The 144,179-nt window shown below is 41.3% G+C and overlaps 3 protein-coding genes and 2 long non-coding RNA genes across 9 annotated transcripts; 3 read left to right on the forward strand and 2 right to left on the reverse strand.

Moving 5' to 3' along the window:
* The first annotated feature begins 19,721 nt into the window (after window positions 1–19,721).
* On the forward strand, window positions 19,722–34,042 carry tgm2l (transglutaminase 2, like). Of its 2 annotated transcripts, none has more exons than XM_032524146.1 (15): window positions 19,722–19,962; window positions 20,988–21,158; window positions 21,846–22,076; window positions 22,476–22,594; window positions 23,083–23,211; window positions 23,497–23,674; window positions 28,424–28,565; window positions 28,659–28,762; window positions 29,085–29,233; window positions 29,493–29,586; window positions 30,419–30,564; window positions 30,777–30,906; window positions 31,217–31,377; window positions 32,589–32,725; window positions 33,872–34,042. In XM_032524146.1, the coding sequence occupies exons 1-15, from the start codon at window positions 19,947–19,949 to the stop codon at window positions 34,032–34,034; spliced, it is 2,070 nt and encodes a 689-aa protein (XP_032380037.1). In that variant the 5' UTR covers window positions 19,722–19,946; the 3' UTR covers window positions 34,035–34,042. The 2 variants fall into 2 exon arrangements, with proteins under 2 accessions (XP_032380037.1, XP_032380036.1); XM_032524145.1 differs by having other exon boundaries at window positions 29,085–29,227; window positions 29,487–29,586.
* Window positions 24,204–43,940, reverse strand: LOC116694467 (uncharacterized). Its single transcript, XR_004333174.1, has 3 exons — window positions 43,931–43,940; window positions 32,097–32,103; window positions 24,204–24,314 (listed from the first exon to the last, which is right to left on the reverse strand). It is a non-coding gene; the product is annotated as an uncharacterized LOC116694467 (long non-coding RNA).
* A 145-nt stretch (window positions 43,941–44,085) lies between these two features.
* On the forward strand, window positions 44,086–71,656 carry n4bp1 (nedd4 binding protein 1). Of its 2 annotated transcripts, XM_032524142.1 has the most exons (13): window positions 44,086–44,620; window positions 47,512–47,739; window positions 48,780–48,953; window positions 50,781–51,295; window positions 53,125–53,482; window positions 54,144–54,467; window positions 55,396–55,631; window positions 60,907–61,037; window positions 61,878–61,982; window positions 63,185–63,193; window positions 66,565–66,655; window positions 68,028–68,129; window positions 69,316–71,656. In XM_032524142.1, exons 1-13 carry the CDS (start codon window positions 44,309–44,311, stop codon window positions 69,686–69,688), a joined length of 2,958 nt encoding a protein of 985 aa, XP_032380033.1. In that variant the 5' UTR covers window positions 44,086–44,308; the 3' UTR covers window positions 69,689–71,656. The 2 variants fall into 2 exon arrangements, with proteins under 2 accessions (XP_032380033.1, XP_032380032.1); XM_032524141.1 differs by lacking the exons at window positions 63,185–63,193; window positions 68,028–68,129; window positions 69,316–71,656 and having other exon boundaries at window positions 61,878–61,974; window positions 66,549–66,565.
* On the reverse strand, window positions 49,192–62,019 carry LOC116694452 (uncharacterized). 2 transcript variants are annotated; one of them, XR_004333160.1, is made up of 3 exons: window positions 62,007–62,019; window positions 50,762–50,771; window positions 49,192–49,256 (listed from the first exon to the last, which is right to left on the reverse strand). It is a non-coding gene; the product is annotated as an uncharacterized LOC116694452 (long non-coding RNA). The 2 variants fall into 2 exon arrangements; XR_004333159.1 differs by lacking the exon at window positions 62,007–62,019 and adding an exon at window positions 57,694–57,713 and having other exon boundaries at window positions 49,197–49,256.
* A 17,943-nt stretch (window positions 71,657–89,599) lies between the features above and the next one.
* Window positions 89,600–135,600, forward strand: siah1 (siah E3 ubiquitin protein ligase 1). Of its 2 annotated transcripts, none has more exons than XM_032524162.1 (5): window positions 89,600–89,768; window positions 126,859–126,915; window positions 132,000–132,181; window positions 133,267–133,563; window positions 135,208–135,600. In XM_032524162.1, exons 2-5 carry the CDS (start codon window positions 126,906–126,908, stop codon window positions 135,577–135,579), a joined length of 861 nt encoding a protein of 286 aa, XP_032380053.1. In that variant the 5' UTR covers window positions 89,600–89,768; window positions 126,859–126,905; the 3' UTR covers window positions 135,580–135,600. The 2 variants fall into 2 exon arrangements, with proteins under 2 accessions (XP_032380053.1, XP_032380052.1); XM_032524161.1 differs by lacking the exon at window positions 89,600–89,768 and adding an exon at window positions 117,696–117,950.
* The last annotated feature ends 8,579 nt before the right edge of the window (window positions 135,601–144,179 follow it).

The following is a 144,179-nucleotide window of genomic DNA, read 5'->3' on the forward strand; positions in this document are numbered from 1 at the left end:
TAAAATGTAATGAACAAGAGTTTTAATACTCAATATAACTTTCTTTTTTTAACTTGTAATTTTTTTATGATCAGTGTGATATTTTTTTTTTTTGGTTCTTTTTTATTTTTCTTATTTCCACAACAGGTATGTGTGTGTGTGTGTGTGTGTGTGTGTGTGTGTGTGTGTGTGTGCGCCGCGTGCGTAAGAGAGAGACACAGAGAGAGGGGGGGCGGGGGGCAGCTGACAGTAAAAAAAAAAAAAAAATCTCCGATGGCAGAGACGCAACGGGAGTTGCATTTAAACCAAGCAGCATGTCTGAAACCCACGTCCACCAGAAATCTACTGGTTACTATGTAAGGACTACAAACCCCACGTTCACCAGAAATCTACTGGTTACTATGTAAGGACTACAAACCCCACGTTCACCAGAAATCTACTGGTTACTATGTAAGGACTACAAACCGAAAGTTAAAAACCAACCTGAAGCTGAAGAAACCCTAAACGTTAACGGAACAGATCCGCAGACCCGATTGACTGATGGAGCGGGAGAGAGAGAGAGAGAGAGAGAGAGAGAGAGAGAAAGATAGAGAGGCCGAGGGAGCGCATTTCTCCTTGTTCTGTGTGTGTGTGTGATTGAGCTGAGCGTGTTTGTAGGCGGGGGGGAGGAACGCAGCGCGGTCAGTTGAGGAGTTGTATTCAATCTGAGCACGGATATTGACTCATATTACTCGGATAATACTTGTACTCGGCAAAAGTGCTTTATCCGTACCGGATACTCGTTTCAGCCGGATACTCGGATCACCCCTAGTAACGATACACGCAACTCACAATTGGACACAATTCTCGATGGATTTTCTCATTTTATTTAACAGAATGAGCTGCAGACAAATGACAAATTGTTTATAAACTGTGCAAAATAACACTAGTGGAGCAGATAAGTGCCATTTTTTAGGGTAATCGTTCACTTGTGGATACAAGCACCAAATTGGTACAATTACTCAGTGGGTAGTGCTCTTTCAAAAAAGTACGTTAGCCATTGCAAAAAAACTTCATGGGAGCTGCTCCGGCCATTTTTATTTTCCGCCATAGCCAAATTATGTATATTTGCACGATATCTCCTGAACAAAACATTCAACTGCTTAAAGGATGATGTCTACCCCTATGTTTTGATGGTCAATGATTACAATAATACCACACACAACATATATGAAGGCCTCTAGACAGCTGTTGCAGCCATTTTGGATTCCGCCATAACCTAATTATGTATTTTCCATCATATCTCTTGAACCGTACAAGATAAATCACAAGAGGCGATATTTACCCCCATGTTGTGATGGTCAAGAATTACAATGAGACCATATTCAACATCATAAATATAAATAGTTAAAGTCCTCATATTGATTTGGAGAGGACTTGAAGAAGAAGAACCTAAACTTTATGAGCAAATCAAGAAAAACTGCATGAACTTCTTCCATCAGGAACGTGCCTCTGTCAATTCTTTGAAGAAAAAGGTGCTGAAGGAGGATTGCCAGCTCTTCTCCAAACTGTTCATCTCATGAAGGAGCAGAGAGTGTGATCTGAAGGAGCTCTTTAGACATGAAAATCTGCCATTCCCTGCTGCCTTGAGTGATGGTGGGAAGCTCCACGCCCCCCCTTTGGCAAGTATCACAGCTTGGAAACGCTTCTTGTAACCAGCCAAGAGTCTCTTTCTGGACTGTCTGTCACGCACTGCTACTTTAAGGTCTATCCATAGATTTACATTATGTTGAGGTCAGCAGATTGTGAAGGCCATGGCAAAACCTTCAGTTTATGCCTCTTGATGTAATCCACTGTGGATTTTGAGGTGCGTTTAGTAGGATCATTATCCATTTGTAGAAGCCATCCTCTTCAGCTTGTGCTGCATGTGCTGCAATACACCATCTCCCCCCCCCCCCCCCCCCCCCCCACCAATGCTTAACAACTGGACAGAGGTTCTTCATCAATTCGGAGCCCTTTTCCTTCTCCAAAACGTACAGTGGTGCTCAAAAGTTTACATACACATGCTTAAGTTTGACTAAAAGAGGATAAAAAAATCATGTTTTGGAATTTATTTTATACCTAAATTAAAAATGATGTAAAATCCACCTTTAGGACACCAATTTTCTTTGTGAATGAATAACGTATTGTAAATAATAAATGTTCTTATTTAAAATACAGGGGTCATAAGTAACATACCCCTATGTTAAATTCCCATAGAGGCAGGCAGATTTTTATTATTAAAGGCCAGTTATTTCCTGATTCAGGATATTATGCATCCTGATAAAGTTCCCTTGGCCTTTAGAATTAAAATAGCCCCACATCCTCACATACTCTTCACCATGCTTAGAGATAGGCATGGGATACTTTCTATAAATCATCTCTCAATGCAAATCAAACCAGGTATTAGTCTAACTGAAATAAAACCATGCCTATCTCTAAGCATGGTGAAGAGTATGTGATGATGTGGGCTATTTTAATTCTAAAGGCCAAGGGAACTTTATCAGGATGCATAATATCCTGAATCCAGGAATAACTGGCCTTTAATAATAAAATCTGCCTGCCTCTATGGGATTTAACATAGGGGATGTATACTTATGACCCCTGTATTTTAATAAGACATTTATTATTTACAATACGTTATTCATTCAAAAGAAAATTGGTGTCCTTAAAGGTTGGATTTTACTCATTTTTTTAATTTAGTATTAAAATAATTTCCAAAACATGATTTTTATTCCTCTTTTTAGTCAACTTAAGCATGGTATGTAAACTTTTGAGCACCACTGTACCTTTGCTCATTCCAGCCAAAAGGTTCGACTTTAACCTTAACTTTGACCAGAACTTGGTCCCACTATGCATCAAGCTTGTCTATATGTTCATTTTCCTTCTTCAAACACTGATTTTTGTGGTGAGGCCATAGAAGACATTTTCTTCTGATGACTCTTCCATGAAGACCATATTTGTGCGAGTATCTCTTTATAGTGGAATGGTGTACCAACTCCAGTGTCTGCAGGTCTTTCTGGATGGATCGCATAGTCCAACGTGGGTTTGGAATTGCTTTTCTCACAATCCTGTGAGTGGTTCTGTCTGATATTTTTCTTGGTCTTCCAGATCTTGTTTCAACTTCCACTGTTCCTGATGACGGCCATTTCTTAATTACATTCCAAACAGAGGATATTGGCATCTGAAAACGCTTTGCTATCTTCTTCTAGCCTTCTCCTGCTTTGAGCGTGTCAACTATTTTCAGTTTCAGTTTTCTAGACAACTACTTAGAAGAAGCCATGGTGCTGATTGTTGGGGGAGGGGTCAGATGAGTCTGGGCATTTAAAACCTTAAGATTGACATCACCTGGGGCCTGTTGCACGAAAGTAGAATAAAGATATCCAGGATAAGTGAAAAAGCGCAGCTTGACTTAGTGTGATCTGCTCATCGCGGCTTAATCGGTTGCACGTTTGCCGAGCCAGGATGAACAGGTGGAGCTATGTCAAGCCAGGTGTAGATAGCTGGGATAAGTGCACGTTCACGGCTTTCTCAAATAGACCACGTTATCGATCACAGATTTACTGATGCAGAGATGAGAAGACGCATGCGCCAAATGTTTCACCCAATGAGCAGCAGCTTCTAATGGACAGTAACGAGGAGGGGAAGAATATGCAAAAAGGGAAATACGGCTCTTATCAAACGGAGAAAAAAAAACCGACATAGCGGACCCGACTGAATGTGTGGGGGTTTAAAAATATCTACTTTGCCTCAAAAGAGAGCAGAGGGAACTAATGTTCCTCGGGAAATGGACCCTACGGACTTTAGGCTTAATTTCAAACCCTTATTCACAACGCGTGAACATGTTTTACAACCATGCACAAATCTCTATAAGACATATCTAATTCTTTGTACAATTAATGTTCATACAGAACAATCAGAAAGGGACAACAACTAGAAAAAAAAAGTAAATGACTTTAATACACGCTGTGAACATATATGTAAAACAATATTCATGTTTTTTTATTCTTCTGACAAGTGACCGCACCAAAATAAAAAGATTAAGAAGCATTGTGGTGTTCCCGGTGTAATGAATGTAAACTACACTACATACGTACTGTGTATAGGCACGTTATTGGTCCAGGGATGGGAGACTTATTGAGAAGGTTATGAAACCAATGTAAGCTATAACAAAAAACAATAGGCCCACTTATTAAGGAGTAACACAAACTACCCTTCATTAGAGAAGGACAAGCAACAAGAAAATGAAATCATGAATGTATTGGTCTCGGACCAGTCTGCCATTATTATCATCTGGGAATATCGCTACATTAATATCGTCACACTTAATCTCCGGAGCGCGTCCTGTAGAAACCTGAAGCTGAGACCACGGACGCTGCGCTGCTCATCTCTACTTTTACAGAGAGAGTGGACACTGACGCGACTTGCAAGTCTGCTGGCAGGCAATAGCCACCGGCCACCGGGCACCAGGCAGCCACCGGGCAGCGCCGGCCACCGGGCAGCGGTTGCACGCCAGGCAGCCTCGACATAGTACCGTCCCACCGGGAAAAGTCCCACTCCGCATCAGGGTGCCAGTGCAACCATTCCTAACATCTAAACAAATGTAGTAGGGTTTAAATCAAACTCGCGAAAACAAAAGTGAAGTAGGCTAATGCATGTTAATAAAAATAAAGCAGAACACATGCAGAAGACAATGAATAACTGTTAAACACGTTTATTTCGGATCAGACGGCAGCTGATTGAACACATGAGACTCCAGGATTAATTTTAGCCTGGATGTTAGCCTGCTCTGGACCAGGCTAGCCGCAAAGAATAAATCTCCATGGTTACTTGGCTGGGCTTGATTCAATCTGGTTTCGTGCAACCGAGTCCAAGCTAAATTCATCCAGGATAACTTGAATATCCCGGCTTAATCCCTTATCTTAGTTTCGTGCAACAGGCCCCGGGTCTTTCCAGACGATGATTGAGAACAATCCATGACACTGTCAGGTCTCAGCTATAAAAAAGTATGGTGCAATAAACTCTGCAGGGTGCTCAAACTTTTGCAGACGCCATTGTTGTTTTCTGTTATTTTGAAAGTGTAACTGATGAAATAAAATCTAACTTTTTATGACATATTATACGAATGTCTAATCTGTCATTTGATTTTTCCATCTTTTCTTGGCTTCTTTATGCACATTTATACAAATATTTACCTGGGGTGCCCAAACTTTCGAGCCCCACTGTAGAGGCATACTCTGTGAAATGCAAAAGAACAGACATAGTCTTTGACATCTACCAACAATCCAGTTTGAAGGCAGAACCTAGGTCAAAAAGAGGACATGAAGCCAGACGCAAAATGATCAGCAATGGCAAAATACCCAAGAAATGGCGTAACATTCTCAGTGAGGATGAGAATAAAACTGAGCTGTTCCACTTCCTCGCTGACAGAATTGCAGAAACTTTAACACCAAATGTGGTTATAGTGACCTAAGTGGATCAAGCTGTCAGCAACCACTCCATCAACCTAGATGATGTAAGTCCATGTACCGTAGTCATGAGGAAGCTGACACTAGGATCTTTGTCCATGCCAAAAATGGCAGCAAAAACCTTATGGTCAAAGCCAGTGACAGCGTTCTTGTTATAGCAGTCAGTGGTCTACCAGTTCTTCGTGAAATTGGTCTGCAACAATTGTGGCTTGCTTTTGGCCAAGGAATGAATCTTGGATGGATCATGACCTCTATCAATGTATTGGAAGGGAGAAGAGCAGTGGTATTCTTTTCTTTCATGCATTCACTGCCTGTGATGTAGTTTCAGCCTTTGGTGGCAAAGGGAAGAAGACTGCTTGGCAAACATGAAATATATTAGACAAAGCTTCTGAAATCTTCAGCCAGCTCAGCCACTAACCTCCTCCAAGAACCTCAGGAAACATTCACCATTCACACACATTCATACACTGTGGCCGGGGCTGCCGTACAAGGTGCCACCTGCTCATCAGATAAACATTCATACACATTCACACTCCGATGCGCAGCACCGGGGGCAACTCTGGGCTCAGTGTCTTGCCCAAGGACACTTCGACAATGACTGCAGGGGCGGGGATCGAACCACCAATCTTCCAATTTGCAGGCAACCGCTCTACCACTGAGCCACAGCCGCCCCAATGTTGGCATAAATACATTACAATAACACACTTAAATAAAATGAACACAAATACAATAATGTTATGTGCCTCCAGAAAAGTAAATAATAGGGATGAGCGAGTACAGCATTATCTGTATCTGTATCTGTTTACCACATGAATTATCTGTATCCGGATCCGTACTCGGACTGGGTGGGGCCTAAACCGGAAGTTGTCAGATTTAACCCGGAGATGGGTCGGGTTCTCTTGAAATGTGCGGGGCTTTAACCGGTATGTTATTTAAGCATGCAATTGATATGAGTTGATCAGAAATTGTTATATTTATTGCTGATTTGAAAACTATTTACATGACAACATCGAGCTTCAGATCAATGGTGTTGTCATGGTAACAAACAAACTATATACAGAACGTTTTGCAACAATGAATACAACACATGCAGTTGCAATTATGAAGTAAAATGTAATGAACAAGAGTTTTAATACTCAATATAACTTTCTTTTTTTTAACTTGTAATTTTTTATGATCAGTGTGATTTTTTTTTTTTTTTTGGTTCTTTTTTTTTTTCTTTTTCCACACAGGTATGTGTGTGTGTGTGTGTGTGGTGTGTGAGTAAGAGAGAGACACAAAGAGAGAGGGGGCGGGGGGGCAGCTGACAGTAAAAAAAAAAAAAAATCTCATGGCACGAGAGTTGCAATTAAACCAGCAGCATGTCTGAAACCCACATGTTCCCACACCAGAAATCTACTGGTTACTATGTAAGGACTACAAACCGAAGTTAAAACAAACCTGAAGCTGAAGAAACCCTTAACGTTAACGGAACAGATCTGCAGCCCCGATTGACTGATGGAGAGAGAGAGAGAGCAAAAGAGAGAGCAAGAGAGAGAGAGAGAGAGAGAGGCCGAGGGAGCGCATTTCTCCATGTTCTGTGCGTGTGTGATTGATCCGAGCGGGTTTGTAGGCGGGGGGGGGCGCTGTGATTATCACAGAACGCTGCGTGGCCAGTTGAGGAGTTGTATTCAATCCGAGCACGGATATTGACTCATACTACTCGTATAATACTTGTACTCAGCAAAAGTGCTTTATCCGTACCGGATACTCGTTTCAGCCGGATACTCGGATCACCCCTAGTAAATAACATAAAACCTCCTGTTACTTTTACATGCTTTAATAATACATTTTTTCTTGGAATTATGTCACGTTTCATGGATTATTTACTCTACATACCACTATAGACTCTTAAAACACAAAATAGATATGTATGTAACATCCTTATAGAAAAAAAAAAAGGATTCAAAAGGTAAAAACCTTGAAATATGTCCCATTAGTAAAATTATGTGGGCAGATATGTGTTTTCCAATGATGGAAATGGCGGCCATCTTGGAAAATGGCGGCCAGTTTGAAAAATTAAGTGGCTAACGTTATTTTTCAAGTTATTGGCCCCAGAGGGATAACCACACCAAATTTGGTGCTTGTATCCACTTGTGAACGATTTCCCCCCTTATCTGCCCCACTACACGTGTCCCTCTTATCAAAAGTGCAACTCAAGATGTATTTCATCTTAAATAACAAAAATGGAGAGAAAAAAATGATTTGAATTTTGAAACATATACTGTATTCCCCGTCAAAAAAACTAGTAAAAAAAATCTTCAAATAAACGCGCCGTCTGAAGTCAAACAAGTGAAATCAAAAGTAGATTACGGACTAAATTTGCATTGCAATACATCTCAACCAATCTTTACACATTCATATTGATTTTTAACTGACTCGCAATGCACCGTGTGTTAGACTTTAAAAAAGAAGCCATTGATCTTTATCTATTGGGACACTATGCTGTACACGTGATTGTTTACGGATACATTCAACTACCACAGGGTTACGAGCTCCAGCCACAGTTCACTGTCGCCTTGGTGCTGTTGCTTCCAGGCCCTGAGCTGGAGTTCCCAGTATACACACACACACACACACACACACACACACACACACACACACACAGTAGCGCTTTCAACCCTTAACCGGTAAATGAAAGTAGCCATTGGGTTTGTTTAGCTTACTCTGTTATATCTTTACTTGCCTATATTAATACATTTCCAGATGATCAGTTAAACTAATACTAAATGTATTTTTCTATTTTTGTACAAAGTAGTAACACATGAAATGGTTTCTTTTTAATTCACCTTTTTCCCTTGTGATATAATATTAATAATTTCAGGCCCACAACTGTTTTGTAAAAGGTAAAGGATTATTATTATTAAAACAATCTAAAATAAAATAAAGTCAACACATTTCAGTGGTCATCTATGAATTCAACAAACTATAAACATCCTTTACAATATTGCAGTGTTTCTCTAACTCAAAATATTTTTTTTTTTTATTTTGTTATACTTTATTAATCCCACAAGGGCAACTACACTTTTCACTCACAATTAAATATGACCTTTTACATTTCACCCCATACATTTGCATCTTCCTAGCGATGACTCGGTCACTAATAGATCCTCACACAGTCACTCGCCTACAAACCTCCCTACCACCCCCGCGTAGCAGGCCTGGTTCCCCTTAGAGGGGAACTCGAACTGCGTCGGTTACGACACTATAGGCGTTCCCCTATAGTGTCGTAACCGACGCAGAGTCTCGTTCCCCTATCTCGGGGAACAAGGGTTACTTACGTAACTCTCTCGCAGGCTCCTCTTTTTTCCCTTTTTAACCCGTAACCCAATTAGAATCAAACAAATATCTAACAACCAATTAGAATATTCTTACCTAGCTGGTATCTAGGTAAATTACATTACCATAAGTACTTTCTTATATAAACAACAATCCATATAACAAAAGACATAAAACTTAAACAGTATATATAATAAAATAAAAACATGGACATTCTCTCTATCCACATAACTCTTACATCATGAATACAGGGATTTTAAGTGCAATACTGTAAAAACAGTTTAACCTTTTAACTTTTAGTACCATATATTTGTAATTTATTAACTATTTATTGTCTTTATGAACTGAATATAATTATGCATAAACTTAGAATACAGCCTAATTTCCAAAGGGCTACACCAGCTCCCTGTAGAAAGTGTAACACACAAAGATGGAAAATGTCCTTCAATCTGTCAGCTAAATAACAGGCTGTCACATACAGTACGTGCTGATTATCACTGACAGTAATTCTCATTAAAAAGTCATTAGATCACCAGAAACACCAGCAGTACAGTACACCGTCGACTTTACATCTGTCTGTGGGTTTTACAAACATTTTAACACTGACAAGTCGATTTGTATGATTTCATCTGAGGTAAAAAGTTCAATAAAATATTTTCAAATAACCCAACAGCGACAATATTGTAGTATATGTGGCATGGTGGTTTATTATTCACATGAAAAAATGAACTAATGGGTTAGGGACTGTAGGCAAATAATTGGGGTGGGGGACAGAGAAATGGGAAAAAGAAGCAAAGCATAAAGAATCTAAGAAAGCAATTTAAGCATTATCTGCTGTTGTCTTCGGGTCAAATTTGACCCCTTTCCAAAAAGTTTTCTACATCAGAAGTTTCTTTCAAACAAATTTTCCAAAAAAGTAACATGGATGGTTCCCAACAACACTCCTCACAAGTTAAATATATAATCTAAACTACTACTCATTGAATTTATGTGGTTTTTTTGTCAATTTTATAGCATTTGGAGAAAAAACAATTGGTCAAAGAACTTAAAAAAAAAAGTGACAAATGTGAAAGGATGTCAAAAGAAGTAAAATGTCAAAAAAGTGCCAAATGTAAAAAAAATTTATAAAAAGCTTTAACAATTCGGGGAAAACCCATTCAAATTTCAAAAGGCTCAGAAAAAGGCGACAAACGTTAAAAAAGTGACAAAATCATTGGAGGAAAGCCACGAAATGGGTCGACGAAGACGACCATAACCTTTTTTTAACCTTAATTTTGATTCAGAAAAAAAAAAAGACAAGACGAGGGTGTAGGGCCTGTATCATTTGCATAAAGAGCAACACACAAGGAAATGTCAGACCAAAGCGTGGACAATTTTCACAACCTACCCGGCTGTTTGAAACATTACACATGGATTTCATAGAACAAACAAGTAATGGCAAAACAGAAAATTACCGTCTTTTTCTGCAGTCGGCAGCGGCGAAACAAGCTAAAATGTAAGTTAATAGGGTAATTTTGCAGCTTGTATTCACCTTCACAAAAGTGCTTGTTTTGCCACCGACCTGCTCAGGTTAATATTCTAAGTGTCTGACAACATTATGGAAAGTATTTCTAAGGATGTCAACATTTCTGTTGAAGAGTAGATCCTTTTTTTAAACTTAAAAAAACATCTGTGAAATTGCGTTCGCTAAACCACCAGACTCCATGTAAATATGTAATAATGGCATTTTAGCATCATAAAATGCACTTCATTCAAAGTCTACAGAAACAAAATAAAACTATGAAAATCCATTTAGGGTCGTCTTTCCACTTTTTCAACCATCACTACCAATCAAATAAACAAGAGTTTAACGATTTACATGTGAAAATATGTTGGCTCCGAGTCCATACACGCTAAAAGTATTGCTTTTTTAAAATGGAGTCTGGTGGGTTTAGCGCTAGCAACTTCAGAGCGGCTTCTGGTGACACAGAAAGATCTCAAAGAGGTTTTAAAGGTCTGTCTGTGAAGAGACCCTTTCCATAATGTTGTCAGACACTTAGCATATTAATCTGAGCCTGTCAGCGGAAAAACAAGCACTTCAGTGAAGGTAAATACAAGCTGGACAAGTACCCTATTAACTTACATTGTAGCTTGTTTCACTGTTGCCAACTGTAGCGATCTTGCTTAATACTGGACCAGTGTCAAAGATTGTTGTTCCTATCAGTCACTTAGACACAAAAAACATTGGAAACCAGGGTCCAGGTTGAAAAAAAACAATATTAACCCATTGATGTGTGTTGTCCTTTTTATAAAGAAATGTTTAAGAAATGTAAGTTAGGAAGTGGAAACAAATAATGCCATGGCAATTGGAGCAGAACGGATACACCACAGCAGTAAGTTAACTATTTTTAATAACTGTATTTTTGAACATTGGCCCTGATGAAGGTCCAATGACTAAAAGTTTTACTTTATGATAAAATACTTAGAAGTGCATGTGGAGAGCCTTTCCTTCAGTGTTTTTCACTGGTCTTTGAACTTCCTGCATCTTGCCATTATTTCACAAGTGTGATGATCTTTTCAATAGTGCTTACATTACATTTTTAAACAAAGATTTCAAGCCAACGGGGTCAAATGTTCCCTTGGCCCAAATGTTTAAAGAGTGACTGTAAGGGTGGGAACAAGTGGGTGTCAGCCTGCTGTGAGTGTAGGTGCAGTCTCAGCAGAGTGATGACGAGCTTCTGGGCTCTGACTGGATTTACTGGAGAGTGTGGGTTTAAAAAAATATTTTTTTTTTTAAAGTTAGTCTTTTGTGATAACCTGACTGAATGAAACATGTGGAAAAGCACTTAGTAATCTGGCAACTGCATAGTTTCCCTCCCCCTACTACCCTTTCTTTTAGAGTTAGGCTACGCAACAGCTTTAAAAAATGAGAACACATTTTTCAATTTAGAAAATATGAATTTTCTAATTTGAAAAATGTGTTAATTCTCAGCAATAAAACCCCCACCCTCAATTCAATAGAAGATTTGACGCATGGTAGGTTGAAGAGAGGATGAGTGAGGTGTTTTTTTTTGATGGATGAGTACATCCAGGTTTGGTAGGTACAGCTTCCATGATTGAGGGGAAATACAAAACATTGACAGGCTGATTGCTTTAAAATCTTAAAATTGTATTTGTCCAATTTAAATTGGTGCAGAATTAATAACCTTTTCTGGCAGCTGTACAGTTCAAAAAAATAATTCCACATATTATGTCATTGTATCACTTGGCTTCTGTTTCTGTTTCAATCTTCTAAATGTTGAAAACGTGGTGGCTGCTTGTTTTCTTTGCAAGCTGTGAAATGTGTTACAAGAAGTTACCATCCTAAAATGTATAAAGAAGTGTGAACAATTATTCTGATTTTACGTCAGTTTTCTTGGGGTGTCAATCAATCAATCAATCAGTCATTTATAGAGCCCTTTAAAACAACCAAAGTGCTGTACAGAAGAATAGTAAAGTCATACAGGCATAAAATACAAACAGAATACATTAAATTATCAATAAACACAGATAGCATTGTTATATAACATACTGGCAATGGTAAAATATCACGCCTAATACTTTCATTTAACATCATGACTTAGGCTTTTGATTCGGTAAGTCCAGTACTGCACAAACGTTTCTAAAATATGTTTAAGATTGAACGTTTTTGATTCATGTTTATGATCGTTAAAACTGACATGAGAAACACAACACAGCACGTATGAACATTGTACATTAAGGTTTCAGTATGTGTCCAGCGTGTTATGTGAAACAAATGCATGCACAACAAAATTAATGTTCCTTTTGCTACTTAGATGACATTAGAGTGTGTGGTGTGTGTGTGTGTGTGTGTGTGTGTGTGTGTGTGTGTGTGTGTGTGTGTGTGTGTGTGTATTAGGCGTTTTACTTGCCGGTGTGCTCAGTTTTGACAGATTTTGCACCAAACCCACTGAGAAAACTTTTCATTTTAATGTCAACTGAAATGAAAACCCTTCATTACAAATTGCATAGTGCTTCACCGCCATTTAAATGTCAAGACCACAAACAGACAAAAGCTAAAGTGACCAAAATTAATTAGTTGAGAGTTCAGTTGTCGGCAGTCAAAGAAGCAAACATGATGTACTGACAAATTACAATATATATTTTTTTGTTCTATTATACATACGATACATTTCAGCATGTACTGTAAGGGTTTGCCATTTTTTTTGACTCATCACATCAAATGAAGCCTTGATATTAGACAACATCTACATGCTGTGCATATTACACAAAAAAATACAAAAACATTTAATAAAGTATTTATTTTAGGGGTGCAAAATCGTCACCTTTCAGCAAAAAGACGTTTTGAATACAGTTAAAATAGTAAAAGTAATTTCATTAATTTCTGTGTTTTGCCGATTGACAATAAAAGGAATCTTAAATCCTTGGGCTCTGATCTAAAAATAGTCAGTGTCACTTCATTTTTTCATAGTATCAATTCATAACAAGAGTTATCTTGAGACACTTTACAGATAGAGTAGGTCTAGACCACATTCTTTAATTTACAAGGATCCAACAGTTCTAGTAGTTCCCCCAAGATGACAGGGGCGAGGAAAAACTTCCTTTTAGGGAGAAACCTGGGACAGACCCAGGCTCTTGGTAGGCGGTGTCTGACGGTGTCCGGTTATCGCCACTCTTTGAAATGAAGAGTGGCGATAACATTGCATATTTAGGCAGCTGAATAGTTTTGATATCTGCCATGACACGCTATACTTTCTCATTGTATGTACACCAGACAACTGCAAATACATAAAGAAAGCCTGTACAGAAAAAAAGATATACAACAGCAAAATTATCAAAAAATACTGCACAAAATGTGCAAGAAAAAAACAAAATATGCTGCAATTGTGTCACATCAAGGGTCATTACTGTTCTCATTGTGTGTGTGTGTGTGTGTGTGTGTGTGTGTGTGTGTGTGTTAGTGTCGTGTAGAAAAAGACCAAGGAAGTAGAGCTGTGTAATGAGGTATTTGTCATAACATCGCTAAAACAACTTAATCGAGAATTATTTTGCATATTGTTTTGCTAGCAAATTCTTATTTTGTCTTGTGTTCTCAATGACAGGCGCACAATTTGGCTAAACTCACTCAGCCAACAAAAATATAGTTTGATTATATTTGAATATATTTTTTTAATTATTTATTTTAGGGGGAATTCAAAAAGTTCATTAGGAAAAGTATTTCACGGTTCACAGGAAATTTCACAGTTCAATGTGTTTTCACTGTGGATTCGTTTAACTGTTTCGCATTGTTATTTATTTATTTTTTACTCCAATAAATTTGCCATGTTTCTAAAGGCCAAAATTATCAGGATTTCAATATTGACCAAAGTAATTGTGATTTGGATTTTTTTTTCCATAATCAAGCTACCCTACATTAAGTCTATTGCACTTTTTCCCCTTCCCATCAGTGTGTCACTCTGTTGACACTTTGGTGTGATCGAGAGGCTGAGGTCAGCTAAAGACCTTCTTTTCCCGAAACATGACCATCCCAACATTCCACAGGTCAACATCACACTGATAAAAACACAGTTTTCCAGTCAGGCAGATGCATTCTCAGAAAGGCACATATTTACTCAACTAAATTTTTGCTCCTCTGCTCTCTGTGTGACAGGAAGGCTTTTGACTAGCATTGCAAGCACAAATGCATATACGAGCCATGTGGAAAGTAAGAACATTAAGGCCAGCTTAGTGTGCATGGACGCATCTGCAAATCCCTTAATCTTAGATGCAATTCTAAAACGTTGGAATACTCATCTATGGGGATGGGAGAAAAACATGCTCTGGTTTATTGGCATTTTGTTAAACAAATCACAATTGTCTTAGGTGGCGCTAAGCGTTGGACACAATGACGGTGCCTCTGCAAAATAGCCTCGGGAAGGAACTTGTTTTAGTCGTGCAACAGAAAGCTCAGATTGGACAGATAGTCCAGCTAGCTGTCTGGATTTACCCTGCAGAGATCTGAGGAGCAGTTAACCACAGTCCTCAGAAATCCACCGGAGACAGAGTGCCAACACAAAGAAAGCAGAAGGTGTGGGATATCTGGCCAAAAAGGAAATCCGGCGGAATATCCGGCGGTACCTGAACAATCCCTAAAGTGGAATGTCATCTAGTCATCATCTACATTAGATCAGTGGTTCCAAAAGGGATTCCAGGTGTTCACCGGCAAAAGGGCGAATAATATATTTTCACTATAATTCCATCGATAGAATGTAAGACTATTGCGTCAATGGGTTTCATACACTTTCTGTAATAAACATATAAAAGCAAAAATCCTATCAGATGGGGGTCCGTGTTCTAATTTGTGTCAGTTTAGGGGTACTTATTGTGAAAAGGGTGCGATCCAGTGGAGAGGACACCCTATGTCTCTGCGGTTTATGTGTAATCAGAATTCCCAAGCAGGCCCATGGCTCAAAGCCAAGCATGCGCATGCCTCATGTGTTGCCTTTTCACTTCCAACTTATTTATCTCAACCGGTTGGAATGAGTTTACACTGAATGGCTATAATACAGTCACGTGGATTTATCTGAGTCAGTCACTACATTAACGAGGCATGTAAATGGCCAAGATGCTCCAATTCTCTGAGCTAAAGTCCAAGTTAAGTCTCAAGTCTTTAAGCTAGAGTCCACATATTTTGCATTCAGCGCTTTTTTTCCATTGGGCTATGTTGTGTGTTGTAATGTACAGTATGTATGTAAGTTGTTAAAGCCAAAGCTTATGATGAATGGCACAGTTTGTTTGTTGTCCTCTCTCACGTGTGGCAGTAGCTACGTTACGTGTTACATAGGTAGATTAGAAATTAAGCAGGGAGGGGAGTACCATTCATTAGACCTAGATTCATCAGTTTCCCTAAAAATAGAGATCGTTCACGAGTCCCGCATCTCGAGTCTCACGTCAAGTCTGAAGTCACTGTGAGTGCGACTTACTAAGTGTGACTCAAGTCTAAGTCTCAAACTAGAGTCCCCATCTTTGGTACATGGTATGTCACTTCATCAGTGAAAGTGTGAGTGTGTGTGAGTTTGTGTAGCCTACAATAAAACACCTAATGAGTCAGTGTACATTACTGTCAGTTTATATGTAGACTGGCTGCTTGTGTTTATCATCGGTGCTATTTAGTGTAATGTTCTCATTGTGTGTGTGTGTGTGTGTGACCTCATTGTCTATCTGTTTCCTGTCCTGAGCCAGACAATACAGCAGCCATCACCAGCTATCTGTGGGCACTGAGACATTTAACACGATGCAGTTAGCTCTCGAGTCACACCACAGATTGGCTGATCAGGAGCACCGGGAGAATTCCTGATTGTCCGGTCTGTGACAAACAGCAGGCTTGAACCCAAAAGAGCAATAAGGAGGCCAACAGATTAAGATAAAGTTAACATTTATTTTTTTTTAAGTTATTTTTTCCCTTTATTTTTAGACAGGACAGATATGTATGTGTGAAAGGGGGAGAGAGAGAGGGGGGAGCGACATGCAGCAAAGGGGCCATAGGTCGGACTCGAACCCTGGCCCGCTGCGTTGAGGGGCTAGCTTCTATACATGGGCATCCGCACAGACCACTGCGCTATCTGGATGCCCAAAGTTAATGTTTATTAGAGTCAAACAGCCAGGAAGACAGTGTTCTCCTGTCCTTGAATGTGTGGACTAGCCAGACCTTCGTGCTTCCCAGCGCTGTGGAGATAGGTCTGGAAATATGCAAATATGCAAATAGGCAAATTTATCCAGGTTAGAGAAGAGTCAATCTGTGGGTCTGGCAGTAAGAATCAGGCTGACTAAACTAGGCAGATGCGAACTAGAGGATCTGGCGGAGCACGAGCGGAGATTGACTGTCAAATAGCTCCAATCGGAAGCATTCACGGACAGCTGCAGACACTATGGACCATGGGTCTCAAACTCGCGGCCCGGGGGCCAATTGCGGCCCGCGGGATGATATTTTGTGGCCCCTACTTGACATCAAAGTTAAGTGTAAGTGCGGCCCGCGCATTCTGAAACTTTTGTCATTGCGCATGTCACTTATGGGCTACCGTAGTAGTCTCCTGACAGCGGCGTAACGGTTGTCAAGCTAGCTAAGTACCCTTTGTGGCAATGCCTGAGGTTGACAATGTGATGTCTGTTGTTGTGAAATGCACCAACCATATCAGATCTAGGGTTTAAAGCACCGGCAGTTCCGCGCCCTTTTTTGAGGAAATTTAGGGGTTTTTTGGAATACTGATGCGGCCCAGCCAAACCCAGACTCTACTTGCAGCGGCCCCCAAGTAAGTTGAGTTTGAGACCCCTGCTATGGACACATAGTACTTCTATGTACACCGTTTATAGTATAGATCTGAAAGTGTGGTTTATAGTATAATCAGAACTAATGTGTCTGTGGCGTCCGCAGCTGTCCGTGTACGCCTCAGATTGGGAGTACAATACAAGCTCCCCTCGTTTCACCATAGCTCTGTGTACATATGCAAGTCAACCGAAAGTCCTTAAATGTATCCCTGTAGGAACCTAAATGATCTACTATGTGTTCAAAAACTCTGCCTCCCGTCTTTCTACGGCCCGGAATTTGACTTGAGTTGGCTACTTCATGCCACAGGAAGTTAGCAAAGTGAATTGGCTAACAGGCTATTTCATTTAATGCAGTGGCTTGAATATGTTGACAGTCAAATTGTGTAATTGTATAATTAAAAAAAACTAGTTCAGTTAGACATATTGTGAATTTGACTAACGTTATTGTGATACATCTATAGGCCCTAAGGTTATCATAGGCTATACCATCTAAATCAAAGTTATATAAAAGTGGAAGACTTCATTATTACATTTACTGTATATACAGTCTTGTTTTTTGTCTCCATGCATATATATGCTGTATAGTATTTGTTTTGCTGCTGTATAGTATTGGTTTTGTTTTGCTGTATAGTATTTGTTTGCTGTTGTATAGTATTTGTTTTGCTGTTGTATAGTATTTGTTTTGCTGTTCTTAATTTATGAATTCCCTGTGCGGCGTCCTTGAGTGCCAAGAAAGGCGTCTTTAAATAAAATGTATTATTATTATTATTATTATTATATAGTCCATAACACTGAGTGGTAAAAAACACTAAATTATTGTTTCTCCCATCTCTGCATGCCGTTTTTATCGGTCCATAAAGAGGGACTTTTCCATGTGTTGGCTTACTCCATATACCATACAGAATTATGGCCACAACGCAAAACTATGTAAACAAGGTGGTGACTTGACAGGGAAATGGGAAGCAGGTAACTATGTGGCTGGGTGAGGTGATGGGAATGGGAAAATGGTTTCTGCATGGTTGGAGGTGAGTGGCTCGATCTGAAGTGACAGGTGAGTATTGCCAGAGAAACTCAAACAGGCCACAGAATGAATAGGAGCTGGCTGGATTGTGATAGTTTACCTTGTAAATGGTTACATCATATTATATTGAATAATAACTGGAAGCTAGTCATAGGTCACTGTGTTGCAATTGCCTACTTGCAGAATGCAAAGCAGAACTGGGATTGTTACAGCCTTTTAAAACCTAACCCATCTCTCAGATTTGTTCAGTGGTATAACTAAATGAATGGGTGAATATAATGAAGTCAAACTAAGTGATGGAATTAGAGGAGGCTCAAAACCTAACATTTGCTCAAATTAAATAATTTCTTTATTAAAGGTCCCATGACATGGTGCTCTTTGGATGCTTTTATATAGACCTTAGTGGTCCCCTAATACCATATCTGAAGTCTTTTTCTGAAAAATTCAGCCTTGGTGCAGATTTACAGCCACTAGAGCCAGTCCCACAATGAGCTTTCCTTAGTATGTGCCATTTCTGAGTCTGTAGCTTTTGTGGAGAGAAGGGGGGAAAGGTGGAGGCTGGGGGTGTGGCCTTGATCAACTGCCACTTTGCTGGAGCTGGCTGGATTGTGATAGTTTTACCTTGTAAATGGTTACATCATATTACATTGAATAATAACTGGAAGCTAGTCATGGGTAACTATGTTGCAATTGCCCTACTTGCAGAACTGGCATTGTTACAGCCTTTTAAAATGCCAACCATCTCTCATATTGATATAGTAATACAACTAAATGAATGGGTGAATATTAGAGTGGTGAAATTAGAGGAGGCTCAAAACCTAACATGCCACTGCCACTTTGCTGGTTCGAAAATATGATGTCTCTCTCTCATGGGTGGGCCAAATTCTGTGGGTGGGCAAAGCAGAAAAAGGGGAAGTAACCTTGCCCCTTATGACCTCATAAGGGGCAAGTTATTCCAGATTGGCCCATCTGAGCTTTCATTTTCTCAAAGGCAGAGCATAGTACCCAGGGCTCGGTTTACAACTATCACTATTTCTAGCTACTGGGGGACCATGGGCAGGCTGGGGGAATGCATTTTAATGTTAAACCTCATAAAGTCATGCCATGAGACCTTTAAGAGAGAGAGAGAGTCAGATAAGAGAAAATGTAATGGGATGGTACCCCTCCACTGTGCTGGAACAGTGTTGAGGGTTTATTCAGTGTTACAGTTCTCCCTCTCAAGCATAGGATAAGCAACAAAGACCCTAGTGTCTCAGAAGCGATGACACAACTCGCTTTAAACTATCAACTCACACATTGCAAACACAGTCACACGTGCATCACAACCCAGGCTCACAGCAGTTTGTAAAATAGACAAGCAGATAAGCTGTGTTACTTTGTTGTTTTATGTTTTTAGTATTTTTAGGACTGTTACCACTGCTTTAATCAACAGTAATTCAACACAAGTTATCATAGTAGTCATTTTTTCTCAGCTTATCTGCTGATATAAAGAATACATGGTGCAAGCACATATTAATTTCTCATTGAAAAACATTGTTTGAAATTCATGGTGAGCGTCACAAAAAAAGGTCAACATTGTATCCTACTAGACAAATCAGTAGATTATAGTTCATCAGGGTTGTGTATGCAGGACACACCCACAGAGGACTTTTGGTAAGTGATGTCAGAGGTCACCGCAAGGGTTGAGGTGGATTATGTGAGTGTTTCGGGGTGAGTGTGTCTCAGAGAGGTGGGAGGGCCAGTCCTGTGTGTATAAATACTGAACTGTGATGGAGAGAGAGCATGAAAGAAGAGTTGGAGCAACATTTTAAAAGACTTGAATAGGAAGAGTATCTGCAATGGCCAACCACAATGGTAAGGGATTATCTCTATCTATCTATCTATCTATCTATCTGTCTACATCTCTTGCTCCCTTTCTCTCTGTAGTCAATATTACAAACCGTATGGGAGATTATGATAGGTGCGAAAAATGTGCTGAGGCATGAATCAACACTCGGGTGTGATATGACCCATCCTAATTCCTGCAACAGGTCAGCTAGGACAAGGATCATCAGACTGGCAACAATTTTTACAATTAAAAAAAAAACTAAAAACAAATGATGATTATTTGAGCTACAACAATGGCTCTAACTTATTTAGTTTTCTCAGTTTAGCACACATAGTTTGACATTGGGAAATACACTTTCTTGCAGGGAAGTAGATGACAAGATGATTAATGTCTGATTATAATTGTAAATATGAAACCACAGCTATGAGAGAGTTAGCCTTGCTTAGCATAAAGACCAGAAACAGTGGGAAACAACTACCTTAGCTCTGCCTAATAGCACCTCTAAACCTCAATAATTACTGTCAGAGGACATGTCTCATTGGGGTCTGGCAGCGAAATGGTGACAACAAGACTCCAGGAAATCACTGCGCCCGGCAAAATTCATCACATACACCACCACTGCAACTTTTGAGTTTTGAGGGTTTTGTCCTGATTCAACAAACGAAATATGACGTTTTAATCGTTAAGATTTACAAGTGTTGGTAGCCAAATCTTGCTAATGTTGGACAGAGCCAGGCTAGCGGATTCTTCCTCTCTCCAGTCGTACTGTAATGCTAAGCTAAGCATCTCCTGGCAGTAGCTTCATACTGTCAAGGGGTGTCGGACTGGGGGGGGGGGGGAAGGGGACTGAGTACCCAGGGCCTTCATGTGACGAGGGCCCAGAAAGATGCTAGATTGAATAGCTGTGGATGGGGGGAGGGGCCCAAAGAGAATGTCTTTCTACAGGGCCCAGAATGTTGTGCTATGCCCCCGCTTGCTGTACAGAGTTGTATTGATGTTCTAACTAACTCTTGGCAAGAAAGCATTACCCATTGAACTTTGTCTCTATTAGGTTTGATTAATGATGTGGATCTGCGAAGTCATGAAAACAACTTGGCCCACCGCACCAGGGAGATTGATAGGGAGCGCCTGATTGTTCGCAGGGGTCAATCTTTCTCCATAACTTTGCAGTGCTCTGAGTCTCTGCCCCCCAAACACCAGCTGGAGCTGGTCCTGCACCTTGGTGAGTACAGCCCACAGGCTCACAAAAGATTCTGTGGCTAAATGCTTACCCAATGGGCTATTACCCACTTACAAAGGCATGGCATACCCAAGCCAGTACGCTACAATAACAAATTCAATACAAAAGATATTTATTCAGTAAGTAATGCATGTGAACACACATAACATAACTTACTGTAATGCTGCAGTCAATCGGATCCCTATACACCAACAGTTTAGCTTGTCCTGCAGACTGCACTCTATACGTTTTTCTTCCAAGTATTTCATGACCTTTAAATAACTAGTTACTTTTACCAGATTTACTACCAATTCATAGCTACAGCAGAACAATGAAGCTAGTAAATATATGCCAATATGATATGCAACAAGGCTAGTTTAGCTGAGAAAGTTAGCTTATACACTCATCATGCTGAACATTCACATTCACGCAAAACACATCTTGCACGTCGAGCTATAACCAACACTTCTATACAACAAATATGTAGCCTATACTTTTTAACGTTAATGTTTATAAGAATAAGGTAAAGTTTTAGGTGATAACAGTTAGCTGCAACAACAGCTGTCTTGGCTCTGCGCTACATTCAATCATCATCCTGATTTCAGCAATACTGTGTGATCCTGACTCAGATAAACTGCAAGAAGATAAATTGATGCTACAGCTATGTTAACTTTTGTATTTTTTCTTCAGGCAAGAGAGACGAGGTGCTGATTAAGGTTCAGAAGGAGCGTGGGGCCGGAGACAAGTGGTGGTTTACGCAACAGGGAGTGCAAGATGAAATACTGCTGACTCTGCACAGTCCAGCGGACGCTATCGTTGGCGAGTACAGTCTGGCTGTGTTGATGATGTCACCTGATGGACGCATTTTAGAGAAGACCGACAAAATGAAGTTCCACCTGCTCTTCAACCCGTGGTGCAAAGGTAAAACATAAAGCAAAGTGAACACACTCTCTGCTATGTGCTTTCTCCAAGAGGTCAGACTAACTTCATTTATCATGTATGCCTTGATTCAGCCACAAGAAACAAAAACAAAACAGATTTTGTTATTATATTTACATTCAGCGGAGGTTTCTATGCTCATCCTGTCAGCTGTTTGGTGCACCCGTGGGAAAAGCTAAAAACCATATGACAGGATCATCCCATTACCAGTATCATCAACATACCAGATTATATGTCATGCTTTTCTAATTGAGGCCATCTTAGTGTAAAAAAAAAACTAATTGAAATAGAACTTGTTAATGAATTAATGTTAGTGTTTGTTATTTCATTAACAAGAAGATAGTGTACTCATGGTTGTGCGTGTGTGTTTGTGTGCACCAGATGATGTAGTGTACCTCCCTGATGAAAGTCTGCTCCAGGAGTATGTTATGAATGAATATGGAGTCATTTACATGGGGAGCTGGGATCACATCAACAGTAAACCCTGGAATTATGGACAGGTAACTCTCTCTCTCACACACACACACACACACACACACACACACACACACACACACACACAAACACACACACTGTGTGAAAAGATAGAGTATGTCGGGCCAGTAGGTGGCATGTGTGAATTGTCACAGCAGTGTGACAGAGGAGACTCGGGGGGGGGAACTGGCTGGATCAGGAAATCTGTTTGTTGGACGTTGATAACTTCTGAACAGGAGGTGTCAGAATGTAACCAAACCACACAAACAAGGGCTTGTTCCTTCACAGCTCACTGGTAGGGCAGAGAGGAAGAGAAAGTGATAGATGGCATAAAGAGAGGCAGCAAGATGGGGTAACAGACGCTCACATACACAGACCGACCAATGGGAAACAAATGATTTGAAATCTGTTTTTTAAAAAAGGTTGAAAGGCCTTTCCTGCTCAGCAACCAACTGTTTTCTTTGCTCCACTCTCATGTTTTCTCTCCATCTCCCTGTGACTCTCTCTCTCACAGTTTGAGGACTACGTGATGGACATCTGTTTTGAAGTATTGGATAACTCCAAGGATGCCCTGAAAAACTCAAAGATGGACGTTGAGCACAGATACGACCCCGTCTATGTCAGCAGGGTCATCACCGCGATGGTGACGATCTCTTCTACTCGCTGCTAAAACAACGCTAACAGTTTGACAGCAGGGGGAAAAAAAATCTGCATTTAGTTTTCTCTGTCTGTGTAAGCTCAATTCAATGACTTAAACACCTTGGGTGTGATAGCTACTTGCCAGAAACCCACCCCAGGAAGGAGTTGTCATCATACTAACCTTACTGTTTCATTAACAAATGATTCCTACATGTGATCCTATAGACATATTGTCAGAAAGATAAACAAACACAATGTTTAGATTGACATGTTGTCTCCACCCGTTCAGGTGAACTCTAATGGAGACAAGGGTGTGTTGACCGGTCGCTGGGACGACTCCTACTTCGATGGAGTTCCACCGTACAGATGGACGGGCAGCGTGCCGATCCTTAAACAGTGGAGTAAGGCCGGCGCAAGGGCGGTCAAATATGGCCAGTGCTGGGTCTTTGCTGCCGTCGCCTGCACAGGTGAGGCTTTAACAGAGTTCACTGCTGCATGATTGAATGTAATAGTTCTGAAAATGAAGGCAAAATGGCTTTTACAGAGTAATTGCTAGTGACTGCGTAAGGCATGTTTTTAAAGGGGACATGTTTTGCTCATTTTCAGGTTAATAGTTGTATTTTAGGTTTCTACTAGAATATGTTTAATGTTCATTTTTCTCATACCGTCTGTCTGGAAATACAATGTCAATATTCGTACAAAACAACGGCCTCAAACGCATCAAATTCCATTGGAAGACGAACTTGTCACAAACGCACGGCCATGAAAAAAAATAAGCACTCAACAAAGCCAATCAACAGATAATTTATTAGTTTAAATGATAGAGCAAAAATACATGTAAACCAACTAAACTGGGATGGGCAATCAATGAGTTCAGTGAGTGGATACATGAGTGAAAGAATATATGAGCTCTAACTAATGCAGGGTTTAAAGTACTATGGGCGATTTCTGCGTATGGATAAATTGCGTAAATTAATTAATCTGGGATTTTTTTTTATCCGCTGGGTTTAACCAATCATCGAACTTCCACCTACCAATGAAACAAGTTCTAGCCAATCAGATGCAAAGTAGGGCTGGTCCTTGCCGAAAGGAAGAGTGCGGTGTGGTCTCCCGGAGACCGTCTCCATGGAAAGGTTTATCAAACTTGGAGCATGTAGATACAGCTTTAGCGTCACTGTGTCCAGTTGTCTAGTTGAGAAAGGAGTTAAAAAGAAATGGCGCTGGGCCTGAATAGAGGACAAGAGGAAAAGGGTGGAAACGGGAAGCCGTTAGGCGTTTAGCACTTGGTGACTCAAGTTGAGGGAGCCGGGTGCTTGCTACTGCAGTTTATGTTCAACGAAGATACTCACTGTACGGCAGCAGCGGTAAGAAAGTGCCTGCTAGTCACAAAGCTTCGGTCCATATGCTTTGCCATACGAGTGTGTTGCCGCTGCGACTGCGCCTTCGCCTTTGCTAAACGACCGTGTTTTTGTTGTTTTTGTTTTTAGATTTTTTATCGGGGGGCTTTTCCGTTTTTATTTGATATGACAGCTAGGTGAGAAAGAAGGGAGACATGCAGGAAATTATCAGGTCAGATTTGAACCCTGGACCTCTGCGTCGAGGCATAAACATCGAAAGTAAAAACACAACATCTAGAAAGTTTGCCACAGAATCGAAAAGTTCACCAGCTCATAGTGCGCAGGTGTGGTCAGTGAAACAAATGAGTCCAGGATCTACCACTTCACTAACCCCCCCCCCGCCACGCCCACCTGCAGTACTTACAAGGAAACCAGCCACATAAACAGAGTGACAGGCAGACATGGGTTGTCACACTAGGCCCGGTCGAGATGAGCCAGGTCTGCGCAGAATGGATCACCGGCGATCGGGCCCGTGGGAGCCGGTTAGATTTGTGTCCGACTTGACCCCGACTTGCTTGACTCATGCACACGTAGGCAACGGAATTCACGAGAGCAAGGCGGCCGCAGTTCTGAGACGCAGGCGGCGCAGTTGCTTTTCACCGACTGCAAGAGCCAGGCGGACCCAGAGCATGCTGGGAAACACCGGCCTCTCAACTGATTTAAAATCTGATGGTTTACAACATGATGACGTTTTTATAAAACTTTTTTATCGTTTTTGAATCGGAGGGATTTTAATTGCTATTTGTCTGATTTAAAGACTTATTCTGTCCAGAACACACGTTGTGACTGATAGTGACGTTAAGAAGTCGGGAGACTAAATCTGATCAGATCACTGATCATTTACAGTGTGTTGTTTATTAAAATCAGCATCAGATCACATGTAGAGCACTTTGCCAGCTACTCTGTCATAATTAAAACAACTGGAGACTGTGTACCAGCTGATATGTGGGTCTGATTATATTTTATTAAATCGGAATCGCACCACAGTGTTTTTGTCACTTCCTGTCCAGCCTGAAGGCGGCTGGAATCGGCTGGAAACTGTCCGTCTTTACCGCAGCTTTTTGTCACCGCCCCCCGCTGAGGCGCAGTTCATCTCGAACGAGCCTACTGTATTCACCCTCTACATGCCCAGTCTGCTCTGATTGGTCAGTCTACATTTGCGCTTAGGCGTGTCATTGCAGCCAGGGAATGACTGTAATGGTTTCAACCTCGTCCTCTTGCAATTGTCCTGACATCTTATTTAAAGGATCAGTTCATCAAAAAAAACATGGCAATATGGGATCTTATGGTATAAAAAGGAATACATCTCTGAAAGTTTTATATTGACTTTCTTACCAAGAGTTAGATGAGAAGACTGATACCACTTTGCACTTTAAATGTGTAACTGCAGTTAGCAGCTGGCTAACTTAGCTTAGCATAAAGTGCGTCCCCAATAATCTAAAACCTTAGTGTCAACAGATTAGAGCCAATTTGCGGAGCCATGTTAAAAAACATGTGAAGAGAGGGGCAGAGCTGTCAACTGATCACCATCTGGTGGTGAGTTGGGTCAGGGGGTGGGGAAGACTCTGGACAGACCTGGTAAGCCCAAACGGGTAGTGCGGGTAAACTGGGAACGTCGGAGGAGGCCCTGTCCGACGGACTTTCAACTCACACCTCCGGCGGAGCTTTTCGTGCATCCCTGTGGAGGGCTGGGGGCATTGAACCTGAGTGGACAATGTTCAAAGCTTCCATTGCTAAAGCTGCGGCGGCGAGCTGTGGTCTTAGGGTTTTAGGTGCCTCAAGGGCGGTAACCCACGAACACCCTGGTGGACACCGGTGGGTCAGGGAAGCCGTCCGACTGAAGAAGGAGTCTTTCCGGGATATGTTGTCTCGGAGGACTCCGGAGGCAGTTGCAGGGTACCGCGGCCCGAAGGGCTGCAGCCTCTGCTGTGACAGAGGCAAAGCAGCGGGTGGGGAGAAGTTCGGAGAAGATAATGGAGAAGGACTTTCGGGTCGGCACCAAGGTGCTTCTGGAAAACCGTTCGCCACCTCAGGAGGGGAAGCGAGGAATCATCCAGCTGTATACAGTAAGGGTGGGACCTTGTGACCTCAACTGAGAGAGGTAATAGGGCGGGTGGAAGGAGCACTTTGAGGAACTCCTAAATCAGCTGACACGCCCTCTTTGGTGGACGGCAGAGCTGGAGGATGATGGGGATTGTCGTCAATTTCCGTGGTGGAAGTCGGCTGAGGTAGTCAAACAACTCCACAGCGGCAAGCCCCAGGGATTGAGAGATCCGTCCGAAATGCTTGAAAGCTCTGGGTGTGGAGGGCTGTCTTGGTTGACACGCCTCTTCACATTGCGTTGGAAGTCTGGGACGGTGCCTAAGAGTGGCAGACCGGGGGTGGTGTTCCCCTCTTCAAAAAGGGGGACCAGAGGGTGTGTGCCAATTACAGGGTATCACACTTCTCAGCCTCCTGGTAAAGTCTACTCCAAGGTGCTGGAAAGGAGGGTTCGGCCGATAGTCGACCTCGGATTGAAGAGGAACAATGCGGATCTCCGTCCTGGTCGTGGAACAACGGATCAGATCTTTACTCTCGCAAGGATCTTGGAGGGGGCCTGGGAGTATGCCCAACCAGTCTACATGTGTTTTGTGGATATGGAGAAGGGTATGACCGGGTCCCCCGGGAGAAATGTGGGAGGTGTGCTGCGGGAATATGGGGTGAGGGGGTCCCTTCTTAGGGCCATCCAATCTCTGTAGACCAAAGCGAGAGCTGTTGTCCGGGTTCTCGGCAGTAAGTCGGACTCGTTCCAGGTGAGGGTTGGCCTACGCCAGGGCTGCGCTTGTCACCAATCCTGTTTTAATATTTATGGACAGGATATCGAGGCGTAGTCGGGGGGGGGGGGGTTTGCAGTTCGGTGGGCTCGGATCTCATCGCGTTTTTGCGGATGATGTGGTCCTGATGGCATCATCGGTCTGTGACCTTCAGCACTCACTGGATCGGTTCGCAGCGAGTGTGAAGCGGCTGGGATGGGATCAGCACCTCTAAATCTGAGGCCATGGTCTCAGCAGGAAACCGATGGAGTGCTTTCTTCGGGTGGGGAGTGAGTCCTTACCCCAAGTGAAGGAGTTTAAGTACCTTGGGTCTTGTTCGCGAGTGAGGGGACTATGGAGCGTGAGATTGGTCGGAGAATCGGAGCAGCTGGTGCGGTATTACATTCCGTTTATCGCACGTTGTGACGAAAAGAGAGCTGAGCCAGAAGGCAAAGCTCTCGATCTACCGTGCAATTTTCGTTCCTACCCTCACCTATGGTCATGAAGGCTGGGTCATGACCGAAAGAACGAGATCCAGGGTACAAGCGGCCGAAATGGGTTTCCTCAGGAGGGTGGCTGGCGTCTCCCTTAGAGATAGGGTGAGAAGCTCAGTCATCCGAGAGGAGCTCGGAGTAGAGCCGCTGCTCTTCGCGTCGAAAGGAGCCAGTTGAGGTGGTTCGGGCATCTGGTAAGGATGCCTCCTGGGCGCCTCCCTAGGGAGGTGTTCCAGGCACGTCCAGCTGGGAGAGGCCTCGGGGAAGACCCAGGACTAGGTGGAGAGATTATATCTCCAACCTGGCCTGGGAACGCCTCGGGATCCCCCAGTCGGAGCTGGTTGATGTGGCTCGGGAAAGGGAAGTTTGGGGTCCCCTACTGGAGCTGCTGCCCCCGCGACCCGATACGGATAAGCGGATGAAGAGTGGATGGATGGATGGATGTTAAAAAACATGTAAGGAAATGAAGGAAGAGAACGTAGGTAGGAACCGAGGAATGAATGGTCCCAGGCTGATGTGTGTTTTCTTCACAGTATTGCGCTGTCTGGGAATCCCAACACGCCTCATCACCAACTTCTCTTCAGCCCATGATGTCGATGGAAATCTCTCTATAGACATCCTGTTGAATGAAAGATTGGAGAGCGTAGATGGAAGAAACAAGAGAGACAGTAGCTGGTAGGAAGGAACACAGATTTTAAACCAGATATAGTAGAAGACATCACGTCATCTAATCTAATGACTTATCCTCTCTTCTACTCATGATTTCAGGAACTTCCACTGTTGGGTTGAGTCCTGGATGAAGAGAGATGATCTCCCAAAAGGATGTGACGGCTGGCAGGTTTTGGATCCCACCCCTCAAGAACTGAGTGATGGTACATTCTTAATTTTAAACCTAATGACATTTCTCACTTTCTCCACCTTAAAAACTAAAAGAATGTACATCCTACCTGTTGACTGGTGTGTTTCATCACCATAAACTCAAGACTGTCAGTGCTGGCTTCCTTTGGTATACTATTGTAATACTTTAGATTCAAGGGTGGTTGATTTTTTTTCTAAAAGCCGGATAATCAAACTGAGTTACCATCATTACAAAAATCAGAGGCTTGCTTCTGCAGCTTGTCACTGCTTCAACTATCTAAAGATTCAGGAAATGATTTGAAGAAATCCATGAGAAAATACACTTTTACTCTTCAGGTGAGTTTTGCTGTGGTCCGTGTCCAGTGACGGCCATCAAGGAGGGAAATCTGGGAGTAAAGTATGACGCTCCGTTTGTATTCGCCGAGGTGAACGCTGACATCATCCACTGGATTGTCCAACGTGATGGCCAACGGAAGATGGTGATTGCATTTTGTTTTGGTCTGTCTTTTATATTTGCTCAAGTTAACACTTTAGTGCAGAACTTTTTGATATTGATGAACGTCCTTTACATCCAAGCTACAAAGCAAATTAAGACAGCCCGCACAACTCTCTCTGTATTTCTCAGTATGGCTATGTTCAGAAGATTGTGTTCTCAAAAAAACTCAAGCATCTGCCCTTTTGAAGACCAAAGAATTAAAAAAGAATCAGTGATAATGGTGATTGGTATTATTGTTACAGATCAAGGTGGACCAGTCGGGTGTGGGGAGGAACATCAGCACCAAGAGTGTTTACGGCGACCACAGAGACGATGTCACTCTACACTACAAATATCCTGAGGGTTAGTTCTAAAGTCTTACAAAGAGGAATTAAAAAGAATGGGGTCATTAATTGCAGACATGTACAGCAGCCATAGTGTTAAACCCTTAAGATTCTTGCACACTGAGTCGGAAAGTTTTCATCCAAACGTTTTTGCACGGTAAAAGATAGCTACGACCTCAGGTTGTGTCAATTATGTTGTACACTACCTTTCGTCTGTCATACAAAAAAAAAAAAAATCAGATGTAGGTGTTTTGTGTATGTCCATACCTGTTAGCCTCTGATCAATTAGTTTGCGGAAATCTTTTTAATATGTGGCTCCTGTATGGCTAGCAAAGCATCAAATTGAGCCACTGACCCACCAGTGAACTTTAAATCGCTCGGGATAATCCCTCAGCTCCTCAATAAGAATGTGGGACTCTTCTTAGTCTCTGTGCAGTCTCAGGATTGGATAGACACAATATTTTCTTATTCTTTTTCTCTTTATAAGAAGAGAGAGGACATCAAAATCAACCTCACCACTTGACGAATCAATTTTGTATGGTTGTGCGGGGGGAAAAACTGTTTCTGTGCTGACAAATTTTTAGGGTGAGAGATACAAAAAAAACGCATCCAGTACGTCAGTCCAGAACAAAGCTTTCACCAACACTATGTAGCCTCCTACTGTTAAATCTTGTGACTGTAAGACTTTATTTCATGTGATTTAAAATAACTTTTAATACAACTGATTGAGCATGTAACTGATGGACGCGCTGAAGCTCCAGTTTTCTGTGAACTTGTGTAAGGCTGCTCACGGTCATCTGTTTAGACTCATGGCTAGGGCTAGCTGTCATGGACCCATGTCTTCTTCACAGGCTCCAAGAAAGAGAGAGAGGTGTACGAAAAGGCGGGATGCAAGGTCACAACGTCCACCAATGGGAGCGCAGAACCAGGACAACTGAAGCTGTCAATCGAGCATGCTAAGCCTGTATTTGGGACAGACTTTGATGTGATTGTTAAGGTATGGAGTGCTTAGACTGTAGCTATATAACTGGATGGATGAAATGCTAAAAGTGTTCCATTACATTATACACAGGGAACCTGGGGCTGCCGTTGTCAGTATATCTACTGTATATTCTTCTTGTAGTCCGTTTGACTTATGGACATACAGTGAGATACAGATATAACCGTGATCAATCCATTCATCCACCCATGAATCCTCTCTGCCTGCAGGTGGAGAATAAAGGAAGCATAGATGCTCATGCTAAGCTGTCCATGCTGGTCTTGGCTGTAACTTATAATTCTCTCCACCTGGGGGAGTGCCAGAGACAAACAATCAGTGTGACGGTACCCGCTCACAAAGGTTAGTAGCAGAAATAAACACACAATCTCTGTTGCGTTGTGCTCAGAAGTCGTATTTTCCGAGGTCAAAATCGGACACATGCTCTCTGACCTTGGATTTTCAATGACTTGTAAATGGTACGCATGAGTGTGACGTCATTCCCAGCTTTGGCTTCCGAGTTCTGAGGTAAATTAAGTCTCTGGTGCAGACATATTGTAAAACAACAGCGCTATGTCTTACCTCAACACTTCATCCTGCTCTCATTTGTAGCAGCATGATTTACCATTTTCTGTGTGTGTGTGTGTGTGTGTGTGTGTGTGTGTGTGTTCAGCCCACAAGGAAGTCCTGCGTCTGCACTACGACGACTATGCCAGGTGTGTCTCTGAGCATCAGCCGATGAGGGTGAAAGCTTTCTTAGAAGCTCCAGGTGAAAGCGAACCCATCATGACCGTGGCCAACATACCACTGAGCATGCCTGAACTCCTCGTACAGGTAGGTACACACCGAGCTCGCCCAGAGGTCAGAGTTGGACCTTACAAGGTTTTTAATGCTTCTCCAACGTGTGTCTAAAGGAAAGGTAGAAGACTGAAATAAATAAGTTAAAATAAATAAGTTTTATGTTGAGCTAGGAGACTACTGACATCAACAATTTGATGTTTCACACATGAGATTTAACTGCACGAGAAACATCCCATGCGTCATTTTTGGAGGTTGTTATCCCAGTTTTTAAAGGGGTGCTATGCAGTTTTGGCCATTTCTTCGCTTTTTGCTCGTAGGCTTCTCGGTAGAGCGCCCCCTACAGCTTCGGAATAGATATTTGGCAGCTCCTCTATTTACTTGTGTCTGACTTCTTGCTCGGTCAGTCTCCCGTTTCCTCTTTCTCTGTTCCTCGGACAATGCTTTCCTAGCTCTCTGGTTCTTTTTAGCCAGCTCAAACATGACGATAGTGTAAAAAAGAAAAAAGAAAAAAAATGGTTCTGTTAGAAAAAACTAACTCATGTTCTTGGATTAATGAGGATAAAGAGGGGCTAGAGTTCCAATGAAATGAAACAGCATGATAAAAATGACATGACAAAGACAATAAAACACAAAACATAATCCCACTGCTAGCAGCGGACTTGTTGCAAGGCTGTTTTTTCCACTCAGGCGCTAGGGGTAAGCGAGAAGATCACCATTCAACTCGAAAAAAGTCATGTAACCATTCCAATGACTCCAGTGCTGTTCAGTTAAGGTAAATTGATCTGATAAAACTGCATAGTTCCCCTTTAATGGAAATAAATAAGTTTATGTATAAAACTGCAGGATAATGTATGTACAATCATCTGGAAGCTCCTTGGATTTCTGAAATTTTCCCGAAGCCCAGGAACCAGTTTAGGAACTCAGGAACCTTGCCTGCGTTTTGACTGACGGGGTTAAGGTTAAGAGTTTTTTTCCCTCTGTCTCTGGGCTCATTGGCATACTCTCTACAGTTCTCCAGATGCAAATCTAAAATGGACATTTCTATCCTGAGTTGAGTTCCTGTGGTTGGGTAGTAGCCTACTGGAAATTCTTTGGACAAAACCAGGCGCTCATCCCAACGAATCCACATCTCTGTCTGGTGGAAGTCTTTTGATGTTTGAATGTTTCCAGATTTGAAACTGTGATGTCCTACACTGTGATTATTTATCCTATGTTAGAGTTGAAACTGCCTTCTCTGTTTCCAGGCGCCTGGAAAGGCTTTTGAACGGGAACAAGTAACAGCCTACATCTCCTTCACCAATCCTCTGCCGGTTGCTCTGAAGGGCGGCGTGTTCACTGTGGAGGGGGCCGGCCTACTGTCGGCCACGGAGGTCCATGTTAAGTAAGTACATGTGCAAATAATTGACAGCCAATATAGATATTCCTCACGCAAGCATATATCACACACCCTAGAATATAAGATGGTGGTTGTGTCTATAACTAAACATCCCACATGAATTAAAAATCTGGTTGGAATTAAAAAGGCAGCCTCCAAAAAGTGGGAAGTCAGTTATAGAAGCCCAGAAGCACAATATATCAGAATGAGTATTCTGAGTTTAAAAACCAGCTGTTGTAGCCAAACTAGCAGTATTTCGTATATAACCTACGGACGCCCTGAGAGGCAAGTGAGGAAAATAATCTAGGGATCCATTTTCTGATAAGAAAATATGTCTGATCTAAATTATTTTCTCTCCGGGGAAAAAAAGTTTTTTAAATATTTTTTTTGTCTGTGAAAACAGGTGGGGGAGTAAAAAAAAAAGACTAAAACGATAGATTAGCGCTGATTAAAATACATAAAAAAATAATAAGTTACATAACTTGCTAACACACAGCATTTTGTTTAGAGTGCATGGATAAATTCAACTCACCTGGAGGAAACCATGAAATAAGGATTAGATTAGGATAGATAGATAGATGATAGATATTGATCCCAATAAAATGGGAAATTACAGTACATTACATTAAATCACAAAAAACAAACACTTAGAAACTTTATCCTGACAAACTAAAATATGTTTCACCTGCAAAAAACAAAAAAAAGAGATTAGAAAATGTCTCCTGGCAAAACATTTCTTTTTTTTACCTGTTCATAAACACAGTAGAGAATTAAATTATACTGTTTATTGATCCCCAGTGGGGACATTACAATTTACATTCTGTTTTGTTAGCAATCACTACACACAGGCCTGATACACACACACACACACACACACACACACACACACACATGCTCAGGACCTATTCATGCACAAAGGGAGAGATGTCAGAGTGAGTGGGCTGCCAGTGCTGGACCAACTGCTGGGGGTACGGTTCCTTGCTCAAGAGCACCTGGCAGTGCCCAGGAGGAGAACTTCCCAACCCAACTCCCTACGGACTGAGCTACTGCCCCCCCTCGACAACAGATCAAAATTGTCCAACACTTAGTTACACGACAGGACCTCAATAACTAAAAATAAAAATCAACAATTCTTTCTCTTTTCTTTTTAAGGGGGGACATATCTCCGGGCCAGAAGGTGTCTGTCAGGCTCTCCTTCCCACCCGTGCGGACCGGGGTCAGGAAGCTCCTGGTGGACTTTGACTGCGATAGACTGAAGGACGTGAAGGGAGTCGCCACTGTGGTTGTCCACAAGAAACGACCATGGAATTCCTGAATATTATTTTTAAAAAACATTTGAGCTCACTGAAACCGCCCCATCTTGTATTGTGAGATAACGTGACATTTTCTGGACGGGAGAGGAGGAGCTGCCTGTTTGAACGTATTATAACAGTGAACTATTTACGCAAATAAGTTTTTACATAATAAATTTGTGTCTTCCAGGATGACTTTATCCACAAAGAAATGCTGGACACAGTGCAAGTTTGATTACCTGAAAGCCACTACGTCAGATTTGAACACTTCTGACTTTGCATTACGCCTGGCACTAGAAATGTGGGCATCTAGCCCAGAAAGACAACAGAGGACAGCATCTATTTAGTCTAAATATGATGGAAGATGAAGAAACTACAAGTTTTAACATCATTTAATCCTAATATTTTTGCATTTTTATATTTCTGTGTTCAAGCTGATATGACACATGCACAGTAGGCTTATGCTTTCAATAAAGTTGTTTTTCACCTGTATTGACTTGACCAGACTTGTTATTAACATCGATGTCTCTGAGCTAGGCGATGAGTTGGCTATCTGCCACATCATTTTAAACGGTACAGCAAATTGTTAAAGGTGAATTATACTGTCAGTTGAGTTGGAATTCAAAATAAAGTGCCCAGAAAATAAGAGAGAAAAAGTGTCTTGAGTAGGCTGGTCCTCAGTGGATCTCAGGGTTGTATGTTGCCTTCATCTGCAGAGACTTAATACAACATAGAGAAGTAGTTAAACTGTTTTAACAATGAGTAGAAGAGATGGTCACCATCGCAGTGATCACCCTGCTGAAATAGACAGGGTCATATTTGTGCTCAACGTCCATCTCTGAGTTTTTCAGGGCATCCTTAGAGTTTTCCAGGACTTCAAAACAGATGTCCATCACTTAGTCCTCAAACTGAGAGAGAGAGTCCCAGGGAGATGGAGAAAGGAAACAAACCGGTGGTTGTTGAGCAACATTTTTTAAAAACAGATTTCAAATCACATTTGTTTCCCATTGGTCGGTCTGTGCATGACTGTTACCCTACCTTGCTGTCTCTATCTGTGTGTCTGTTTCTCTTCCCTTCCCTTGTTTGTGTGGTTTGGTGACATTCTGACACCTCCCATCCAGAAGTTATCTCCGTCCAACAAAAAGTGTCACACTGCTGACAATTCACACATGCCACCTACTGGCCTGACACAAACATACTCAATCCTTTCTTGTGTGTGTGTTTGTGTGTGTGTGTGTGTGTGTGTGGTGTGTGTGTGTGTGTGTGGGCCTCACATAGCAACCATGACACTGTTGTCCTATGAAAATGTCCATCATTTAGTGTTTTGAAGATAGATGTTTGGGATGGAAAATGCTCAGTCTGTTTGAAAAGTGGTAATGGGGACCAGTCCTAACAGACAGTCCCCCCCCCCCCTGCTCGGTTTTACGCTGACTGAATTGGAGTTGCTGCAGCCTGAAGTCTGAAGGTCTGTCTTCTGAGCTGCTGTTCGCTCTCCTCCTGGTGGGGAGTGAGGCAGAGAGACTGCAGCTTTGTTGAAGCAACACTAAAGATTTTTCCTGCTTCTTCCCCCCCTACAGGTTTGAAGCGGAATTGTCCCATTACAGCATGTCTCATTGGAACTACACATCCGCTACCCCAATTTGGCAAACTTGCATAGTGCAGTTATAGCCGATAGAGAATTTTTGTTAATGTAACACTAAGCAATTGTTGCTTCCAAAGAATGACAAATAATTTAAGATTTGACAAAAAGTGAGTCAAAGTATGTCTCGTGTAAAAACCAAAGAGGTAAGCCTCTCCTCTCTAAGCGTAGCTCCTATGGCGCCATTTTGATGCTAGTAAGCCATCACCCGCCGTTAGCATTCCATTGACTGCCGTTCATTTTGGCGCCACTCTGACAGCGAATAACTTTACATCTGAAGCCTTTAAAGACTTTAATTGTCTGTTGTTTATTTTTAAAGAAACACGACAATGTGTAAAGGCCCTATTACCTTATACCTCACGTTATGGCTCCGTAGCAGACGCTATTGTAAATCTGTTGGTCCATTTCTTTAACTGTCTATGGTAAAAACAGTTGGAAGGGCTTTGAAGAATATTGAACATATTGGCCAAAACAGTGGAATTACAACTCCCAGCCCATCTTATGATGAGCTCTGGCCCAAAAAGACTTTCTGTAGTCTAGAAGAGAGTGTAGGCGGAGTAGCAGGGTCGGCCAGCAGAAGTCTCTAGTAGGCCTACACCTGCTGTGAGGATCATCCAGGTAATTTTATACACGGTTTTTGCTCCATGATTGCAGCACTAATCAAATCAATTCAATTTTATTTATAGTATCAATTCATAACAAGAGTTATCTCAAGATACTTTACAGATAGAGTAGGTCTAGACCACACTCCAGAATTTACAAGGACCCAACAGTTCTAGTAGTTTCCTCCAGAGCAAGCAACAGTGCCACAGTGGCGAGGAAAAACTTCCTTTTAGGCAGAAACCTCGGACAGACCCAGGCTCTTGGTAGGCGGTGTCTGACGGGCCGGTTGGGGTTAGATTGAAGAGTGGCAATAACAAAAATAGAAAAAATAGTAGTTTGTAGCAGTTCTTTGTAGTAGTTTATGGCATAGCAGGGCACTGTGGGCATTACAAGGCACAGCAGGATGTGTAGCGGGACCATGGCAACAGCTGCAACCATGATTTTGGAAACCTCCCTGATCCGAGGAAACATGCTGGCCGAAAAAGAACATAAGGACTCCGGGGAATGACTCCCCAGAGCTAGGTTAGTAACAAGCATTTCTGGGACATGGATGCACACAAATGGAAAGATAGAAAGATAGAGGAGCTCAGTGTGTCAAAGGAAGTCCCCAGCGGTCTAAAACTATTACAGCATAACTAGGAGAGACAGGGTAAAGAGAGAAGCCTGGTCGGGCTGTACTGCCCTGCCTTATTATATTATTAATTATATAATAGATAAATCTGACAACTATGACGAGAAGCAGGTGGGCCGGGTTAGGCGGACGCTGCGACTCCTCACTCCCTAACTATATTCAATTCAATTTAATCTTATTTATATAGCACTAAATCACAACAACAGTTATCTCTTTGCGCTTTTCATGAAAGAGCAGGTCTAGACCGTACTCTGTGATGTTATTTACAGAAACCCAACAATTCCCACTAACAGCAAGCAGGAAGCCGTTCCTCACAAAAAGGAACAGGGCTCCGCCTTGAACGCTGTATCTTGTTCTTATGATACATCCATGATAAGACCCCATGTGGGGCCCAAAGGCTCTTTGCTGCCGCTCATAAACACAAAAATAAGAAGAGGAAATACAGGCATAGTGCATCTGCAGATACAGATGGACCGGCACAGTGGGTGCGGTATTACAGTCAATTTATCGCACCGTTGTGACGAAAAGAGAGCTGAGCCAGAAGGCAAAGCTCTCGATCTACCGGTCAGTTTTCGTTCCTACCCTCACCTATGGTCATGAAGGCAGCATGACCAAAAGAACAAGGTCCAGGGTACAAGCTGCTGAAATGGGTTTCCTCAGGAGGGTGGCTGGCGTCTCCCTTAAAGATAGGGTGAGAAGCTCAGTCATCCGTAAAGAGCTCAGAGTAGAGGTTAAGGTTGAGGTGGTTCGGGCATCAGGTAAGGATGCCTCCCAGACACCTCCCTAGGGAGGTGTTCCAGGCACGTCCAGCTGGGAGGAGGCCTCGGGGAAGACCCAGGACAAGGTGGAGAGATTATATCTCCAACCTGGCCTGGATCCCCCAGTCGGAGCTGGTTGATGTGGCTCGGGAAAGGGAAGTTTGGGGGTCTCCTGCTGGAGCTGCTGCCCCCGCGACCCGATACCGGATAAGCGGACGGAGATGGATGGATGGACTAGGGGCGGCTGTGGCTCAGTGGTAGAGCGGTTGCCTGCCAATCGGAAGGTTGGTGGTTCGATCCCTGCCCCTGCAGTCATTGTCGAAGTGTCCTTGGGCAAGACACTGAACCCCGAGTTGCCCCCGGTGCTGCGCATCGGAGTGTGAATGTGTGTGAGTGTGTATCTGATGAGCAGGTGGCGCCTTGTACGGCAGCCCCGGCCACAGTGTATGAATGTGTGTGAATGGTGAATGTTTCCTGTAGATGTAAAAGCGCTTTGAGCAGTTGTTAAGACTGGAAAAGCGCTATATAAATACAGCACATTTACATTTACATTCATGCTTTTTGTCAATAAACACTTTAAAGACACTACAACTAAAGTGCCAGCAGAGGGAGCAAGAGAGCCATGTATATTACCAGAGGATACTGCTGCTTTGACACTGAACAGAGTAAAGCTGTCTTGTGGTTGACAGAGATAGTCAATTATCAAGCCGTATTGTTTTTTCCATAATGTGTGAAAAAACTAAACAAAGTAATAGAAATATGCCTAGGCCTACTACATATAAATCTAATTGAAATCATGTTTTTAAGCTACGTGCCTCAGGATGGCTGAGCGGTCTGTTTTAGGCTTACTTGGACTTCAAAAATGAGATTAAAAAAAAAACAAGTGTTGGAGGTTTGGACCAGTTGCATGTAGAGCAATCAGATATGTCTTTTAGTTTTTCTTAACCATGTTTCCTTAAACTATAAAGCTCAAATGTCACTATAGCTAAATCCCCAGCAGAGGGAGAAAGAGAGCCACATATAGGCCTAGTAGTTTAGTCGTGGAAATACACGTATACACAAATGTGAAAAGTGGCATCAACATCAGGTAATGCTGTCGAAATCGAAGTCGAGCACAGAAACAAAATAAAACATCCAGTTAACGAGTTGTGTCCCCTCCATTCCTCTGGATGGAAACAAACTGTTGTTGGTTTTGTGGTTCTATTCTGCATGAATTTACGAGATCTCGTGGGTCCTCGAGACTTCAGCTGTCAGTCATGGCCGCAACCGTTCTGAGACAAATCTGGACCTGGTGGGTGTTGACGGACGGCGGAGCACGGAGCCGATTCGCAGCGGAGCCGATCCGCAGTCGTGACGCATCTGGTGGAAATTGGGGGTTAGGGTTCCTACACTAATGACCTCTGCTTCAAATACCCGGTCAACCTACCACTCTTTGTCAGATCATAGTCAAGACGACCACGTTGGTCTAGCTGCTGAATCGACCAGTTTGCATCCGACACTCGTGTTTTTGGCTTGCTCTGATTGTTCTCTTTCTGCCTGACTCCTGCTGCCACTTCACGCCTGTCTGGGTCTCCGGACTATTGGACACGGACACGTGGACGGTACCACTCCCGCTCTGTACCCTGGTTCTGAAATCCGCTGGATTTGGACTTTGCTTTTTCCCTGTTGCATACCTGAACTTGGACATTTGCAGCAAACCTGTTAACCCTTGTGTTGTCTTCTCGTCAAAATTGAAAGTCAACGCTTTTGTTGACGCTTTTTATCGATGTTTGTCACTTTTTTTAAAACTTTTAACACTATGTAGCACTAACTTATTAACTTAAGTTTTACAATTATTTTTGGAAGTTATGGTCAATAAACGTCATTTATAAATTTAGAAATTATACCTATAATGTTTGAGTTACAAAAGCAGAAATTAGGAATTATTTAGACTAAAATTAAAGGAATGTATGTCAACTTTTACTCAATATTATTTCAAAAGCACTTCAATTTGTTTTTCAATTGCTATAAAATTGAATAAGACGCCCCAAAATGAATGAAAGTAGAGATTTATACTTGCCAAAGAGCGTTGTGTGGAATCAATCATGTTATGGACAACATGAGGGTTAAACTTTCATTTGGCTCTGCGTTGTTGTCTGAACTTCAACTTGAGTTTCACACGTAACACTAATATAGTGTTTTATTTCATATTTAATAACATATTACTGGTGAAAACTGGAATGATAGGCTGAATCTATAATTTTGTTCAGGTGCAATCCTGTTAGATCAGATCTAAAACCGGGGGCCTTCTTGATCTTGTGAGGTTACCGTTGCCCACGTGTGCATGACGTTGGAACAAGTCGGACACGGATCTAACCAGCATGCATTGGGTGGCGATCGCCGGTGATCGATTGCGCGCAGGCCCGACTCATCTCAAACAAGACTCCTCTATCTGAGCTGTTCCGCCTTCCGCCAACTCCAAGTCCCGTCAATCTAACATACATTTCTTTCTGCACTATACCTTTTCACATTCTAGAAAGACACGCTTCATTGCTTCAAGTAGGCCTGCACAAATAATCGTTATAAAATCGCGATCTTGATTCGTCCTGTTCACGATTTTATTTTTAAATAAGTCAGATTAAAAAAATAAAAATAAAAAATCTGGCTGACTTAACCCTTGTGTTGTCTTCCAGTCAACCATGAAAAAAACCCCAGTTCTTTTCAACATTATTATTGCTTTTTCCAACATTTTTGTCACTTTTTCAATGTTGTGGGAGCTTTTCTTGATGTTTTTTGATATTTTTAATGTTGACATTTTCAGCGCTTATTTCAATAGTCCATTTTTTGTGACAAAAAAACAACAAATGAACTATAAAGGGGTCAATTTGACCCAAGGACAACATGAGGGATAACACAGCAACTCAGGCCGGCATGGCAACTCAGGCCAGCATAATGCGGCAACTCCGGCCAGCATGGCAACACAGTTATGCACTCAGTTCCGTCCCCCAAACCCAACCTGGGTGCAGGTTCCACAGGAGAGGAGCGAGACAGCTCTAGGCACCAGCTCCCAACCTGCTTCAGAGACTCTCTGAACCACAAACAGCTCTGAATTCTGGGAATGTAGTGCTATAGTGGACACTAATGCACTAAGATCACATCTACATATCTTGGTGCTTGACTATTCAGCTTTGTAAGTCAGGAGAAGGATTTTTTTTTTTTAAATCTCAGATATACAGGAAACCAACACAGAAGTTAAAGTTAATAAAGGAGAAGCATGATCTCCGTTCTTAGGTCTTGTCAGAACCTGTGCTGCCGCATTCTGGATCAGCTGGAGAGTCTTTTGAGCAACCGTAGTCCAGCCTAACGCAACAGAAGCATGATTAGTTTTCAGCATTGTGTTGACACAGGATAGTCCCAATTTTGCAATGTCACGAAGAAAAGGCTGGTCCTGAGATTGCTTCAGAAGGGTGTGAACAGATATAGCATGATCAGAATATCTCCAAGATTTCAGACAGTAGCGCTGATGCCAGTGCAAACAACCATAGCAGCTATATCTTGGGATAATGAATTTCAGCAGACCCCCAGCACCATACTTCAGATTGTTGGGGTATAACATTGGAATTTGTAGGTCATCCAGGATTCACATCCATAATGCAAGCTTGAAGTTTAGCTAACTGACCGACTTTGCAGGGCTCGATTGACCAGTATATGAGGGTAAAATAAAAATAAAAATAACGTCTGCAAAATTAAGACAGCGAAATTGTCATGGGTTGGGGTCCTGTTGGGATTTTTTTCTTTCTTTTTTTTCTGCCTCATTGTGTTTATTTCCTAGTTTTCTCCCTGGTCTTGTGGTGTTGATCCTGTCTCGTGTTCCCCGGTAAGTGTTTGTTCGGCTTCTTGTTTTATTTTCTGTTTTCTGTCTCGTCTTGCCTCTAGGTTTACTTCCTCTGTCTTCCCGCTCTTGTGATTACCTGATGTTTCCAAGCTGATTCCCTGCCCTCCTGTCACCTGCCTCTCGTTCCCTCTTTACCTCGTGTATTTAATGTCTGTGCTTCCCTTGTCTCTTGTCAGATCCTTCTGTCTTGTCGACGTGTGAGTCTGTGTGCCTCCCGTGTATTTCTCCTGATCGTCCCAGTGAGCTTTTGTTCCAGATCTTCCCCGTGGTTTTTCCCTGTCCCTGTGATCCTTTTCGGCTTCCCCCTCCACCGGACCTGTGTGGACCTTTTTGCTTTTGGACTTTTAAGTATTTTGATTATTCCTGGACACTGCCCGTTCCTCTGCCTCCTGTGTTGCTTCCTTTGGACTTTCTTCAATAAATCTGTGTTCGCCAGCACCTGCCTGCCTGTGCTCTGCTTCTGGGTCCTCATTCCTGCCTCATCACAACAGAAATCTTGGCATCAGAAAGAAACTGATCTCAGCCCTGGAACATACCACATAAAATATTCAATTAAGCAAAGTTTAGTTATCTAGACAATTACAAGACATGGAGTGAGTCAGTCACACATTTAATTATTCAAGTACCCTTTAGTAATTACGTAACCTTAGCAAAAAACCTTTAGGGGCTGCTGGGTAATTCTTCAAGGGGGTGAGCCAGCCTCAACGTATATAAAGATCAGAGGGCTGTTTTTGTGGAATGCCTATGATCTTAACGGCTTGCCTGGCTATCCTAGTCAGCTTTCGCTTGCATTTGTTTGGTAGGAAGCTCTACCAAGATGTGATGTTGGAATCGATGACAGACTCTGTCAGTGATTGGTATACTTTAGATAGAATGACTTGTCTCACTTCAAATCATTTAAGCCTCCTGAGGAGACACATGGGCTGTTGGGCTGTTTTGTAAATTGTGCCAACATACAGGGTGAAGGTGTGATGGTCAGTCCCTCCAGGATTTCACCATGTCCCGATTGCGCCACACAAATTCAACCAATCGCCGTGACTTTGATGCGACTCGCAACTTCGACCAATCTCAGCAGTCCCACGTGCCAGACTTTTTTTTATTTTATTTTGTGACTCTGAGACCCAGTGGCCAAGCGGGAGTGAGAACAGGTTGACGTCACACAAACAGTACATCACCAAATTAATTTCCTTGTTTCTCCCAGAGCCTCCGGTTTCTGCTATAAAGATGAGACGTGTGTGACTCAAACATTTCATTTACCAACAAAACGTACAGCGAAAGACCATGAAAAACATTTCAGACCGTCCTGCCAACCTGTATACATTTTAACATCAATGTATTGCTCTTCTCCTCCACATAGATTCCGAGCAGTGGTTCGTGTTGTGTGGGATCCAACCCTCAGCAGGAGCTGCATTGTTGAACCTGGCATAGAAAATATTCAGTTCCTCTGCGCAGGCAGCAGGATCTGGGCATTGGATCATGCCAGCAATCTGAGTCGTGTCCATCATGGTGTTAAGACATTTCCAGGCATCCCTCACATCTCCCCTGGCGAACCTCTCCTCTACTTTGTTCTTGTAATTAAGCTTGGCGAGCTTGATCTTATGCTTTAGGGATTTTCTGAGCTCTTCACGTTGTTTGTCTCCTTGAATAAAAGCTATTTTCTTCCATATTAGACAGTGTTTGAGGTCTTTTGTAATCCAAGGCTTTTTATTACCAAAGAGCTTGACATGTCTAGCACTGAGCTGTTGACTTGTTGAGCAGATGGACTCTTTAAGTGTGTTCAAATTGCCATTGCAGGCCTGGAAAAAGAACATTTCCCAGTCTGTGAGCTGATAGCCTCCCCTCGGCCTTTCTACAGATTCAGTATTCCAAACTAGGATGGGATGGTTTTTATCTGAATCTTCAGTGTTTTTTCATTTATTTCTGTCTGTATTTAGGCAGTAGGCAAGTGATAACGCATTATGATCTGACAGACCAAGGGAAGGACAGGGCTTGGACAAATACCTGGATGGTTTCCAAAACATAAAGGTGATATATGTCATAGTAGGTTTAACTAAAAAAATATATAATTAATTTACTTATCTATTTTTTTCCACATAAGGTTATAATGAACATCTTTGTGTGATGCCGAATTGTTTAGACGTTGTATAACATGTTTGTAACATTTGCAAATTAATAATAATAATAAAAAATTGCATTTTAGTTAGTTTTATCAATAATTAACCTGTGCCTAGGTTATTTCCTTACATCTCTCCGTCTCTGCTGATTGAGAAAGATTGAGAGTTCTCTTGGCACAGCTACCAGAAGACTTACAACTTTCAGACAGGTCGCTCACGTCACATCTACGTCATCAAGCTCAGTTGGAGGCTGCAGTAACGCTCAGCCATCACCGGAAAAGTGCTTCTATTTTCCTTCACTGGTCTCCGTCCAGAACATAGACTAATACAGTCTTTGGTCCAGAGCAACGGGATCTGACGGTCCATTTCTTTAACTGTCTATGAGAGCAACGGGATCTGTCGGTCCATTTCTTTAACTGTCTATGAGATAAGCACGCTTAAGTGTCGTGTTTTGATGACGTCATCGCGGGACTTTCCGGATACGTCACTCGGGGCTTCCGAGTTATCAAAGCTAGCTCTACCTCTGTGTTCATGACGATTGACACTGTAAACGTCGCCTCGTTGCTCTGGAGTAAACACCAACAGAGACCATGAAGACGCCAAAGGCTCCTAACGGCACCGAAGGCTTGGAATATTGAGACGACGTCGTGCGGAGCGACGGTCGGACTGAGAAGCGGAATGTCAACAACGCGGCCTCTCCTCGGAATGAGACGAGTCACCGAGCTCGCGTGCCCGGAGCAGCCGACCAGTAGGCTCCCTGCGTCAGCCGGGAAGCAGCAGCCAGAGACCCCTACCGTGGACGAGTTTACAGTGCTAGAGGATAAAGAAGATGAGCTGAAATGTGCCAAGCCTCGAGTGGAGCAGGTTTTTAAAGTGACGTTCACCATTATCGGTCTGTTGGACCACACGGGACAGCCGCACGGTAGCAAAACATCACGGCAGATATGGCTGCAGCTCAGGGGGAACAGAGACGACGTGTCAAAGGCAAAGGTGAGGTCCTGTACTGTTTCACTTGCATTTTCTCTCGATACAGTCAACAGTGACAGAGTTGTTTTTATCAAAGGCTAGAGTAGACCGACTAACCCCGTTGGCTCTACCGCTCCTCGTCTGCCTGTTTGTGGCTGATGAACAGGTGTGTCGGGCACCTGGCTCTGATTGATTGTATCACACGTCTCAGTAGAATACTATATTACTTTACTTTTATAACACCATAGCTACTAGAAATTGTCGTATTTAGTTAAACATGGCCTACATATTTTCAGTTTTGTCAGTGTTTTCCTGGTCTACAAAGTCTGTGACGCAAAGTTCACTTTGTTGAAGTTGTTGTGTCCTAGAGATAGTTAGGACACAACAATGAATATCTCCCTTCTTAGCCACCACATCCGCAGTACAAACGGTGTTTTCATAGACATAATATCACCCACCATAATTTAGATCAGATGTTCTATGAAAACAGCAGCAGTCATGACGTTCCCAATATATCACCACACTATTGACATTGTGGTATAGTCAACAATGTCATGACTTTTGATTCTGTCATTGTGTTGTCGGCCTGAGAGTTATCAGTGGCCAACAGTTAACAAAAAAGTCAGTAAATGACCATGAACGCATTCATACACATAGACATCACCTATATACATAGCATTTCCACTTCCAGATTAATGTTAGTTTATGTGGTTGTACTGTACATTTAAATATATGCATATGTACATTTTGCGGTTGTTTGTTAAAAAATGCTCAGACTCCATGCAGTTTGTAACTCTTTTATAGTTTATACAATTCTCTGAAACAAAACACACTAAAAACTGTATTAAATCTCATCACATTTAGTCTGAAAAGCGAACATGTTATATCAACAAATCACGATATATTGAATTGTATTTTAATATTTTGGGGTTAGGCTTAGGTTTTCTTTCTATTATAGATATGATAAATATCAGAAGCTGGGGTTATGTGCAAAGATATATTACAACATATTGTATGACTTCACTACTCAGTTATAGTAGAATCTCTCTTATTGTTATGATGTACTCTAGTTATCAAGGTTAACTAGGGTACTAGTATCAAGGAGTATTAGTTTCACAACCCTTACCACTAAAAGAAATACTATAAAAATACTATACTACTAAAAATAGTTGGTACCTTGGGATGTTCATATGGGAAGTTTGTGGTTGCTGAATTAGCCTGCAGTAGAATTGTATCCGACATTAAAATACAAATGAACTGATGATTACAATAGTTACCTGTCATGTATCTTTCATGTAATATTGCTTTAGTCTTTGTCTTCATTTGTGCAGTCGTACACTTCATTTCTTTATTTTTTTAAAGGAATAATCAAATCATCATGAAATCCATTGCATTGCATTCGTAATTAATTTTCCAGAGAAACATCTCAAGTCACTTTAAATGCTCTTTGGAACGTCCTCCTCTACTTTTGGTTCTGAACCATCAAAATTGACATAAAGACTTATGGGACAACGGGGCAGCACTCTTAATAACATAATGCTCCATGTGACTAAATCACATCATCTGACACTAAAGTCCACTCAAAACACAAGCAAACAATTTAAAAGGCACCTGGTTCTGTGACTCATTTAGACATTATACATGCAAAATAGCTGTTAGCATCTGTAGAATTTATTTATTCCTGTGTGATTTCCCATACAAGAGCATCTGACACACTTCTGCATCTTGAGTCATGTGTCTCTCTTTAATATAACCAGCTGTTCCAAGCTCTGTCAGTCAACCAAAAATGTGATGTGCAGACGGTAATTTTACTTTCAGTCTGCTTAGGTCATGAAGAGGATGACGAAGGAGTCATAGATGGCTCCCTGCATGACCAGACTATGTTGGCGCTTCCTCTAGGTTATTCCCATAACAACCTTTCTCGTAATTTAGTTTCACAAGTTTTGCATTTAACTTCAACCACGAGAAAAAAACAGCACATGATTGAACATAAATATTCCTGAAGGTTAATTTCTCTATCAACAATTTGCCTGAGTTTTGAAGCTTCTAAACTGTTTTTGACTGACTGTATTTAGTTAAATTGAAGAACAATTTGATGTCTGCTAGCCAAGTATTTGCTTCTTGTATCTGAATGTCATATTTTGCTTCGTAGTGTATTTAGAGTTTTGTTCCGAAAATGTAACTCAAACTAAAAACCAGATTTCTATTTCAGTTGTATTTCTAGTTCTACTACCAGCAGCTACACCAGCTCAGTCCATTTGGTTATTGCAGAGGGTCATACCATCCAGCCAATTGTATTGGTTGTTTGATTTTCAAAGCCACATCCAAATATTTTTGATCTGGTTCTGGCTCTTTGTCTGATGTCTTTCTTTCTGTCCCACTGCGTCATTGTTGAGTCATTTTACATTCTCAGTATTTTTCTTACACATTAATGCTAGAGAAATGTGACACAGTATCTATGAGGAAGTCACCGCACCCACCTGCAGCTGATTCATCCAAACATTTCCATAGCCAGGAGATTCCCTGAATCAATGGAAAGTGTGTAGTTTCAGCACGTGTCAGCCTGAGGGGGTGGTGGGGGGGTGTGTGTGTGTGTGTGTGTGTGTGTGTGTGTGTGTGTGTGTGTGTGTGTGTGTGTGTGTGTGTGTGTGTGTGTGTGTGTGTGTGTGTGTGTGTGTGTGTGTGTGTGTGTGTGTGTGTGTGTGTGTGTGTGTGTGTGTGTGTGTGTGTGTGTGTGTGTGTGACATATACACTTTAAGTAGCATGTCACTAATATTTTTGTACCGTAGATCTTTGTATTTTTTATTAGATCGTTTTTATTTGAGGCTTTTTTTTCTTTTTGTCAAGCTTCAGAAGCACAGTCCTATGTCATAATTACAGTCCCGTAACAGTTTTTTCTTCGTCTTGTCGTGCAGGAATATGTCCGAGGACTGTGTGACCCAGAGCTGCAGAAAGAAGAGAGGTACCCAGTGGACATGCACTGTATCTTTGCTGGGGCCCGGGGCCTCTTCCTGGACAGGCTCATACGGGACACAAGTGCTGAAGTTGTGGTGCCTGAGCCGGGCCGCCTGCGGTTGTTGGGCTGGGCCGAACCCGTAGTGATGGCCCAGAGCAGAGTTCAGCAATTTGTAGCACTATTCCAGGTAGGGTTACTCATTCAAGAGGACTAGTTCTGACAAGTAGAAAAAATATAATAAATCCACACAATGCCACCTAAAGTGCAAAGTGCAATCAAGAAAAAGCAGCATCACATGCCCAGTTTTATATTAAAATGATTGTTCACATTCCATCACATTGTCCAACATCAGTTTTGGGAAAGGGAGGAGGATATGTACAGTAATAAATGATATCTGATCACACACATTATTATACCATACATATGTTTAGGCTGGCTACACACTGGATGCGTTGCATGAGTGTATTTTCTGTGATAAACATGTAATCATGAGCTTCCAAAGGCCAAGGGAACTTTATCAGGATGCATAGTATCCTGGATCCATGAAATAACTGGCCTTTAATAATAAAAATTTGCCTGCCTCTATCGGAATTTAACATAGGGGTGTGTATAATTATGCCCCCTGTATTTTGAGGAAGAACATTTATTCATTTTCAATCCATTATTCATTCACAAAGAAAATTGGAGTCCTTAAAAGTTTGGATTTTCCAATTTTTTTTTATTTAAGGCATTAAAAGATGTTTTTTTATTCTTCTTTTTAGTCAACTTCAGCATGGGTGTGTAAACTTACTTAAGCCACTGTAAATGTAAATATTTTTATTATATTGCACCTGTCACACAGAACAAATTATTCTGTCACCTATTTTGCCGTCAATACTGATGACATTGTCTTGCTTTAATCAAATCAGTAGCCCATATAATTATGTCTAACAACTCTCTCCCCATATGTTGATTGTGGGTAATCCAAATCTATCGGCGCTATGTCCCGACATAATCCACACATCTGACACACAACAGCAACGCCACTTTCGCGCTACGCAGCCAGTGTGTAGCCGGCCTAAGTCTAATAAATGGATGATCCTGAGAGCTTCAGTGGAGGACTGTTCCGCCACCTTCACTTTTCTCTACATCTGTAATATGTATTTTGCCAGTAAATCCTATAGTTGGAGAAGGCTTTACAGCACTCTTCTGAATCCCATTGAAAATCTGTGTGTTTGATGTATGCAGGAAAAGCGAAGTCTACCGAGCGACCGAGAGCTGGCAGTGAAACGAGCGTTCAAGTCCTTTGTGGAGGAAAGGGACGATAAGTACACTATGGAGCTTCTTTTGCTGCCCAGCGCGCTGAAGGAAGAGTTACTGGCACTGGCTCATAGCCCCACTACCACCAACACAGCCTACCTGGTTAGTGTATATCCTTTTTAATATAATTCATAACTACAGCATAACCACTTTGTGGAGCTGAAACTTGAATTCCCTAGAGTGCCTTTGCAACAAAGTTAGAAAGAGAGTAAAATGTATCTACTGTGTTGTTGGGATCATGACCTCATCCAGTGTTTCCCACACATAGACTAATGTGTGGCGGTGCGCCACTCAATCAACACCGGCCGCCATACAATGCGTTCCGTTGTTCGTTGTTTTTTTTTTATTGCTATTTAAAACACTCATTTGCATTTCCTTTCCCTGTTCTCCTTTGTCTCTCTGTCACTCACATACATACACAGCCCCTCCCCTGCAAGCACACAGCGTCTGTCTTCATGAAAATAGTGTTGGCTTTGTCGCTAGATTTAGGGACTTTTCAGACCCCCTTGGCAACTTTTTGCTTGCGTGGTATTTCTCTCCTGTGGCCGCCAAGACAGTCCCCTCTCTCTGAATCTGTTTTGTGAGGAGCAGCCCCTCCCCTCCCCGTGTGCACGGGCAGGTAGAAAGGGGAGAAGGGACGGGGTGGGGGCCGGTGTAAGTAGGAGAGACAGTGGGAGAAAGACGCAGCTGAGCTGGCCTGGCCGTGGGCAAGTCAGCCTTCATTGAGAATTCTTTACATCTTTTCCCCTCCCTTTGGAGAACTTATTTTTTCTATTTCTTTCTATCTACCTTGCTGACACAGCCACTCAGCTTTATGCAGATGATTGCATAATGGCGTTAGGAATATGCAAATGAGCATATGACGTCAGATTTGGAGTAGCATTCTGGACAGTTTTTGCAGTTATAAGAAGGCATGTTTATGTTTTTGTTGTTGTTTTGGTATCACCTTAAACAAAATGGGAAAGCAGTGTGATCACAGAAAATGTAGACTTTGAAAAACAAACATAATAGGTAGGCCGATGCTGTTCTTTTACAGGCCTGCCCAAATGTTTATTCTGTCTGAGACTGCTGTAAAGGCCTGGTTGTCTTTGGCTGTGGGATACCTTTTTTATAGTAATATCAGCAAAGCAGGTTGTTACCTTCTCAAGTCTACCCTAAACTCCAAGAACTAAAATAAAAAATAAAAAGACATGTATCTTTGACAGCTGACATGGTTTTTTATGTTTTAGCATTTCATTATGTTTTAGCCTAATCTCAGGGTCAATAAACATGTACACACAAAATATCACAGGGTGTATAAACATAAGATAAGACCCTCCAATAAGAACATTGAGTATCTTCTAATGTAGGTGTGAATTCTTTGCCATGCCACTTTTACATGTTTTTTTCTGTTGTTTTCTTGTTATTCTTTGGGCTATTTTCAGCTTTTTATTTGACAGGACAGCTAGGTGAGAAAGAGGAAAGAGAGGGTGAAGACTTGCAGGAAATAGTCACAGGTTGGATTTGATCCCTTGACCTCTGCGTTGAGGCATAAACTTCCCTGTACATGTGCGCCTGCTCTACCCACTGAACCAACCCGGCCACCACTTTTAAATGTTTAAAGTTTCAACCCCCTTTCAACGTAAATTTAATCATAAAAAGTGTATAGACAAAAGTTTATAAAGGCATCTTTGTGTTACCTCTTATTTTGCAGAGCTTTTAAAACCGCAATAAAGCTTAAGAACAAGTCACAGAAGGGAAGATGTGTGACACAAACTCTGCTTTTTGGTAAAGAGAACCATGCAGGGCGAACGCTTGAGGGAACATTTTACTGTATTGTATTCTTATGTCTTTTATTTATTGTATTTTACTTTAGTTTGACTTAAAGTACTTACTTACTTACTGTACCGTCTGAACCACGCTGATGTGACGTTGTGTTTCCTCTGCCAGGTTCAGCTCAACCAGACGCTGCATCTCAGCATGGCAGAGGTGGACCAGGACCGCTCTCAGAGCAGCACCCCTGTGACAGAACTCTCCAACCGCATCCTGGGCACCAGCTTCGAGGAGAAAGGGACCGCAGCGGCATCGATTGGCGGAGGTAGTAAAGCAGGCGGAGCGATAGGCTTCGGTCCGGAGGCCGTCCTGCTCAACGGCACGCGGCCCTCACACAAGCGGCGCTCGTCTGAGAGCGAGACTCGCGACACAAAGAGACAGTACTCTCTGGAGCGGAGGGACGAGTCGCCGGAGAGAGCGAGAGAGAGGGAGCGACAGAGAGACAGAGAAGGCCGGGGGGGCAGTAGCAGCTGTAGATCCAAAACCCCCTCTGCCTCATCATCCCTCTCCTCCTCCTCGGGGAAAGCAAACACAGTAGTCGGTGCGATCATGTTTGACTCCAGTGAACTCTCAGATGACGGGGAGGCGGTAAGCCCTGAAACCAACCTCCGCTGCTTGGTCAATTTCTTCAGGTAAAGGTCCTAATAGTTTGAAATGTTTTCAGAATCAGAAATACTGCATTGATCCCCGAAGGGAAATTCTGGGAATGAAGGGAATGAATCACTACATAAGAGCTATTAGGGGAATTAGTTGCTAACCCTATGTAGTTGTGGACATGGGGAGTTTGACTTGGTATTTACATTTCATATTTTCTTCTTTGTATTAGGCTGTACAGGGTTTTAAGTCAGTATTAAAACAAAGTTTAACCCTTGTATGATATTCTACTCAAATTGACCCATTTCAAACTTTTACAAGAAGAAAAATGGTAAATTTCTTTCTACCTGAAAATCAATGGCCTTACCTTATTTTCTGTGATAAACATGTAATCCTGACTCAATTCAGAAAATTATTCTGGATATGGCCACTTTCAAATCACACTTCCATTTTTAAGTGTGTTCTAGTAGAGACTGATTACATTCCCTAAACATATGTATGTTATCTCAATTGTTTGAAATGGAGATAAAGACAATATTTGTTAATAGATTATGAAGTAAAATTTGATTTTGTCAGTTTGACCCGAGGGATACGAGAGGGTCCCAATACAAGGGTTAAACCACATATGTACACGGAAAGACTCAACAAGGAGGGTCAAAATCCACAGTCCTCTTTCTGTGCGAAAACACATTCTAATGTTCAACTGAAGCTAATAAGAGGCTTCAAGAGACTGAGTTCATATCAAGTCTTCTTATGTTGTTTTTGTAGTGTGACGTTTCCTTGTGTTTCTTTGCCTAGCAACAGTGGTGGGATAGTGAAATACTAATAAGACTCTAACTTTGCAAAATACTCACCTGGTTGGTCAAACTCAGGCTTTTTAAACTTCATGTTGGCATTGGTTTTGAACAAAATAAGGACTATGAAACTGTGAAAGGGGGGCTTTCACACCTGCCTCATTTAGTTGGGTGGAATCGAGCTAGAGTTCGTTTTCCCACTTGTTCATTTGGGCAGGTGTGAATGCGACGATCAGACTCTGATGCACACCAAAAGTGGACCATACAAGTGTACTGAGACCTCCTCGATACGGTTGTGTCGGTACGCTTTTCATCGAAGTCTGGAGCGGTTCGTTTTGAGGTGAGAAAGTGAGCCCACCTCGAACCGGCCCAACTACTTTATGTGTATTCTGTGCTAAACAGATCCTGTGGTCAGGTGTGCTTTGCAGTCTGCGATGCGGCATAGCACTAAACTGTAGCAGCTTGCAACGTTTCTCTTAGAGAAAAGGACTGCGGTCAAGCTCGCCATCGCTCGCATTTCCGTGGTCCAACCAGCCGCCGCTATAGTCGGAGACCGATGTCAGCAGAGCGACGTCTTGGTGAGCAGAGCAGACGTAGTGACGCTCGCAAAACAATGGCGCGATCATTTAAATAAAATGAGCTGGTTTGACCATGGAAGAAATATGCACTAGTCCACAACACAGGACCTTCTTTCTGCGTTTACTTTCTTGCTCCCGCCCCAGACAAATACGTGACCAATTAACGGAGTTGTTCTTGCATGGTTTGTAATGGAATGTTTTGGGACGCTTGGATTTTTCTCTATGTGAAACAAAACGGAACTAGGGGGAAATCGAGTTTACAAACTCAGCAACTGATTTAGATCATAGAAGATCAACTACAGGTGTAAAAATTCCCATACATTGGAATTGGAAGACATTTATGCAAAACCAGTGTGTGGAACATTAACACGCACCAGTAACGCTTGTACATATGGTGAGGGCATGCGAGTATTGTTTTAAAGGGAACCTATCCTTGAACTTGGCCACATCTCTCTTTCTGCCAAATTAAACATTGTTGAAACCAATTTTCTTTAGAACCATGGGTTACCAGCAGGAAGTGGTGGAGCGTGTCGTCAAGAAGACGGGACACACCGAAGATACCTTCCTCATTCTGGAAAAAATCGTTGAGGAAACCAAGCGTTGTGAAGAGGGGTCAAAAGGAGGGGGAAAAGAAAGACAATTGAACTCTTCGCGCCCCCCGGACACTCCCTCGTCGTCCTCCTCCTCCTCGTCCACGGTCTCTCGACCCAGAGAGAAGGAGCCCGAGCTGAGCCGGGTGTTGGTCGACCCGGCCAGGTCCAAGGAGAACATTAAGCCCAATCAGCACGGAGGCAGTAGCAACGGTCTGGGGCACCGGAGGCAGTGCAGCGGCAGCGAGACCAGCACGCAGCAGGTACAGTGCACCCCTTCTCAGTTCAACATTATTATTCATTTGATAAAGCACCCCGATATATTCTCAACCCTTGGACCGCGAGAAACGGAAAGGCCACATCACCACTTTTATCAGCAGATATAGACTAAGTTGCTTCTTTGCGGGATACATTGCAGCTAATATAACACAAATTACTTGAATATCTTTTAACTTCATCTCACCACTGAAATCCACATTTAATTTATCGCCCCACATCATATTTACATCTCTAAGTATCTTAACTCTGACACATTTAAGTTTTCTTTAAAACTGCCTTTTTCCCCATTTTATCTTCTATCTTGAATTCTTATCTTTTCATCTCAAATCCTGTCCAACAATTTGCGTCCTGTCTTATGACTCAATGTTGTTCTTGTTATCACACCAGATACTGTCCCCTCATTTACTTGCTCATTTCAGCTCATCAAGCTGCCTTCAAACTTCAATGTTGTCATAATCATCAAGTCATATCGACGATATCTGCTAAGAAATGTATGCCATAAAGATGATAAAAATGTAATTTTCAGTTGATGATGTTGACTGATTGTTTTTCCAACACTTGCTTAACGAGAGATATTTAAATGGAATTGACTGCATGTTAACATTCGGCCAATAAATAAAGAAACCCTATGAAATCTCATTTCAGGCCATCACTATCAAGAGGAGCTCCAGTGCTCACGGGGGAGCAGGAAACTACGAGGTCATTACCATTGACGATGACGATGATGTCCACCCCACGATGAAAACAGCGGACAGTAGGACATCCCGGATGATGACAGTGCCACACCTGGACACCCAGTCAGGATCCAGAACAGACTACCTGGCGCGTGGAGGGGGACAGCGGGACTACTTGTCTCGGGGTGGGACTCAGACTCTGGGAGGATCAGTGAAGGTTGAGACCGTGACAGCGCTGCGCAGCACGCCTCAATGGCTGACCGCCACCACCACGTCCTTAGCTTCGACCCCCAGTGTAGGTATTACCTTCCCCCTCCACTCAGAATGGGTTTTGTCTTTTGTTACCTCTCTTGGATGTTTGACATTAACTGTGGAGAAGACACATTAATGTGCTGAAGTAGGAGATTTATTGTGAAAAAAGCTTATTTTTTATATTTAATATTTGCATATTCATTGATTTTGGATTTTTAACTGAGCGGGGAGTGGATGTAGTTTTGAGAATTTTATTTAAAAAAAATTACCTTTTTTTTTATTTTTTAACGCATCAAACTGACTGTAATATTTAATATTTCTTAAAATATGTCTGGAGGGGATCTAGAATATATTGTGTTAAGGGGGTAGTTTCCAAGGTGCTTGCTGGACTGGAATTTTTTTGGGAATACAGGAAAAGTCAGGGAATTTAACAAAGCATTAGTCAGATAATTACTTCCCAATGAGTCAGTTTTAGCTTTCATTCCTACTTATGAATCATTTCTGGTTGTCGACTAGATGCTTAAAAAGTTTTACTTATGGATGAATAATGAAACAAAATTAGACAAAATTAATATTAAATTGTATCTTGGAAAAAAAAGAGCTTAGCTTGTGGATGGCACAAAAATACCTCAAAGGAATCCCAGTATTAATCAATGGATTTCTGTTATAAAAATTAGATTTTTTTTTTATTCTGTTCCATATGTTTTTATGTGGTTGCCCAACTTTGATACTTAAACCATACACACATGTGGGGCACTAAGAACATCTTCTTGGTCATCATGAATATTTTATGATTTTTTTCTTTAAATATTAAGACGTTTTCTTTCACCATATCACAAAGCTCTTCCCCACACATGATGCATCACAGAGCTGGGAATGAGGTCTTAAACATGCGGAGACTTGGTGAGACGGGTCCTGATTTGTGTCATGAATCACTTCCTCAAGTTCATTTGTTTTGTTCTCCTCCTCAGTCAGCTCAGCCCATCGCCTGGCCGTCGGCCTCTCCCTATCAGACCATCGGCCACACGGGGTTTCACGGGGGCGGAGCCAGGACTCCCCCCGCAAACGACCCCCCAGTGCCCCCGGTGACTGGCTTTGCTCGTTTCCACCAGTCGCTGAGGACTCCCTACACTCTGAAGCTGCCAAATGAGCCGGGACGCCAGGAGCTCAGGCACATCATCATAGATGGCAGCAACGTGGCGATGGCGTGAGTCTGCACTCCACACACACACACACACACACACACACACACACACACACACACACACACACACACACACACGCAAATATATACAATTTAAACCAGGAGTTTACATAAAAAAGACACATATGCTTTTTTCCTCACTGTCTTAGAAGAAATCACTTTTCTTGGTTTATGTCCGTTAGGATTGCCAAAATGATCTGAATGCACATAATGGCATAAATGTGTGTCACAGACGTGGCACACCAATGATAAACTTCCCCTGTGGCAAATAAATCAGATCCTTTGCTGTGGATTCCAATATTCAGAAATATGGCTTCAACCAAAGAAATCAGATTCTACAACTAAGAACTAAGCATACAGGTTGTTTATTTTTTTTATTTCCACGCTAACATGCAAATAACGTCTTTTATGATTTGAGAGACTCGACAGCTCAGAGAGAGCAAAGTGCTCTGTTGTCCTGGAGTTTGAGTTTGAGTTCGTTTGAGTGCCTGCAGTGCACAGAATCTCAGTTCAGCTCAGAGGATAATTGGTTTAGCATCTGGTACTTTTAGACTAAAAACCGTGAGATAGGGTGCAGCGCAGGTATACTGTACGTCACGATTGCTTCTGGAATTGGTTGCGCCGCTGCAACAAGGTCAAAGTTGACATAATTTGAACTTGGAGTGCAGCCCAACTAAGCTCCACCTGTTGTAGTTGGGCGGCACCGCTGTCTCATAGTGAATCAATAGAACGGCCATTACTAAGGATTTACCAAGGATAATGTGTAGGTGGCGTTAACTTGTTTAAAAAGCAGGAGAACCAGGATGCTTATGGAATTCAACATTCTTTCAAAAGGAACACAACAGTCTACTGCTGAATCTCTGGTTTGGTATCAATATTTGTTATCAAATTAGTATTTTTTGGGGCATTTTAGGCTTTTCTTTTATAGGACAGCTGAAGTCATTAAAGCAGAGATAGATGGGGAGTGACATGCAGCAAAGGGCCACAGGTCGGAGTCGAACCTGTGGCCGCTGCATCGAGGAGTAAACCTCTATATATGGGAGTCACGATAACAAATTTTCCTGGATAACTAATTGTCACTGAAATTATTGCAATAAACGATAATACTGTCGTAGATTCTCAGTCTCTGTTAGAGAGAGAGAGAGAGAGAGAGAGAGAGAGAGAGAAGAGAGAACCTACGTTTTTGTCGACTAAGCGCCCCAGTGATTGTGTACTGTCGGGCAGACGGAGACGGCCCATCTGTTGTAGTTTTTTTTTCCCAGCTTGGAAAACTGCACCAGATGCTTGTGTTTTAGGTGCATATGCATGTTTTTTTGTGTGGCCGTGTTTAGTCGCTACTGTTTTACCACAATGCTCGCTCGCTCAGGTTAAGTGGTTCAACACGGTCATTCAGTTTGAATCCGAAGTGCTCCCACACGGCAGCTGTCGCATTTGGCTTTGAAACCAGTTCCTATCTTTTTTTTTCCTTTTTTTTATTACTCCAACTCTCAACTAATGTTTTCTCCTTGCGCGGCTCTTTTGTTGAACTCTGTGGTAGGCTACGCCAGGAGGCCCGCCTCCCCACACTGAGATCATGCTGCTGACAAGTGACTAGAGGGTTCACTCCTCGTTATGCTGAGGAGCATATATTTATATATATATATATATATTATATATATATAATATATATATATATATATTGCTCGCTCTATCAATAGTACCCATGTATAATATTGCAAGCATGATACCTGGAATAGAATTCACATAGATATTCTAATTAAAATTTGCATTGGATGATTACATTTTTTTAAGAGAATGTGTTCATTGATACAAACCTGAATGGTAAGACAAATGCAAAATACTTAAAAGCTGTGTCAAAGAGTGGTCAGTAGTAAATATCAGTAAGACAAATGCAAATACTGGTAAAAGGTGCAAAACAGAATTCGTAGCATTCGTAATGTATAATGTCTTGTATCCACACACCTCTGGTAAATGCACCATGTTTTTTTTCCTTTTTACACATGAAGCCATCACCCTTCCCATCAACATCACCATCATTTTCAGTTAATGTCACACACACACACACACACACACACACACACACACCACACACACACACACCTACTCTCAGTCACACTCTCAATCTTCAAAAATGAACTACCTGTGTTGAGTGCGTAGGTCGCAGCTTCAACTCTTTTTGTGTAGGTGCACCAACACGTAGCCCACACGTACACACAGTGGTGTTACTCATCACCTTTGTGTGTGTGAGCCCGGCAGAGCGAAAGCAGTTGTAGCATGATTCATTAGTGGGGGTGCACCACGGGGGTGTTTTGGGGAAGAAAAGCCTTTTCTCGTAAAAATCTGTGTTCTCTAGTTTCTGTTTTTAGCCAGTTATTGTGCAACAAAGGAAGGATAGAGATTTGTTTTGTTTCTTCCTCACTTTCTGATGATGTGTCGTTACAGTCTCCATCCCGGGTGAACTAGTCTTTCCTTCTCATTTTTGCAACCACTTGCTTTCACGTTTTGTGTCACACATCTGACTCAACATCTGTTCTACAGTATGAACGAAAAGATGTCATCATTATTGTTTTTATGAGAGAATGCAAAGTCGGACACCGAGTTATACTGTACTTCTGATAGCCTGTTAAAACCCCACTACTCAAGACCACAAAATGTTCAAAATCAAAATTGTCCTGGTTCTTTTCATCCAGTTAGTTGTGGTGTTCTCTTTTCTTTTTGTTTTGATTATTTTTGTATTAACAACAGCAGGCCACAACTGCTTCAAATGGATGATGACGTCCCTAGTGCAGGTCTGAAAGAGGCTATTAGCTTATCGTAATGAGATGCTTTCACTTGTCACGTTACACCAAGGTTTCCATGGCGATTCTACTGTGTGCATAAACTCTTTCGGCTGTGAAGTCCTTCATCACTTTCTCTTTCGGCAATCGGTGGAACTTCCCCTGAGGGGGGGGGGGGGGTGTGTGGGTGTGTGGTGTGTGTGTGTGTGCGCAGAGGGCATGGCATTACAAACACAGACATACAGACAACAGGTTTGTAATTAGTTACATGTGCTAAGACCGTAGGACAGTGGGAAATAGATCAGTGTTTTCTTCCACTGGGGTAACACGTCACCATCAGTACCACTGTTTGTGCCAGGGGTACCATTTATTTATTTCATTATTTTTCAGGCCAGACCTACGTCACTTTGCTAGAGACCTGCTAAATATTTGTGTAAAAAGCAGCCACACGGACTGTTGCTGTGCGTCTGAGCTTCACCACAGATCATGTGTGGCCAGATTGACGATGAAGATAGTAACCCAGTGCACAGGGAAGTTACCAGTAGAGACAGAAATGCACGTGACAAGAAAGTGAACAGAAGCTCCGTGTATATGGCGTCGTGAGTCTCGTCAGTCGTGGGTTGTGTCAAAATGTGAACACAGGGTGTTGTGACAGCCATGTTTTTCTGCTGCTAAATGGTTACAAAAGTCCTCATGCTCGGTAACGGCAATTTCAAATTTGGCACAGAGTGTATGTCTGCTCTATTGATTTATTAGGTGATGATCAATGGTTTTGAAGCGTAGTAACGAGGCAGATTTTCCTTTAACACACACACACACACGTGAGACCATTAAATGAAGAATACTCTGAAAACAGATCATTCTAGTGTTTTGCGTGTGTTTTGCAGCTCGGTGAGACTGGCTGCTCTCAGGGAGTTTCTCATGTTTGTTGTTTGTGTTGTTTTGTGGTTTTCTGTTTGTTGTATCACAGCTGTCTGACGTGCGTGTACAGACTTTGCACGTCACCTCCAACAATCTGGGTCAGCTGATTGTGGGTGTGGGGTTGTGTGTGTTTGTTTGTTTGGGTGTGCTATTTTGGATGGAGTACTATTAAAATACCTGCCTAGTTTGCATTCCATTTCATTCAAGGGCCTGTGATTAATATGAGACGATATCATGAATGCCCATACAACACAAGCAGTTACATTTATATCAACTAAAAGACTAAAATATGATTTGACAATTTTATTACTGAGCTCTTCCAGACATTTTAATAAAAAACACACTTATTTTTAATAAAAAGACTAAATATAAAGTGGTAATTTCAAAATAAAGGCACATCTTAAAGATCCATTGGCATGAAAATACCACTTTTAGAGGTTTTTATAACTTTAATATGTGTTCCCCCAGCCTGCCTATGGTCCCCCAGTGGCTGGAAATGGTGATAGGTGTAAACCGAGTCCTGGGTATCCTGCTCTACCTTTTGAAAATGAAAGCTCAGATGGGCCCATCTGGAATCTTGCCCCTTATGATCTCATAAGGGGTTACCTTCCCTTTCTCAGCTTTACCCGGCCAGAGAATTTGGCCCACCCATAAGAGAGAGAGACAGCTAAGAGAGACAGCTCATGGCTTGGTCAAGGCCCCACCCCCAGCCTCGACCATGCGCACCCCCCCCCCTCAAAAGCTACAGACTAAGGCGGAATTTTGGGAAAGAGACATCAGATATGGTATAAAAGCATCCTAAGAGCACCATGTCATGGGACCTTTTAAAGATGTGTATCAAGATAGATAGATAGATAGATAGATAGATAGATAGATAGATAGATAGATAGATAGATATTTATTGATCCCAAAAAAATGGGAAATTACAGTGTTACAGCAGCACACAAAATATACATACATACAATATGCATGAAATAATAATAATTATAATAACAATATAAGAATAAAATATAAGAATGTAAGAACAAATATTTAAGTATATACAAGATGGGAAAAAAACAAAACAAATTGTGCAGCTGTTTAAATATAAGTATGCTAAAAAATGTAAATAAACCAATCGTTCCGGTTGCCCTTATTGCAATATTGTGGTGTCTCAGAGTCTCATCTAGCACCCAGGGATGACGTGTTGAAGAGTTTTATTGTTTGTGGTAGGAAGGATTTCCTGTAGCGGTCCGTGTGGCATTTAAACTGTCGGAGCCTCTTTGAGAAGCTGCTCCTCTGTTGGACCAGTGTGGGGTATATCTTCAGTTTACATCAATTAAATTGGACCGCTAATCATTGAAGCGTTGCATTGATCCAGATCTATGTCTCGTTTCACCCCTAGTGCCTACCCCAGGTTTAATATACAGCCTCGTTTCTTCTTACTGATAAACCTTTTACCATGCCATATCACTGGAGACGCTGCTCATTGGTCACGGACCTCAGTGGTTCAGACATTGCAAATTGAAACCTATCACTGATTTATCCTCTTGCTCCTTGATCTCACTGTGTCCCTCTTCTTTCCTCCCCCATCTTTCCAGTCACGGTCTTCATCGGTTCTTCTCCTGTCGAGGAATAGCGCTGGCTGTGGAGACCTTTTGGAGGCGGGGCCACAGGGAGATCACCGTGTTTGTCCCCCAGTGGCGTCAGAAGAGAGACCGACTCACAACAGGTACTCGTGTGTGCACATGTATACAGGGCAGTCAAGTAATAGAACAGTGATATGTTTCTCATTATTTTGGTTATTTGCTCTCCCACTGTATTTCTAATGGAAGAAAGGTTAAAGTGTGGATTTTCAGCTTTAAGGGTCCAATGTTTAGGGATTTCTCCCATCTAGTGTTGAGATCATGTATCGCATCAACTGTTGCGCCACGCAGTTCAAAGTACGTATTACAGCTACGGTAGCCTTCACGCTTCAAAAAGCCGATCTCTTGCTCTTTTCAATGTCCTTTTTTCTTTTCTGGGCAAAGAAGACGACTCCTGTTCCTGAAATTTGAATTTTGAATACGTGTGGTCCTCCATGTTTCCTTCCTCAAACTTGCTAGGGGCCGGGAAGCGATGAGACCCATGAGCAGATTAGCAGCACATGAGAGTTTGTCTTTTTACAGCGAAAATGCCTCTACCCCAGTTAATGCAAATGGAAATGTAAAATTTCAAGCCAAAAGGAGTACTTGGAATTGATGGCGGTGGTAAATATTCATGAAAAAGGAGAAGTTTGTGAACGGGCTACACAGATTTTAATAATGAACTAAAACCGTTACACACTGGACCTTTCAGGCCTATAAAAAGGTTCCAGACCTATTTATAACAACGTTCAGTTACAGAGCCAAACTGTCCTAATACGTTCTTTTACATGTTGCTGTATCCAGTTGTATATAATAATAATAATAATAATAATAATGATGAATTGTTTTCAAGTACGCCTCTGATAATAAATATTAGACAATTTGACTAGACATCGAATTAACTTTTCAAACAATCTAAACAATAGGTGTGTTATATTTTATTGCAGAGCAACATTTTTTAAACCAGCTAGAAGACCTGAGACTGCTCTCCTTCACTCCCTCCAGAGAGGTGTGTGGCCAGAGGATATCCTCACACGACGACAGGTACACACGCACACGCACACACACGCACACACGCACACACACACAGTCTTAAACCTTATCAGACATCTTTGAGGAGAGAGTCCACCGATCTTGAATTCTTTATTTCTCGTGAAAATCACGCAGACTGAGTTGTTTAGACACAAGAGATTGACTCGTAGGGCAGTGGGGGAACTCGGTTATCTCTGCGCATTTCAGTTCCATTACCAACTTTTCTCCTCTTTTGCAAATATCTTAACATTTCAGACACTCTCCCCGCTCCCATCTCCAGCTCCAGTCATCTGTATTTTCATAATAGAGATGAGAAAGCTCATTGAAGCTATATTTACAGACGTATTTTTTTATTAAGTATTTGTATTGTTTTAGAGAAGGTATAATGAACAGTGCAACAAAACAATGTCAATTGCAACAAGACGCCACCCACAACATACCCTTGTGTCGAGAAGAGGAGGACCGATAAAGAAACAAATCAAAAAATGACTCCTGATAGCAAATGGTGCAGTCATTGTGCTTTACATTTCTTATCCGTTTTTAAGAGGGAAGTGTAGTAGATCTTTCAAAGTAAGCTTATAAAGGGTCCCTATTTTTGTTAAGTATTCGGGGTGACGTTTTGGTTTTTAAACTGGGTTTTGAGCCATAAGCAATAGGTTTGGGATAAATAATAGATTCTTTTGATGCAACTTCTTCTTTTTTTTTTAACTGTGTTGATTTTTGTTTAAAAGTTACTGTCTCTAGACCAGTAAAAATCCAAAAACAGAGTGACTGAAATGGATGGAAAAATGGACAACAACTTAGTTTAGACAAGTGCAGAAAAAACACACAGAAATGGTTAAAAGAAAAGAAGAAAATGTTGTGTATAGATACACACATGATCTAAAAAGACATACATAAATAATTAAACAAAAAACACCTAAAACATCTACTTCATCACATTACATCTGACCACCTCATGTTTCATGTTCTAAGAAGGAAACATGACGGAGCCTCTGACATGGACTTTACTGTGAGAGAAGGTGACTTCCACAAGCATCTTTAAGGCATGGAATGGAATGACTACAAAATAAAAACCTCAGTAGAAAGAGACAAACACTGTATATGGCAAAATCTAACAAAGTCAGATTTATACACTCACCGGCCACTTTATTAGGTACACCTGTCCAACTGCTCGTTAACACTTAATTTCTAAGCAGCCAATCACATGGCGGCAACTCAGTGCATTTAGGCATGTAGACATGGTCAAGAGAATCTCCTGCAGTTCAAACCGAGCATCATTATGGGGAAGAAAGGTGATTTGAGTGACTTTGAACGTGGCATGATTGTTGGTGCCAGAAGGGCTGGTCTGAGTATTTCAGAAACTGCTAATCTACTGGGATTTTCACGCACAACATCTCTAGGGTTTACAGAGAATGGTCCGAAAAAGAAAAAACATCCAGTGAGCGGCAGTTCTGTGGCGGAAATGCCTTGTTGATGCCAGAGGTCAGAAGAGAACGGCCAGACTGGTTTGAGCTGATAGAAGGGCAACAGTGACTCAAATAACCACCCGTTACAACCAGGTGGCAGAAGAGCATCTCTGAACGCACAGTACGTCGAACTTTGAGGCAGATGGGCTACAGCAGCAGAAGACCACATCGGGTGCCACTCCTTTCAGCTAAGAACAGGAAACTGAGACTACAATTTGCACAAGCTCATCGAAATTGGACAATAGAAGATTGGAAAAAACTTTGCCTGGTCTGATGAGTCTCGATTTCTGCTGCGACAGTCGGATGGTAGGGTCAAATTTGGCGTCTAAAACATGAAAGCATGGATCCATCCTGCCTTGTATCAACGGTTCAGGCTGGTGGTGGTGGTGTCATGGTGTGGGGAATATTTTCTTGGCACTCTTGGGCCCCTTGGTACCAATGAGCATTGTTGCAACGCCACAGCCTACCTGAGTATTGTTGCTGACCATGTCCATCCCTTTATGACCATAATGTACCCAACTTCTGATGGCTACTTTCAGCAGGATAATGCGCCATGTCATAAAGCTGGAATCATCACAGACTGGTTTCTTAAACCCATGACAATGAGTTCGCTGTACTCAAATGGCCTCCACAGTCACCAGATCTCAATCCAATAGAGCATCTTGGGATGTGGTGGAACGGGAGATTCGCATCATGGATGTGCAGCCGACAAATCTGCGGCAACTGTGTGATGCCTCATGTCAATATGGACCAAACTCCCTGAGGAATGCTTCCAGCACCTTGTTGAATCTATGCCACGAAGAATTGAGGCAGTTCTGAAGGAAAAAGGGGGTCCAACCCGTTACTAGCATGGGGTACCTAATAAAGTGGCCGGTGAGTGTATGTCGCACATGTTGCTTGTTCTGTAGGAAACTGCTAGAACTACACTCACCGGCCTTTATTAGGTACCCCATGCTAGTAACGGGTTGGACCCCCTTTTGCCTTCAGAACTGCCTCAATTCTTCGTGGCATAGATTCAACAAGGTGCTGGAAGCATTCCTCAGGGAGTTTGGTCCATATTGACATGATGGCATCACACAGTTGCCGCAGATTGTCGGCTGCACATCCATGATGCGAAATCTCCCGTTCCACCACATCCCAAAGATGCTCTATTGGATTGAGATCTGGTGACTGTGGAGGCCATTTGAGTACAGCCAACTCATTGTCATGTTCAGAAACCAGTCTGTGATGATTCCAGCTTTATGACATGGCGCATTATCCTGCTGAAAGTAGCCATCAGAAGTTGGGTACATTATGGTCATAAAGGGATGGACATGGTCAGCAACAATACTCAGGTAGGCTGTGGCGTTGCAACGATGCTCAATTGGTACCAAGGTGCCAAAGAGTGCCAAGAAAATATTCCCACACCATGACACCACCACCACCAGCCTGAACCGTTGATACAAGGCAGGATGGATCCATGCTTTCATGTTGGAGACGCCAAATTCTGACCCTACCATCCGACTGTCGCAGCAGAAATCGAGACTCATCAGACCAGGCAACGTTTTTCCAATCTTCTATTGTCCAATTTCGATGAGCTTGTGCAAATTGTAGTCTCAGTTTCCTGTTCTTAGCTGAAAGGAGTGGCACCCGATGTGGTCTTCTGCTGCTGTAGCCCATCTGCCTCAAAGTTGGACGTACTGTGCGTTCAGAGATGCTCTTCTGCCCACCTTGGTTGTAACGGGTGGTTATTTGAGTCACTGTTGCCCTTCTATCAGCTCGAACCAGTCTGGCCATTCTCCTCTGACCTCTGGCATCAACAAGGCATTTCCGCCCACAGAACTGCCGCTCACTGGATGTTTTTTCTTTTTCGGACCATTCTCTGTAAACCCTAGAGATGGTTGTGCGTGAAAATCCCAGTAGATTAGCAGTTTCTGAAATACTCAGACCAGCCCTTCTGGCACCAACAATCATGCCACGTTCAAAGTCCCTCAAATCACCTTTCTTCCCCATACTGATGCTCGGTTTGAACTGCAGGAGATTCTCTTGACCATGTCTACATGCCTAAATGCACTGAGTTGCCGCCATGTGAGAAATTAAGTGTTAACGAGCAGTTGGACAGGTGTACCTAATAAAGTGGCCGGTGAGTGTAGAACTGTTGGGTCCTTGTAAATTCTGGAGTGTGGTCTAGACCTGCTCTGTCTGTAAAGTGTCTCGAGATAACTCTTGTTTTGAATTGATACTATAAATAAAATTGAATTGAATATGTATATTTTTTTAAATCACGCATGTAAACGTATATAGAAAAATTGTTGCATTGAGATGCATCGATAATCGGTTTAGAATCGAATCTTTGGCCTCTGAATTGAAATCGAATCCTGAGGTGCCCAGAGATTAAGCAAACTCAGTGCACACAAGTGTTTTTAGCTCCCGTAGGAGAACTAATCTCTGTTTACACCAACACGCCCAAACCGCATATCTTATCAACATACTCGTATACTGGGCGTGTGCGTGCCGGCAAGTAGGAGGCAGCATGTATACCCGTTGCTGGTAGTTGCCCTGGTAACGGTAGTATCTGGGTCTCAGAGAACGAGACCCAATCAGACAGCGAAACGTTGGCCTCAGTGTGGCCAAAGGTCTCCGTTCGCGGCCGTTGAGACTGCAACACAACCCCAGAAGATTCTGAACTAAAAGGGGGTCAGAAGTGTTTTCAAATGTCTTAGTTTTAGAGGCTCTGAAATGCTAGAACAGTGTAAACGTAGCAAAAGATATTGGCTTTTTAAACCAAAACGTAGCAATGTAAATGTAGCCTCACTAGAGGACAGCTTCAACAGATGGGATGTCTAGAAAAAAGTGTTCTATGTTAGCAATTACTGCTCTGTTTTGGTGTTTAGGCCAGATGTAGAGAGTTTTGAAAGCCACATCGCTCAGCAACTTGAAATTGACCCACATCAGTTTTCACAGATAGATTAGATTATTTGTGTTTGTGCTTCGTAAAAATGAATTGATTTATAAACTCGGCATTCAAGGTGTTCTTCCGTCAGTGGATTCCCCTCTGTGAGCTGCAGCGGCCCAGCTGGGAACCAACTTCTGACCTTTAAACTAATCCATATATTTTTCTCTCTCTCTGTGTGTTAGGTTCCTGCTCCACTAGCCGAAAAAACAGGTGGGATCATTGTCACCAACGACAACCTGCGGGACTTTGTCAGTACGTCGGACACCTGGCGCAGGATCATTCAAGAGAGGTGATTGTGTGTGACGTATACACAGTCACTCACTTATACAGTTGTGTTCAGAATAATAGCCGTGTTTAAAAAAAAAAAAGAAGAAAAAAAAAAGATGAATGCTCAAAATCCTTAAATAGCTTTTAATTCCATAATATCAATGCATTAATCTGCACATTCGATTCCAAATCAAAACATGACCAAAATTGATCAAGTTTGTGTTCTACCTTTACAGAAAGTGAAGAAAAAAGAATATTAGGCTGTTCAAATTGCATTTTTCTTTACAAACTCAAACATTTACTGTATGAACTGGAAAATGTGTTAAGGGTTTGCTTTACTTTGAATCACCGCACCAATATGTAGTTATGTAAGCTGCTTCACATCTGTGTTGCATGGAGTCGGCCAACTTCTAGCACCTGTGAACAGGTTTTCCAGCCCAGGATGGCTGAACTACATTCCACAGTTCCTCTCCTTTACTGGGTTCAGCCTTTAGAAACAGCATTTTTTGATGTCATCCCACAAGTGTTCTATGGGATTGAGGTCCAGGGTTTGGGCCGCTTCTAGCTGATAGCTTTGCTTCACATAGCCTTCTTCTGATCGGAACAGTACTCCCAGGTGACTTTATGTCTTTGATTTTCCTGGAGCTGATCCTTGGTTCAGCCTTTGCCATTTTGGCTATTCTTCCATCCATGTGAATGGTAGTTTTTTTTCCCACGTCGTTCAGGCCTTGGATGCCATTTCAAGGCATTTGAAATCATTTTGGCTGAGCAGCCTATAATCTTCTGCACTTCTTTATATGTTTTCCTCTCTCCAATCAACTTTTTAATCAAAGTCTGGTGTTCCTCAGAGCAATGTCTGGAACGACCCATGTTGCTGAGTATTTCAGTGTGAAATGCACTATAACCAGCATGAACCACATCGGCTTCCGTCCTTCCTTTAATATGGGCCACAGCTGACACCTGTTTCTTCACAGAATCAATCATCTCTCTAATTAAACACAACACTGCTATTATTTTACACATACCTCTTTCAATTACAGATCCAGTTCCACAGAATGAGCAGCATGCACGTCATGACTGTTGGCTCTGTTGGTTTTCTATGACTCTACAACACTTACTAGAAAATTAGACTAATAGCAGACTAATTACAACTCTAATCTTTTTGCTGGTTCATTTTGTTTGTTTGTTTTCTCTTATGAGAATGGTAATACAGCTAGGACAACAGGACAATAAGCTTGCACTGATCTGCTCATAGACAGACAGGGGTTCAGATTAAGAAAATACAACGTCTCTCATCCTGTCCCCTTATTATCTAAAGCCAACATTTGTAATGGGGGGCAGGATATTTACTTATAGTCACATTATAGTCACATTTCTTTCCTTTTTACTAATAGGTTGCTTCAGTTTACATTTGTGGAGGACCACTTCATGATTCCTGATGACCCTCTGGGGAAAAACGGACCTCATCTAGACCTCTTCCTGCGTAAAGACAACAGGTATGTTTTACCTGCAGATACGGTGACTTAATAAATGTTGAGCTATTGTTGCCGCTTGTGCTCAATCAACATCTATTTATAAAGCAGTTTACAGCAAGCAGCATGGATCCAAAGTGCTTTACATCAAGGACCAAGAATAAAACCGCTTATACGTCTGGGTCAATGGTTTGGGTCAGTCCACGATTGGCAGCATGGTGTCCTTAAAACAGTATTATTGGACCATAGATGTAAAATAATTGCCTAAGAACCTTTGTTCCAGTATTACTAAAACCCTCAGCCATATCCAGGTGCATGCGTAGGACAGTAGTGCAGCGTACTTGTTGCAGCGTGTGTGTTAGCGCCATCCTGTGGTGTTAAGAGGACGAGGCACTGCAGCACCACTCACTGTCGGAAATGGCAGATTCACATTTCCTTTTCCTTTTGATTTGAATGTAGCATTCATTTCCAACTGTAAACTGTAAGAGTCTCCGGAAATCCTTTAGTTTGCGTCCTATACATAGATATGTCTAGTAACACTTTTTATGTACACCCTGCAGCCAATCAAAATCGAGTATTCACCCGGACCATGGTATAATCTGTGTTAAAAGCCATTCTAAATGAATACATTTTGAGTTTAGATTTAACCCTCGTGTTGTCTTCCCATCAAGAATCAACACTTTTTTATCAATGTTTTTTAACTTTTCCCTACGTTTTTGTCCCTTTTTTGAACACTTTTTTCAATGTTTGTCACTAACTTACAGTATTAACTTACACTAACTTATTAACTTTAGTTTTACAGTTATTTTTGGAATTTATGGTCAGTAAACCTTATGTATAGAAAATGAAACCTAATGTTTTAGTTAGAAAAGCAGAAACTAGGAATTATTTCAACTAAAATTAAGGAAATGTATGTTGATGGATAATCACAGACTGGAATATGTCAACTCAATACTATTTCAAAACCACTTCAAAATTGAATGAGACGCCCCAAAATGAATGAAAGTAGAGATTTGTACTTGCCAAAGAGAGTTGTGGGGAATCAATCATGTTATTTTGGGGAATTAAAAAGAACATTAATAAAGGAAAAGGGGTAAATTTGACCCGAAGACAACATGAGGGTTAAAAACCGCTACTTCTTTAAAAGTACGAATGTTGCGGTACTTGGCTGACCGTTTCACACCGTCTCCACTCTATTTCTTCCTCTCAGGATGGCTCCAGCCACTCCCCCCCCTCTGAGGCCCCCAGACCTCCGGCCGTCCTCCCGGCAGCAGCCTGTTTACGTCCAGGCCCTCCATTCGGCTCCCCGGACCCCCGGGCCCACGCCCCGGCCCCCTACCTCCTTGATGCCCCACTCCACTGTGCACTGGCCCCACTCGGGTCCACCCGAGTGGCACCCGCCCCGCCGTTCCCCTTCCCCCTCGCCCTCAACCCCTCCCCAGCGGTCGCCGGGGGAGACGTCAGAGCTGAAGAGAAAGCTGTACGACATCTTCCCCGACCAGAAGCAACGGATCGACCGCATCCTCAGCGACAACCCGTACATGAGAGACCTGAACGCCCTGTCTGGCCTGCTGCTGGGATAGATGACAATCAGCAGACACACGCAGTGCATATGCAAGAATATACACGTCACGCATCAAAATAATTTATTTGACCATTTCTTCCGGCCTGGAGGGCGTGGAAAGCTTGATTTTGATTTGAATATAATTTATACACGAAGACTGATCATCAAACTAGCTGCTATTGGCAAGAAGTATTTCTTTAATGATTTTTTTTCCCCCTCTCCTTCTTTTTTTGCCCTGAAATTGATTTAAGGTGAACAACTCCGGTGTCTACAGAACCAAAATGTTAACATATTGCCATATTTGTCAAGCAGCAAAGTCTATATTGTTCAGGTGGTCCTACATTATTGCAGATCCTCGACAACAATCCAGATGTTCCTTGAATGTGGGAGAAAATAGTCTGGAGGGAGTGAACTGGTCCCGTTGGTGACGCATGGTGGCGCTCCGTGTTTACCCTCAGACTCTTAACACCCAATATACAAGCTCTGAGCTTTTTATGGAAATCATTTGGGACATCGGTTTTGCAATTTTGTTTTAATGTTTTTAACATATTAGTTACACACTTGTTCTGAATTCACTGATACGCAGTGCCACGTTATTGAGCTCACTGTCAGTAAGCAGTTTGGAGTCATCAACAGGAGTACCACTGGGTTTGTTCCTTGGCAGTTTACTTTGAGGAAATATGATGAGATCGCTAGCTTTAGCATCATAAGCTTTAGCATCATCGCTATTAATGACTATTATAAATCCCCCAAATCCATATTTGCATAGTAGACACTGCTTTGCATCAAATGACTTCAGACATGTCAATATATATATATATATATATATATATATATATATATATATATATATATATTAAAGCAGTGCTGCCCATCTCTCACTTTAAAATCTTATCTGGATATCTCGGCCTTTACTCCAGAAATTATTGCCTGTCTGGATCAAATTTTTTTTCAACTAACATATGAAAAGATTTTTTTTTTTTTTTTTTAAAGGACCATTCTTTTTCAGTCAGAAATTGTAGTGCTTTAAAATGTCATTTCTTGACAGAAATTAGCTCAGTGATCAGAAGGAAATGATGGTGTCTTTGAATCCCATCACTTCTCTGTCCTTGGAGACCTATTCTCCGGGAGCTCCGTTGCTTCTCGAGCCCGCCGTACTTTAATCCCTGCCAAGCTGCAGAGAACTCGGCTGCTGAAACTGAACTTGCTGCTCTGAGACTGCATATCTGATTGAGACCAGGATTTGGAGTTTGGTTGAATCTGTTCCCGCCATCGGTTGTTCCAGTTGGATACACCGTTACCTGCGTTTCCAGGAGGATGCAGTCACTAGTTCTACATCTGCATTTTGTTCTAAGATGCTCTGAAATATCCACCTCCATCTTTCGGCGATACATACGTCATTCCACTACACTACTAGAGTTTGGATTCCTCCTTCCTTGATAGTTAAATGACCGACCTTACATTTTAAAATACAATCCATACGTTTGCTCACCGGAAGAACATTTTACAAAGACGACAGATATACCGAAGTTACATTTGTAATTAGTGTTTAATAGCTGAATTTATCAATGCACTGAAGGTATGAAGGGTGTAGTGTGTGTGTGTGTGTATGTAAAACAAGGTTTCACTGATGAATTATCAGGAAGCTTGTTTTTTTTGTTTTTTTACCCTCCTACACCCGGAGAACGTGGGCCGCAGCTTGCATATTTGACGTGCATCTGAGTTTTGGTATATACAAACACTTTATCTCCTTGTAAGAACAAAAAAAATCTCTGCACAAAAACTTTACAAGGGGTCAGAATCATTTTGTTCGTACGTTGCTATGTTGTTGTAAGGATTGCTGAAGGATTTCCACTTTTGTTGTATTATAATTCTTTTGTGTGTATCGATTGCTTTTTTTGTAAATACAAGCATTTTGGCTACGGTGCACATATGGTTTCATGTTTGTGGAAAAACGTAATAAATGCAGCAGTCCCCATCCAACTTTGTTTTACATGACTGTACAGTGCTCCGTGTTTATTCACATTTCGCATTACTTGACTTTTTACTTTTATTTTGCTGCTGGAGTTACTGGAGAACAGTGTGTGGAGTCCTGTCTCTTACCCTAATCCATAACATTAGTCCTAATTAGAATGATCATTTAGACTTCATTAATCCCGCAAGGGAAATTAAAATGTTTTCCCTCTGGTATTACACACTACACACCTGTAATGTACCTGTAATACACACAAGCTCAGTACATGTACGTGGTCTAATGGAGAGATGTCAGTGTGAGGGGGCAGCAGCGCCCCGAGCGGTTGGGGGTTTGGGCTCAAGAGGAGACAAACTGGCACCCAACTCCCTTCAGACTGAGCTACTACCACCCCTGCTACTGATGTAACTTATATTTACAGTACATATGTAAATGGAATGCATCCCCTTGTACATGTTTACAGAGTTGTAGAATCCTAGGAATGTTACAGACTCTGTTTACTACAGCAGCTTGTGAGCCTGTGTCTAACAGAGGCGGAGAGCAGTCTACACCCCAGTCAGGCCAACAGAGAGGAACACGGCATGGAGAAGTGTAGAAATGGATGTTATCTATTGGACGTCCCACCCTAATGTGACTGTGCGTGTGTTTGTGTTTGCAGAGTGCACACACAGCCACGTGTGGTTGTGCTTGGTGTTTAGCTGCAGTGTGGATGTTTGGGCTCCTGGGAAAATTAGAAGTTATTGTGCGGAAGCGCTTTTATTTTTGCCAAAGCATTAATAAAGCATTGACATTATTATACATCTGTTCTGCTTCCGCATCAGATTGAAATCAACCTGAATCATTGATTATGTGCAGATTATTCATTAGGGGTCAGCGTGCATGAAGGTATGGCCGCTGCAGTAATGTTTTTGCTCAGTTCACTTTATAACTTCTGGCTTTACCAGATGTCTTACAGTGTGTGTATGTATGTATGGATGTATGGATGTATGTATGGATGTATGTATATATACATATATATATATATATATATATATATATATAATATAATATAATATACTGAGCTTTTTTAAGGCCCTCCCGGTAGTTAATGATATTTTCATGTTTCAGAATGACTAGATGGACAGACCTAAAGTTGCTAATGCTAATAAAGGGATTATCAGTATCTGGATTGTGTGTGTGTGTGTGTGTAACCGAAAATATGACTTGGAAAAGTCTATGGGTTCCACTTACACCTTTTTGAACGTGTCTAGTGTTATGTTGAATTATTTATTTTTTGTTATAAGTTTTTTCTTTTTGTTACTTTTTTATTTATTATATATATATATATATATATTCATAAAAAAAATACTGTATATATATATACAGTATTTTTTTTATGGTTTGAAATAAAGAAAGAACCCTTACAAAAGCTACTCATACATTAGTGATGTTTGGTAAAAACGACAGCGCCCAGCTGTTTTAGGAAAGCTTTATACTATATATTATAAGATTTACTGCTGTAATCTAGTATTCATTTTCTTTTACCGAAATAACTAACGGATATTATGCAGCAGGCATTTGAACTCATCAAACACAGGTGTAACTAATAATCCTAATATCTGGCTCACTGGTATGCCTTTGTGGAACAGCTAAATGAAACTGAGTAGTCACGAGTTAATGGCATCAGTTATACGTGTGATTTTACTGCAATGACAAGTCAATATGTCTTCTGTGAAAAATGTCTACCTACCGGTTGTTTTGAATGGTATAACCCCATTTCTGCACCTGCAACCTATTGTCTTGTGGGACTAAATAAAAAAAGAAGAAAAAGAGCACATGAAAGAAATGAAAAGAGACAAAGGGAAGAGACGATGAGAGAGACGTCACGAAAGACAAATAAAGAAAAAGAGATTTGGAGAAGTAGAGGGATGGAGAAAAACGGGGGTGCTGAGTGGGAGTGAGGCATGCTGGGCAGGAAGCTAGGCGTAAGATTAGGGAACGTTACTGTAGCGACACAGAACTCTCTTTCTTTCTCTCTCGCTCTCTCTTTTTTCTTACACATACACAAACAGTTGAACCATCTGATTTGTTACCTGGGACAGTGAATACAGTGGGGTTCGAAAGTTTGGGCACCACAGGTTAATATTTGTATTAATGTGCATAAAGAAGCCAAGAGAAGATGGAAAAAAAATCTCCAAAAGGCATCAAATGACAGATTAGACATTCATATAATATGTCACAAAAAGTTAGATTTTATTTCCATCATTTATACTTTCAAAATAACAGAAAACAAAAAATGGCGTCTGCAAAAGTTTGGGCACCCTGCAGAGTTAATACCTTGTACTGCCCCCTTTGGCAAGTTTCACAGATGAAAACGCTTCTTGTAGCCAGCCAAGAGTCTTTGAATTCTTGTTTGAGGTATCTTCGCCCATTCGTCCTTCCAAAAGTCCTCCAGTTCTTTGAGATTTCTGGGCTGTCTGTCGCGCACTGCTCTTTTAAGGTCTATCCATAGATTTTTAATTATGATGAGGTCAGGAGATTGTGAAGGCCATGGCAAAACGTTCAGTTTACGCCTCTTGATGTAATCCACCGTTGATTTTGAGGTGTGTTTAGGATCATTATCCATTTGTAGAATACATCCTCTCTTTAACTTCAGCTTTTTCACAGATGGCATCAAGTTAGCGTCCATGAATCCATTTTCCCTTCTACTCGTGAAATGTTCCCTGTGCCACTGGCTGCAATACAACCCCAAAGCATGATTGATCCCCCCCCCCCCTTGCTTGACAGTTGGACAGAGGTTCTTTTCATTTAATTATGTGCCCTTTCTACTCCAAACGTACCTTTGCTCATTCTGGCCCAAAAGTTCTATTTTAACCTCATCGGTCCACAGAACTTGTTCCCACAATGCATCAGGCTTGTCTATATGTTCATTTGCAAACTTCAAATGCTGATTTTTTTTTGTGGTGAGGAAGTAGAAGAGGTTTTCTTCTGATGAAGACCATATCCGTACAAGTATCTCTTTATAGTGGAATGGTGTAGCACAACTCCAGTGTCTCCAGGTCTTTCTGGATAGATCGTGTAGTCAAACGTGGGTTTGGACTTGCTTTTCTCACAATCCTGCGAGCTGTTCTGTCTGATATTTTTCTTGGTCTTCCAGATCTTGCTTTAATGTCCACTGTTCTTGATGACTGACATTTCTTAATTACATTCCGAACAGAGGATATTGGCATCTGAAAACGCTTTGCTATCTTCTTATAGCCTTCTTCAGTTTCTAGACAACTGCTTAGAAGAAGCCATGGTGCTGATTGTTGGGGTGAGGTCAGATGAGTCTGGGCATTTAAAACCTTAAGATTGACATCACCTGACATCTTTCCAGACGATGATTGAGAACAATCCATGACACTGTCAGGTCTCAGCTTTCCAAAGGGGGCGGTGCATGCTATGAACTCTGCAGGGTGCCCAAACTTTTGCAGACGCCATTTTTTTGTTTTCTGTTATTTTGAAAGTGTAAATGATGGAAATACAATCCAACTTTTTGTGACATATTATAAGAATGTCTAATCTGTCATTTGATGCCTTTTAAAAAGTTTGCCATCTTTTCTTGGCTTCTTTATGCACATTAACACAAACTTTTAACTTGGGTGCCCAAACCTTCGAGCCCCACTATATGGGCGCCTGTTCTACCGAGTGAGCTAACCAGGCGCACCCCCCCCCTGTCCCATTTACTACATTGTCTCTGACAGCTGTCCCCACCAACCATCACATATGTCTACTCTGAATGACTTTTTGTCCTCCAATAAGACGAACCCTCACGTTCATTACCCTGCATGTGCATGTGTATATGAAATAGAAAACAACATGACTCGAAAAGTTCTTGGTGTCATGCTTGAAATTAAGTCTTGGGCCCAAAAAGGCAATATATTTCATCTTAATATGTAGAAGAAACAGTCGGCTTCTAGTTATTAACATTTATGAAACAGTCCTTCTCAGAGGCCGATTTCTTTGATTTTCTCAGCCTGACTTGGAGGTATAAACATAATATAATATAATTATGGGTGTTCAGCATATACAAAGAGAATACAAAGAGATGTTACAGTGATGAAGAAAATCCCATTTTCATGTACCCAGACAGTTCAGATGAGGTGAATTCTAGTTTAAACACTTTTAGGATTAAGTTTTTGTTTAGTGCAATAGTGTTTAGGTATGTTTAATGAAGACAAATAACTTGTGTTATGAAGGTGGATGTGGATGTGAGTTTGTGTTTGTGGTTTTCTCTTTCAACTGAATATAAGGAATCACAGGACATGTTTAAACACCTTTAATTTGTATGTTATGAGTCATAAAGCTGAGGTCGTCATGTGTTCCGAAGGTTCCGTGGTCCATATGACCCCATAATGGTTCTGGAATCCTACATCATAAAAGTCTACAGGAGAGAACATTTCAGGTCTGATTGTCATCTCAATATCTTCACGCGTTGAGTACAGACACAGAGAGACATCCCGTTTTGAACTGTTTTATTCAACTAAGTATTTCAAAGATGTTTGGAAAAAGCAACTCGCGGAGGCCGAGTCACCGCACGGTGAGCTGATTTAAATCTATTTGATCTAGTACAAAACTGATTTGAGGCTTTTTTTTCTTTTCCAATTTAGAGGGAATTTGGATTTTAAAGTTAATTTATGTACTCACATGTAATGTAGAGCCCACTGATCTTTTAGTCAAAGCAGAGGAAACAGATTAACACCAGTAAGCTGATAGATAGTTGCCATTTCTTCATGACTATATGTATCAATGTAGTTATTTACAGTCTGCTAAAAATGATTTGTTGGAAGTTGTCTGACGGGCAGGAATGTGAACAGGATTTTAATTAAATTAAAGAAGATGCTATTTCATTTAAATCAGTGACATGTCCATAAATGACCATTTTTACCAAGTACCACTTATTTCATTTGAGTGCTTTTTTTTTTTATGTCTTGTGTTTATTTGACAGACGGTCTAAACATGATCAAATATTTCTTTAGTGGGTGTGGTAAGAGGTTTCCTCATTAAAGAGATCAGTACGCGGCCGATTTTCCCCTAAGGGCAGCTGAGAAAATTCCAGGTCCTCCAACACCCGCATATCTAAAAAATGAGGCCCGGGGCAAAAAACCAGTACCCCAAAAAAGGGGATGGGATGATCTGGAATCGGCGGGTATCAAAGGAGGACTATTCCTCCCCTGTTAATTTTTTTTGCTGTTAAGATTCGGGAGATTCAAACAACTTTTGGCTTTATTCAAAAGGCCGGGGCCCCCCGGCCCAGAACAAAGAGAAACAAGGGGCCAAAGGGGATAAAAAAGTCTTCCCGGGGGAGTAGGTTGCACCCAAACATTCAAAGAAAATGTGGGCTTTTCAGTACAGGCCATTGAAGGGGAAAACAAGCGACTTTGCCACGGAGGCACAGAAAAGATGGCCACCCCAACAGTGTCCCGTCCCACCCGATATTTAAAGGACAAAGACAAACTGTCCTATAAAAGGAAATGGGACGATGTCGATTCAGCCGGTATCAGAAGGTACATGTTGTATCACTTTCCTGTATTGAGAATTTACTGTAGTCGTTCAGATTCAAACAACTTTTTTATCTTTATGCAAAAGGCCAGACAACCTCGGTCCTCAAAAAAAGAGGAGAAGACTGGTCCGGAGACGCGTTCAGGCAGACGCTGACATTGTCATGGTTGCCATGCCAAAAAAGAAAAATAGAAGAAGAAACAGGAGAAGCCGTGTGAAGCCTGTACAGAGCGCAAAGGAATGGCGGTAAGTTCTCTAATGGCAACACACAGACCGTGGTTACGTTTTTTATTATTTTACTTCTTATATCAAAGAGATTGAAACAATTTATAATCTATGCAGACACCCAGAATGCTCGGGTCAAAAGGGACCTGGAGAAAAGACCTGGAGAGGAGGGCGCGAGAAGGCAAAGCATGACGTGAGGTACGTCATTCTATAAGGACACACACACACTTGGGAATAGGTTTTTTTCCCTTTTTTTTGCAGCACGTCACACCATCCTTAGATCTGGTGGCTCTGCTGTCATCAGGAAATTACAGTTTCAGTTTAACACTTTGATGTGTGTTACATGAAATTGAATCTCGGATGTCTTCATACTTGTACATTTTGTTCCTTTATGCTTTTATATTTACATTTGTGGAATAATTTCTCGTCACACAGGTCATGCTTTGATGAAAGGGGCAACAGTGGACCAAAACACCCCAGCACCCCAGTTTACCGTCCCAGACCTTTTCGCCAAAATAAGCCATATGGACCAGCAGGCAGAAGGAACGCAGAAAACCTGCGTCACCAGGGCCGCCGTCAGTGGGAAACACCTGGTCCGATGTGCCGGGCCCCGGGCCAAGGGAGGGCCCAAAAGGTCCCTTGGCCAAAAAAGTCCTGGGCACAAGGAAGACACAAGGACCTGTGTGTCACTGTCACTTTCTAAATCACTCAAATAAATGTAAATTGTTGTCTTGCTATCTCCTGTTCGTTTCTGTCTTTTGTCCATTCACAGTATATAATACTCCCCCCTTTTAAATATACAGTACTTCTATTTCATTTTTATACAATATAAAGATAGTTAGAAATTTAACCCCACATCAACCAAACCCCATCCCACTGAAGTAACAGGGGCTCACACTTATTGGCCAGAGCAGGTGTTTCCTATCCTCCATAATATTAACTTCACTACATCAATAATGTGTCTGAAAATTCAGAGAGAATTACTTTGATTACAAAAACATATTTCAAAGTGAAAGATGCACTAGTGAACAACTCAGAATAGTGCTGCAAGGATCCTGAGAGTGTGAAAGTACGACCACATTCACCCATTCTCCACTCACTTCACTGGCTTACCGTTTCTGCTAGGATTGAATACAAGGTCTCAATTCTCACCCACCAGTGCATCTATGGAAAAGCCCCCCCCCCCCCCCCCACACTTGAAAGATCTACTCACCCCTCTCACTACAACATGATCTGTCTGCTCAAAAAACTCCAACCGCCAAACACATTGTTTTTCTTAATTTTTTTGTGGTACACTAGTCAGTAGCAATGAATAACAAATTGATATGCTTATTCTACATGAACTATAAAACTATTTAATTATTTAAATATTGCTTACTTTCTTTGGCATTTTTCTTTTGATCTTATGACAAGATAAATATGATAAGAAAAAAAAACATTGTTAAAAAGAAGGTCATTCATCATAGTCCACCCTGGGCCCCTCATATTAGTGTACACTGCAGCTCAGATGCTGTAGAATCTCTGCAGCATGCTGTAGGAACACTGTAACAAACAGTTTGTCCTGCATAAATCATAAGGGAATATTTTCTCAAAATGTGTTGAACAAAAAACGACAAACAGGACTGTTAAGAGCAGTGCTTGTTATTTTCAGTCTGTGAATAGAGTGAGCATGTTCTGCATGTTGCACTGTGCCAGTATATACACTAGATGGTGGTGTTGTCTTGCTCATTAGCATATTGAAGGGCGTCCGATGTACAGACTCTCAACATTATTCGTGTGTGTGTGGTGTGGTGTGTGTGTGTGTGTGTGTGTGTGTGTGTGTGATCATACCACGGACAGGCCAGTGAGGAGGCTTTTCTTTTAGGCACAAGTAGGTCAGCTAGGTTTTAAAGGAGAATTTGGCCAATATTTATGTTAATGTTGATTGCTATAAATATGCGAGTACTTTTCATTGAAAAAAAACCCGACCTGAATCGGTGCAGGCAACACTGAGTCGCTGCAGCTACGTGTACAAGCTTCCACTGAGCTAAAACGGCAGTTAACGGGGCAAGTTTTACAGTGTCTTTGTGCCTCTTAACAGACACACATTGCAATTAATATGTCTGCATAACATGGACAGGGCCCTTACGTAACATCAAGACAGGGCTGCCAACTCTCACGCATTGGCCGTGAGACACACGCATTTGACTGGTTTCACACGCGCACACGCCACCCCCCCGATTTCTCACGCTGAAGTGTCAACCCGGTCGGTCAAATTTCTGAAAGATGAGTTCATCTATAGATCTACCGGTCAAGCCACTTATGATCGACTAGTTGTGCTTTCAGAGACTGTGGGGGGGTTCAAGAGCGCTAGCTGTCTGTAGAAGTGGAAGTTATTTGTCGCAAACTGAGAACCTTTTTTTACGAGCCATCCCAGGTGCATTTCCCCGGCTTCAGGTATGAGCTCTGAGTATCACAGACCCGTCCGTCGCTTCGTGACCACTCTCGCTGTAACGATAGAGGTGAGCAGGGCGGCTGGTAAGCGTAGCAACTCCAGTTTGTTTTAGTGGACTCGCTCTGCTGGGGGCAGTGACGCGTTGCATCCATGCGTAGACCTCCGATGAAGAGAGCGTACAGCCTCCTCTAAATTTAGGGCCTCTGTGTCTGTGCGACGGTCTGAATGAGATACCACCATATCAACGGAGAAATAACATGCACAGCAGACTATATTACAACTCTCCAAATCTCGGACAACAGAGATGGGAGGAGTTATATTTTGAATGTGCACAAAGTTGTAAACATGAGTAGAAATCTGAAACACATCTGAGCTATACTATACTATACTATACTATACTATACTATACTATACTATACGATACTGCAACGTTGGGCCATTATTGTGCTTCTCTAACCTCGGTGCATCTCTAAATGTAACTGTAAATAAATAATTCATTCAATGTTTCATAAAATGAACAAATAGTCTTTATTTTCCCAAAAAAGTAAATACAGTAAGTGGGGCACAGAGGATGAGGGCCAAACATTACTGAAGGATTATGATTTATGTAAATCAGTGGTTCTTATTCTTTAGAATGTCAGTGGTCTTATTAATTTAACCTGGACCTGTTCACCACAAATCCAGATCTTCTCAGCTGTTGCTGACATATGCTACTGTCTCTTCATGTGGTTCATTATGTTTGGCACATTGTCTGGGTCAGTTCTTAAATCATAAGAAGTTAATAATGTATATAATGTAAATGATGTAAATGCTAAATGCTCTAATACCTGTTGATACTACAACAATGCAAAGGCTCCTAACCCTACAGTTTTGCACATATCATGTCAGACATGATATCTCAATTTTTTTGTACAAAACTCTCCAGAAAGTGCGATTAAATGTTTTTTTTTTGTTTTTTTTAAAGATTCTTGGGGGGGGCATACCCCCAGACCCCCCTAGGGAGAGCCCCCCATCCCCCCAACACATAAAAAATCCCAATTTAAACCCTGAAGGATAATGATGCTAAAAGCCAAAGAAATTGCTTTGTACGCAGCAAAATATGGGTTGCCCCCCCCCAAATCTCACTCCAAGGTTTTTGGAAAAGTTGGCAGCTCTGTCAAGATGCGTTTTCAAGTCAGACATTCAAGTCACCTACCCTGTCTTGTTCTTGTTGGTGGGTAGCTTGCTTGCCTGGTTAGCTGCTAGAGCTAGCTAGCCGTTAGCTGCTATTGATAAGTGTGTTTAGCCAGGCTTTATCAGCACCATTTATAAAAACAGTAAGATAAGATAATTTGTTTATTAGTCCCCAATGGGGAAATTACTGCACTACACTCTGTATACACACTTTTTGTTAGTACTCACACACAGGCCTGAAATACACACACATGCTCTATACATGGAGAGATGTCAGAGTGAGTAGGCTGCCAGCTGAACCAGCGCCCTGAGCGGTCGGTCCAGCAGTGCCCAGGAGGTGAACTGGCATCTCTCCAGCCACCAATCCACACTCCCAACTTTTTGGGTCCATACGTGGAAGAAACTACACCACTACAGTTACATAAAGTTCCTTCATGTTACAGTATACTTAAATCTACTTGTGATCAAAATTCTAAAAATTCTGTCTGCAGTCTGGAAGCAAAACCGTCATCGGCAGCTGAGTCTGATCGCCGCTTCATGTTGAAAATACTTGTGTGTACAGCATGTAGACACACATATCATTAATGTATTTTAAACTTGTATACCTAACGAATTATCCGCCATTGTTGGTCTTTTTAACAAACCAGCAAAGCCGCGCATAGGATTGTGGGTGATTTGGGAGCGTGAGAGATATACTTCCTTCATCCTTCAAGTACCCTGATGTCCGTCACAGTAACTTGAAATTGAAATTTTGTGAACTGAACTTGAACTGTGAGAACTGAATGTGAAGCTGTATAGAGAGTTGAATTTTCATTGATGATCATATTTTATTCGATTTTAGTTCCAAACAAATAAATTCATTTTCAAATTATACAATTCCGATTCAGTTTTTCAATGCAATGATTCAAATTAAACAATACAATTTCAAACGATGTGATTTAAATTCAGTTTTTTTTTTCAATTGTTCGAGTTTAGCTATTCAAATTCAAATATAAATGATTCAAATTCAGTTTCTGTTGGCACATATTTCAGCCCATATGACTGCGTATGAGTGAGTACGTGTATATGTGCAAGTAACTTGCTGCTTCTTACAGAGTTATTTCCCAATTTTTAATTAATAAAGTCTATCTATCTATCTATCTATCTATCTATCTATCTATCTATCTATCTATCTATCTATCTATCTATCTATCTACAGTATCTATCCATAGTATGGTTACATTTTGTCCCATTTATCAAATGTGTCCATTTAGTGGAAAAGAGAAGGGTTATCGCCTCATTATTTTTTACTCATTTTAAGAGGGTCAGAAGAAAAGAAGATGCTTTTGCGTAGCACTGTGTCTGTGTCCATTCTCATTAGGGGCTGAGCCCCCCTAAAGGTCTGATCCTAGAGGCGCCCCTGTGTGAAGGACTCTCCCCTCAAGCTGTCCCTCACCAGCCAGGATCTGGAAAGTTGCAGTTGAGGCCTGCCTGATCAAGTCTTGCAGCGAAAAACAAAAACAAATGTTTCCAAATGAGTTTATCAGGACCAGCGGGGGGCGATTTTGTCAATCCCTATGGCATCTGCTTTGATTTCTAACGTGGCTCCCACAGTACCCATGTGGCATGATTATTCCCAGACAATGAAATTCGCAAATCTGACAGCAGAGGGAGGTGTTTGAGAAACTACTTTCTTCATTTGATCCACTCATCCATTGATTTCATTGACGTCCTTCTTCTTTAAAAAGGAGGTGTCCCTTTATTCACAATTCACAATTTATCCACATAAGTTAAAAGACAAGTGCAATCATAAGACATAATGCAGATGTGTGAAATGTGACACCCTTGGTAAGCTATTGAAAGCTCGTATAAAGGGGCCCAGACACTAGCAAAAAGTACACATTATACTGTGAATGTACCATCATGTTGCTTGGATAAAAAAGTAAATGTGTGTTATACAATAACGTTTACAACCTACACAAACTGAAAACTACCCTGACCCTACGGAAGTTGTTCCAAAACATTTAGTCCATCCGTGTAAGGATTGGTCAAATATAAGATGCAACAAGAAAACAGTAAAGCAGGTGAGTATATTCGGTAGAAAAAAGAAAACAAATTAAGAAAAAATAAATGAATTCAGAGTGACTAATTAAAAGTCCACAGGCGTTTAGAATAGGCTACTGGTATTATTATTATTATTATTATTATTATCATTATTATTATAAGCTTTAACATGTTTCGGTGGTTTTCTTTTTAGCCCTCCTGCTGTCCACGGGTCAGACCCATTTTCAAAAACTTTCTATATCAGAAAATAGCGTTGATGGCTTCCTACAATGCTCTTCATCAGTTTTATTCAATTTCATGGCATTTGAAAAAAAAAATTTTGTTATAAAATAACGTTGAAAAAAGTGACAAAAATGTCAGGAAAGGCTTCAAAAAACACACACAGAAACGTCTAAAGGTGAAAAAAAAAAATAATAATGTCAAGAAAGACGTCCAAAACGTTAATTAAATTTTGACCCACAAAAAACCAAAAGTCGCATGGTCAACGGGAAGACAACACAAGGGGTCGAACACAGACAAAGACATTTTGTAGTGGATTCAACCTCGTTCCTAACCTGTGGCCGTCTGCACACCGCATCGAAGCTTGTGCATTTCAGTTTCTTTTTTCTTTTTTTACCATCAATAAAAGGCTTTTTCCTTGTCCCATATGTTTGTGTGCGTTTGAAAAAGCACCTTTTTTTTCCTGATTAAACCTTTTTCTAAGAACTGTGTGGGTGTGCCGTGTGTGAACCGTGCCTGGATGACACGTCCCTGACGCTCCTGTTTGGTTTGTTTCACCTGTTAGGGCAGGACAACCTTTCCCTTTGCGTTTCCTTTCTTGTTTTTAACGCACATTTAGTTCATCAGGAAACTCTGAGCTCCACCCGACTCAGACCTGTGCAGAGGCGAGGGCTAATGAGCCGGAGTAACCGAAACCATCTGTTTGGTTGGGAAGGGTCTTTGACCAACTAGCCTTCCCCTGCATTCCACCTCGGATACTACATCCACGTTGCAAAATATACAGCTTTCCTTTTCTCAATGTCATCAAAAAAATAAGTAAAATTGCCAGCTGGTAGAGTCAAATGGTAGTAAATATTGTTTTTTGTGTTCTCTTTTTGAACCGTTTCCCACTTTTAGTCCAACAGGCTGTCACAGATGCCAAAAGGTAGTCAATCCTGCCAGACTGAAACCTAATATTGTACTTCCTGATGTTGAATATGGAGGGATTTAAGGGGGGGAGGCCCTGTAGGTGTCAGGATCTCACACACACACACACACACACACACACACACACACACACACACACACACACACACACACACACACACACACACGTATGGAGGTAAATGCTTATATAAGGACGGCACACCTTTTGAGTCGCTTTGCCTTCATGCAAATGTATGTGGTGTGTGTTTCAGGCAGATCTCATCCATGCTTGATCCCTGCTGAGCAAACACACGGACTTTGGTCAACTTATTACACGTGTTTGTTTTTCAGAATAATTCCATTTTTTTATGAACCTCTTAGTTATAGAGTCACATTATCCTACTATTCCTCATTGTATCTGTTTATTCAGAGACACAAGGAACACTCATTTACAAACACATACCAGGAGCAGCATTACATAAGCAACATGCAGCTCGCAAACCCGGCTCTCATTTTGAAATGCATGTGGCTTGGGTTTTAGGCAAAGTGACAATGTGCCAACGCTGACAGTGTGTGTGCGTGTGTGTGTGTGTGTGTATGAGTGTCCAGAGATTATTCCCTGACTGCAGGGATAAATACTGATGCAGGTCTGCTCCAGCCTAGAGATTGCTTCGTGGGGATTCCCTCCCGGCCAGGCAGTCTAATTTGGGACAGATTGGGGTGCTTCTTGTTGCAATGAGAGGCCTTTGCATGCAAAAGTGTGTATGGCTACTGTACAACTAGTCTGGCAGTAACACTGTTTGACTCTAGAGATTTCAAGAGGAACAGAACAAATAGTCTCCCTGCGGATGTTTAGAATTGGACACTTAGACTACACTTAAACATGCATTTTTTACTACCAAATCTTTCTCAGGTTCCATATCTTAGTACATGTAGGCAGTGTTGGGCAAGTTACTTTAAAAAAAAAAGGGATTAGTTAAAGTTACTAGTTACTTCTTCCAAAAAGGAACTAAATTAGTTACTCAGTTACATATTATGAAAGTAACTAGGTACTTCATAAAGTAACTAGTAACTTGCATTGCTTTCAAGTACATTTTTAAATGCTCAAATGGGACCGCCCCTCTGTAACGGAACTGAAAATACATGTGCACGTTCAATTATTTATGATTAATCTGAATATTATAATCAAATTGGCACTTAACACAATACATTATTAACATAAACTGTACACAAATCTAAACTCTAGGACTCCTTTGTCCCTCATGCCATCAGACTATACAACTCCTCACTAGGGGGGAGGAGGAAATAGGGCAGAGAGGACAATACATACATACATACATACATACACACAGTACACGTACATGCATACACACAGTACACATACATACATACATACATACATACACACACACAGTACACATACATACATACACACAGTACACATACATACATACATACATACCACAGTACACGTACATGCATACACACAGTACACATACATACATACACACAGTACACATACATACATACATACATACACACAGTACACGTACATGCATACACACAGTACACGTACATACATACACACAGTACACATACATACATACATACATACACACAGTACACGTACATGCATACACACAGTACACATACATACATACATACATACACACAGTACAAATACAGACATACATACACGCACACCTGGACTTAAATTCACACCTAGTCACTTTATCACTTTATCACTTCAATACTGGACTCAACACTGACACTTTAATAATAATTTATGGTCTTTTCTTTGTTTATTTGACAAATGTTCTTATTATTGTTATTTTGTTGTCTTTATACTGTCTTTTTTTAATCTACTTTTTAATTTCTTTTTCTCTTGCTAAAACTGCTGCTGGAATTTTCAATTTCCTTGCGGGAGTCATCCCAAAAGGATCAATAAAGAGAAGTCTAAGTCTAAGTCTAATGTTGCTGTGGGACAAAGTGAGACTGGCCTCCAATCAAATGCCATGTACGTAGATATTATGTCTAGTGGATCAACACAGATAACACAATAGATGTTTTGGAATGCCTCATTTGGGCTCGCCGTACCTGTCTCTCGTTGACTGACTCGTTTGTGTTGTTCGTTGTGCGTCCGACTATGCGTGCTTTCGAACACCTGCCCAACTCTATCTCTGATTGGCTTGCCATGAAATTTTACTCAACCTCAGCCAATCATCAGCATTTATGCCCTTGTCTCGTGCACGGCCCACTAACCAAGGAAGAACAGTGAGAAAGAAGTCTTTGCGTCTCGGCTCAGAGATCTAGTAGGTCTGATGAAAACAAACAGCTTCAATTGTAGCAACGCGCCGCATTCTTTGGCAGTAACGATGACACCGTTATTAAAATGAGAAGAGTAATCAATTAGATTACTTGTTACTGAAAAAAGTTATTTATAATGCTTCACTGCATATCTGGCACCCCTAAACAATTCAACATAAAATCCTTTTAACTGATTCATTATAAATGACCCATAGGGCTTATTCCAAAGCACCTATACAGTATATACAGTATATGTATATATATATATGTATATATATATATATATATATACATATATATGTTCATCCTCCTCCTTTTATCTCTCTCTCACTTGTTCATCTGTAATAACAGTATATACAGTATATATATATATATATATATATATATATATATATAAAAGATATGCATCCTAGGTAGGACTACAGCTGAAAAATAGCCAATTGGCTAACACTGGCGCTTTTACAGAAATATTCATTAACGTGCATTGTCCTAATCAAATAAATAAGATAAATGAATAAATATGAGCAGCAGAGCATCATTGGTAAACAGCAGCAATCACACATGCACACACACAAGCACACAAACACACGCGCACACACGTACACAAACACATAGACACACATGCACGCGGTTTCTCGCAGAATAGATTTGATGTATGAGAACATCGAATGATCCGTTCATTGTCAGACAAACGTGGTCAGCCAACAGTGAGCTGGAGTTTAAAGGACAGAGGTTCTAAACCAGTCCGGTCAGGGTTTTCCACAAGACTCTCAGCAGTAAACAAGTCTTCAGTGTGGGGCGTGAGAAATCCACAGCAAAAAATTTGCGTTGGTTTCAGGAGAAGCATCTCCTGCCAAACGGCGTTACGTCTGGAATTTGCTGATTGAGTTCAGTTCTTCCGGCTCCCAATCACCTCCTTCCTCTCCCTCACGCTCTCTTTTCGAGTAACTTGTCGTTCCACTCCACCCTTCGTCTCTGCCCGTCTCCCCTCTTCCTTCCATCTACAACCCCTGTCTCCTCACTTCCTTCCTCCCTTTCTCTCAAACTCTCTCCTTAGCGTCCCGTCTCCTCTTCATTGGCCTCTCCTTTCCACATTTTCCCATTCCTTAAAACTCTCTTCCAGTGTCTTTTCCTTTTCACTCGGATACGGAAAAAAAACGCCAACGTGTATGTTGTTCTGTCGGACCAGAAATTTGAATTCTAACAGCATACCAGCACAGCTTAACATTCTCTTGGGTTTGGATCGCCCCACTTCCTCTCCCCTCCTTTCCCCCCCTCCACCTCCACCCCTCTCCCACATACTCCTTGCCGCTCTTTCTGCTCTTTCATTCCTTCTTTGTCAGCCCACACTGGGTTCTTCTCATCATCAAAAGGAAGTGGGCTCACTCCATAACGCTCTCCAAAACATCCACAACTGGATAGTCAAAAGATCCAGTTAGCAATATTAACTTTATAAGCAGTAATGGAATTGTGTAGCCTTTTATGTATTCTATCCTCCAGAGTTTATAGTTTAGTTTGATGGAAAAAGCATGGTAAATGGCCTAATGCACTAAATTGAAACTTAAGGGTTTACCAAAGTTATTGAAATTAATTCTGAGGGGGACATACATGTCAGTACCAAGTGCAATTGCAAGTCGTCCAGTATCACAAATGCCACAAACGTTGACCTCATGTTGGCGCTTAAGAAAAAAGTCAGGGGGTCACCAAATTCACAACGGCTAATCATAAGTGCACCATGAAAATTTGCACCAAACGCCATCCAACATTTGCACAAATGTCAGGCTCGTGGTGGCATTAGAGGAAAGTCAGGGGATTACCAAAAGCATTAGGCTTTATCCTGACGAGAGCATGAATGTCTTTTTGAGAATGTCATGGAAGTCCAACTTATAGTTGTTGAGTTGCTTCAGTCTGGACCAAAGGGGTGGACCGATGGACATTAGATGGTAAACTCTTTGTATAGAGAATGCATATTCACATAGAAAGTGGTGTATGCTGTTTGTCGGGAAAACAAAGTGTTACATAACCTATAACTCCAGGAAAATGATTTGTGTTTTAACCATCTACTGGACAAGGAGATCAAACACCAAGGATAAACAAGAAACATATTGTTTACATCCAGAAAAAGATGTCATGTTGATGAACTCTACATGTGATAGATGTGGTCTGCTTTGTCCTGCACTGCTGCCTACTGGGACAATGCACTTACATAACCAATCTTTCTCAGTGATTGCAGCCTGTGTAGCCCCTCCCACCCCCTCCCCACACTCCTCTCTGTCTCTCTCCTCTGTCTCTCTCTCTCGCTCTTCCAATCTCTCGCCCTCCTGATACTCCCTGTGTTGGTAGGGGGACTCCCTTATGTCCAGATTACCATGGAGGAAGCCACATGACCTTTTAATCTTAATCTCACAGAGTTACATGTATGCTCAGTATCAAGACTGAATCACATGGCTGCAATTTCAGCTGCTGAGTCCCTGGTTCTGTGTTAGGAAGCATGATAGCTTCAGACTGTCACCTTATATTAATTTTCTGTAAAAAAGAAAAAAAACACTGACAGCTGCCCAAATTATCATACCATGTGTTATTAAGGGATGATCATGATTAAAATGTTCCATTTTTAGAACCTTTTCTATGCACACTTGTGAAATGCAATACATAATCTCACAGTAGGTTACAGTATATGTAGAGGCACTCATCTCAAGGTAACCACAGTTGTTTTTGAAGACTTTTTGACTCATATTGAGTTTTCAACTTTTTAAATAATTGTATAGCTTTTTGGTTTAAACATGTGCAGTTTCTGGATGAATTGGAGAAGTGAAAGCAAAATGATGTGAGAGTAACACAATATTCCCCAGAGTAATTCTCTGGGGGATATTGCATGTGTGTGTGTGTGTGTGTGTGTGTGTGTGTGTGTGTGGGCGTGCATGTATGTGTGATGGGTTTATTTATGATTAATTGAATATCATATTGGGGGAAATTGATTAAAACAATATCTAAGTTGGAAACAGAGTGTAAGGCTGGTATGGAAATATGCATATATTTATTTTGGAATGATGAATTTTATATTTGGAGCCTACTATATGCGATCACTATGCGATTCGTGCAGAGCGCGCTCCCGCGACAAACTTCAACAACTGTGCGCGCTCTGGAACGGCTGGTACTTAACGCCTGGCGTCTGGTCTCTGTTACAGCAGCGCGAGTGTGTACACCGAATGAACGACGATAAAAAGGGATCCTGGGTCTATCCCCTCGCCATACATTCACCCATTTATCTGCAGTGAGCTGAAGGATAATTCGTCCGAGGTAAGCGGGTGTGCCGTGGCAAGTGAAACATCGGATTTTCGAGTGCGGTGTGTGTAACGTTACTGGGGAAAACAACAGCCCTGCTGTAGCAGACGTTAGCTTCCTTCATTAGCGCGGTGCTAATGTTGGCTATTGGATAGCTAGGTAGCTGTGCTTGGCAGAAAGCTGGCTAGCCGTGTCGCTAGCTTGTTTGTTGTCGTGCCGTTTTAAAATGCACACTTGTCTGCGATGTGCACTCGATTTGCAGGCTTAGTAAGCAAATGTGGCTGTCAACTGTGCACTAAAAAACGTTATGGTGTTGGTTTCCTAGCTTGTTTTCCACACTTGGAAAGCTAACAAGTCCCCGATTCAGCTAGCTAGCTAGCATGCTATGGGGTACAGCTTTACGGCAAGACAAGGCCTTGTATGTCTGAAACAGTTGATGCCAGCTAGGCTCCGCCGTTGTCCGCCTTGTCAGGCAATTGTGCTTTCAAAGCAGGTTAGTTCAGGTCAACAGAAGCCCATCATGGCTTTGTTTTGTGTAGCAACGTTACTAGCATAACCTGGTTTAGTGACTGCTGTAGAGGAAGTGATGACTAATGTTTACTCAAAGTAACAACTGCGGCTGCTGTCAGAGATCCACCGTGACTGTGTGTTTGACCTGTCTTGAAGGGGAGGACGAGTGAATGTCAGCTTTAAATTGTTCATGAGATTGCTCTGATCTGCTTTATTACACGTTAACCTGTGTGTGTGTGTGTGTGTGTGTGTGTGTGTGTGTGTGTGTGTGTGTGTGTGTGCGCGCATTGCCAGTGCAGCAGTTGAACAAGCCCTATTATTGTGATTAATGTTGACACTTGTAGATGTGTTATGAACTAGCTATGCTGTCAAAACCAAAGCTAATGGTGTTACTCTACTCAAGTAAGAGAGACTCATTAATGATCACGTTTGTTTGTTGTTATTCTGGCTATTGAGGTCTCTGCTCAGGTTGAGGGGGGATGGATCTATGCTGGGAATTACGTGAGGTCAACACATGTAATGAATCCATAAGAAAGACAAGGTCAGTAAGTTATCCAGGGTTAAAATGTACAGCAGTTTAGTAAGTTTTTTTAGTGCGTGGAAGTGACTCCATTGTGATCAGTGCAAAAGTTTCAGATGTAAAAATGCTGTAACATGAACGGCCAAAATTGAAGCTTAGGCTAGATCCCATTTCTCCCTCTTTCCCCTTCGTCTTACCCCTATGAAATTGGACACCACTTGGTTAAACAAACTTCCAAGATGCTGGTGTGTGTGTGTGTGTGTGTGTGTGTGTGTGTGTGTGTGTGTGTGTGTGGTGTGTGTGTGTGTGTGTGTGTGTGTGTGTGTGTGGTGTGTGTGTCGTTTGCGTGGGTTTTGACAACAGTGTGTGCATGTATGCATGTATGTATGTATGTATGTATGTTACATTTCTTTTATGTTCACTTTGGGGGTGGTGCAGATGTTATCTGTGTAGTACTTAAATCTGTTTGCAATACACATGTGTATAACCACTGCATGGTGTGTTGTATGTCTGTTTCAATTATCACCAATTTTAATCTTGTTGATGTTCAGAAACACTTTCTTTGTTAAGAAAAATCTCTTTATTGCCCAATAAAGTAAACATAACTGGCAAAACATTACTTAAAAATATACTATATAACAGAACCATTCTCAACTATTAGCACCATAACTTACATTTCACACACATAAAAAATGCACTTAGAAAAGACACACAAGACCACAAACTATTGACCACAACATGACCACAAGCTATTCTGATATTCCAGACCACAGCCTGATGTCATAACCTACAACAATGAACAGGTGCATGAATAGGAGTTAATTACAAGTGGTTACAATAATACAGTACTGATAATGAATGGCTACAACATGAACGCATGACTCACTCCTATACTTGCTTTTCAGCATATTTTGATTTAAGAAACTTCTGCTCATTTGAACCCGAGCGGATCAACTGTTGGGTTTCCTCTGCCGTCCCTGTGTGATACAGGACGGTATATGTAAAGCATGTATTGATGTCTCCAAAGACAGAGTTACGCACTGATATCAAACGAAATTCTCTGGTAATGGTTAAAACTGTGAACATGTATGGCGCACATTCAAAGCAGAGAAATGCGGGACTGTTGTGCAAATCAGCAGTGTACTGTTAGCATAGTAAGGTAGTGATTTTTAAAACGTTTCAATTAAGAACATGATTGCAAGTCTATACGTACAGGACTGTATAGAGCACAAAACAAGCCTGTTGTAATTTTTAAATCAATTATTTCAGCCAAAAATACTTACATTTATGGGTCTCACTGGTTGCCATTGTCGCCGGCTGCGCAACGTATTCTAGGTACCCCTTACTTTCAAGTAAGCTCACGAATGTTATTAAAACTAAGGGGTATCTACCCCTTAGCCCTACCTCTCAATCAAAATGAATATTAGGACAGCCCTTACTTTCACGTGAACATGCAAAACTAAGGGGAAGGGGTAAGACAGAAATGAGACTCAGCCTTAATGTTAGCTTTGCCAGTTTGAAAAGTCTTTCCGTGGCCCTGCACCTTCTGGGGACTAGAGATGATTTCTTTTATTAGGTCACCGATTTTCAGTCTTTACACAAAGGGAAGGCACGCAGGTAAGAAATGCACACTTGAGCAGAACGGCGTTCAAATGCAAAATGACACACTTTTAATGGGACGTTGTTAATAATAATGGGACATGCTAGTGAACCTGTGTTATTGCTTTGAATCACCAGAAATGACTATGTATGGGGGGGGAAATGTTTGTCTAAGGTTCAGTATGTGGTCTTTGCTGACCACTGTGGAGTACTCCGCAAGTACAGCCACATTATAGTCTGACTGCATCTAATCAATGGAAAATGCACACACTTCAAACCTAGCGTATAGCATCAGTGTTTCCTTTATGTTAATGGTGGCCTGCCAAGGTAAAATTTCTGCTGCCATGGTATAAGGAAGACGCACAACAGGGGTTTATGAAAAGTCATAAAGTTGTAATTACACGACTGCAGAGCCGTCTGCTGCTCTACTGAACTCAGGCGAACTGTCATCTGCTCTCTCTCCCCGAGCAACTGGAACAGTGACAGGACACCATCACTCGCAAAGTCATGGCTGCCAAGTAAACGGAGTACTACTTGTCACTCAATCTTGGGCAAAGTGACAAAAGCCGCGACATGAAATCCGCACTCACGCGGGAACTGTACAATAGGACAGCTACAGTTTATTGGAAAATAACATGGACATTGATTTAGATGGATTAACTGTTTATCAGACCCCAGATGAGACAAGAAGCTAACGTTAGCGAACGCTGCGGTCCCTCTGCCTCCCCGCTGCAGGAGATGCTGTATCCCTCCGACGCGCTGTATTAACGTTACTGTTTAGGAAACCGTTTTCCAGGTTAGTGGGGGTGCATACCGCTCAAAACCAACATGGAAAAACGTAGCTAGTAATGTTCATTCAATGTTTTTGTTTTGATGTTAAATGTGACCTCCGTACGGTACTGTCTATTTGTTGGATGGTTTCAAGTTAACAGTCGGTAGCCAACATTAGCAGATAAGCCTGTTAACAGCAACGTTACTGTTCATATTTTGATACAATGTTTCTGACTGTAGTGGTCATAGTTACTGAAAGTGTGATGCTAAAAAGAAAAATGACATGCAGTTTTCAGGTAACGTTTGACGTTCAACAACAAACCACCTCCCCTCCCCCTTTCCCTGCCGCAGCTAAAAAAATTCTAGGGGAAACACTGACCATATCAACCACACGTGTCAACGCTGTGCCCAAGACAAAGCAGTGTGTCAGAAGAGTTAAGGCTTCTATGGAGGTGGTAAACTCTATTTACCAATTTCCTGGGGAACACCCTGAGTCAATTTGAGTTTGTTTGTCAAATATTTAATGAATTTCAAACTGTAGAGAAAGACCCTCCAATGTCACCCCTGTATTACAGGTTCTATTGCAACTATTAATGACTGTTGTATGGTTGACTATTGGTGCTTTTAACAAAATGTTGTTTACACTGAGATTTTTGATAAATGTTCTCCAGAAGGGACGTAATGACTTAGTGGGTAAAGGTAAATAATAGAACAGCTAGAACAGTCTGGTAAGTTCAGAAAATGACATCACTTTACTGTAATGTAGCCTGTAAAACCAGGTCAAGACAACACTTACCATATTACAATATATCCATGATCTAAGACGATATCTAGTCTCATATCGCGATATTAATACATCGATGTATTGCCCAGCCCTAACTGCAGTGCTTCAATAAGGAGAGAGGTTGTCCTAGGGCCGGGCAATATGCAGAAAATCAAATATCACCATATTCGTCACCAAATACTTCAATGTTGACATTGCGACAATATTCTTGGATTGATAATTGGTGCTTTAACAAAATGTCATTTATACAATGAGATGTTTGATAAATTATCATCAGATATGTCAATTTAATGACTAAGTGGGTAAAGGCAAATAAGAGAACAGCTAGAACAGACTAATTTTAGAAAAGTACATCCCTTTGCTCTAATGCAGCTTTTGAAACTAGAAAAAGAAGAAAACACTTTACAATTTTACGATATCCAAAATCTAAGACAATATCTAGTCTCATATTACAATGACAATATTTTATCGATAAATTGCCCAGCCCTAGGTTGTCCCATTTGTTGTTAAAGATTGGAATTGCCCACAGCTTGTAATAATTTGTTGTGAGTAAGTTGCCTGTAAATCCGACCCGGTTTGGATAATTCCATTTGAAAACCACTGGTGCTCTGGGTCCAGAGGAATGAACCGTAAAACACTGGTCGGTGTGTCCTGTCTATCCTAGTACCCCTTTTTATTTTATTTTTTATTTATTTTTTTTTTATATAAAATAGAAAGCTTGTGAACACAGCACAATTAATACTGCACTAAAGAGTATACACATTTACAACCAAGTACAAGATGGGATTGTGGGAATACATGCAGGTTTTTACCTGCCTTCTCTCCAGACCCAAATTGAAACCTGCCCAGAGCTTGACTACAAAATCCCTTTGAAACCGTTTTGTGTTTTAAAGGCCTTAGCGATTCATTGCCATATGTGCCGTGATTTGGACCGGTCAGACCTTGGCTCAGGTTTAAATTGTCCAGCCCTAACGGGTGCAACAAAACTTTACCAGGCAGGACAGTCAGTCTGCACATGCCCTTGCAGTCTTAATATGAGGTCTGGTGAGGCTATCCTATAAGACCCGGTATGGGTGGCATGGTGTTCAACGCATAGCAAAAGGTCTTAGGTCCAGACATTAGTTCTCTTTGGGTGGTGTTCCCGTTTATTATAAAAGTAGAAAACAGTTATTCACGTAAAGTAGTACTTCACCCATTGCTGAATAATAAAGTTCCCCGCCATCCACACCTTTCCCTCACTAATTACCACACCTGTAAATATACCTAATTCCCAGTGACGTGCCACACCCAATGCAATACTCCCCCAAGTGGCTAAAATAAATAACCTAACTAAAAAAGGGGGATACAGATGGCTCCTACAAGGTCTGGTGAGCTAAAATTAAAGTACACATGCCTACAATCATAAGGAAAACAATTGGCTTCTGGTTTTTGCTGAGTATGCTCTGTACAGTGTGTGTTGTCTGTATTACACAAATGCAGCAGCCGAGATGAATTAGTCTTGACCCAAGGGTTTTTCATAGCTTTTGCAGAGGCTTAGTCATTTGGTAATGTAGCCACTGTGGCGGTTTTCATATGTGGATGGATGTTGATGGATGCCAAGATGACTGTGATCTAGTGGCACAAACTCGGCTCCAACCCTAGTACACACAGTTGCTCTTTGCAGAGATATATAAAATCTGTAAGTTTATATGCAAGCATTGGCTCATATGCCACAGTGTGTGACCAAATGATTAATATTAGGGCTACAACTAACAACAAAATATTTTCATTCAGAATTAGAAAATGTCACCTTTCCAAAACAAATGTAAACAAATGTTTTGTAACTTATCTTTAATGGAAAATTTGTTTGTTAATCCCAAATATATAATATAACAAATATACCAATTGTCGGATTCCTGTCAGAGCTGTTTTACAGTCGACGCATCCAAGTGTGCGCACACCAATGTGACGCCAGGATTTTGAGCCTGTGTCCAGAGGGCGTGCACCACTCTATTTTATTTATTTTTTATTTTTTCAGCGAAAAATAGGAAGCCTAAACAAGGACTCAAGTCTCTCTTGTAAAGATGAGTTCTTTTATGGGGAATGAAAGGCTTGATTTGATGAAGTAGGTCATTGAATCAAACCGAAGCATTGACGGCAATGTTGCCGCCAGTTCTACCGTTGTGTACCTTTTTCTTCTTCTTCTAGTCCGTAGAAATAGCGAAGTCGTTAGCCTTTGCTCATTAACGCCACCTCTGTTCCGGGGAAGAGTGTCACAACCACCACACACGTGTATAAACCATTCGTGGCGTCACATTTGCGCTCGGCTGCGTCTACTGTACAACGCCCTGCACTGGCCGATCGATCAGTGCATCTCAATTCATTTTTTTTGTTTGTTTGAATAATCTTATTCTCTCAATTCATAGTTTGACCTACAAAATAGTAAAAAAAATGCCTGTACAATTTCCTTAAGCCCAAGATGACTGCTATGACTTGGCAACAGTTGTATTCAGATGTATTGTTGTATATGACAAAGAAAGCTACAAATGCTCATATTTGCAACATTAAGAGGAGCTTAACAATTAATTATCAACAGTTTAACAGATCAACCCTCACGATGTCATCAAAAAGTCTACCTTTTTGTTATTGTTTTGATTAAGAGACGCCTACTGGCAGAAAGTGACAGTGGGGTTTGGTATTGATGATTTAACCAGGTGAGTTGAAGCCTGGTCCAGTTTGTAGGGGAGCTCCCACTGTGGATCACGTAACATCCGTGTTTCCCTTAAGGCGGAACTGGCGTGGCGGGCCGATGACCTGAACTGCAGCAACGCACAGCTGTGAGTCCATTAGTTCACTTGTCTGCAATAACAGCAGGACAGTCAGCAGTGTGTCTAAACGGATCCAATGAACTTGAACAGGTGAGTTAGTTGAACAGGTGAAGTTAAGATGACATTGCTAGCCTACCAGTTACAAACGCACTAACATGCCGACCGAGTCTTTGTTTTTAGCTGAGCTAGAGTAGAGGACATTGGGTTACAGATCAAGGTTGCTGTTCTGTCCTCACGGTTCTCCGTAGAATTAGCTGGAAGTGATGTTCTGTAGGCGCGGCGCGTTTTTATGTGGAGTGAGCACTGCGATGGACTCTGTTTCGAGTTTTTGGAGTGCTGGTTATTATGTAAGTTAGCAGGCAAATTAGCCTTTTGTGCTCTTATTATTACACTCCTTTCGGTCGGATATCTGTTACCTTCAAGTTTTTTTGTTTTGGAATTCTAAACTTTGCTGGATTTATGAGGACTATGGTTAAATGCTTCTCAGATCTCTGCAGGGTAAATCCAGACTGTCCATTCTAGGTTTGCTGTTGCACAGCTAAAACAACTTTTGAACGTACATATGTTCCTTCCCTGTGCTATTTTGTAGCGGTACAGTGGCTCTATGCGGCGCTTAGCACCGCCCAAGTGAATTATGATTGGTTTAAAGAGGGGGAATACGAATCACAACTGGTTTTGCTTAGAATTGATATCACGATTCTCTGCCATGATTTTTATTGTATTGTATTTTTTTTTTGACAATGAAAAAAAAAGTGTAGTACCAAACCAAGGTTATTATAGTTTTGCATTTTTCATTAGTTTTTATTTTGTTTTGACTTGTTTTCAAATTCAGCTTAGTTTTTAAAGCAACTTTGCTAGTTTGCTAGTTTTTATTTTTTGAAAATGCTTAGTTTTAGTTTAATTTTGTCTTCTTTTTTTTTTGTAATATGGCTTATTAGTCGGGATTTGAAATGGTCAGAAAAAGTATTGTAATATAAAAAAAAAACATCATGCAATTTTAGAAATATGTATACATGTATGAGCACACAGATGTAAACAGTCTACACAAGACGCTGCTACAGCCAACAGACTAAAGAAGACAGACAATAACCGGTGTTTTGAATTTTGGTTCGAGTAAAGTAGGGCTGTAATCTCCCAGTCGATTATGGTCGATACGTTCTGGCTCGACCAAAATTCTGGTTGGTTGATTTTTTTTTATTTTTTTTGCCTTATTTCATCAGGTGGAAGCATAGACCGTTATGGTCTATGGGTGGAAAGCACTAATTGCTAATGGGGGTGTTTTCAGAGCATCCCTGTTTCTCAGGTAACAGTCTGTCTTCAGAACACCCCCTTTGTTTTCTCTTTTGTTGGATTAGCCCAACCCACTGGAGAGAGATTGAAGAAAAAACTAGAAAGCCTTGGTTTAGTGGTTTGCTGAATATTTATTATGAGTGTTTAATTTCCAGTCAGTCCTCCTCTACCATGTCGAAGACATCAGCAGTGTGGCGGCATTTTACAAAAATAGACAACGGGAAAAAGTCTCTTGCAAAGTTGGCAAGCAACAGGCATATTGCAGCTCGACAACAAACATTGCATATCACCTAAAAACGGTAAGCTAACTTGTCTGCGTTAGGTTGCCCTGTTGGTTTTGAGTAGGCTATATGAACATATCAGAATTGGCATATTTCATAGTCTAATAATTGTTTTATAACTACCGGCGCACCCACCCGCAATGACGGTAGCGTTCCCCAGACACACCCACACCACGCTGGATATTAAGCCTCTACCGTCCAAACGCTAAAATAATAACACGGAAGGAATTGTCGACTTTATTTCTCAGGATATGAGGCCCGTTGCTGTTGTGGAGGGCTGAGGTTTTAAGAACTTGTTAATATACAGCGGCAGCACGAGTAAGAGTAAAAGCGTATAACTAATAGTCTACTCGTGTCTCCGTGTTCAGCCGCTCGGTGCGAGGACATTCACAGAGCGCTGATGCAGCACTGTCAGAGCTGATAGACAAGTGGCATTTTAGTGCAAAATAATTAGGTCAAAAATGATTTCATATACTGCAAATAGCATACAAGGACAAGTACTGTGGGACAGTTATTTAATCTTACATTTTTTTCCGCCCTTCCGCGCCCCTCCGCATCCCCCCTCCCCCAGTCGATTTGTAGTCGAAAATTTCACTTCAGTCGACAAAGATTTTCTTTGGTTCTTTGGTTAAAGCCCTAGAGTAAAGCGACAAACTTTTTGAAGTCAATTGACTCACACAGTTGTGTAGACATCCCAATATTAATCCACTTTCCCCCCTGCTTTTGGTGTTCCTGCGTATTTACTAACCAGCTTTTGGGTCGCCGGTGAAAGCAGCCTGTAGTGTTCTCTGTCCTGCAGTTGTCTCCGTCATGCGGCTGGCCCTACGCATTCATACGTCCGCCCCTAACATTACCGGGGTTAGCTTCTGTTTTGGGGAAAGGGAGCTTGGCGTTCTCCTTTCACTTGTTACGGTAAGCTAGGTTACCCTCCTTGTGTTTGTTTCTCAATGTAGCTACTTTCAGTTCCGTTTTGATGTTGGAGAAAACACTCATTAACGCTGCACCCATAGACCTTAATAGAATGGACAAGCATGTGTGACTCACCCTTTGGGTTTTTGTGGAGTCGAAATGAGTCGTCGGTTTGCGTTTATGGCGGCAGCCATCTTGGTTGCGGATGTGACGATTTTAGAGAAAGGCGGAGTGAGAGGGGAGCCACCGACCGGTGGGCGGATATACAGTCTATGGGGGGATTTTGACTGACGTTAGCTGAGATTTAGCAACACTGCTCTACCGAAACCTTTAGCAAACCACTTTCACTGGCAATCTGGTTGCAACTGCTGTTTGAATTTTCAAGGTAATATTTAGCTTCACTATTTTTTTAAGTATATCTTTGTCCCTATAGTCTATGGTTATGTAACATATAAAAAGTCACATTGCAAAGAAAAAAACGTACTGAAGTTACCATGTAATTGTCTGTACGTTAGCTTGCCCGTTAACTAGCTATTGTAAACTTTCAAACGTTAATTTTTTTAATCAAGTTTACTTCTCGTAGTTTAACACGTAGTGTCAGCGAAATGCAAAACGGCGATTGTCAATGCTTATCATTGTGTAACGCTATTACCATGTATCCCCAAAGTTTCTTATAACGTTGGCTACTTTTAATAACCATAATGCACCAATAATGTGCTACTGTTTGCCCTGTCAGCCCTATAATTTGGGCATTTAACCTTTGCATGCTGTTAAGAGCTAATGTTACAGAAATAAGCTCCTTTACAAATTACAATTACACTAAAGAACAATAGACTGTTGTTGATTCATGTGTATTCTCCTGGATAATTAATGAAGTACAGTTACATGCTAGTGTCATAGATATTTACTATGGGGGCTCAAATGGAAATTGATGTTTCTTTCATTCTTTAGAATAAGAGTGCTGAGAGCCCGAGGAGCAATAGTATTAGTTAATTTTCTTTTTGCTATATATTGTAAAACATTAACTTTAATCAGATTTTTTTTTTACAACTAAGCCAAGGAAACAAAGCATTTTCAAATAGTGTGTAATAAGAGTGCTGTTCATTTATCCTTTTTTCTCTTATAGCTTAAAATATTTGCTTGGTTGGTCGGGCGGGGGAAAGAGATTTCTCCCTTTCTTTTACCATCCCTACAAGGAAGACTGCCCCCGACGTCCTCCTTATTCCTGTGGGGGGAATGACCTGAGACGTCGGGGCGTCAACCTTGTTGCAGGATGGAGGAGGACCTGCAGCACCTCCACCTGCATATGGGGGCCCTGATAGCACAAGTGCGTAAGATTTAATGTTAAGCTGTATTTTTAAAATTGTGATTTGTAATGTCAACCATTTCTACTGAATTAACAGGGAGAGATTCAACGACCTCTTTATTAGCAGACTGTCTTGTGACAGTTAATTTGCCTTTACCTTAACCCCAGCATATTTTATGTATGGAATTACTCTTGTAAAAGGTGAACTACATTATTAATTCATATATTTTTAAAAATCTTTAGTGTTTGGTTAATGTATTTTTTTTTTTTTTTAAGTTGATGCCCATTTCAATGTGAAATAAAGGTCCTTCTAAAGCTACATTTTTTTTGTTTTTTCTAAAGTAACTAAATAGGACATCCAGCATTGTAGTCAACAGAAGACTTTGGGTAATTTTATAGAATTTGAAATTGATTAAAAGTGTCCTTTCTATTTTGGCTTTAATACACATAATGTTACCATACTTGCTTTTCTTGTGTATTTTGAACATTTTTAGTAGATAATTGAAATGCACTAGGTGCTGTTAATCTGTGCAGGGCTATTGTAAATCATAGCGTATGATCACAAATTGCAAAGGAAATTAAAAAACTTTTTAAAATGTCATAACTAATGATTAAATCAAATGTACAGTACATTTGATTTAATCATTAGTTACTGACATTTTTAAAGTATGAAACTAAAAACCATAGACATGCAATGTCTATTTAATTCAAAAACAGTACATAAATCTAAAATAACAGACCCTTTATGTGAAATTACCAAACATATTTTCACCTGTGACTGCTAGAGTTAATTCATTATTTATTCCATTTATATTTTATAAAGTTTTAATCCACAAACTACTTAATGTTACTACTATCACCTCTCAAACTACAGCAGAAACCCAAATCAAACCCCAAGAAATTGAACCTCTAACTACCAAGTCCAAAGATTGTCCATCCTTCGCAGAAAAGCTGAACCAAAATGATTTTCTGGCATTTTTAACAATCAGAACACATTTAAACTTTGGATGTGGTCAACGCTCTGGGTTTTTCCCCATCCAGATGAAATGGCACCAAATACGCCGCTCTACACAAAAGGTCTTCCTTCTGGAGGCTCATCACCCTAAAACCTCGTCTTCCTTCTGGAGGCTCTGCTCATTCAGTTTCCCGTGTGGATACCTTTGTAGTTCCAGTAAAAACAAAAATGTAGTTAAGCACGGTAATCACAATTAATTATATTATATATGACTAAATTTATAGACACACACTAAATTATTTATTTAAATTAATAATACCTGCTTGTCTCTAAAAACTGATCTTCCTCAAAGTGTGAAAACAGGGCGTGACTTTTTGTGGTTCCATTGCTGGTCCTCTCTCTCCTTCATGTTCACCAACCATTGCTTCAGCCTGGCCTCATCAAAGGAAGTCTGTTTTGGACAGAAATTCCCTGTTGTGCTTTAGAACTCACATCCAAAAGGGGTTATACTATCAATTTACTTAAAGGGACCACATCTGCTGTATGGGATCTATAATGAAAATGATTGAAATGTATATTTAATAGAATTAAAAATGTCATACCCCAAAGGAACTTTAAAATAATGTCTAATTTGTTTCATTGCGCCATTTTATCGCTAACATCTGACCCACCCCCCCCACCCGGAACCTCCGTCTCCAAGTCAACGCCTCCCTCCCGCAGCTTAGTCCTGTGGTGATGGCATGCTGGGGGGGTGCTGCCGCGGCGAGGGGGACAGGTGCCTGTAAACCCCTCGCCCAAAGATCCGCACCCCGACTGGGTGGGGTTGCAGGCCTCGCCATGTATGCATATATTTGACTCAAAAGCAGGTCACTTTGACTACAAATCCGCCACACAAAGATATGAGGGTTTATGTCCCGAATCACACGCTGTTCCACGATGACTTACCCCGTGCTAATAGGGTTTATGAATTTGCAATTAACGTTAGCTCATCAGGCTTTGATTTTAAGCTAACGTTACCATTACATTCGCATCGATTACACTCATACCACCTATTACAGATCAACAATCACAGGCGAGATCGGTGCATACCTTCTGTATTCGCTGTAACATTAATTATTTTTAATACGTTTATACATAACTGCATGCGTTATACGGTCGCATAGCCTTATTAGTTAGCCCGCTAGCTTTCTTAGCAAGGTGCAATCTAGAAACTAGCTAACTGATATTAATTGAGATGCTAACGTTGGCTAAAGAAAACTGTATTAAAACAAAATATAATTTTACTTAACGGAAAAACTGAACTGCCGATTCCTTTGAGTGTCTTGCCGTGCCCAAACCCACCGCTGAACAAGATATTATTATCCGACCAAAATGCACAGCCACAGCGATGAAACGTAGTCAAACCCCCAAAAAGAAATTCACGTGCCGGACAAGCTTTGCAACACTCTGTCATGATTGACAGGCCGGAACTGTCAATCACATCATAGCCACGCCCTAAAACACCCCCGGGTTTATCGCCGATTTTAAAATCACGAGACCGTAATTTCAAAAAAGAACATCATTCTGTATTGGGAGAATACTTAAACTGCGATCGAGACCATAACTCATTATGAAGATGTTTACTGAGAATAATCAAGTGAGAACTGGCTCATTTCTCCATGACTTCTATTTAACCAAACCCCTTTTGCAACCACGCTGTCGCCCTCTGCAATTTTAATAGAATGCGGTTTAAGTTACTTCCGCATTTGGGTTCACTTTTTTGAAACCGATGCTCTGTCCACTTATATTAACGGTCTATGCTGCACCAATTGATGTATTAAGCGTAAGGCATTTTAGGGTTTTTAGTTTTAGTAACAACTGTGTGCACTCAATTATCTCAGTAACTAAGTATTGGATTGGGACTCGGTATTGGATCAGGGTCAAAAAAGCTTATCAGGACATCCCTACAGCAGACCTTTTGCTTTTTTTTTACTGTCCTGGCACACAGCAGCAGCACGTGTCTAGTGAATAAAGCTCAGCTCTTCTTCACAAGAATGACAGCTGTTCCTGGCAAGAGAAACAGAGTGACTCATTGGTTCTGTGACCGTGTGTGTGTGAGTGTGTGAGAGAGCTACACTGCTGATTCTGCAGGTTTTCCTACTTACAAAGCATGGAGAGGTCTGTAATGTTTAATCATAGGTACACTTGAGACAGAAACTAAAACGAAAATCCAGAAAATCACATTGTATGTTTTTTTAAATAATTTTGCATTTTATTGCATGACATAAGTATTTGATACATTAGAAAAGAAGAACTTAATATTTGGTACAGAAACCTTTTGTTTGCATTCACAGAGATCATATGTTTCCTGTAGTTCTTGACCAGGTTTGCACACACTGCAGCAGGGTTTTTGGCCCACTCCTCCATACAGACCTTCAGGTTTTGGGGTCGTTGCTGGGCAATACGGACTTTCAGCTCCCGCCAAAGATTTTCTCTTGGGTTGAGGTCTGGCGACTGGCTAGGCCACTCCAGGACCTTGAGATGCTTCTTAAGAGCCAGTCCTTAGTTTCCCTGGCTGTGTTTCTGGTCGTTGTCATGCTGGAAGACCCAGCCACGACCCATCTTCAATGCTCTTACTAAGGGAAGGAGGTTGTTGGCCAAGATCACGCGATACTTGGCCCGATCCATCCTCCCCTCGATACGGTACAGTCGTCTTGTCTCCTTTGCAGAAAAGCATCCCCAAAGAATGTTTCCTATGGAGTAAGAACACTATCAAAAAGATGTATGCGTAACTTTATGTATTCATATTCGTATTTTTAAATTCATATTCGTATTTTTATACATTTGTGCGTAAATTACATAGGCACGCAAAATTAGGTTTTCATACATGTGTGTTTTTATGTGAGTGTGACTCTAAAAGCTATGACTGTAAACATTCATGAGTACAACTCTACTTCTACGACTACGAATTCTTGAGTGTGAACACGAATTCAAGTTTACGGGTATGAGTAAAAAAACAGTTGAAATGACGTCACTGCAGTCCCAGGCCAGGGTAATCAAACCTCGATTACATTTAATGCGCATGCGTCACAGGTGAAAAATGGCTAACCGACCGGAGGCTTCTAGCCCAGGCTCAGCATCACAGGTAAAGTAAAAAACGTCTTTATTCAACATTTTTCATACGGTTTTACTACTGTGATAGCACTTTATAATGATATACATTCCTGCAACTCATAGACGTTATTGCTTGAGCTTGCAACCGAACGATATTTACTTGTTGTTAACTCTAGCTAGCTAGTGCTATACGTTAGCTAGCGCTGTACGTTAGCTAGCGCTATACGTTGGCTAGCGCGGATTAAGTGCTCTGTGTGAAAGTTAGTGATGTTAGAACTCGACCTGTTTTGCTGATTGAACTGCAAGATATGCAGTAACGTTACCTGAAATACACCTCACTGCTTAGCATGTTGAACAGAGCAGTAATGAGAACGGTAACTTACGCCCAACATACTTAAGTTGTAATATTTTTAAAAGATATTTAGCCTAACGTAATCCTATAATGTTGAATTGGTACAGATAAGTTCTGTACCATGAATTGCATCTAATATGTATTTTGGCATTTACAGGCACCACTGGCTACTCGGTTACTGCAGCGTTTGGAGTCAAGGATCACTGACATATTAAGTCAACCTCACTTTAATTTGGACTACTCCCAGTAAGTTATAAATCAGGAAGCCTTTATTCTCACATCTGCATCTACCATTTTAAACATCCCAGCTGAAATCGTGGAGTGTATTTTAACCCGCCAAAGACTGATCCACGCTGCTCTTTCCCAAAAGAGTCCCTGTGTTTTTATTAGAGGAGTACGCGGCCGACTAAGATTTTGTTTTTCAGAGGAGCTGCTGTCCCAGCTTATTGACATGCCCTTACCAGTGTTTTGTATTGCCAACCTGCTGGGTGTCAGCCAAAGCACAATTTTCTGGCGTATACGTGAACCCGGGTTGTCCACAAGACATACATGAAAAACTGGAAAACGTTTTTCTAATTCCATCAACATCCAGGATGTCGTGACTGTAGAAACCCTGTACCCAGGCTAACCCACAAACTCAGGGACTTATGCATATGTCCTGTGTCAGACAACATTTTTCATACGGTTTTACTACTGTGATAGCACTTTATAATGATATACATTCCTGCAACTCATAGACGTTATTGCTTTAGCTTGCAACCGAACGATATTTACTTGCTGTTAACTCTAGCTAGCTAGTGCTATACGTTAGCTAGCGCTATACGTTAGCTAGTGCTATACGTTAGCTAGCGTGGATTAAGTGCTCTGTGTGAAAGTAACGTTATAGTTAGTTAACTCAGCTGCAACGTAATCATATGTTTAACCATTTCGACCAGATCATTAGTGTTAACACTGAGCCAGTATATAGTTTAACACCAGCAAGTCATTGTAATGTTACTGAGCATGATGTGCTAAACAGTAACTTAGGACTCAGTGGCCAGTCCCTGCTTTTTATTCATGGAGGACCTGAACGATTGAGGGTTAAAAATCCATTGATATGCAATGCAACATGTATTAAAAAAACAGTTTTTCAAGGTCATCACTACATTCATCTACTGTAGTGAGATATATGGCAATAGCCTGCAGTCAGTCAAACTATTTCTGATTTTGATTTCTGATTCTGATTGAGACCTGCTGCAGGAGGTCTGCGGACTATGGATACAGATTTTAAATAGATTATTTTGCTTTGAATATTTTATGAAGCTGGCATTAAAACTGCTGGATAAAACAAAGTAAACTGCATTCATCCTAACATAATCAATAATTGAGAATGTAGACATATTGTTAGGTTGTTCTGTGTTGATGGATGATAACAAATGAGAATTATAGTTTACCATTTTATATAACCTGCGGTTACATTGGAATTGTGTCAGTAGATAAGAGAGACAGCATGATAAGGTATATTAACATTTGTTGTTCATTATGGCAAAGGAGTATTGTACAACAATTTGACTAGATGATAAGGTACATTCTTGTCTCAACCATTCTTACGCAACACCTGATTTTGTGGTCAACTTCATATAAGTCTCTTGCCTGTATATATTGTACCATGGGAGGTTGCCGTTGGGGAAGCATATGAATGGAAAAGCCAGACCTACACAGAGCTAACAGCCGAGGCAGAACTGTACGGCTGGGGTACTCGGGTGTGGTTGGATGGGGAGGGTTTGTAGTCACTTAAACAACCAGGCTCCTCAAGGATGTGGGGATGTGCTGATTCTTCATAGGGACTGTAACAACACATCCTAGTAGCTCTGCATGGGTTTCTGGCTGCTTTTAATTAAGCATTTGTTTTCTGCACGAATAACCGTTGAATACAGACTGAAATGTATTTCCTTCTTCCTAAAGGTGGATGCAATCTTCATTCTGGAGAACAGCCACCCTGTCTTCAGTGAGATTGGTTCTGCCAAACACCGCATGGAAATAAACATCAATTCTAAAACATTATGACACTAGCCTTATGCCATGGGCAAACCTTTGACAGGGTGTAACAACTCACTCCAAAGGAAAACTACCCAGTAACTGCATTGTATTGTTTTGACATTTTTATTTAAAAACTTCTGTGAATAACCTTTACTCATTGTTACAAAGCCATTGCTTTGCTGTTAATGATATGCAGTGGTGCTCATAAGTTTACATGCCCATGCTTTAGTTGACTAAGAAGAGGATTAAAAAAAAAAAAAAAAAAATCATGTTTTGGAAATTTATCTTAATGCCTTAATTCAAAATGAGGAAAAAAATCCAACCTTTTAAGGACACCAATTGTCTTTGAATGAATAATGTATTGTAAATAAATGTTTTTACTTTAAATACAGGGGGCATAAGTATACAACCCCCTATGTTAAATTCCCATAGAGGCAGATTTTTATTATTGAAGGCCAGTTATTTCATGGCTCAGGATACTGTGCATCCTTATAAAACTCCCTAGGCCTTTGGAATTAAAATAGCCGCCGCCCCTCCCCCATTGAAAACAACGTCCAGTCGTTTCCATTGTCGCTCGTTCTCCTCTATGGGAATTTAACATAGGGGATGTATACTTATGCCCCTGTATTTTAAGTTGGAACATTTACAATACATTATTCATTCAAAGGAAATTGGTGTCCTTATAGGTTGGATTTTTCCTCATTTTTTAATTAAGGCATTAAGATAAATTTCCAAAACATGATTTGTCTTATTCCTCTTTTTAGTCAACTTAATCATTGGCATGTACACTTATGAGCACAACTGTACCTCACTGTTACTCCCATGTTAAAATTAACAAACCTTTTGTAACGGTCAGTCTTTGTTGGCAAGTGTTGAACTTCATACCATTAAATCTTTTAGACATTTCTTTGTGTCACACTTTCAATGCACTAAACCATTGCTATGTAAATGTCTCTGCCAAATGATTCTGACAATGCCGAAGGATTGATCATGGACTGTACAGTTTCCATAAAAGCTGAAGTCAATGGGCACTCAATCTGTGGGACTTCAACTCCATAAGGTTCTTCAGGCACACCTTCAAACATCTCCCAGTCAGTTCCAAACAGCTCCATGTTCTGAAAATCATGTTACCGTATTTTGTATGATACATTTAGAAATATTTGAAAACACAGCCAAGTACACATTGACCTACAAATACCTAGAGCAGAAAATAAAGACTAAAAATCTATCATAAATTATGCTCAGTTGAGTTGGTATAATTGTGTGCTTAAGCTCAACACACTACTCTTACATACTTCTATATCATTCAAAAAACTTTCTTCTAGAGTTATTAACACCCATTTTTTTTTTATTTCAGCTTGTTTTATATAAATCTACATCCACACCTTCAGGTTGAAAATTTGTAGCTGCACTTTGCCTTTAGAGACCACCTTGAGAGAGAGCTTCAACAAACCTGCAAATCTCCATCTGGGTCACAAGGGTTCTGCATGTGACCCATAACCCAGAGTTGGTTAGGGGAGAGTCCACCTTCAGATTTTAAGGGATGGTTGTCCCAGCCCTCTGAAGGTGTGAAGGGCCTCTGCCAGACGTGGAAGGAACACGTAGTGGGCACAAATCAGATGTACAGCATCTGACAAATCCAACAGGCCATCATCTTTTAGACTGAAGAACGTTGTAGTAAAAATTTGAGTGACACAGGTCCAGACATCTCCCCATGGGCCGCTTAATCCTAGATAAGAAATAAAGGACTTACTCAACTAAAAAGTAACATTCATATAGTCCTACTTAAAATACATTCCAACAATGATTTTAACAATCACTATGATATACAGTAAAACATTTTAACCCTTTTGGGTTTGTGTTAGAAATTCATAACTTACTCGCATTCGTTCAGATTTCTGAGGAAAAGGAGGCTGGGGGTCAAATTGAAAATTTGGGTTTGAAGGTTTAATGCAACAGCAGTGTGAAACGATGAGACAAAGACAACCCAGACAACAAACAAAATAACACTGCGCGACAGCGGACTGATCCACGCTCCTCCTGACGGAGTCACATGGAAGCAGTCCAAAACTTCTTAGTTCACACTTTTTGCGTTGCACCGGGGGGCTGTTCGTTTTTCCAGGGTGCTTAAAATTCCTTTCTCATTGGTCCGTTGTTGTCAGGACAGCATGTTGAGTGCATCATTGCTGCCCAATGATGGTCTGCACCTTTGGGGGTCGCTTTTGGTTGCAGGGCAAATGGTTTTGTCGTGTAAATGTTAAAACCCTCTGACATCAACATATTCCAATCAACTTTGGGTATTGTTTTGCCTAGACCAGACCCCAGGGACAGGGACCGACTGGAGACTTTTGTTGCATAGCAGGAGCTCCTTTCCATATGTTGAATGCAGACTTGACCAGATCAATACTTTACAGTCAGGAAACAGGGGGAAGGGAGGGTGAGGAACAAATGGCCATCCTCCCTTTCCCTTCAGACATATGAATATTATTCCCATCCTGGCTGCATAATACACAGTTTATAACTTTTTATAACTCAACAGTTGTGTACGCGTCGGCCAGCAATGAAGCTTCTTCTTTCAGTCCCTTTTAAACACTGACATGTTTTTTATAGCAATGCCGACTTTTTTACCACCTTCGTCACCCCCTGACCCTTAATGAATGAAAATTTATAATCTCATAAGCTCTTTTATAATTATCTAACAAAATAAACCATTGAACATAGCTGAAGTGTTCAAAATAGCATAGAAACAGTAACACAAGATATCATTATTTACCTGGAAGGCCAGCCATAGTTTTCCACTGCCTTCAGGAAATGAAAGGGCAGTGTTTGAGCAGTTGTTTGTTGTGGATCCAGATATTGTATCTATACGACGGTTTTTATAGTAAATCTTGAAAAAAAAAAACATAAGCCATAAATACATTTAAATATGCTGTCTGACACGGACATATGCATAGTCCCTGATTTTTGTGGGGTTAGCCTTGGTACAGGGTTTCTACAGTCACGACATCCTGGATGTTGATGAATTAGAACATCGTTTTCCAGTTTTCATGTATGTCTTGTGGAAAACCCGGGTTCACGTAACGCTAGAAAATGTTGCTTTGGCTGACACCACAGGCTTGGCAATAAAAAACACTGTAAGGGCATGTCAAAACTGGGACACACTCCTCTGAAAAAACAATCTTAGTCGGCCGCGTACTCCTCTATAAAAACACAGGGCCCTTTTGGAAAAGAGCGCGTGGATCAGTCTTTGGAGGGTTAAAATACACTCCACAATTTCAGCGGGGATGTTTTAAAATGGTAGATGCAGAGGTGAGAAAAAAGGGCTTCCGATTAAACTTACTGGGAGTAGTCCAAATTAAAGTGAGGTTGACTTAATATGTCCAGTTGATCCTTGACTCCAACGCTGCAGTAACCGAGTGCCAGGGGTGCGTGTAAATGCCAAATACATTTTTAGATGCAATTCTGTACAGACTTATCTGTCCCAAATTCAACTTTATAGGATTACTTAGGCTAAATATCTTTTAAAAATATTACAACTTAAGTATGTTTGGGCGTAAGTTCCGTTCTCATTACTGCTCTGTTCAACATGCTAAGCAGTGAGGTGTTTTTCGGTAACGTACTGCATATCTTGCAGTTCAACAGCAAAAACAGTCGAGTTCTAACATCATAACTTTCCCACAGACACTTATCCGCGCTAGCTAACGATAGCGCTAGCTAACGTATAGCGCTAGCTAACGTATAGCGCTAGCTAACGTATAGCACTAGCTAGCTAGAGTTAACAACAGTAATACCCGTTCGGTTTTGCAATCTCAACCCAATAACATCTATGAGTTGCGGGAATGTATATCATTATAAAGTGCTATCACAGTGGGTAAAACCGTATGAAAAATGTTCAAAAGACGTTTTTTACTTTACCTTGATGGCGACCTGGCTAGAAGCCCGGTCGGTTAGCCATTTTCACCTGTGACGCATGGGGCATTAAATGTAATCGAGGTTTGATTACCCTTGGCCTGGGCTGCAGTTTACGTCATTTCAACTGTTTTTTACTCGTACCCGTAAACTTGAATTCGTGTTCACACTCAAGAAATTTTTAGTCGTAGAAGTAGAGTTGTCTCATGAATGCTTTCAGTCATACTTTTAGAGTCCCCACTCACTAAAAACACACATGTATAAAACCTAATTTTGCGTGCCTGTTAAATTTTCGCACAAATGGATAAAAATAAAGATATTAAATTTTAAAATATGAATACTAAAGTTACGCATACATCTTTTTGATAGTGTTCTTACTCCATAGTTTCCACCTCCATGCTTCACGGTTGGGATGGTGTTCTCGGGGTCGTACTCATGATCGTCCTTCTTGCTCCAAACACGGCGAATGGAGTTTACACCCAAAAAAAACTGTCTCATCAGACCACATGACCTTCTCCCATTCCTCCACTGGATTATCAAGATGTTCATTGGCAAACTTCCGACAGGCCTGGACATGTGATGGCTTGAGCAGGGGGACCTTACGTGTGCTGCATTAATCCACAACGGCGTAGTTTGTTACTAATGATTTTCTTTGAGACTGTGGTCCCAGCTCTCTTCAGGTCAATGACCAGGTCCTGCCGTGTAGTTCTGGGCAGATCCCTCACCTTCCTTGTGATCATTGATGCCCCACGAGGCGAGATCTTGCATGGAGCCCCAGATCGAGGGAGATTGACCATCATCTTGAACTTCTTCCATTTTCTCATAATTGCGCCAACAGTTGTTGCCTTCTCACCAAGCTGCATGCCCATTGTCCTGTAGCCCATCCCAGCCTTGTGCAGGTCTACAATTTAATACCGGATGTCCTTACACAGCTCCCTGGTCTTGGCCATTGTGGAGAGGTTGGAGTCTATTTGAGTGTGTGGACAGGTGTCTTTTATACAGGTAACGAGTTCAAACAGGTGCAGTTAATCAGGTAATGAGTGGAGAACAGGAGGACTAACATGTCTGTGAGAGCCCGGATTCTTACTGGTTGGTAGGTGATCAAATACTTATGTCATGCATTAAAATGCAAATTAATAATTTTTAAAAATCATACAATGTGATTTTCTGGATTTTTGTTTTAGATTCTGTCTCATAGTACCTATGATTAAAAATTACAGACTTCTATATGCTTTGTAAGTAGGAAAACCTGCAAAATTAGCAGTGTATCAAATACGTGTGGTTGTGTGTGTGTGTGTGTGTGTGTATAAATGATGTGTATATGACAGGCAGACATTTAATCTTTAAAAACAATGGATTGGGGGGGGGGTCAAAAAAGCTGAGCTATCCCTATTTGTCAACTGGTTATGATAACAATGTCTAACCTCGCTAGAGCCAATGAAAATTAAAAATTTGACTTGTAAATGGAACGCATTCAACTCTGGTGTGACGTCATTCCCAGCTCCGGCTTCCCAGTCCCGAGGTAAATGGAGCACACTATTGGTACAAGCCGGGCTGTCAGTGGGAGTAACAGCAGCAGTCATTTCATATGGTAATATCGGCTTGTGCTCAACTCTTTCCTAGCGTGTTTTACAGCCTCCCCGCCAAGGCGAGCTTTAAACATCGCACTTGTCTCTTACTCCCTTTGATTTCAATTTAGTAATGCTTTATTAGCGTGACACTTGCATTGCCAAAGTGTGAAGATGTAAATAATTAGTTTCCCTGTCTATCCACTCTCTTCCCCTTTGTGAACCCCTGGCTGTAGGTGATGAAGTGTTTGTGTCCCTGGTGATGAACTGCTGCATGGTCCAGATGGCTCATTGTTGTATCCGCTGCCCTGCCCCTTTAATAACACACATTTGGCATTGGCTAGTGTCACTAGTGCAGTTTTATAGCACACAGTGTGTGTGTCACAGCAGGTTCTCTTTGAGCCAATTTTTTTTGTGCTGCTGGATTTCTAAATTTTGAATTGTCTAATGATAATGGGAACAGATGTAGTGTAATGATAGAAAAAAAAAAAGAGTAAAGCAGAGGGAGTGCAGCAGTGTTCCTCCTGTCTTCTCTTTAAATTGAACAAGTCTAGATGGTAGGGCTGGGCTTTATGGAGAAAATCAAATATCACAATATTTTTGAGCAAATACCTCCTATCGATACCGCAACGATATTGTGTGTGTTGACTATTGGTGCTTTCACAAAATGTTTACACAATGAGATTTCTCCACCGTATATGGAATAAGAAATGGCAATCGTTAGTTATACAGGGGAGAAGTTTTTCATTTTGTGACTTTTGAATGGCTAAAGGACAAATGTTTCTCTTGCATCTCATTCATTGAAGTTTTCTTTTAAATTAGTGTTAAAATCTTGTCTTGTTCAACCTCAATAATTCATATTCACAATTCAGTCTCGTGAGCTGGGTGTTCCCCAAAAACCGCGATTTTCCCCTATTGATACTATGGGTTACAGTTTTTTCCGCATAAACCAAGCACGGCGGCCGCCTCAGAATATTGGGGCTTTTTGCGTACCGAAAGAAAACAGCCCACCCCCAAAAAAATAATAAACCCCAAACGTTTTAAAAAACAATCAAAATGAAAAAAAACTAAAAAAAAATCCCAAACTATAATAACCTTTTTTTGGGCTCCCAAATTTTTGTTTGTTTTGGGTCAACAAAATCTGGCAAGAATTATATTTGTCAAAAAAAATTTGGTTTTGGGTTTTTGGAATCTGGGGGCCTATTTTCCTCCTCTCTCGCTTCCTCTCCTCTCTCTTCTCTCTCTCTCTCCCCTCTCTCTCCCTCTCTCTTTTCTCTCTCTCTCTCTGGGTGCGCTATGAGGATAAAACAACAAAGCGTGACAGAACGCGGGCCATTCCTCTTAGCTAAACGATGTTGCCAATTTTCCCTTTGGGGCCCCCTATTTGAAAATTTTGAGTTGGAAAAAAGAAAAACCTTGCAAATATCCAGACTTTGAAATATGTTTAAACCCCACAGTTTTGTTCTGAGGAAAGTAGTGAAAAATTTTTCCGGGCCTCGGTTTCCCCCCCAAAAGGTTTAGCCTGTCTTTTCTAAGTGCCCCAAGCCTGATGAAATGTTGGTAGCTCTCCCAATCTTTTTTAAACAAATACTTTGGCTTATCATCTCACATTTGTTTTTTAGGGGTGCTTAAAAAAAAAAACTTTTTAAAAAAAACTTTGGGAGCTTTCTTTTTATAACCTCCTTTTTTTATTTTTGCAACGATGTACTTAATGGAAATAATGTTGCAGCTCCATAATGATTATTAGGATAAGCAGAGATTGACATTCAAGCCCAACTTAATGCTACAAAGTTGTTGTTTTTTTTGTCAAAGAGGAGTGAAGGACTTTAATTCACTACTTTGCACTTTTTGAACGAGGTAGTGCAACTGTGTGGTGGTTTCAAAATGGGCACCTTTTAATGACAGTGTTGTAGACCATGAATTGTTTGACTGTTTATGATTGAAGCACCCAAGATGTATTTGATTGCTATGTTTGAACAGGGCAAGAGTCTTTCTGTATGTCACAAGCTAGCTATCGCTTTATCTCCTGCTGACAGATTCTGGCTCACAGTGATGTTTTGGTTTCACTTAGGCTTCTTTTCCTGGCTAGATCAGTTTTGGGTGTGGGAGTGTGTGGGTGGGTGGAAGGGAGCCGGAGTGTGTGCAGGAGAGTGAACGAGCTGCCAGCAGTCCCGACCAAACTTTTTCAGGGGCTGTAGCAGGTCATGTGACCTCTCACTCAAGATATAAGGACAAAAGGTTCCGTGGTAGGCTTTAGGGGTGGATCACTCACCAGAGGCCTCACGATACCTATATCACGATTTGATATTATTGCAATTTTAAACATATTGCAATATTCTGAGATACATTGCAACGTATTACCTTTTTTCCCAACTTTAGAAGTTTTTCCCAATTTCAAATTATATCTCAAAAGGAAAATTTTGTCATCTGTTTTATCTAAAACGATACATTTCTGTTTGCTCATCTCACTTTAATTTTATTGTTGCAAAATGGGAGTGTCAAGCAGATAAACTGACCAACACATACAGTATATAATAAAAGTTTACTTAAGATACTTGGGGTCTGTGTATCGAGACACTATTGACACGGAAAATATTGCTAAGCAGTATCATTTTCCCCCCCCCCCCGACCTCTAGCCGGCTTGTGCTGAGTGGCGATTAGATCAATGTGTGATTGGGTTTTCCTATTCATATTTTAAAGCGATTTTTATCTTCCTATCAAAACTATAATATCTAGAATCTGCGCCCTGCCCGCTGAGCCACGTTCTTCAGCACTAGTGAATTTGAAATCCTTAACGTTAATTACAAAGGAGTTTGCCCGCTCTTTTTTTTTTAATGCACCTGACATCTGGGGCCCTATTTTAACGATCTAAGCAAGAAGCACATGGCGCAGGTGTGTTTTGGGCGTGTACGAATTAGAGCCTGACCGATATATTGGCGGGCTGACATCAGCCGGTACTAGGCATTTCCCAAACTATTGGTATCTGCATTTTTTTTTAAATTTTTTTTATTGTGTTTTTGTTCAAGCCACTGAACAAGTTGCCCCTAATGCTGCACCTTTTGGAGTTTAAATGTGTGTGAGTGGTGGCACCTTGTACGGAAGTGTGGTGGAGCGCATGGCTGCCGTCGTGGTAGCGAGGCGCTGCCTATTTTTTAGCTCTCATTGACTGACCCTAAATGTTGCCTGGATATTTGTTTAGAGTGTTAGTATGTTCGGTTGATTGTCACATGTTAAAATAACAATGAAATGCTGCGTTATTGACTTTAGACTAGGTTTTTGTTGGTTGATCTGAAAATAGAGCTCGCCCAAGCCTATTTCATGGGTTACCCGTTAGTGGCTCCTTTACAGACAGGCCCGCTTTAGGCTAATCCCATGCAGTCTGGGTAATAGCCATGCAGTTTTTCTCAAGCAGTGTAAGTATATTACGCTGTTAGTCAAAGTAGGTATTTCAATTTAATGAGAGCATTTTTGGAAACCTTTTGTCACTGTATAAACTGACCTGTTGTGACCTCTAGGATAATCCCAGCCTCATGAGGATACATGGCTTCCCCGGGTAAATGGATAAGGGGGTTGCTAAGAAGTTTTTAGAACCAAATTGCTCACCATCCAATTCTTGCAGAAATCTCCCAATGTCAAAAGTTTTTTTTTTTTTTTAATACCAAATCACAGCATGGATTGTTTTTCTTAAGGTCTTGGTGTCTTGAAGTTTGTTTTAATAATTTGTCATTTCTCAGGTACTAAAAATGGGATAGATCTGATCCATACGTCCCGTTGGTTTGAGCTGAAAATCTTTTGATCAAATCTGTAATTTTGCACATGTCTGCTCTTGGTGGTAACGCACCACCTTCCCAGAGTTTTAGCACATTTTTCAAATTCCACTGTGTGAAGTTATTGAATGTGATACATACTCCTATTACATGGTGGCAAACTGAGAGGAGAAGTCAATAGAAGGATAGAATGAAAAGAAAAGGCAGTGAGGTATGGTGTCAATGAGGGCAGCTGGTGGTGCAGCCTCCAGCCAGACGAGGCTGAAATTTGAGACTTGCACAACCACAGAGCCGGGCGGAGGGAGGGGCAAAAGAGGGGAAAAAAAAAAAAAAACAAGAGCAAGAATGGCTATCGAGGAAAAGGGAAGGCAAAATATGCAGGCTCGGGGCAGGGGAAGCATGCAAGAAAGTATGGGGCAGAAAGAGGAAAATGGAGTGATACTAACATGAAGCCATGGGGGGGGGGGCATGACGACATGAAGGGCAAACACAATTTGTAAGAATTGAGTCATAGTCTGTGTGAAAAAGAAATGATGTGTTGTGGAGAAGAAGGGGTTATGTGTTTGGTTAGAGAGCTGCCAAGAGGGGAAGGGTGTGAGTGAGCATGCTCTGTTTGGACTGACATTGGATGCCGGCTTAGCTTCTCTCCGTCTTGCACAGAAACACACCCAGCAGCAGTGACACCTACCACACTCCAGGGGACACAAAGAACATGGCTTAAATATTAAAAAAAAAAAAAACGCAGAGGAGAAAAAGTCAGAGGGAGAGTTACTGTGTTCGGGACTTTCCCTCCTTTTCTTTTCTCGAGCTGCAACCCTCTCCTCTTCCACTGGGCAAGCCAGAGAGAGCAGGGCTTTGTTTTCCAATCAGCAAAGGATTATTCTTCCACCAACTCTTTAAAACCATACAAGATTTCTTTGTTTTTTTTGGTACAATTCAGCCCTCCTTTTGTTGTGGGAATTGTGCTGCAAACCGGCAAGTTTGGGAAATTGTTTTGGAAGAGGATATACCTTTTTAAAGCAGCACTGGTCCCTGAAGATCTGGCACAAGGAAATAAAAAGGTGGAACTTTAAAAAAAGGAGAATTCATCCAGTGTTACATCTGCAGTGACTTGGCTCAACGCTCATGTTGCCTTAAGGTCCTAGTGGCTGATTGGGAGGAGCCAGGGAGTGGCAGGTCCACCACACTGACAAACTGCTAACAGACCGTTGGCTAAATGTGCAAGGCTTTCAGTTTAACAGAAAGCAAATCCGTGAGTTTCTCTGTGCTGCAGCAAAGGCACTGTGGCGGTTTTTATTTTTTTATTTTGGCATTGAGTTTGGCTGGATAGCCAGGTCTGCTGAACGCCGGTTTTGCTTGGTGTTCCAGTGACTAGGGGACTTAAGTTAAGACTTAAGAGGTTTTTTTTGTTTGTTTGTAGTTTTGTTGGATTCTATGGACATAGACACTCTGGTGTCCTCCGGTCCAATCCCCTCATGGGCTATTACTTTTCTGGGTATTGAGCTACTGTTTGTCCTTGTCTGGACACAGATGTGATCCTCTGTTGCCGCTGGCCAAAACTCACCACAAAACAGTGTGGTTTCCATGGAAAAGACCAGAGAAGTATGGTGTTGACGGGCTGTGTGAGGGCTCTACTCCTATGTCTCTGGTCCAAGTGAAACCAAAGCCGGCTAGCGTAGCACTGCAAGCTCCGCCCTGGAATTCCTTGTTCCGACTCTTCTCGTGTGTAGCCACAAGGAGCATGCACAGGACCAAAGGTGAATGAGCTCTTATAAATGTAATGCACATGAAAGCGCACATTCTTCTGGAAACCTTTTACACATTACACCCATTTCTCCTCATTAGCTTAATATGTAGCTCTGGCCGTGTTAGGTTGATAACTTGGTACTTTATGTTCAGGGAGCTTGGCTAACAAAAGTGTGTACGTCCTGTGTGTTTAGTGACATAATGTGTGTTGAATAGCTTGTGTCTTGTGAGCACAGAAGACTCTTTAAGCGTGCGTGCGTGTGTGTGTGTGTGTTAAGTTGAGCACAAAGAATGGCATTTTTGTGTTGAAGCCCTTCTTGTTTTCTTCATCTGTCTCCTGTCTTCTTCCATATCCTTTTACTGTAGCTTATCTTTTCCCTCAGTTGTATGCTACCCATCCTTCCTTCCTTGCTATTGTTTTTTTTCTCCCTTTTGTCTTTCTTTTCTGTTTTATTTCTCACTATTCTTGGCCTCAGTATAGAATTGGCTGTCTAAGGAAATGTTTGCCCTTTTTTGTATCAGTTCATCTGTGTGTAGTGTTGAAGGGGTCTACTGAAGGCGTCTGGATGTCAATATGCGTCTTGTTTTTTTGTTTTTTTTTAACTTAAGAATTATGCTTGCTTTATGCTAGGGACACCACGGTGAGGACATTTTCCAACCGGTTGATAGACTTGTGACTAGAGCTGGCAGTCACCAACTATTTTGATTGTTGATAAATCGGTTTGTAATTTTTTAAGAAAGAAAAGCTATTGCTTTCAGCTGTTTAAATGTGAATATTTTCTAGTTTCTGCACTCCTGCATGACAGTATGAAAACATATCTGAATACCATTCAAGGACATATCTTGGACTTCAGGAAACGGTGACCAAATCTTTCACCATTTTTTGACATTTTATAGACCGAACAAATAGTTGACAAGCGATTAATCGACATTGAGTATGTTTACATGCACACCAATATTCCACTATTATTCTGAATATGACAATATTCCGAATTTGATACAGGTCAGTTTGGTATTCTGAGTAAGGCCTTTTTCTGATTAAGACACGGGATATTCCGGTATCATTCGGGTTTTAGAGGCATTCTTTGGACATGTACAGTGGCTTGAGAAAGTTTACACACCCATGCTGAAGTTGATTTTAAAAAGAAGAATAAAAAAAAAATCTTTTGAAAATTGATCTTAATGCCTTTTAATTCAAAGAATTTAGGAAACTCCAACCTTTTTAAAGACTCCAATTTTCTTTGTGAATGAATAATGTATTGTACATAAATAAATGTTCTTCTTTTAAAATACAGGGGGCATAAGTATGCATACCAATATGTTAAATTCCCATAGAGGCAGGCACAGTTTTATTTTTAAAGGCCAGTTATTTCATGGATCCAGCATATTATGCATCCTGATAAAGTTCCCTTGGCCTTTGGAATTAAACTAACCCCACACTATGACACACCCTCACCATAGCTAGATATTGGAATGGTGTAATTTCAGTTAGTTTATTGGCTGGTTTTATTTGCATTGAGAGATGATCTTATGGAAAGTTCCCCCTGCCTATCTCAATGTATGATGAAGGGTATGTAATGATGTGGGGGGTTATTTTAATTCCAAAGGCCAAGGGAACTTTATCAGGATGCATAGTATCCTGGATCCATGAAATAACTGGCCTTTAAAAGTAAAAATGTGCCTGCCTTTATGGGAATTTAACATAGGGTTTTGTATATATATGCCCCCTGTATTTTAAGGAAGAACATTAATTTATTTTTTTTACAATAATTATTCATTCACAAAGAAAATTGGTGTCCTTTTTTAAAAGGTTGGAGTTTCCTAATTGTTTTTAATTAGGGCATTAAGATCCATTTCCAAGAGATTTTATTTATTTATTTATTTTTTAATCAACTTTAGCCTGGGTGTGTACAGCCTATTCGGAATATGCATCTCAATCTGGGTTTTTACCGCAGTTCACACCACGTTTACAGCCGCTTGCCTGTTTACTGCTCACGGTCAGCTCTGTGCGTTGCTATGGTTGCTGTACACAAAGCAACCAGCCAACAGTTTGCAGGGCTGTACACCTGATAAGGAGGAAAAACACGGCTCCTTTTAAACATGATCAAATACTTTGATGTCATCAGGTTTTTGGCTATGCACACACATTGCTACGTCGACCTTTTCAAGAAACTGGTTGGAGGAATGAAAGAGGGAGGCTGTGTTTGCACGGCCCAACAAGTCCGCCACTGCTGGAAAACATGTTTTGCATGGCTACATGTGAACGGGCATATTGGTGGAATTTTCACTTTCATTATCCATGTAAACATCTTAGTTGGAATATCATCCCTTTCGGAAATAGGGCAAAAACCGGAATATTATGTGCATGTAAACGTAGTCACTGAAAATAATCATTAGTTGCAGCCTTACTGGACCCAAATATTCAGTGTTTAGATATTTGTTCATTGTGTTGGTATTAGGTTTTGAATTTTGGGATTCACGTTAGTTTTTTTGTTTTTCAATATTATAGAACAGGGGAATACAACTTAGAGTGCAAGAGGTCCAATAAGTCAACCCGCCGCCCCTGCTGAGATCCAACAATTTGATACATACAAATACTAAAGTAAAATACAAAATTTTTTATTGTAACAATGCAGCCTGCAATGTTCTTTGTTTTATGTTTTCGGGGAGGACCTTAACAAAAGGTCTTTCAGGCTGTTTTGCTAGGCCTAAAGTTTTTTGGTAAAATGCAAATTTATTAAACTGAGATGATGAGAAGGAAAACAAAGTGCCATGAACCATATCTAAATTTGCTCTGTAAATATTTCTTTCAGTCCCAAAAAAACCTCCTCAAAGGAAAACTGAAAGTGCTCTTTCAGGCTGACCCGAGCTTAATGTTTGCTCGGGAAAAAATCTTAGGTTAAAACAATCACAAATCGGATCCATGAGATCACACATGGACATTTGTCAGGCTGATCCCTCTCTATGTCAACATTTCTTATATGGCCTGATGTCTTCCCCTTTGTGTGTGGTAATAGTAGTGGCACCTGGGGTGAAATATTCCCTCCCTGCATTATAAAATCTCATACCAAAGGCTGGGCATTGTCACTAATAATAATAATAATAATAATAATAATAATAATAATGCATGCACTCCTTTACCATTTCTCCATAGTTAAAGATATTTTTATGTTGTCTTAAAAAATCCTTTTTTTTTTTTTTTTTTATTATAAATAAATTAAATCAAAATACACGTGTTGCAGTTTTCCATTTTTAGCTCAGTCTCAAAGTCTTTACTGCTTTTTGCGGTCTTTCTCTCCCCTCCTTGCTACCGATATTAACTGATCTGAACACGCGTGCATGCAGGCTGAAATTCACCATGATGTTCTGTCAGGGATTGGCTAAAAGCAGAGGAAAAGCCTGCTAGCCGCTAGGCTAATGCATGCACTGTAAACCCTGAAAGACCGCCTCACTATGTCATCCATCGCTGCTCACTATGGAGAAACTCTTCAAATGCACAAAACAAAAGATAGACACCCAAACAGCTGTGCACTGTACAAGGCTCCAGACTTACTTTTTTTTCCAAGGAGTATTGTAGCCCCAGCTAAAAGATAATGGGGGCACAGGCTGAAAATGTAGACGCGCACACCTTAAATTGACCTGCAAGGCAATTTTTTCACAATTTCTTTCACATTTTACCTCAAACAATAAATGAACAAGAATTATATTCTTTTGTGATTTGACAATTGTTTTTAAAAAACGCCTTTTTCAAAAAAAATGTAAATGGGGTATACAATCTATTTATTAACTGCTAATTGATTGTTTAGTCCTAACCTTGAACCAGCAAGTTGTGTTTTAAGCTCCTCCTTTTTTCTGCTTGTGGAGAGCTACACGACACATGAAACTGTGTTGATGAAGACCGGCGAGTTAAATCGGCCGTCGGAGTAAACCAGGCCGACATATAGCTGACCACCTGCAGGTGGAGGCGCTGGAGACAGGCTCGGACATACACGGCGCAGGCCGCTGTGGACTTGTCAGTCCCGGAAGCGGTTTCTGGAAAGTGGCCGCATGTTTCCGACAATGCACAAAACATCAACACCGGTAAATGATCGTTACTAGCTTATTAATTAGCCTGAGTCAAACGCTGGCTGTCAGTAAAGTGTGTGTGGGTGGGGGTGGGTGTGTGGGTGTGGAGTGTTGGACATGGCACAGGCAGTAGAATGTTGTTGTTTTTTAAGGAGAACGTAGGCCCATCAATAGAAATAAATTATCATCATGGGAAAAATACCTTGATTAACAGCTTCAACATTTTGATGTCGATACATTTTTCATTAATCATCAGGCCCTAGTAATTGGTTATATATTTGATCAGCAACTCTGTGTCCAAATTTTAAAAAAGTGAGGTTTGCATATGGCCAGGCAAAGTAGCCTTTAGATTGTTTTATTTTATATATAAATATACACACACACATTGTATATAGGAGTAGTATACCGTCACATTTCTGTCAAGGAGCATTAGTGTAACCAAGGGGGGAACTGCAGAGACTGTAGCCTACTACATTTATTTATTAAAGTATTATTATACACACACACACACACACACACACACACACACACACACACACACACACACACACACACACACCAAAACACACACACGCAGAGTACAGGCCAAAAGTGTGGACACACCTTCTCATTCAATGCGTTTCCATTATTTATTCCATCATAGTGCATTTTGTTTTGTTTTTTTAATCAAAACTGAATACGGTATACCGTATTGCCGCCAAACCCAACTATGCATACGTCTTTATCATCCCAGGAAACGCAAATCAGCTCCCAGCTGCATTTGAGGGATAGAAACCTAAAGCAGATTTTTAGGGATGCACTGATTTGTGAAATTCTTGGCTGATACCTATGTTTGAAATAACACTTTGTTTATTTTTCTGTTATTTAATACCTCTGTTGTGACGGCAGAAACTCAGAAATCTTCACTATAAAGTCATCTTTTATTACAATATTTTTTGAATGCTGTGTATTAACCTGTAATGAAACGTCTTAAACGTGTAGCGTCGCCGCTCTGGTCTGAAGGCTAATGGGGCTTGCCCATTGACATGTTTGTTTAAACGCACAGCTGAAGCCGTAGGTCATCAACGGAGTAATGTCGGTGTTGACTACCACGACAGCGTTGACAACTATGTGGAAGTCTACACTTCAACATAAAAACTTCAACGAGCATAAAAAGGAATGTAAACAAAATGTGCAATACTTTTTGTATTTTTTAAATAACTTTTTTTTTTTTATAGAACTAAATGACAGAAAGCAATCTTTTCAAAATGGATGTTGTGCTTTGCTCAACAGGCTAAATAAAAGAAATGCAACAAATGAGAAATACAAATTCTTATTAAAATATTTTTTGTATTTCCTTTATAAACATTGACATTTAGGATATGTGATATATAATAACTAGTAATTAAGTTACAAAGTATAATTTGTACAAACTTTACTATAAAATAAAGTTTGCATGCCCCCCCCCCCCCCCCCCACCCCCACACCACACACCCACACACACACACACACTTTGCGTGACTTACGCAACACGCCCGCTACTGCCTAAAACCCGACACGATTCACCATATTTTTAGTGGATGCTGTTAGCTTCATACATCCATAACATAATTCAGAGGGCAGATTTTATGTAGATTCATACAGAAGCATAAATCCAGGCATTAGTTTTTGGGGCGGCTGTGGCTCAGTGGTAGAGCGGTTGCCTGCCAATTGGAAGGTTGGTGGTTCGATCCCTGCCCCTGCAGTCATTGTCGAAGTGTCCTTGGGCAAGACACTGAACCCCGAGTTGCCCCCGGTGCTGCGCATCGGAGTGTGAATGTGTATGAATGTTTATCTGATGAGCAGGTGGCACCTTGTACGGCAGCCCCGGCCACAGTGTATGAATGTGTGTGAATGGTGAATGTCTCCTGTAGATGTAAAAGCGCTTTGAGCAGTTGTTAAGACTGGAAAAGCGCTATATAAATACAGCACATTTACATTTACATTTAGTGAGAGCGAGAACGGCAGGTGCGTTGAGTGGCGAAGCAAGCTACGAGAGGGCCGCCGCCGGTGAGCGGTGTCGGACTTAACGTAGCGGCTGTGCGAGGGGAAAGCAAGAGGGGAAAAGATATGGCAAAGACGATGTCAAGTGAGTTAACGTTGAATAAAACAACAAGCTTCTTAAGACCCTGTGGCTTAGTCTGTTGATAATACTGTCGGTAAAGTGAAGGGTTTCAACATGGAGACTGCAGTTAGTGATGTCGCCTCCGATACTGCCTAAACGCTGGTATCGGGATGTACTGGAGTTAAATGCACCCATCCCATACCGTGTAATAAAGCCCTGAAGAAAATCCACATTAAAGTAGTTTATGTTCTTTTTCCGTTATAACTGACTGGATACAAACAAACCGACTGGTTAATAAAAGAGTCTTGTGGCATTTATTGTGTGTGTCTGTTCATGTTTCACAAAGAGTTTAACCTGAGCCAGACGGACAATGAAATCCTATCACATCCATTCAGGGATAGTACTATACAGCAGTTAAAACCTAATAAAATATGTGACACACTGGTATCTGATCAATAATTGGCATTGGCCGATACACAAGTTCAGGTGTCAGAATCTGTATCGGGAAGCAAAAAATGGTATCTGACCATCTCTAACAGTAATACACACACACACACACACACACAGTCACGCACACACACACACACACCACACCTTTTGTTTACTTAAATTGCACGGTTGTGTAATCACAGTGAGATTGTGATTAATCGTGCAGCCATAGTAATTTTGTTAATATAAAATAGTGTTGCACTATAGCTTTTAGCTCAAACTGGATTTATTGCCTTCATGCTCACATGGTACACTATGTCTGCTATGTGTAAAAATATTGTACTAAACTTAAAGCCATTGTGTTCATATTGGAACCACTGCCGTTGTTGAAGTTTGATTAATCCATGTACATGGCAAAGATACCTCTTTTTTAATGTTCCTAAATTGGTAACTCTACATCTTTCTATGAGGATGTCCCGTCATTATGTAAAATAAGCATAGTTTATAAATTGGGTATTGTTTACATTGGCTCCACCTTACCTGCATTACTGCCTCCATCACATGATTTGACTATTTTGCTTCTGTTTTCTGTTTTTCCAACAACAAATGGACTAAAGAAGACATGCAGGTCCACGCTGTTTAGAATATACACTTTCTGTCTGCTAGGTTTGCCTGCTGTGTTGTTTTAAGAAACAGTGTTACAAGTGGCGAGAGGAAGCTGGTGATCTTTCTGTTTATGGTGTACACACTGACACGTTGTTTTTAATTGGGTCAAATGTCGAAACCTTGTAAAAGGGATTTTATACTGTGCACTGCGTGTGCATTTGAAACCAGGGCCAGATTGTGAATTTAGAAGTATTATGATTGTGTTTACCACTTCAGAAGTCATCTCTTGTGCCAATGCTGGTATTTCAGGGCTCTGTCACGGTTGTAGGATCAGTGTAGGCACATTTTTCACCTAAAATAATGACTCTGTTTATGATTGTATAAGTGGAGAACAGTTTCCCTGCAGCTTGTATACAACGTTACTATTAGGGGTGTGCTAAAAAATTGATTCATATTAATGAATGGATTAAAGTTCTACTGATTCAAGCTATACAGATTGTTTTGTGTTTTAGTTTTTTCGTTTTTGTAATGGCGTTTATACTATCACACAATTACATCTTCATACTCTGAATCGTTTTTTTTATTGAAAATCGTTTCTGAATCAATTCGTGAGTCTGAATAATCGATTATTGAATAGTGACATTTTCTGAATTGTGCACCCCTAGCTACTGTGTTGCTATGCTGTGGTTTCAGTGGCTGCAAAAGTAGTGATGGGTATTTTGTTAAAACATAGCTAATTAACACTGCTTTGTAAAGTTTAAATTTAAATGACAGATATGCAATACACCAAGGACTGGATGATATCTTCTTGGGCGGATGGCAGCTTTGTGGTCTAAAGTGAGCATATCATCTAGAGTTGGGCAACCGCGTCTCTTTTTATAACGTCCCATTGTAGTTACTCGTGGTCGCGGATATTCCAACGGCTAATTATTCAATTTACAAAATTCCAAAAGACGCATAGCCCATCAGGTGTCAGATCCATGGAAAAGAAACCGCAAACTAGTTTTTTTTTAAGGATTTTAAAATTCTGCTCCACCAGAAAACATCTGAAAATGCCCATGAGGGCCACGATTTTGGAGAATATTTTTATTAACTTCTTAATTCTGATAGTAGGTTAGTTAAAATCGCATTAACATTGGCCTAGGAAACAGAGTTCAGCCAGCTGTACAATCACTTCTGGAAAGTGATGCATCAGCCGCATAGGAGCTTCATCTGCTGTGTAAAATATGAATTATCAGACTGGGAAACCAGTGTGGAGCCAACAGACAGCCCATTAGGAATGACTTCAATAGTCTAGTCTGATGTACATTGCATTAGCAGCGCAGTAAGGACCTTAAATGTCTTGAATGAGCATTGCTCAGTCTGTGGAAGGGCACAAGATGGGCAGTGCCTTTTACTGGGCTCTTCCAGCCTGATGGCACAGCTGAGATGGTTACCCTAAACATTAGACTGTGTCATTGTGTAACTCTGATCTGCTTCATATGTGAACTGACTCGTGCATGTGCAAGACCCACTGTCAGAAACAACAGAACCAGGCCGTCCCTCTGTGGTAAACTAGCATCTTCATTCACTGACCAGAGTACTGTGTTTTACCCGCTGTTACTTCATGCTTGTTGCAGGTGTACTGTTGTGGAGTGATTAGTTGGTATGTTTCTCACACAGTACTTTCTAGCTCTGTCCCCAAAGTCGTGTTGTTTACCTTCTGTGTTTTTTTTTTTGTGTTTCCCCTTTTTCAGAGGTCCCAACATTTCAAGAGAAGACGAAAGCCTTATTTGGAAATCTTATGGACGAAGGTTGGTATTTGTTTCTGTTGGTGTTCTTTTCCACCCTCTTCATCTGTCTCCCCGTCCATCTACTGTTGTATTTGATGAAAATGGATCTGGCAGTCTTTTCTGTTGACAAATTTGTGACAAGGTTTGCTCCATTTGGGCAACATGTAGCACCAGTTACTCTTTCTCCAACACAGAGAGAGGTGTGCAACATGTTTGTGTCTGCTACCAGCTTTTCCAATTTGCCTTTTTGTTAGAAGATGCTGTATTAACACTCACAGAATAGTTTATGCTCCATCCTTTCTCTGTTATTGTTATATCGCATTCCATTAGACCCTGGCTCTAACTGTCCTCTTTACTCCCCACTGCTCCATAGGACGTTTTCCGAGCTGTGTCTTTACGGCCACACTGATGCATATTGTCACCATGACAACTTACAACAATCACCATTTCAATGTTCCAACAGTTCAATGATCTTTCCACCCATTTTATTGTTATGGTCACTTCTTAGCTCCTAATATGCCAACTGAAAATGTGATACTATGTTTATCCCCCCCCCCCCACCCCCCAACTGGCTCTCTTTAGCTGGGCCTGTTGCTACTTGATGTAGCTTTACGTGCTGCCAACTAGCTATTGTAGGTAATTTAGCCAGGCAAGATTTAGGGTTAGCAGTAATGTTAAATGTAATGTTATACCGCTAACACAACTATTTAATGTTTCATTAAAGTGAATGGGACTTGTCTATATTGTTCTTACAGCCATTATATTATCACCAGTTCAGCTGTTGGTGGCGTGCCCAAATCCCAAAAGTGTGTCCATAGCTCAGCCAATCAGAAGCAACGCGTTAATCACATCAATCACAACTGAGCTGGTTTTTTCAGTCATTGCTGTGCACCAGTGATAAGCAGTGACTAACGATGTCGTCAGACTTCAAGTTGATATTATATTATATATATATATATATAACCTCCTAAACAGATGAAACCCTCATAGTTGAATTACAATACATTAAAACGACACATTAATTCACTACTACAAGGACTGGGTGTGGCAGGGCAGACGTTTCTCAACTCTGAGAGACTACAACACTTGCCCCCTTTCCTGGCCTCCTGGTCCAGTGGTGTTCTATTTCAGTAAAGTGGGTTTAGCCATACAGGCATTCTGCTGACTGAGCAGCGCTTTTTTTCAAGTTGTATTAACTATAAACCATGTATCGTTTCTAGGCTACTTTCACCAATTTAAAGAGGGAATGTATCATTTTTCTCTGAGGTCCACTCATCTCAAGCAGTTGCACATGTCACAAGATGGCACTGCAGTGTTTATACGCAGACACACACCGCTGGTGGTAAGCCTCCACTCTTACAAAAAGGCCTAGTCCTGTTTTAGTTAGTTTTTTTTATTTTTTTATTTTTTTTTTCTCAACACATAGCAAGTATTTAGCAACATTTTCTAAAAAAAAAAATATATATATATATATATATACATACACACACACACACACGGACATACACAACACATTTAAGTGCATGCTATGGGTCAGTTGAAGTTATTTTTTTTTTATAAATATATACTATATTTAGAAATATTCAGGATTACTCTGGGCCTGAATTTCAGTGCTGTGGGCATTATTTGTTTGCATGCTTTTTTTCTTTTTTTTCTTTTTTTTAAATCAATCCCTGCAAATTCAGAACTTATAATGTGGAAACATTCCAGCGGCAAGAACCGCATAGTATCATAAGATTCAGCCAACAGCTGCACCAGTGCGGAGTCGTGTGCGGAATGACTTCCCGGAAGCACTGCCTGAGAACATGAATGGATCTCCTGGCTAACACATATACATCCACATGTGGAACCCATTCAAAGAAATCACTGGAACTTGAAAGACAAGCGCAAACAGCAGTGTGTCTAAAACATTTATCAGACAGATAATGGTAACATTACCAAGAAGCGGCAGTCAAAAGACCAAAGTTTCAAACCAATTAAAAAACTGTGAAATGACCTTCTCTGTTTGTGAGATGTACGGTGCTACGCCTTGTTAGCCCATGTTACAAAACAGCATGTCGTAAATGTGGATCCAGCACACAAACCTCAGCAATCTGATGCTGTTTTCAGAGCTTTCCCTCCCAAAGAGAAGTTTGCCTTGGATTTTTATTTATTTGTTTATTTCACAATGTTATTAAGTGGAAAGAAGTGAAGCGGAAGAGACAGAGAAAGAACACATGGAAAGAATAGAGCATGAGCCGAGAGAAGAGAGACATGCAAAGAAAGACTAAGGCAACTGCAGCTCAAAGAGACGACTACTTAAAGAGAAAGGCAACAAATTACAGCAATGTGTATAGTTAAGATCCCAAGTAGTACCCCCCTCCCCCCAGTATAATAATTTAGCATTTTAAGGGTGAATCGCATTGTCTTCAAACTGCATTTGTCTAGTTAGTGACTGCCTGCACCAAGCTGCTCTGTGTTGGTTATTTCAATCTTGCGTGCTAGCTGCCTGTGGCCTTGGTCTAGCTGAATGTCCTGGGCTAATTTGGTCCCACTGCTCTTAGGGCTGCTTCTAGCATGCTAGCTAGCTAGCTAACAAGTTCTATAAATAGCTGCTAAGGCATTATCTCCACCACAGCAGATGTGTTTACAAGCCGGCAGACACAGTTACAGCTAGCTAATGCTGTCCCTCGTTAGGTCCAGTTTTTTGTAGGTCCTTTGTCTTTGTCTGTGTGTGTGTGTGTGTGTGTGTGTGTGTCTGTCTCTGTGTGTGTCTGTCTATGTGGAGGCTTTACCCCCCAACAGATGCACTTACAGAAGCGGTCTGCCAGCTACCAAGCTAGACGTGAAAGGGAACCGTATGCAAGTAGTGATGACGTAGATAAAAGCATCACATTTGGTATTCACCAACCAAAAACGTTCTGGGAGTGGTCAGACGTCAACAGAAAATCCCAATTTAAAAATGCCTCCTTGGTAGGCGCGACAAATCTATTACTAGAAATATTTTTTGTAATGGTTAAGTTCTAATTTTAGAAGTAGTCAACATCATCAAAAAGAGGTCAGAGAAAGGGGGAAAAAAAGTAGGACTTTAATGCTGCATTAACCACAACGATCTTGAAACACGTGCAAAGACCACCTATGATGTTCCCAGACTCCTGCAGGGTTTTTTTTTTTATTCAACCTAGAAATTGTTAAATTAGCCACTAGGTTAGGCAAATTGAGCCAACATTACTTACGCTTTGGCAGGATTTTGCTGGTGGCTGTTAATTTCCCAGCTGTTGTACTGTCTGTGTACATATTGTTGCTGATTCTCTTCTTTTTGTCTTTTACCTCCCACACACTATCCCCTCTTCTCTCCACATTTTGTCCTCTCTGTTCTGGGTCTCAGTGTGCTGCATCTGTCTGTGGTTAGGGCTATAAAAAGAATGAACTATGCCAGGTAGCGGATTATTGGGGGGGTGGGGGGGTGGCATGCACAGTCATCCCACCCAAACCCCGTACTGCTCAGAAAAGACCTGAGCATCCCCTTTATCCTCCTGTCCCTCCCTCCCTTTTTCATCTCCACACCCACACTGCTGTGTTCACTCTTTGCTTATTTGCACATTTTCCAATCCTCCTCCAGTGTCCTCTTAACACATCCTTGTTTATTTTTCAAGTTCCTATTAAGTTTTTAATTTTTTTTATAGCTTATTTCCTGATGTACTTGCCCTGCATGATTCTAAACTTTGCTGTCTCATCCACCCCCCCCCACCCCCCCCCCCCCCCTTTTATCATCTCTTCCTCCCCCGCTTCCTTTGTCGCCAGTAACTTTCCTTCCTCCCCCTGAACACATACTGCCCATCATTTTTACTGTCCTCCTCTCTACCCTCTCCTTTCTCTGCTTCACAGGCCATCCCATACTTAACCACAAACCTGTTACCAAGGCAACTGCTCAGCACAATAGGAAACAGCAGCTCTACACACCACATCTGAATTCACTTTAGTGTCTGGTGGTTCTTTTTATATATATAAATATATATATATATATATATATATATATATATATATATATATATATATATAATATAAGATATATTATATATATATAAGCTCTGACTTATTGATGTGACAATTATAGTCATGTTGCACATGGTAGGCTCAGACCATAAAGACACTGACAGCCAGAAAGGATACTGACATGTTCTGTGCTCATTCCTCAAACAGTATAGTAGTATAGAAAGATGATATATACCCCCTTAAGAGTCCAGATGCTCCAAATGAAATCCAAATGCCTGCAGTTACCAGTGTCTAAACTCCCAGAAGTCCAGTCCAGTTGGTTTAAAGCGCTGTTGTACAGCAGTTAGACAATTAAGGAGGTGTAGGATGACTAGTCTACAGAGTTGGAGACGAGTGGGTAACCACACTGGATGCTTCTGTAAGGCAGTAAAGCTGTTTGGTGTTGTATATTTGATTTGACATGTATACCCTTACGGAATCTATGACATACAGTACGTAGTAACACTGTCACAATGCACATTTGATCACACAGAGTGGATGCTGGATTCAGAAATGTGTGTGTGCATTAATGTTAATGGATAAACATGCAGTATATGGCCCACACACAGTGGAATGTGGCTCTGCTGCTATTGCTGAGAGCTGCGAAGCGAAGCGAGTGCCACTGACGAGGTTAGATTAGCTTAGCAAGCACCTGCACGTCATCATGTAAGCCGAATAGTGTAACTGGTAAGGCAAACCAGGAGGAGGAAAGGTCTATTTCATGCTGCACAAGATTTCTTTGAGGGCCACATTGAAATGGCAATCTCTCACCTGATGATGATGATGATGATGATGATGATGATGGCGACGATGATGATGATGATGATGATGATGAAAGCTTATTCACCTGATGACAAAACAAAAACCAAATTGACACCAGAAATGGTTTCAACTAGAATGAGCTAGTAAATATTTCTACAATGCAATATTTATTCACCAAGGTAAAAAAAAGAAGGTATAAAGACATTATTTATTTTTTTTGCATGGAATTACAAATAAGATTTGATGTCATTTCACAGATTGCCAGCCCCATGTTGTCAGTCTCTTTATCATGTCAGAACACTTTTATCATGGCCCTCTCCCTTTATCAGAAATGAGTCGTCAGACTGCCACCGCGCTGCCCACAGGAACCTCCAAGTGCCCCCCCTCCCAGCGAGTGCCCACCCTGTCAGGCACCACTGCCTCCAACAGCGACCTGGCCAGCCTGTTTGAGTGCCCTGTCTGTTTCGACTATGTCCTACCCCCCATCCTGCAGTGCCAGTCTGGACACCTGGTATGTACTGACCAGCCTGGGAAGTAAGCCGAGCCGGTTGTTGCACGCAGTACATTTTACAGTCCTAGGGCGTCGAGTGTCTCACTGTGTTGTACACACCGCGTAAAGTTGAATGTGTAAAGCAGAAGTGCCCAAATGCTTTCATATGAAGGGCTAAAATGTATCTGGATGGAAGGCCACGGGCCAAAAATGAACGTTGATGATGGAGAATACTATAAATCGTGTAAATCTTCATGAATAAAACTTATGTAATTTAATTAACCAGCACTGAGCTTTACAATGACTTAAATTTCAGATTAAGTACGCTACCGCTGCAGAAAATATACATGTCATACTCATTTACGTTAAGGATTTGACAGCACTTTTAAATGAAGAGGAGAATAAGCACGAGCAGGTCAAATGCCATGGCTGGCCAAAACAAAGTGATCACGGGCCAAACTCTGCCCGTGGGCCACAAGTTTGGACACCTTGGTGTAAATTTATCAACATTCCCTCATGAGGAGAGAGTTATATTATTGGACTAGTTTCCCTGTTGAACAAGTCATGCCTTGTTAGTGTTGATAGTGATAATAGTCAAAATACCCTTAACAGTTTCCTGTGTTACCGTGGTTTTTGAAGACCATTGTCTATTGGACTGCATTCAAGCTCAGTTAGAACCTGCATGTGCTACAGCTACTAGCAGTGTGTCTCTGCTATGCACAAATATATAAAATGTACAAATTATCATTTTTAAAGGGCTGCATACATCATGACAGAAGTTTGAAAGTATTTGGACGCAACTTTAAAACAGGAGATAATCCTATTATAAATATTCACAAAACATCCGTTTATATTTTAATATAACTTTGTCATGGTGTTCTCAACTAATAAATAGTAACCATTTTAGTTGAAACTATTTTGTTAATCGCTATATTTGACTGTCTCACCTAAAATATTGCTTTAGCAGTGTTTCCTCTGTTGATTTTACCATGCCGCGGCTATGAAAACCAAACCGTGGGTGTTTGGGCCCATGGGACGTTTCAGAATGTCCTCTTCCGATCTCGTGGAGGATGAACACTAACTGGTTTTCATGTGTCTCTCCCCAGGTATGCTCCAACTGCCGGCCCAAGCTCACCTGCTGCCCCACCTGCCGAGGGCCCCTGGGCTCCATCAGGAACCTGGCCATGGAGAAGGTGGCCAACTCGGTCCTCTTCCCCTGCAAGTACGCGTCATCGGGCTGCGAAGTCACGCTGCCTCACACCGACAAGACGGAGCACGAAGAGCTGTGCGAGTTCCGGCCGTACTCCTGCCCCTGCCCCGGCGCCTCCTGCAAGTGGCAGGGCTCCCTGGACGCTGTCATGCCTCATCTGATGCACCAGCACAAGTCCATCACCACACTGCAGGTCAGACATTGAACCGTCTCCTCGGCTTCTTTTTATAAACTACGTGTGGGGGTGGGGGTGGGGGGGGAGACGGCTGTTGGGACACTGGAAGAATCTCCATTTGTTCATGTGCGTGGTTAGAAACAGGACCGGTCTCCTAGCTGCCATACTGGGACAGCTATTCTGTTCAGGCAGTCCTAGAGACTGGTGTCCCAAAAATACATCTGATCATATTCCAAATTATGTTGATGTTTTTGATCAATTGAGCGAATGGTTTGTGGTTTCCCTTTTCAGTATGTCCAAACTCAGGCGCTACAAAATGCTTCTGCCGTCGTTTACAGTTCTCAATAACAGTTTATGCGTCCAGTCAGTTTAGTTGTCATAGGGAGGACGTCTGAGGGTCTGAAGGAGCTTTTGTCCGCACAGTGAAAACAAGGGTGATTATGCCATCAGGCGTGGAGACAAGAAAAGTGTAACTACAACCTTGAAGTGAGGACTTTATGAGATGCTGGCATTTTGCAGGCATTTTGCAGGCATTTAAAGTTTAAAAAAAGATAAAATGACTAAATGTCAGTGCAACTCGGCTCCTGTTGCTGTAATTCTGACCGTTCTTTTTTGAGTGGGTGTCTTATGAACGTCCACTACTAAAATCACTGGAGTACCCTTTTTTAATGACCCCTTCCCCATTACCAACGTCATTATTCTGCACGTAATATTCTGTTGCCCAGTATCCAAAATATGGGACTCCCCAGACATCCCAGTGTTTTCCATCAGTTTCCCACTCACCCCTAAGACAGCCCCACATTTGCCAATGTTTATTAATAAGCTGTATGGGTCAGTGCTAGATGATAAATGGTTTAGGAAAAAAGTATTTTAATTGATGCTTATTTCTAGAACTAGAACTCTGCAACATGGAGAAAGTCAAATATCACCGTATTTTTGACCAAATACACCAATATCAATATTGCGAGGTTATCATTGGGTTGACTGTTAGTGCTTCTTTTGCAGAATATTTACACAATGAGGTTTCAGATGTCTAAGGTATAATAATGTAATAATGACTAAGATAAAGATGATGATGATGATAACAGTCTGGTAAATTTGACATCAATTAACTGTAATGCAGCCTTTAACCCTCCTGTTGTCCTCAGGTCAAATTTGACCCCTTTAAAAAAATGTCTATATCTGAAACCACAAAAAATAGATTGGATTCCTGACAACGCTATTTGCAACAATTGATCACTTTCATTCCTCTGTCGAAATAATTCCTAATTACTGTTTTTTAACCTCCAATATTAGGTACAATTCTATATAAATGAGGGTTATTGACCATAAATTCCAAAAAGTAGTGTAAAACTAGTGGTAGAAAGGTGGTGGTAATGAAAAGTCCGAAAAATACTTTACGTTACCATTGACCTGGAAGGACAACACAAGGGTCGAAACCAGTAAAAAGACAACACTTATTGATATCTAGTCTCATATATCAATGTCGATATAATATCAATATATTGCCCAAGCCTAGTGTTGGCTCATTCTACAAAATAACTAGTTGTTACCGTTTTCAACAGTGTAGAAATAAGCAATTTTTTTAAACCATTCCCAAGTGAATTGTAGCCCTAATGAATGAAGGCTGACCCTGTTTGACGTGCGTGTGTCTCTGTCCAGGGGGAGGACATTGTGTTCCTAGCCACGGACATCAACCTGCCGGGCGCCGTGGACTGGGTGATGATGCAGTCGTGTTTCGGCTTCCACTTCATGCTGGTGCTGGAGAAGCAGGAGAAGTACGACGGCCACCAGCAGTTCTTCGCCATCGTGCAGCTTATCGGCACCCGCAAGCAGGCGGAGAACTTCGCCTACCGGCTGGAGCTCAATGGGCACCGGCGCCGCCTGACCTGGGAGGCCACGCCGCGCTCCATCCACGAGGGCATCGCCACGGCCATCATGAACAGCGACTGCCTGGTGTTCGACACGTCCATCGCACAGCTGTTCGCTGAGAACGGCAACCTGGGCATCAACGTCACCATCTCCATGTGCTAGGAACTTTGAAGGAAAGAGGGTTAAAAGTTACAGATGGTCAGGGGGCATTTTTTAAGGGGGGCAAATCCGTTGTGACCGCACAGCGCCTCCCCCCCCCTCCTCTCCGCCTCACCCCTTGAGACGTGGAACTGGACTGTCTGATCGGGCAGCCGTGGAGCCCCAGGGGATGATGGGAGGGATGGATGGATGGATGGATGGGAGGGATGGATGGATGGATGGATGAGTGGGTGGATGGATGGATGGATGGATGGATGGATGGATGGATGGTGGAGGAATGAATGAACAAATAAAAAGAACATAACTGTGTAGTGACGGCTATAGACTTCTAAACACACACACACACACACACACACACACACACACACACACACACACACACACACACACACACACACACATATGTGAGACTCATGCACGCACATGCTGTCTCGCCCTCCCTTGGTCATAAAACACGGCAAACTTGTTCAGTCAAACTTTCTTGTCAAACTCTCGTCTCTCCAAACGGTTTCCCACCACTCTTATTTATTTTTTAGTGTCTTTCTTTCTTTCATTCCCTCGATCGTCATCAGCCATTTCAGACGCTACAGCCTTCCGCCCGTCTCTCAGAGCCGCTGGAGGCCGGTCGCCACGGAGCAGGCCTACGCGCTGACAGCTACCCACTGAGCAAGACTCGAGCTAACTTTCAACACGGACTTCGGTCAGGGCTAGCCAGCTTAGCAGCAGCAGCCCCCCCCCCCATCCTCCTGGATTGAACGGTTTGTGACTGTGGCCAGGACAGTGGGTGTCTTCATGTATTGGCTAGCTCAGACTGGAACCCAGAGCCCGCAAAGTTCCTTTATCGCAAATTTGGGTATTTATCTTCACCCGTGACTGATGTAGCGATCAGTGGACTGGAACCGTCACCCACACACATGGATGGCAGTAGCACCCATAACCGTAGACACCCAGGCGGGGTCCAGTCCACAGAACATCCGTACAGGCTCATCTGGCTTGCTTCCAGGCCCGCGTCTGGTCCACATCAGTCCACCCAAGGCTAAAGATTGTGCATCGGACACACAGTTTTAAAACCGACTCTGCTGTCATACATCATGTATGAATTTAGGAAGGCCCTCAGCTTCATCAGCCCTGGAATTTTTTATTTTATTTTTTATTTTATTTTTTTATGGAAGGGGGCACAACAGTGGAGTTGCCACAACTGTTCCTTGCATTACAGGCTGTGTGTGCAGGTGTAATAGTGGACGAGTTGAGTGTGTGTCAGAGAAATTTGGACCGAGGATTAGAATTTTTTTTCAATTTTTTTTGTGGTTTTCAGATCGAGGATAAAAAAAAACACTGCATTTCAGTTGAGTCAGTTTTCTTTGGTGGTTCTCTTTTTTTTTGTCTGTTTCTTTTTTAATTATTTTAGTTGTCTTTTTTTGTATAAGAGGAGAGAAGGTGTGTGTGTCCGTGCGTGCGTGTCTGTGTGTGTGTGCGCGCGTGTGTGTTCTGTGGTGTGTGTGTCTCTTCTTGTGTTTTGTCGTGTTGCCAGTGTGGTGTGTGTGGCTGTCCACGTAATGGGGGTTGTCGTGTGTGTGGTGTGTTGTGTGAATGTGTGTGTGTTAATGTTGTGTGTGTGTTATGATGTTAAAAGTGTGGAGTGTGTAAGTGGTGGTGATTGTGTGTGTGTGTGTAAAGCAGTTGCGGCTGAGTGTTTGTGTTTGGCGTGTGTCGTTCTCTCCTCATCTTTCATTTCTTCTGTCTGCCATTGGTCTCGAACTGATGCTGATCACCCACCTGGAATATGGGTGCATGGTGAGCCGTTACAATATTTGCTATTGTTATTATATGGAGTTTCATAATTACTTTTTTAATGACTTTTAAAAACAAAAAAATAAATGCAGTGTTTTAAACTTGTGGCTAAACTTCATGTTTGTAGAAAAGCAGTTTGGTTCTTCTGAAGTTTGTGTTTTCACTGAGTTAGTTGTCCTCTCTATTTGTCTCTCCGTCCTTGTTTTGTGACAAGCTATGTTTTTTCCTTTTTTTTTTCTGTTGTTAATGAGAGGGAGGAGAGGTTCAAGGCATCAATTTCCCTTTTCTCATAGGATGGAGTTCAGTAATGTCGTGCTCCCTACCCTGACTTTACGTTTGAATTGGCATAAATAAATCATCTTTTCATAAAATGGCCTTGTTCTTCAATTATTGTAGGCTCAGATTCTGATAGGACCTGCGTCTTTAATCCAGTACGGATGCGAATGTGCTGTTTTCCGTGTCCCTTAAATGTGTCGTGTGAATGATTTTGGCAGCCCGGTTTATAGGTTTTTCCACAGAATATTAGGTAAATAGAAACTTGGAGAGTGCACTGTATTATAGACATAGAGAGCTTTTCATTTTTAACTGTCTTTGCCTTGGTTCACAGAAGCCAATGGTTGGCACAGAAACAGCCAAAAGAGCTGCCAAGAAAAAAGCCTTGTCCTCAAATGAATGAATGCTTTCTGTAGAATATGCGAGACCAGGATACACTGGTTCTGATCCAAGTCAGATAGATGCTAAATGATGCCGTTAGATTCATTTCCCAGTGTGCCTCTGCTCAGGACAGTCGGACTGCTTGCTGTACTGGTCAGCCCCCAGCGGTGTCTTTATTACCCCATCAGGGGAAAACATACATTACACTCTCAGCAAAGCTTTGGATAAATTGACACTGCTAATTCAATAGTTCTTAGAGGCCATTTATTACGAACCATGTGTCTAATTTCAGCTTCTTACCCAGGTCAAATAAACACCTCCAAACAAACCAATCAATGCCATTTAGATGTTGAAGTGAGACTTGATTTGAGTCTGTTGCATAAACAAGCTTAGTGTAGTCTTAGTCATTATAAAGGGATGTACCGGGAGCTTTTTACCATCGCATTTACTTAAAGGTGTGAGCCAAAACTCTGTAGCTTGAGCCGGTGATACTGTCCTCGATGCATCCACCGGCCTCCCCAAGTTTATCATTAAGTAGGTCTGAATGTAGGCCAGCCTGTGAGGTCAGATAGGTAGAGCAGAAAGGAGTGGAGCACAGGAATAGTTTTGTGCATAAGAGAACAAGCATTTCGCTGAAAGAAAAACAAGAAAACGTGTGCGGGGAGATGCAGATGTCCGGGCCTTTGACCTGCCTTCTGTCTGTCAACGTTTATGCAGTAACGTCTGTCCCACTCTCTGGGGGTCAGGGACTGGAGCGAAAATGATTTGTGAGTGATGAAAGGTCAGAAAAGGGGGATGGTATTGGATTCCCTTTTTGGGAGATTTACTATTTTAAAAAAGGAGATACAGTTCCATTCAAAAGACATGGTTATGTGATTAGTTTCTTTCCTGCCTAAAGTTAGATGAGAAGATCATACCTCTACTGACATATGTGGCTGTAACCATCAGCCGGTTAGTTCTACTTTGCCTAAGGACTGGTATGGCATGGCTCTATCTAAAGGTGACACTACCTAGCCCACCTACTAATTAATGTGTAATATCTTGGTTGTTTAATGTGTACAATAACAAAAGTGTAAAAATACATTTAGCTATTTTACCTTGTGTTCTGTGCGGGACTATTTCTTGACTGTGACCAGTCGCCCGGCAACCAGATGAGACACAAGGAACTTAACAGTTCCTTAACGTTTTTTCTTGATTATTTTTTATTTAATTTTTTTAACAAGCCTGTACAGACACTTGTTTGTTTTGCATCATTCATGGTGAGTATTTACACATTAAATACATATTCGGTATAATGTATCATCTAAGGTTGTTATTAGAGTTTTCACCAACATGTTCCACTAGTCCAGAAGCAAAAATTATCATTAAGCATTTACAGTTTTGAGAAATGAACAGAAAGGCTGCTTCATGAAGACAATAACTGCTTTGAATGCTAGCGAGCTCAAGCTAGCTATCTAGTTAGCGTTAGCTAACGTCAACTAGCGGGCTCAGGCTAGCATTGATTAGCTAACGCGAGCAGTTGTATTAACTGCCCTCATAACGTTAGTAAATCATGAAAATTAACAAATTGCATGACAACACATTGTTATGAAATCATTATTTGTTTTATTAAAAGAAAAGAAACAAATTCAGAAAATTTTCCTATTTGTATCATTAGCATAGCAATGCAAACTTCCGCTGGAATTATCCTATAAAAAGTGTCGTTAGCCTGTCGCAAGAGTTTAATTTTTTAAACGCATCCGGATAACCAACGGATTTGTTTTTCGCACCGCACTTTTCAGACCATAGACTGTATATATATTGAAATGATATATTTTTAATATTAAAGGTCTATGGTTTGGACCCATTAGCATGCGGCCTGCAAATCTCCATAGGAAATGAATAACTTCCGATTGTTTCGAATAACATTTAAGCTCATGGTTTAAAGAGAGAGTGGCTGGGACATTAGTAAACAGGGAGATTTATTTGTTTCATAACAATGTGATAATTGTTCATTATGAACACACACAGACACAAATAAATTTCCTACCGTCCCTAATGATCCTTTTCCTTCAAAATAACCCATTTCATCCTACAGATACACATTAGTTCATGTTTTTTATTTCTGTAAAATATTGTGGTGCATTCATCAACATACTGAACTGGACAGTATCAAGTGGATCAAGTGGGGTGTAAGACAGATCCAGACATCAACCCATTCTACACCTTTCCTTCTCTGCCGTCATGTGGTCACAGGGGTCCCTCCGCTCTGCAGGAACCACACCTAAAATTAGCTGAAGTTAGAGCATGCTGTGTGTGTGTGTGTGTGTGTGTGTGTGTGTGTGTGTGTGGTGGTGTGTGTGTGTGTGTGTGTGTGTGTGTGTGTGTGCGCCGCGCGCTCTGCCATGTGAAATGGGCATGCCGCAAGTACGCTAAGCACCCCCCAAGGGCCTCTGGGTAATTATGTAATTATGCTACATTAAGGTCCTCCATTCGCTAGAGGGAAAATGTGTGCTTGTGGTGACTGTGAATGTTGAATCCAGAGGGCATGGAGAGGGAAGGGAGTCCTAATACTGAGTGTGTCTGCAGTGAACTCACTGTGACACACATGCAGTGTACATACATGGACGTCAACATCATAAAAGATCCACATGCAAACACCATAATACTCTGGGTTAAGTGTGTTGTGACCAAGGCGGGATGTGAAATGCAGGTGATATATGTTATGTTGGTAAAGTACAGAGAGAGCACCCAGCACCATCTGTTTGGCCTCTGTGCTTCTGGCTTTATGACTGAATATCAGCCTCAAGAGGCGGAAATCATCATTACACCAAACATGACTAAATTCTAAGGTGCTCAACACATGACACGGCCTGTGAGTCCATGAGATATCTTGTGTGCAAAGTTGATATTTTGGGCAGATGGCGGTATAAGAGAAAGGCTCCTGGAGGAGAGCATGAATGGAAAATGAAATCTTTATTCTTATTGTGTAAAAATGGAAATGTTGGTGTAAGAATGGTCAGGAATTGATTGAAAGCAATAGATCTATGGGGACAGAAAATATCAACAGCAAATACATCCAAACGTCAGTGTGGCCTACACACAAATGAACACTGCGTTTTTGCTGTTAGTAAACAAGAAGTCAATGCACTTTACGGTTAACATTGGATACTTTCATAAAGCATTCAAATCATTGAAGACTTTGTTTTCTGAGATGTCACCACTGACCACAGTGGTGCAGTCTGTCAGGTTCTTGATGTCCTCCCCATGTGGCTCACAGAGCATGCCCCAGTCTGTAGACTCCAAGCAGTCCTGCAGTGCCTCCTCAGCTTCCTGAGTCCACCTCCTCACAGTCCTTAATTGGACAGGCTGCCGTTGGACAAGAGGAACATACATAGGAGACAGCCGGACAAGGTTGTGATCTGATCTGCCAACATCTGCTGCCTCGGCATCAGCAGATGTTGGAATGTAAGAGCCCGTCTACGGAGAGCCTGTTCACTCCCTATTAAACCCACTGTACCGAATTTGGTTGCTGGCGAGTGCAAAATGAATTGGAGTCTTTGGAGCCAGACGGCTAAATTAGTCTCTTTTGCCTGATTTTCATTGAGAAATCTCAGATTTGATTGTAGTTTTTGCAAGTTCAAGTCAAAAGTTGAAGGACCGAGTACTTTAGTCCTTTTGATATCTTACAGGTTGAGTCATTGTTGCCCATAACATGCTAGCATCATGCTAATGAATGCTGATTGGATATTTTAGTAGGTCATCACAGGTTTTCTATGTGAAATCCTAACCTGCAAAGTGACTGCCGATGTAATAATATATTACATTTTTCAGTTTTCTGAGAAATTCAGTTGAGTAGATGTATATCATTAAATGGAAATACGCATAAACCACATAGCATTTGAGCACATGTATTAATTACTTCTCACCACTGACTTTAGTCCAGAACAGTGTTTCACAAATGCGGGTACAAATTCCCCTAGTGGTACTTTGGATTGCTGCAGGGGATACGTGACATTATTTTATGCATAATTTCTAAAATAATTGTAGAATAATAACAAGTTCATTTATTGATGGATTCTGAACATTTAAAGTGTAGGCTAGACTATTGTTTTTCAATTTCACGTTTGTTGTTCAGTGGGTACTTGGCTGAAAAAAAATAGTTAAAAAGGGGTAAATTATTTTAAAAAGTTGCAAAAACCAGTGGTCTAGAACAATTAAGACATCCTAAGAACTAGTTGGATTCCCTGCTGTGGACATTTATAGTCCCAGAACTGAACCCTGCTGATTTTGGTGACTCCATGACATTTCCTTTAGTGAACATTTCCACTTCCATCTGGTCTTCCAATCTGGTAGATTCCTATTGACTTCCTTTAACAAATAAATGCTCCTCAGATAATATCAATAATGGAAAAAAAAATCATTATAGACATCCTTTTTCAACTTATTTATGAAATGATAATGAAAGCCATTTATAAGTGAAACTATCTTAGGATTCAGGGCTTTTAGTAGTTTCATCTGATATGATACTACTGTAGGACTTACAAACTGGAAGCTACACTGTGGCTAGGCTACAAGAAGCAATGTTGTTGCATTCAATAGAGGTCACAGTAGTTAATATTCAAGGTTATATTTAGGCCTTTATGTTGTTAAAGGGTCAATTAACAGTTGTAAACACACTGACACCTAATGACTTTTAATAATAATAATTTTTTGTTGCATAAACTGTATGTAAGCAAGGGAATGAAACGCTGAGTGACAAGTCGTAGGGAGTTATTTTAAAATATGCTACTTGAATCAAACCAACTGTATATGTTTCATGTATATTGAGGTTTTTGGAATTCATGTTGAAAATTGAATTATTTGCACACCAATTTCCATTTGTGTAACATTTAACTTGTTTTCATGTGCATTCATGAGACATGTTGAATAGATTATTACTCAAAATTGACACCTATGCATGCATGACATAAACAAAACTACAGAGAGAATGGTTAATGACTTAAATTGAATAGTTTTTATTAAATATATTAAACAAAATTATTGCAGAGGGAGTGCTCTGACTTATTGCTTGATGGAAACATGAAAGCCACATGTCATCATCTTCCGGAAACCACAGAAAAAAGCATGCAATCCTTCTTTCTTCTTCTTCTTCTTCTTCTTCTTCTTCTTCTTCTTCATAACATAACAGTCCTGAACCAGGAAGTCATGTGTCTCATAAAGCTCCACTTCCTCCTGCTGCAGTATTTCCAGCTCCTCATCCAAGTGCACTGCCCCATTGGTCTCCAGTTAAACTGAAGATGTGTCCCCATTTGCTCGGGTTACCATGGTGGCCATTTCCTCAAGAGACTCTCGTGGCGAAGCCTCCCTCTCTCCCAGCTCCTTTGAGATAAACACCTTAAGAGAAGCCTTCCTCCTCTCCAGAGGTCCCTCTTCCAGCTGAATGTGAGCCTGGCTGGATCCACCTAACTGCACTGTGTGGTCCATGTACTGGAAAGCAGAGACTTAAACCAGGATTTCCTCTTTTCTGTATGTGTCAACCTCTTCATCCAGAGAGACTTGTGCAGACGTTTTACTCTCCCATGTCCAGCTCTTCTGAGGAAGTAATCTCAAGACAAGCCTCCCTTTCCTCAAGAAGTCCCTCATCCAGTTGAAGATGAGTCTGGCTGGATGCACCAAAATGCAATTCATGGTCAATATCTTGGATGGCAGATTCCTGAACCATGTTTTCCTCTGTAACATCATTTGAAACAGTGTCCACCTCTACATCCAGAGCGACTCGTGAAGAACTTTCCCTCTCCTCTAGGAGTCCCTCTTCCAGCTGAAGGGGAGCCTGGCTGGATGCATCCTGCTGCTCTACATGCTTCATTTTTTCAAGACCATTATCTGGCGAAGTGTCCACCTCTTCTTTCAGAGCAACTTGTGTGGAAGCCACCCTCTTCTCCACGAGTCCCTTTTCCAGCTCCTCCAAGGAAGTGAAATATAGAGACGCCTCCCTCTCCACTATGAGTCCCTCTTCTAGTTTAATGTGTCCTCAGTCACATCATTTGGGAAAGTGTCCAGTGAATCAAAAGCCAACTTCAGCATTGTTTATAATTGTGACCTTAAAATTGAACGCAGTAGGCCTATAGAAATGTAATAAGCAAGTAGGTGTTCTTGGCAACGTTCATTATTTAACT

This window comes from Etheostoma spectabile, chromosome 8 (assembly GCF_008692095.1).
Source record: "Etheostoma spectabile isolate EspeVRDwgs_2016 chromosome 8, UIUC_Espe_1.0, whole genome shotgun sequence".
Classification (NCBI taxonomy): Eukaryota; Metazoa; Chordata; class Actinopteri; order Perciformes; family Percidae; genus Etheostoma; species Etheostoma spectabile.

Excerpts from the sequence above, each read along its gene's own strand:
- tgm2l (XM_032524146.1), top strand. Across the intron at positions 23,212-23,496 it reads GCAGGGTCATCACCGCGATG|GTGAACTCTAATGGAGACAA; the intron begins GTGACGATCTCT and ends CCACCCGTTCAG. Across the intron at positions 28,763-29,084 it reads CCCTCAAGAACTGAGTGATG|GTGAGTTTTGCTGTGGTCCG; the intron begins GTACATTCTTAA and ends TTTACTCTTCAG.
- n4bp1 (XM_032524142.1), top strand. The coding sequence starts at position 44,309 with ATGTCAACAACGCGGCCTCTCCTCGGAATGAGACGAGTCACCGAGCTC. Across the intron at positions 51,296-53,124 it reads TGCTTGGTCAATTTCTTCAG|AACCATGGGTTACCAGCAGG; the intron begins GTAAAGGTCCTA and ends AATTTTCTTTAG. Across the intron at positions 54,468-55,395 it reads CCTTAGCTTCGACCCCCAGT|TCAGCTCAGCCCATCGCCTG; the intron begins GTAGGTATTACC and ends TCTCCTCCTCAG.
- siah1 (XM_032524161.1), top strand. The coding sequence starts at position 117,833 with ATGTCTCTGGTCCAAGTGAAACCAAAGCCGGCTAGCGTAGCACTGCAA. Across the intron at positions 126,916-131,999 it reads TGGAAATCTTATGGACGAAG|AAATGAGTCGTCAGACTGCC; the intron begins GTTGGTATTTGT and ends TCCCTTTATCAG. Across the intron at positions 133,564-135,207 it reads AGTCCATCACCACACTGCAG|GGGGAGGACATTGTGTTCCT; the intron begins GTCAGACATTGA and ends GTCTCTGTCCAG.